Source organism: Desmodus rotundus, chromosome 6 (assembly GCF_022682495.2).
Source record: "Desmodus rotundus isolate HL8 chromosome 6, HLdesRot8A.1, whole genome shotgun sequence".
NCBI lineage: Eukaryota > Metazoa > Chordata > Mammalia > Chiroptera > Phyllostomidae > Desmodus > Desmodus rotundus.
Window position 1 is genome coordinate 156272790 of NC_071392.1, and position 143517 is coordinate 156416306.

General features: G+C 51.1%; 1 protein-coding gene across 6 annotated transcripts; it reads left to right on the forward strand.

The window, feature by feature from the left end:
- Positions 1-51658: 51658 nt before the first annotated feature.
- CPLX2 (complexin 2) lies at positions 51659-120781 on the forward strand. 6 transcript variants are annotated; one of them, XM_071221817.1, is made up of 6 exons: positions 62977-63045; positions 89494-89674; positions 99373-99544; positions 115378-115495; positions 115636-115811; positions 116557-120781. In XM_071221817.1, the coding sequence occupies exons 4-6, from the start codon at positions 115465-115467 to the stop codon at positions 116752-116754; spliced, it is 405 nt and encodes a 134-aa protein (XP_071077918.1). In that variant the 5' UTR covers positions 62977-63045; positions 89494-89674; positions 99373-99544; positions 115378-115464; the 3' UTR covers positions 116755-120781. The 6 variants fall into 6 exon arrangements, with proteins under 6 accessions (XP_071077919.1, XP_071077917.1, XP_024432822.1 ...); XM_071221818.1 differs by lacking the exons at positions 62977-63045; positions 89494-89674 and adding an exon at positions 51659-51967; XM_071221816.1 differs by lacking the exons at positions 62977-63045; positions 89494-89674; positions 99373-99544 and adding an exon at positions 51659-51967.
- The last annotated feature ends 22736 nt before the right edge of the window (positions 120782-143517 follow it).

A 143517-nucleotide genomic window follows, 5' to 3' on the forward strand; every position in this document is an offset into this window, starting at 1 on the left:
TTGTGCCTCTTCTACCATGCCTGTGGCTTAGTTCATCCCTTAGAGCAAGGGTGTCCAGCCTCTTAGTGTCTCTGGGCCACACCAGAAGAAGAGTTGTGTTGGGCCACACATTAAATACATTGTGGCATATAATCACAAAAAAATCTCGTCATATTTTAAGTAAATGAACGATTTTGTGTTGGGCCGCATTCATAACCCTCCTGGGCTGCATGCAGCCCATGGGCTGCGGGTTGGACGCCTCTGCCCTTGAGGTTAGAATATTCCTCCGAGAGCTGTCCCACCACCAGTGAGTGCAGGACAGGAGGCTGAGGCGGAAGGAATTCTCAGAACCTTCCTTGGGCTCACCCCAGGCCTTCCAGGAGCTGCATCAAGTCCTGCCCTCCCCCTGGGGGTCTCTGTGCAGGAAGCCAGCCCTGCCCGAGTCACACAGCTGGGGACAGGCTGTATCAACTAACAATGGCTACCACAGTGCTGCCTAACAAACATCCACAAACTCTCAGCATATGACAGCAAACCTTTATTTAGCCCACGAATCTGTCCCTGCTCTGCTCCCTAGAATAGCTATCACTTCCTCCCTGGCGCGTCCTTTATCACAGGACACATCTCGCACACCCCAGGCTCAGGCACCTTCAGCGGCCACGGAAGGCTCACTGGCATGAGACCACAGAACCAGGCCCATGGCAGTTTGTCCCTGCTGCTGGCCTCTGCCCCTGGTGTCACCCCACCAGGAGGGTCTGCAGCAAGTCCACGGCACTAGGGTGCTGCTTCATGGTGGCGTGGGGCCCAATCCCCCCCCTTTAGGAGAAGCCATAAACGTAGATTTCTATTGGATGAACTGATATTTGTGAAGCTCTCGGAAGGGTGCCAGGCACATAGCCGATGCTGTAGAAGTGTTAAAATATCTGGATGGACAGATGGACAGTTAGATAGGTAGGTCAGTAGGTAGATAGGTAGGTGGATAAATAAATGGATAGATAGATCAACCTTTGAAAACTTGGCAAAAAACTTTTAAACTGCTATACAGACAAAACCAAGCCTTTTCACAGGCCACATCTGACCAGAAGGCTACCAATCCCTGGCCTCAGGTACAGGAGTGCCCCGTTACCTGGGAGAGCCCTTGGAGGAGAGAGTGGGGATGTGGTATGTGGCCTCCCACCCGGAGCAGACTCCTCAAGTTACTTCCCCTCCTTGCACCAGGTCTCCTCCTCCATAAAATGGGATGATCGCAGTGCCTCACCAGGTTGTCGGAGGCTGCCGTGAGTTCGCACCTGCGAAGTGCTGAGAGCAATGTTCTGAAAGAGTTGGGGCACCAGCCACACTCGGTGAACATCAACCAGTTTCCACTAACATGCAAGTCTCAGCACTCCGCGGCTTCACCACCTGTGTGGCTCCCATCACCTGTGGACACAGGCCAGGCTCCTTGGCTTGACATTCCCAGCCCCACCCAATCTAAGCCATGCTATCCCTCCATGCTCCCAGGTGGACGCCGGTTCCAGCCATGAGAGGCACACACCCTGCTCCAAATGGCCATGCATTCCTGTTCAGTCAGTTCTGAGCCTCCCGAATGCCAAGCCCTGGCAGGCTACACCCTCCCCAAGGCCGGGGAAATCTCTCGCATCCTGAGCTCAGTCCAGGATGTGAGACCAACTCAGGGCTGCTCTGGACACCCAGTGTCCCATATCGCTGTAGGGACGGAGCTCATTCTGACTTCGCTCAGCGTGCACCTGCTCTCAGGGGCAGAGCCACACAGGACAACACGAGGGACAGATGCAGTCCTCTCCAACCCTCTTCTGCTCATCCATGAGCCAGTGGTGCTGCGCACGTTTGTCTCCATGCTATTTATAACCCAAATGGCCTTTCCCAGAAGAGGACCCTTTATTGTTAACAGGCCCCTTTGTTCTGCGGCACGCCTGGAGGTATGTGAAGATTCGCTCGTCCAAGTACTGGCAGGAGGACAGTTTGGAGCTCCAGAGGCTCAGTGGGGTGGCAGATGGTGAGGAGGAGGGATGGGAAAAGAGGAAAAAGACGAGAGCCACTGAGATGGGGACCATGCACACTCCCAAAATGGTACCCTGAGGAAAAGGGCATGTTTGGTGTTCATTGGATAACTGGGGGCACTGGTGTGATGTAATCCCTCTCCTCCTACAGAAGGAGCTCCAGGGGAGTCCACTGCACTCGTGAATATTTTGTACAAGTGGCTTTTGGGGGAGTCTGGGGAGGTGGTGGAGCGTCACGTCTGGATCCACACACATGGAACACAATGGAAGGGGCCCTAGAGGAGGCAGGTGCTCAGAGGCAAAGGAGACCATGGGAGCCAGAGAATCTGGGCCCTTTGGAAAGTCACCAGTGTCTTGGGGCTGGCCCCCGAGGGTGGGGAATCGGCAGGGTCAGCCAGATTTGTCCAGTTCTCCAGGGAGTGGGAGGCCTCAGATGTTCTTTTGGTTACACAGGGTTAATAACAGCTACCTGGTAGGTTGCAGTGAGAATGAAAAGAAATGATGAGTGAAAGCATCCGATAGATACATAAGGACACAATTACTGGAGGTGGATTTTCTTCATGGTTGCCTCCTCAAGAAAAGTTTCCACCGCAACACGTCCCTAACGTAGGCCCCGCCGAGGCTGAATTATGATTTGAGCCAACCAGCCAGGGGCTGAGCCCTGAAACATTAGAGAGATAAACCACAAATATGTCAACGCAGTTTTCCAGGACCATTCTGCTGGCAAAATGCACCCTGACCACTACAACAAAATTTTTTTAAATCTCTTGCTGTGCTGACCTTCTCTGTTTTTTAAATTGATACATAATTCATATACCTTAAAATCTACCCCTTTGAAGTATACAGTTCAATATTTTTTTGAGTATTGACAAAGCTCTGCAAGCATCACCGCTGTCTAATTACAGAACACTTCCATCGAGCCACAGAGAACCCCCACGCCCGTGGGCCGGCACTCCCCCTGCCCCAAAAGCCACTCGCTCCTTTCTGCCTCCACTGGTTCGCCTAATGCAGACATTCTGCCGCACACGGAAGCTCGGAGGCCACGGTGACAGTTGCTGAAATTCAGAAACCTAGTCCTTCCTGCTGCTCACCCATAAAATATGAATTACCTAAAATTAAAGCTTTTGACTATGCCTCCCACTGAGCCATTTGATTTGGAGATGCCCCGAAGGCAACCTCGGGAAGGAACAATAACCACCGTAAAATGGGAAATGTTCGGCTGAGTCTGTTGGACAGAGATTGAAAGGCATAGATCTGAAGGGATGCCAAACTGTTTATCTGCCTGGGCACCCATGCACCTAGGTCCGGCCCTGACCCCAGCAAGGCCTTGCTCAGAAAATCCCTTTCCTTTTGTTAAGAAAATAATCCGAAACTTTGGAATAAGGCTAAAGAGTGACAGCACATCATCGCGCATCGTATGGGGGTGTGGCCCAGCCAGTGCTGTCTGATTCTCTAGGGGAACATTCCCTTCTCCGATTTACTATTTACTATTAGGGATAAGACTCTGCAGACTTCCGTAGTAAGTTGTAGAAGATGGATCAGCTGCGAATGATTTTCTTGTGGCACAGTAGCAATGCAAATGATTTCTATTCAGTAGGAAAGGCAACACCAAAGGTTACAGTTTACTGGCCTGTAGGACACTGGCCAGTCTGTCCTGACTTAGCGATTTTATTTCAAGATTCCTCCTCTCTAGACATATAACTGACTCTCAGACACTCTACCACCCTGCTTTTCCCCTCATGAGTGGGTTAACTTAGTCTCTATCACGTTCTGGCCATACATGTGTATGACTCGTGTTTTTAATCTTTTGAAAATTACGTTTTGACTAAATCTTGAGTTTCACCACAGCCAGTGAGAGAGGATACCCCCTGCTGGGAGGGTCATTCTATTCGCTGACACCATAAGCACAAGGTTTCCAAGGCCTACAAAGATATTTGAGACCTGAAAAAATATTCAGAGCCTCCAAAATATAAAAAGAAAATGGAAATTTTAAAAAGTGAATAAATGCATAGTTAAATGCCTACAAAACACAATATTTTAAACGTCTATGAAGTATAACTTGTCGACCATAGCTCAGGCTCGTGATTATTTAAAAATTATTTTTAATACAGGATAGTCTCAGTAGTCACAACTGATACTGGGAATCCCTCAAGACGAAAGGAGAAGAAATATTCTGTGTGTCAGTTTCACTGAATGTAAGATGGAAATTGAAATGCTTACTGGGGACATTCTCTTGGAGGGGCACTGGGCCTCCCTGCCCCATTTCTGAGGGGAGATCAATTGTGGGTTACAGAAACCCAGGTCCACCTGCCAAGCCCCCTGGGCTCCCCAGGGTCTGGTGAGAGACGATGGACACAATTCATGCCCTCCTGTGACTTCCCACGTCACCAAGACACTCTTCCATCTCCCAGTGGTCCCTCGCCATGCTTCAGGGCCACTGGGGTGGGCCGGCATCTTGATGCAAGTTAGCTGCCCTTCTGAGCAACAAGAGACCACCTGCCCTTTTGGCCAACCCAGGAGACTCATGGGAAATGTACCAACCCGAGTCTCCTTACTACCTGATGACAACCATCACCCAATCGGCTTGGCCTCCTCAGGTCCTGACTGCAGGCTATGAAGACCCGGCACTAAGAATGTCTTGGTTTGGGGTCATCTTCCAGGTAATCATTCACTGGTTGGTATCCATGGTAACCCCTCAGGGCAAAGAAAGCCCTCACGGGGGAATTTCACATCGCCATGTTAACAAGGTCATAAATTATTTTCTAAAAGATCTGAATAATCCAGAAGCATCAAAGGTGGTCTGCCATAGACAGCAAGTATAAAAGCACTACCTATTTCACGCACAAGAAACTCTGAGCCAGCCCACAATCTCTCTTCCAGCCGTGGGGTGGGGATGAAGGCTCCTGCCCTCACTCCTCTGAGACTCCGCCTGGACCCACCACACCACTGTACAAAGCCGGGTTCTAGTCTGACCCTGGGTAACAGAAGAAAGCAGACACACGAGCTACGGGTCTCAAAGGTTTTTACTAACAGGACCCTCATTCCTCTCTCGGCCTCAAAATCCTGAGATTGAAATTCTGGCTCTAGTTCAAGTTCTAAGGGCACCTTGGGACCCGTTACTTACTCATTTGTACCTCGGTTTCCCCATCTGTAAAATGGGCCAGGCCATTAGTGTAAAAATCAAGTCAGGATGGAATGAGATAATATACACCAAGTGCCCAGCACCTATTCAGTACCTGGTAAATATTTGCTCTGAAAGTCCCACAATTTTATCTATTTTTTATTTTTAAAAGACTTTATTTGTTTACTTTAATGAGAGGAGAAGGGAGGGAGAAAGAGAGGGAGAAAAACATCGATCTGTTGCTTCTCAAACACACTCCTACCAGGAACCTTGCTTGCAACCCAGGCATGCGTCCTGACCGGGAATCAAACCTGCGACCTTTTGCTTTGTGGGATGATGCCCAACCAAACCACACCAGTCAGGGCAAGTCCCACAATTTTAAGTCAATAACTATCTTACATGTTATCAAAAAAAATGATAGGAAAGGTTTCCAGGCTCATAAAACAACTGGGACTTGATGTTTGATGAGGTCCTTTCTGTACAGATATGCTAGTCTGGGAGGACTCACTCCACATAGTATCAGCACATTAAAATGTTTCAGGCTCTGCCTTAAGTGTTGAACTCAATTGCAGCTCCCCAGCTGGCATAATATTACTGCTTGCAGGATATGTTTAAATATAAACAGTGATTGGTTTTGATTTTGAAGTCTTATTTTTATATTCTGGAATCAACTTAAAAAAAAAAAAATACAGGCAAAGCCCAGACAAGGGAAGGGTGACAAAGCAGTAGGAAGCGGAGGAAGCCCTGAGCTGGAAGTTATAAATTGCAACAACTTCTGTAGCAGGAGCATTCTGGGGTTGTTTAAATATTTACCCCAAATGTAAACAGAATGTGACTTGCAAAAAATTGGAAGGGACTGAAAATCCTTTCTTTGGCAAGATCAGACCCATCCTTCTTCCTCAAACCAGTGGTCTCTGAAAACACAAGTGACATGTCATTAGAAGATGTACTTGACTTTTGCACACTGCTGAGTGGACTGCTGGCTTTAGTCCGCTAACCTTGTTGTCCCCTGTGTTTTTCGCCATGGTGGGCAGCTATCAATCATGGCTGCCCAAATTTGGGAGCACGCTCTCTCTTTTTTACGGCTTCCTTTCTTGCGGATTCCCGGCCCCACATGAAATGCAAACATCTGAGTTCCTGGCCTCCTTGCCCCTCAGGTGCAGACATGTGACTTAATTGCCCTGTCAAAGGCAGCAAGCACCTTTGATTTTAAAATGAGCTCTGGGCAGAAAGCACTGGGCTGTCCAGGCAGCTGTGCATCAGCCTGGGGGTGATGCAGCCACAGATCCTGGCCACACGGTGCAGCCGCAAATCTGTAAGCTCTCTAATAACCCCTGAGCTAACACCTTCCTGCTTAATACCCAGCTCCTGGCATGTAATACGTACTCAGCTAATTCTAATTGAATTGAGGGCCCCTTGAAACAAAAATTCTGCTGGGTACAGGGTTTCGGGAACCCATCTTCTTGGAGAGAAGGACTGGGCCTATTGGAGGTATGTCTTTCCCTACTGACTGGGAAGGCAGGGGCTGTGTCCTCCAAATCCTTGGTTGCCAGGGCCTGGCAAGCACTTGGCCCAGCATGGGCCCCACTGAACCCTGAAATGGTAATATTTAATCCCCTGTAAGCCTTCTTGTCTCTCAAGGTTGCTTTTCTTCAGGCATGTCCCTAGAGGGCAGGGGCTGGACCACCTGAGAAGGCTGGAACAAGGGGCTTTCCCAGGACCACCCAGGCAAGGGGCTCCTGATGTGGGTCCCATGCCTTGGAAAGTCTTGCCCTGGCCCCACAGCTGCACCTCACAGTGTCAGCCATCCATAGGACCAAGAGGATGTGCCCACCTCTCCCTCCTAGACCCCACTTGGAACCCTGGATTTCCTTGGCCAAATGGTGTTAAAGCCCAATTCCCAGGCCTATGTGGACCTTTCCCCCAGATACAACCCCTCAAGGGCAGACGGTATTGATGGCATGTGCATGGCTGAGCCCAGGGGCAGCTATTTGCACAGGGCGGTGGGGGATATGTATGGAGGTTCAACCCTGGAGCATGTACAAGACCTGAGGCGTAGGGGATGGAGCCTGAGTAAGAAGAGAATGGTGCAGGGGGGTGGCCTCATGCAAGTTCCCGCTCTCCCCCCCTCCCACTACACTCTGGCACAGAACTCCAGAGTGCAAAGATTCTAGATTTGAACCTGATGTTCCAGGTAGTTTTTAAAATATACTTTGTCACGGTCAGAAGTAGAACATATGTAACTTAATAGTGTGTCTGTGTACTGGCTGCCTATTGGTATATAAGGAATTACCCCACATGTAGCCGTTTAAGAACTGCACATTGACTATCTGACTGTCTGGGGGCAGGAAGCCCGGACCTGCTCGGCCAAGTTTTCTGCTGCACAGTCTCAGGAGGCTAGGTGCCCACCCAGGGTTGGTGGTCTCATCTGAAGGCTTGGCTGGGGAAGGGCTGGCTGCCAGGCCCACAGTCGTCACAGGCAGCCTTCTGTTCCTCGTAGGCTGTTCCTTGGCACGTGGGCCTCCCCTGCCAAGCAGCTGACTCCATCAAAGTTTGCAAGCCAGAGGCAACAGAGAGAGTCCACTGGCAAACCAGAAGTCACCATCCTTTATAACCAATTGTGGAAGTGACAACCTTCACCTTTGTCATATTCTATTGGTTAGAAGCAAGTCACTAGGCCAGGCCATACTCAAGGGGACAGCGCAAAAGCACCCCCTTGCCGTTCCCCAAATGTCCCACTCTGGGGGTCCAGCAGAAACCAAAAGCTTCACTTTGAGCCAAGCCCAGAACTGTGCATGCATCTCTCAACCCAAGAGCTCAGCCTCCCCAGGGTACTACCCTGCACCCTGGACAGATGAGCGAAGCCCAATTCAGAGGGAACTCCCGTGAAGGACAGAAATTACCACCTCCAGTTCCAATTACCAGCTGAGCTAATTGCAAAAGTAATTGCAATTGAAGGGTCTAATTACCAGGCTGGGCCAGAGAAGCGCCTTCCCGCCTTTGGGGAGCCTCCTGCTCCCTCCTAGGGCTATAGACATGGTGGGAATCCCATTCTTTGGGGAACAGCTCTGGCCTGTGTCCCAGAGACTGGATTGCCAAAGACAGGCCCCCACCTCCCCAGCCAGATAATGCTCCCAGCCCTGAAATTGGCCTCTCCCCTTGCACTTCTGTCCCAAACCCAGACCCTTGACCCACTCCTGCGCTATACACCAAATGCCAAAAAATACAAGCAGTGGGCTCCTCAAGCTTGCATCTGGGCCTTGGTCCCTCCCTTCCCCTGCCCTCCCCCATGTGTCTCTCTACCAGGCAGGTCAGAACACCCCTCCTGCCTGTGTGCAGCCCTGGCCACTGGATGTCACGACCAGCCCGCAGGAACCGTTCCTGGCACCTCCTGGCAGCAGCACCTGGGCCTGCAGGGCACATCTGGCCCAGAAAGCCCAGCCCAGCCCAGCCCTGGGTGAGCCCAGCACACAGCACAATACAGGTGCTCAGAAATCATTGTGGAGAGGATGAAAGTTGAGGAGAGACCACAGAGGCAGCTGCCCTCCCCTACCTGTCAGCAGCCCCAGCTGCCCTGCTGCCTGCCATTAGGCATCTTCCAACTCCCCCCCATACCCCAAAATAGCTTTCCTTGGGCCAGGCCATGCACACACTCAGCACGGGCACCTTCTGGAGGTTGGAGCAGGGGCAAGACTTGCAAAGACCCTGGAATCAGGCCCCAATTCCCCAGGGTGTGATCTGAGAGGGCATTAGGGTGGCTCCAGGTGGGCACACCGTCCTGGGCCTATGGGTTCCTCGCGCGTTTGGAGCAACGTGGCTGGGGGGCCATGGCAGGGGCCCCCTGCCTGGACCTGGGAGTGGCCCTAGGACAGCTCCTTGTTCTGCAGACAATTCAGGAGTGGCCTGGCCACTCTCCTGCTCAAAACGGTTCATGGAACCTCACTGCCCAGAGTCCACATTTCTTAGCTGGGCCAACCCGCCACTCTGCCTCTGTCATTTTATCCTCCCCGCCACCATGGCTCCTCCTTTGTCAGGGCAGAGCCAGGTTTGGCAGACCCCCCTGAAGCTTACACAATTTGGGGGCGGTCCCCTGAAGGAAAGACTACAATGATGATGCAACAGGAAGCCCAGAGCCCTGAGAAACGAGAGCCCTGAGCTTTGAGCCATTTGCTTCACAGCAGACTCGCCTCTCCCTCTGTACCCAACTGGTGCCAGCTGCCCTCCCACCCCCACCTCACCTGTTATCCTCCTGGGCCAGCCCTTCCCTGGACCCTCCCACCACTCCCTTCCCCGTCCAGTTCAGGGGTCCCAGGATGCCCCGGTGTGGCCTCACAGTGCCCACATCCTCCTGCATCGTGGACATCTCCCTGTGGGGCTGGGGGCTCCCTGAGGGCAGGCACTGGGCCCAAGTATCATCATCATTCTGGCCTGGGGTGCACAAGGGTCTCTGGAGGCATGCTGAGTAAATTAACGAATGAACATTTTTCCCACAAGAAAGCAAATACGCGAACATCTATTATAGAAGGCTTAACCATTCAGCTGTACAAAAGCAGGGGCTAAGAAATAAAAGGAAAAAAAACAAAAGCAGGGTCTGCTCCCCACCCCGACAGTCTCCCCCAGCCCACTCACAGAGGCCAGCCTGCAGTTCCCAGCTCCACACTCGCACACCCCAAACCAGGCCCAGGGCGACCACCAGGGGGCAGTGCGGGAACGTGGTCGCTCCTCCTCCACCGCTAGGGACTGCCCAGCCCTAAGCCTCTCCCTGCAGAAGGCATCCCCTCCCAGCCCCACCATGCAGCTCCCAGACTTCCAGCTACTTGTCTGCACTGTGTCACAGAAGAAACCAGGGTGTTGCAGTCAGGCAGGTGCAGGATCAAGCCCCCGCTCTACCATTTCCATCCTGGCTCTGTGAATTTAGGCAAGTTCCTCCCTGTCTCTGAGCCAGTCTTCTAACCCACAGGGCTGCTGGGATGCCCGCAGGAGTCTCTGGAGATGGGAAACTGCCAAGCGTAGGGTGATTATTGGTTAATTCCTCATTAACCAATTGTCTTTGTCCACTGTCTGATTCCCACAAGAAGGCACATTAGCCCGACTTCAGCTTTGGGGGAAAATGATGAAAATGCCAACCCTATAACGAGGGTATAAAAAGCTCTGATTTGGTCTCTACTAAAGACATCATGAGCAGTTTATTGATTTTTTTTTTTAATGGAAATGAGAGGAAACAGGAGCAAACTGTTCTGGGCGCCAACTGAATTAGCAGTTGGAGTTTGTTCTGTGGGAGACCGCAGGCACAGCAGAGTGCTGACCCCGGTCTTTGTCCCTGTTCTGTCTCCTTCTCTGACCACAGGCTGCGAGCCCCTCCAGGCTGCGAGGAGACTGATGCCTGTCTGGACCCCAGTGCCCAGCACCGGGGTCAGCACACAGTCAGTGCTCCATAAATGTGCAGGGCACTGCCTGATTGAGTGCTTTGGGAAATGCTTTCTTTGCCCCCATCCACTAGGGGTGCTGTCCGCGGCATCAGGCGTCTGCGGCTGCAAGCCCTGACCCTGGCTTGCGGAAGGTGGATCTACTGGAAAGTTGTCAGGCAGCTCACAAAAATGAAGCGAAAGCAGGAGCAGCTCTGGGACCCAGAGGGAGAGTACCCTTCTACTCTCTGCCACGTTGCCACCGTGAAGAACAAACAGCAAGAGGTGAGGAGCGACCTCCACTGGTCTGGTCTCTGCCCGTGATGTAAAACCTCTGGAGTAAGGCTACTTCACTGGCCTGGCTTGGCCTGGAGAACACACGACACCTTGATGGACAGCTCCAGGACAACACGCCCACAGCACAAGTCCCCCAGTGAAGGGGGCAGGGGGGCTAAGTGAGCAAAGGTCCACGACACAATCCAATGTAGCAAGTCTGGGCTGGGACTCCAGCCCCCTAACTCCCCATTGGGTCCCTGGGCCCAGCCCTGCAGCATGGAACAGAGGAGGTGGAGAAGTGGAGGTAGCAAGCCAGATTGCCCCTTCAGGGTGTGCACTTCAGCCCCATGTAGGGCAGGACAACGTGAGTGACAGAGTACCTCCATGCAGAGAGAAGGCCTGCATTTCATGGGCCGGAGCTCAGAACACAGCCTGTGGCCACATCTAACTATGTGGGAGGCAAGAACCAGGGAGAAAGGAAATGGATTCGGGGGTGAACGGCCAGCAGTCAGGCTCAAACCCATCTTTAGGGGGTGTGGTCCCCTCTGACCCACCCCACCTGCCTAGTGGTGTGTATATTGTCATTCATTCATTCAACAGCTACTTGCCTGGCATCTGCCATGTACAGGCCCCATGAGGGGAACCAGCACCAGTGAATCCAAAGCCATTTGCACCCTCAGTGATCTCACCATCCAATGGAGAGACCAATGACACGTGCAGTTACACACCAATGTGATTCGAGCTGATGGGAGTGTGCGAGGAAAGGAAATGATGAAGTGCTGAGGGAGCACCTGGAAGACTTCTCAGGGGAGATGCCACTTAAGCTGAGACCTGTAAGATGTGTGGCAGTTATCCCAATGGAGGGGGACAGTTTCAGAGTAAGTCCCAGGCAGTGGCAGGTCCCTGAGCACGGCCCAGCCTACCAGCTGGGATGGGGCAGGTTGAGAGAAACAGACCTGAACTCTAACCTTACTTCAGTTGGGGGCCCTTGGGAGGTGGAGTAATTGGGGTGAATTCATCTCTCACGGTTGCTGTAATACATGACCACACACTTCATGACTTAAAACAGCCCAGAGTTATCATCTGACCTTCTGGAGGTCAGAAGTCTGAAACAGGCCTCAGGGAAGCTGCCAGAGAGAATCCGCTTCTCTGCCTTGCCAGCTCCTGGAGGCCACCCACGTGCCTCGGCTCGGGACCCCAGCCTGCAACCGCATCCCTCTAATTCCTGCCTCTCCTGCGTTTTCATCTACAAACAATCATGTGACGGCATGGAGCCCGCCCAGGGAATCCAGGATCGTCTCTTCATCTCGAGGTCCGTAAGGTAATCACATGTGCACAGTCGTTTTTGCTGTGTAAGGTCACATATTCACAGGTTCTGGGGGTTAGGATGTGGACATCTTATGGGGGAGGTGGGCATTAGATGGCCTACCACAGGCGGTCATTCATGCTGGCCGTCACCAAGCGGGTGCTCAGACAAGAAAAGCAGTATCTGCGCAGACAGCCGGAGCACACGGCCATGAAGCCAGGAGGACTCAGGAGTCAGAAGGAGAGGTGGCGGCAGCAGGAAGCCTGGCAGCAGGATCGGGCCCCAGCCACAGACATCTGTTCTCACCTTGCCTACATCCACTCTCCCTCCTCTGGTACCTGCAGCTCAATTTTCCTTATGGAAATAGTTCTGCACATTCTTAACCCAGGGCTGGAGCCATGGCCCAGCTGAGATCAACCAGAACCTTCCAGGCTGTTCAGGATGGGCATGGCCTGAGCCGGGGCAGTGACTGCTTACTTGGCACTGATCCAGGAGCTCCTGGGAAAGAAGTGCTGTGGGGGAGACAATACACGAGGAAAGCAGACTTAAATAAGGGAAAGAGAGGCTGACTGTGCTTGGGTGTCTTCATCCAGCTATCCCTGAACCCAACATGGACTTCCCAGTTACGTGAACAACAGCAAAAATCCCATTTGGCTTTAATTCCATTTCTAGCAATTGCAACCAAATGCAGGTGGACAAACCAGCTTTTGGTGGTCTCAGGTTGAGGGGCTGCCTACAATGTCTCCCCTCTCCCCAATCTTACCCATCCACCTTTCTGAGTAATCAACCCTGATTCTCCAAACTCCCAGCTCACCTGGTCCTGCCTGGAATGCTTCCCATAGGATCCCAACATCTCCAGGTGGCTGTCTCACCCAGGTACCTTCCCATTTACCCCTTGACCTTCCTCGTCCTTTCACCCTTAGGTAATGAGCCACCCATCTGCCCCCTGGCCACCTGCAGTTGCGAGCACATGACCCTCCATGAATCCATCAGAACCAGATGCTAAGCTGCAGGGGAGTTAACAGCTGCCATCCTTGAGAGCAGGGAAAGAGAAGCTTGACTGGCCCCTTGCCAAGGGTTGCTATGTCCCATGCTCTACAGGGCCCCAAAAGTCAACTCAGGGCTTCTCACCCTGGTGTCTTTTCTGCAAGGTCAAGGTCACTCCCAACAGAGGAGCAGCCAAGGTGCCTGTCATATCCCCTAGACATAGAGAATCAGGAAGGGTCCTAGAGACTCCTGGTGCCCTAGCATGTCTCTGCCTGATGGTCATGAGTACCTACTTAACCGCCTCCAGTGACGGGAAGCTGACCACTTCTCTGGCAAATCATACTCTTGCTAGATAGCGAGGTTCCAGAACCCCCAGAGTTCCCAACACCCCCCTGGCTAAATGCATGACCTCCGCCAAGCCTGGGAGGAAGACTGGCGAGGAGTTCCCAGCCGTAGACCCCCTCCTTCCCTTGAGTCCTGAGAGATCCTCATCCAGGGATCAAGGAGGCAGCGGAGGGTACACGTGGGACATGGGGTCAGGCCCGGCACCCACCCCTCTCACCTAGGACCTCCAGGTGCCAGGTCAGTGCACTCCCTGGTGAGAGACATATAGTAAGCCCAGACAACGACACTGAGCCTGGGAGAGGTGACCTCATATTGGAATTGGCATTGACCCAAGTATCCACCTCCAAATACCACAGCTTTTCCAGGCTTCCAAGGAAAGTCTGATCCCTATGCTATATCGGGCCCCTGACAGGTTCTCAGGAAATGTCTCAGGAAGGAGGGGGAGTGGGAGGAAGAGGGAGAAAGCATTTGGCACCTACTGGGTGCCAGGGCCTTTTACTGACACTTCATTGACAGTAAAAGGTGGGTGATTGCTCCCATCCTCACAGAGGGAACATGACATGGCCAAGGTCACAGACTGTTCAACCCCGAGCCACCCCACATTGCACCTCTCTCAGCCCTCCCTATCTCGCCAGGGGTACACATGATAAATGTTCCAGCAATATCGGAAGCTGCTCCAGCTCTTCCTGCAGAAGGAAGAGGTTACCACTAAGAGGAAGCTGCAATGAAAATTTGGGGGTGGTGGAGTGCGCACAGCGATCTCTCCAGATCACATCAGAATTTTCGAGCCCAGTCGCTTCTCAAAACTGGCTGGGCAAGGCCTCTATTCTGACCCAAATACCCTCCTTCCAGAAACCACCCCAGCCCTCCTCCTCAGCCAGTCACAGCCTGGTAACCTGCCTGGTGCACAGCCTAGCCAGGCTTGGTATTAACCAGGGCCAAGAAGCCCACGACGGCAGGGAGCCCATTTGGGCAGGAGCAGCCCAGTTATTTTATGAATATTTATTATTATTACACACACCACTTATCAAGCTCCCACCAGGCACATGGTAGGTTTAAGTGGTGCCAATCAGTTCTCGGTCTGTTTCTTATCTGGAAAATGCACACGATTCTAGTGCCTGCCTTAAAAGGGGGTTGGAAGAAGTAAAGGGAATGACCAAGCCCTGCAGTAATGTTAGCCACTGCTGTCACACTAGTTCTGCCTGGACAACAGCACAGCCAGAAGGTACTGTTATTGCCATTTCACAGACAAGCAAACTGAGCCTCAGGGAGGTGCAGGACCGTATTCAAGGTCCAACAGGGAGAGCTGGGGGTGACACCGGAGCTCTCTCTACCATTAGCAGGTCTGTGCTCCTCGAGCTCCAGCTTCACTCCCAGCAGCCCACTGGGGGCCATGGGCTCAAAGGCACACCAGGCTTGACCTGCAGTCCAGTGGAGGAAGACAGACACACAGACAGTTACAATTCCAGGAGCAGGTGCTGCGATGGAGGGCCTAGGGCACTGGGGAGAAACCGAGGAGGGTCCCAACACAGCCTGGGAGTCCTGGGGAGACCTCAGGGGAGGTGACCTCTTAGGCAGCCCTGAGGGATGAGGGGATCGGCCTCCAAATTTCTCAGGGAAGCAAACAGAACAGGGGGAAGGACAGGGGCTTGAAGCCTGGCTCTGCCCCCCAGCTGCATGACCAGCTACATCTCTGAGCCCCAGTTTCCTCACCTAAATAGTGGGGACTTGGTAACAGTGAGATCAGGTCAGGGAGAACACCTGGCTCCTGGTAGGGAACTGTAGCTTACGAAGGCCTCTCTCCTCTCCGTCTGCAAGCACTCACCCCGCGTTTCTCCTGCACGGCTGACCCGCATGCAGGACCATCTTCATCTCATGCAGACGAAGGTGCTCGGACTCAGGTTGCTGACGGGACTTGCCTAAAGTCACAAAGACTCAGAGCCAACTCTGCAATCACCGAGTGCTTACTAAGTGCTCCTCACCTCAGTGAACCCTCCAAATATCTCGAAGATGAAGTTACTTGCTTCCATTTCATAGATGAGGGAACAAAGACCCAGGACAGAGACCTGCATGAGTTCAAGGGTCCTCCTTGATGAGGCCGTGACAAGGGCCCATCTCACACTTCTTTGGGACTCCCTGCTGTCTCCAGCCCAGCACCTCCACCACCAGGTCCCATATATGGTCCTGGGCAAAAACTGACACAAGCCACAGGGTTCCCAAAGGGCTTTATACGTTGACTATGTGACACACGGGTCCGATTTTTTTGAAGGAAAGAAGTTTATCAGAGGGGGTTGCCTTAGCTGTGAACACAACAGTCATGGACAGAGGTTGCCTCTTCACCTGTAAACTAGAAAACACAAATCCTCACTGCAGGCTCCCCTGCCTCGGACAGCAGAGCCCAGCCTGGTTTCCCTCCAGGACACACCCGCACCTCTTACAGTCTGTGAGGTTTAGCCAGCATGTCACTGTGTCCCAGCTGCAGGGTTTGGGCCCAAGTCCCAACTCTTGTGGTGTCCCTAGGTGAAGAGAGAGCTCTTTGGATGGAGCTGTTGAGAAGAAAGGAGGGAAGCAGAAGGCTGCCTGCCCAAGAGTGGAGGCAACACGGGAGCAGAGCCAAGAAACAGCGCTGCACCTGGCCGTCACCTGACTGTCTGCACGCAGCTTTGTCCTGGCTGACTCGGCCCCCTAGAATATTTAATTATAAACACCAGTACATGTCCCTTTTCCTTAAGCCACTTTGAATCAGGTGTCTGATACTTGTGACAGCAGGAACTTGACAAATTCAGTAACCCAAACTGGAGCTAAGATATCACATTTGTCGTGAAAAGAGAGAGAGAGAGAGAGAGAGAGAGAGAGAGAAAGCATTGTCGTTTTAATGGTAGTAATTAAACAAACAGGAAAACAATCAAATTAAGAGAGTTTTATTTATCTAGAAGGCAGTACTTAGGGAGAAAATTATTTATGTAGGGAAGAATAAGCGAGGCTTTATGGAGACTTCTGCAGTTCTGAAGAGGGCAGCGGGCACTCAGCGGGAGAGGCCACCATGGACTGGGTGCTGACTATACACACCTGGCACTTCTCTGTCCGGGGTGGTGTCCCTCTCAGAATCCAGCACAGCCGCGGTTCTGCGCCCACTCTCACAAATGGAGAAACCGGTGCTCAGAGGAAAGAGGCCCTTAGCGAAGCACACTCAAAATGTGCATTGAGCTCCACTTCATTCCAAGTCCCAGACCAGATCCTCACAGAATAATTCATTCAACAGTCATATATTAAGCACCTATGGAATACCAGACCCTAGGACGGCTTTGTGATCAAGTCTGTTGGTCATCGTATGACCATTATAGAAGTGGACAGACCAGAACATTCCTTGTCTGTGGAAACAAGCAGAAATCCACAGGGAAAATCAGGGCCAGCACCAACGGGACAGGGCTGCAGAGTCTGCCTCCATCCCTAACTGCTTCTGGGTCTCCAGCACAAGGCGCAAGCTCAGGACTGTCTGGCTGCAGAGCCGGTGCCTGCCCTACAGGACCTGCACCCTCCTTGTCCCTGGGATCAGCACAGCTACTGTCCTTGGCCGTGACACGCCCTCTGCTCTTGAGAAAAGCTCTAACAGTCTTGTCTGGAAACTCCATGACTCTTCCTTGCGTAAACAAGAGGAAATCCTTTGCAGATAATTATACGACCTCTACTGGTTCAAATGAAACACAAAGCCTTTATAAATCTTTTCTAAAATTCCACCCAGAAACTCTGTACCTGATGGGAAACTCAAAGAACTCAGAACCACATAGGGTCCCACTGGACCCAGCTTAGTCAGGACAGAGCAGGGACCTACCATCAAGTGAGCACTTACTGGGTGCACCCAGTGTCGGGTTGGGAGCCCCATAGGTTACTGCTTCCCTGATCCCCACCCCTGCCCCAGTTCCCTGGCACAGAGGAGAAAACGGCAGCCCAGAGAGGAGGAAGCTGGAGCGGCCCAGGGCAGAGCAGGACTAGATCAGACACTCTGCTTCCGGAGGTTGTCCCACTCTGGCCTTGCCATCCTTCTTCCCAGTGTGTTGAGAAACTGTAACCAGTCAGAAGCAGAACACAGCACCCAAACAGTCAGTTCTTTATGGCTGCACAAAGAAGCTGAAGGCCCCCTCCAAGGTAGCTGCAGAGCAGGGCTGCAGGGCCTCAAAGGAATAAAGTCTCTCGCATTCTGCGCTGACATCCTTAGAATGTATCTCAGCGCTCTGGGAGCTCATCTCCTGAGCCCCATAAATAATGGAGAACCCGTGCGTCCTGTGGCATTTCTGCTGAAATCATCACTCACTCGCACTCTCTGTGCTTCTTGCAGAGCCAGAGAAATTCTTGAGGATTTTTTTCAAATGCAGCCTTTAGTTGGAACTAGTTTTTTGAATCGGCTTCCACTGAGCACCTACTCAGTGCTGTGCCATGTTAAGCACTGGAGATGGCCCTGCCCCCAAGGAGCTCCGATACTGGTTGGAGGAGAGACCGACAGACCATTAGAACTGCCGCCGTGTAAATTATTCACAGAATTGGGGGGGGGAGCAGGGAAGGGGGGAATGGCAGTAGGTACTTGCAGACTGGACTGGCAGGCCTTCACCTGGCAGGGGGCAGGAGTCAAGGCCCATGGGGGGGCACCCTGGGGAGAAGAGTGTTCTTGGAAGGGGGCAGGGGTAGGTGGGGAGCCAGACTAACAGATTCTGCTACGAGCCATGCCATTCCTCTGTCACCCTCAGGTCCTCAGACAAGCAGTCAAACTCATAACATCCCAAGTGTAACGGAGTTTTCCTTCATGGTGATGGAAAGCATACCAAGGGGTGCACACCAGCAGCCAGCCTGAGGTGGCACACAGATGCAGAGCTGAGGATCACATGAGAGGGAAGGCTGGGCGTACGCAAGTCAGGGAAGGAGAGAACTAGCAGAGGCTCTCTCTCACGGGGGAGTTTGGCCAAGTTCACCAACATCTCCCAGGAGCAGGAGGCCCACAAAGACACCTGGCAGCACAGTCTTAAAGGCATGATCTAAGCACCTCCGCATGGCTGAGCCTCCAACACCACTGGATATTCAGTTACATGAGCCAATGATGGTTCTTTTCTGCTTAAAAGTATTGGGGACGGGTCATCACATTGGGGGTCTCCAGTGCTGTGACAGTGTGGATGAAAGATGGCTGGTGTGTCCAAGAGGGTTGGGACGCTCACGGGGAGCAGGCTCCCAGGAGCAGATGTGGGTGTGGAGGCAGGCGGTGGCCGACTCACAGAGAGGCACGATGTGAAGCCAAGCGTGGGCTGTAGGAACCAGGAGAGGATTTTAAGCAGGGGAATGGTCTCATCAGATACATGTTTGAGGACTCCCTCTATTTATTCGAATGTTTTTAAAACCTAGAAAGAATTCCCCAAGTAGAACATGAGTCAGACATTTTTCTTCTCCAGTTTTGCAGCACAAAGGTGCTATCCAAGGTACTGAGATCCCCCAGGGAACTCTTGAGGAAAGGGAGCTGCCTGGATCTTGTGGGAGGAGACTGGCATGCTGGCTCATGCACTAGAAATGCCAGCTAGCTCTAGTCCCTTGCTTTTGCACAAATGGAATCAGTGCTGTCTCTCTGCTCCTATTGAGGGGGGAAAGGACTATTTGTGTAACGCTGCCCCCTGAAATCAACCTCAGGACACACACAAGTCCTCTGTCCTTGCCTCCATCTCAGTGATGGAACTAACAAGGCTTACAGACAAGAGGACAGGCAATGAGTTCTGATACTGGAGATGTGCAAACAGCCAGAATAATTAACCCAGTCATAGAGTTGGTGGCATTGTTGGCCCTAATTCCTCACCTCTCCTTGTATCCAATCCCTTTGTTAGGTGATATCAGAGTCCCTCTCATTAAAAAAAGGTTAGGTATATTTCCCTTTTCCTTAACTTTGGGCCTGGCCATATGACCTGCTTTGGGCAACAGAGGAGGAGGAGAAGTGACACGGAGCCCAGTCCAGGTGAGACCGAGGTGTTTCTGTGTAACTTCTTGTACTTCTGCCATAGCGTCCCCATGGCAGGGCCTGCACCAGCAAGACGGCTGCTGCTGGGCGATAATTCTCCATGTCCCTACGTGTCTTGTAGGCAGAGGCCAGGACTGGCTATGTGATCTGCAGATCCCCCCGCACAATGAAAACGCAGGGTCTCTAACTGATCAAGTTTCAACCTAGGTTAAGGTTTCTCAAAGAACCATAGGTGGGGTGGCTTCGGATGGATGTGGGGGAGCCTCATGTGGTGTTGAATTGCACCAGAAGAAAGCCCTGCTGTTTTCCATTCTCTTAAGCCCTTGATTCCTCACTGAGGAAGCCTCAACCGGGTGCCGGTAAGTCTCTGATGCTTTCTTCACTCCTGGCCACTCTTCGTAACAAAGAGAGAGCCGCCCTTGTGCTCAGGCCCTCCGTCAGGGAACAGGCCCTCCCTAGAACGGTGAGAGCGCTTGTTTTCATTGTGTTCCCTTTTATTTACCTTCTCTTTCTGGCAAGCAAAACTATTTTTCCACTTATGTCAGTGTTTTTGTTTCCTTTTTAAATACAATTGTTTGTGTAAAAACTGTGAGTTTATTTCAACAAAAATTACAAAGGTAATACTATGTAAATAAAAATACTGAGTAAATCATCATGCAGATCTAAGTACCGTATTTTGCCATGTATAATGCACACCCACGTTTTCGTGCACATTAGGCAAGGGATTATAACGTGATTATACCTGTGGTATGCTATCATTATACCCCTGTACAGTACACATCCTTACTTTTCCCTCACAAATTTGGGCAAAAAAGTACCCGTTACACACAGCAAAATACAGTAATGCAAGAAAAAGTGGACAAAGGGCTGATGTTTGCCAGCATTGATGAGACAACTTGGGAGCCCACCCCTCTTTGTCTGGCCACAGAGTGGGATGTATGTTAAGCCTGGGATGCCCCTCCCTTCTTCAGGCTCTATCTTTGTCACTTACTGGCTGGGTGACCTTGAACAAGTTACTTCACCTCTCTGAGCCTTGATCCCCTTGCTGCAAAATGGGATCCAGCACTTGCCTCCAGACTGTTGTAAACACTCTCGGCTGCCCACCAACAGGCTTCCTCTTTTGGCCCCTGATTTTGTTCAGGTATCATGTAGCCACGAGCTTCAGGGAAGCTGATCTCAGCACCAGAGGTGGCCTAATTGCCCTTGCCCTTTGCCAATGTCCTGTCCAGGAGTGCATTATGATCCAGTGCTGGCCACTGAGGCATGAGACTTCTGAGAACATTTTGTAGCTCCTAAGAGAGTCTCAGAAATAATGTTCTCCTGTCTTTGCCTGCATATTACTGGATCTGGAACTGGCATAGCCAATTGTCTCGGACGAAGCCAACATCAATACGAGAGGACAGAGAAGTGAACAGACCCCGGACTTGATGATGATGTTAAGCTGCTGAATCAACCAACCCTGAAGCTAACCCCACCTCTGGACATGAAATATGTGGGCTTATAAATTTCCCAGTGCTACAGATATTGGTATTTTATGTTCCAGGCTAACATAGCTACATCCACATGTCTGAAAAATGGTCTACCTGGTCTGTGACTATACAGATAGTCCTTTGCGCATAAACAACTATAACAGAGACTCCCATTTGCCAGCCAGTGTTCCTTCCCCTCTGCTTCTTTATAAACAAAACCCAGCTTTTATTCAGGTAGCAACATGCCCAGTTAAAAAAAACAACTGCATTTCCCATTGTCCCCTTGCAGCTAGGTATGAGCACGTGACTGAGTTGTGGCCAATGGTGTGCAAGTGGAAGTGAATTGTAGGCATTCCAGGAAGATTGCCTAAGGGGATCCACTCACTCCTGCCAGCCCTTCCTCTCTTCCTCTTCCTTCTGCCTCCAGTGGGGCTATGATGGTTGGAGGTCCAAGGGGTCTTCTTGGACCACATGGTGACCCTGAGGATGGAAGCTTTGGGCAGCAGAGAATAGAGATGGAAGGAGCCTGGGTCTCTGAGCAATTCCTAGAGCTTCCGTACCAGCCCTGCACTGCCAACTTCCTGGCGACTCTTCTGCAACACAGCAACACCTAATCCTAATGGGTACTTTATATAATTGGAAATTCCTGTTATTTATCGAGAGTGTTAGGTCTGCAAATATGCGTGTCCACAATAACTTTCAGATACACAGAGGACCTAAGATTTAATATTATCTTTATTGACACTTGGATTCTCCAAAGAAACAGAGTTGCACATGGAGTGGAAACGGGTCATTTATGTGATACGCTTAACTCAGAATCTAGTGTATACAAAGCTCCCATCAGCTAGTCCAACCCTTTTATCTGATGTGTGAAGAAACAGAGGTCCAGAGAGGGGAAGCCCCTTGTCTACAGTCACATAGCCACTGGGCAGTGCAGGCAGGACTAGAACTCACATTTCTTCTTGCTTCAGAGGCCTTGCCCCTCTCCTGAGCCCTTCTGTGAGGTAAAAAGCTCCACTGTGGAGGAAGTGTTCCAGGGACCCTGGATGGTCACATCCCCCGCAGGGACCCTCTGACAGTGGTGCCTCGTCGGTCCATTCTAGTTGCTGTGGGGGCTCACAAGCAACAGAAACTGATTTCTCGCCATTCTGGAGACCGGGAGTCTGAGATCACAGTGCCCACACAGCTGGGCTTGCTTCCAGGTCGCAGAGTTCTTGCTGTGTCCTCGCAGGGCAGAAGAGAAGGACAGGTCTTCCGGGGTCTCTTTCATTAGGGCCTTAATCCCAATTATGAGGGTGCCACCTCCCAAAGGCCCCACCTCCTGAAACTATCACCTTGGGGATTAGGATCTCAACATATGCACTTGGGGGTGGGGGGCACGAACACTCAGACCACAGCAGCCCTCTCCTTGGCAGCCAGCTCAGCTGAACAATCTCTCGGTTCCCTTCCGAGTTCAGGACTCCATAACTTGTTCCTGGAAGGGAGGGACTGGGAGACCTGTGTTCATGCACCTGTGTGTCCCCCCGTTTCTATGTCTGGGATTCCCATGAGTATAATAATGTGTGATGTAAATGAGGACAAAAGTGGGAAAAGGAACTATAGTCTACGCCCCCAAATTTTATCCAAACAAGTAAGGTGGGCTTACAGCCTGCCTCCTCCTTTCCTCAGGGTCTCTGCTGCCCTCCCTCCAACTGCCCCACCCCCTGGGGAACATGGGAGCCACATGACATCGGGCGGCTAATACAGCCATGTGAGAGGGTCTAGAGGGGTCTGGTCTTGCTCAAAGACAACAAGGGAAGACTGGAAGTCTCCAGAAACTGTTTGGATGCTGCCTGCCTGCCAGAGATGTATCTGTTATTAGCAGAACCTTATCAACATTTTCTTAGTGCTGTTATTAAGGAAGCCAGCTTGCCCTAAGCTGATAAATTTTAAAAGAAGCATAAAATAATTTTTTAAAAATCCTGGAAGCTGAGCAATGAATGTTTAAAAGCTTGGCTCATTTGAAGCTTCTCTCTGAAGCAAATTAACCCATTCGCTGATTACAGGTTCTAAAGAATGATTATTAGCAGATTCAAAAAGCGATGTTAGACATTAAAATATCTGACATTTAGTTCTTGGAAGAACCCTGGGGTGCAAACATGCCCCCAACCCGGCTGTAAGTCAGGGAGCTGGGTCCACACCTGGGCCTGTGACACTGTGCAGCCCACACGCTGGTCTCCACAAAAGGCCCAGCCGCGTTCTGGTCCTCCACCGCGGGTCTGCCCTGCGACTCAGCCAGGACAGATGGCCCGCTTAGCCTGCCCCAGGATAATCTCTCATGCTCACCTGCCAGCCCTCAAACCTTCCAGCCTGGCCAACAAGGTCAGAAGAGCTCTTCAGGGGGCAGGGGAGGGGATGCCATGGGGCAGCTGCTTGGGCTACCTCCTCCATTCTGGTTTTCATTGACTTGGAGGAGCAGGTTGCCGTGCCCCAGAGAGCAGAAGGGACATGTCCTGATGGCCCTCGAGGCAGAACTAGAGACCTCACGGAGGAAAACCACACAGAGGCAAGTTTGGACCCCACAGAAGATCGGCTTCTAGCAGAGCTGCCCCACTAGGCAGGAACAAGTTTCCTGTCACTAGAGGAATGCAAGCAGAGGCCAAATGCCACCTTCCAGGAATGCAGCACGAGGCATCATTCCAGTCTTGGGCGATCTTGGAACTCAACGGCACCGAAGCCACCCTCGTTCCAGGAGAACTGCTCACAACCAGCAGCATATCAGCACGTATGAGTACCTGCCTCTCCAGGCCTGCTCCTGGTGCCCATCTTGTCCCAACAGCTCTGAAGAGGGGATCATTGGCCATTTTCCAGATGTGCCGTGAAGGTAAGTGGCTTGTCCGAGGTCACACAGCTAGACCCACATCCATTTACCTCCCACACCTGTGTTTTTGCCACACTGCATCCTGCTTGCAGTCAATCCCATTAGTGGAACGCAATCTTTGCGTAATGAAGGGGGGTGTCTCATCTTCATAGGATCAAAAATCACTGTTGAAAGCTGCCACGTGCCAGGCACCCCTCCGTGCACTTTGCATACATGACCTAACTTAACGCACCCAAACATCTTCCCCCTTGATGTATGAAGGAACTGGCCTCCAAAGGTAAAGTCGCTTAGCCAAGGTCACAGCTAGTCCGTGGCAGAGCAGCCTGACTGCGATACTTATTGTTCAGGCAGGGGACAAAGCCAGCCAGCAGGCATGTGGAAAAAGAGGAGGACAAAGAGAAAGAGGAGGGCGTGGGGAGGGTCTGGGGCAGCCGTGTGAAAGAGCAGACCTCAAAGAGCTGATGGGAAGCTGAGGGGGACCCTGGTAGCACAAGTGTCTGGTTGCCCCCTGCTCAGATGGTTCGTATGGCTGGCTGGGTAGCCTTAGTCAAGTCACTGCCCCTCGTTGAGTTCGAGATAAGCCACAGTTTAAAGCAGAGCTCCAAGCCCAGCCAGGATGAGAGGACAACTGGGGAAACTGAGGCAAGCAGGCAGCATTAGGAAAAGCTGCAACTCCGTAAGTCCAGATGTTCCCAGGCCCACTCACCAGTTTCCCAGCTGAGAGTTCTAATTGCCCTCTCCACTGCAGGGTCCAAGGATGGAGGACACTTGGGAATGCAGATCCCACCAGGTGCAAAGCACCAGGTCCCAACTTTCAGAGAAGGAGTAGGGTGGCCCTTGGAAGCTGTGGTCTCAGCCTCCTGCACTCTCAGGCCATCTCCCAACCAGGATCTGCAAGGAGCCCAGTTTCTAAGCAGTGTCCAGGGAGATGACACTCTGGGTTCCTTTCAGCCACTTGTTTATTCACTCAACATATGCTTACTGGGCTTCAGCAATGCACTTACAGGCCCATACCCTTGCTACTTTGGGGTGGGGCTAATCATAACAACCCACCCTCCACCATGGACCAGGAGAGAGGAAGCACCAAAGCCAAGGCCACATGGCTAAGAAGGGGCAGGGTCTGTTCTCAAGCCAGTGTCTGAGATAAACCCACCACCCAGGGCCTGCTGCCTGAGCCATATACGTACGTGTCTGAAGATCCTGGATTTCCCACCATCCTGGCACCTGTCATAGTTTAGCAGGTTACCATGGTATCGCTCCCCAGCACCCCAGGCAGCGGGGACCACCATCTGTTTACACGGCTGTCAGAGGAATTGATGTCATGCAAAACTGTTAGCTCAGCGGGATGGGAGGAGGAAGAGTGGGCGGCCCTGAAAGCTTCCAAGCCATCAAAACTCATCTCGATCAAAGCCCTCAGCCAGTGGCTGCCCTTCAAGGGGAGGACAGGAAAGAGGGGAAGCTGAGGAAAAACACTTCCTGAGAGGAAGGTGCAGGTAGCCATAGTAAGAGTTAGTATCATTCTTTCCATTTCTACCATCGTTTACAGGTCACGAGCTCATTCCAGCCTCTCACAACGCTGGGAGGTGAGCAGCACCATTAGCTCCATTTTACAGATGTTCCAAAATATAAAACTGAGGCTCGGAAATGTAAAGAGCCTGCTCAGGGTCACAGGCAAACTGGGTGGTAGATCCAACAGGAAATAGCTCCCTGATCCTCAGACTAAGAGACTGGGAGAGGCTCAAGCCAAGAAGAGAGGCCCAGGTGGCCCCGTGCAGGGATGCCCAGAGCACTCTGCCAGCCACCCACAGCTGCGGAGAGCGGGAGGAAAGGGACCTGAAGGGCACTGGGCTGAGAGCCAGGAGTCCCGGGTTGGAATGATGTCTGTGTCTCATGCAATGCTGCAGAAGGGGCCAGAGCAGCTGGTGGCTGCCAGGGCACAACTAAGAGACACTGAAATATCCCTGGAAATATAATGGAAGAGTGGAAATCTGGTAGTTGCCTGCTCAGCATCCATTCCCTTTTCTTCAGTGACAGCCTGCCCATTCTCCTCCGGGCCCAGACTCCTCTCGTCTCATTCCACTGGGGTTTGGGAGGGGCTGACCCCCTCCCGATGAAATCCAACAAGAAGAGGACAAGCTGCCCCCAGAGCCCCCTCGTCTCTAGCTAGCCCAACAACTCGTAACCAGGGACAAATCCCGTTCCCTCTCTGGGCCTTGGTTTTCTCCTCCGTGAAGTGGGGACCCTTTTGCCTTGTGCTGATGAGGAAAGGGAAGCAGTGCAGGCACAGACTTGCCTGACCTGCCCTGGGGGAGAGCTGGGACCCTCTCGGCCCTCACTGGGAGTCATAGTCTTCCATTCTCAAGCAAGCAAAGGTTTTCAGCTGAGGAATTTTTCTTCCTTTAAAAATATATCTGTCCTTGCTTCTTAAAGACACAAATGGAAACAATTACTATGGATGAAATGACACAATGTCTGGGTTTGCTGCAGACCACATGGAAGAGACAGCAGGTAGAGGTATAGGTTAAACAACATTGGCCAGGAGCTTTTAAAACTGGGCTGATAGACACATGAGGGTTTATTGTACTATTTCTCTACTTCTGTATAGGTTTGAGACGTCCGTAATACAACATTAAGAAAAATAAGCATCCTGGCCTGCAACCAGTGTGAGCTTCTCTGACATGTCGCAACATGTCGCACCTCCCTCCAGCACAGGCCCAGCGGAGGGAGGTGAAAGGGAGGTGATCATTGGAGCTGCACACTTGCTGTGTTTTTCTCTTCCTGCATCTCAAACAAGTTGGTGGACTTCGTGCTCCCTGATGTGCAGGGAGGCTGAGGCAGGGCAGGACAGCAAAAATGCTAGTGCCTTCAGTGAGGAGCAGGAAGACCTTCATTGCTGTTGGTGAGATGAAAGTCAGAGAGGTTTCCCCATGCCTGGGCAGGGCCCCATCTTAGCAAAGCTCCTTGAGTCCCAACAGCTGTATGGAAACCACAGAACCACCAGCTCTGCTGGGGTAAAACCTGGGAGCGTCTCCGTGGTGGCCAACATGCACGGCCGAGGCCCAGTGACGGAGGGGACCTCTTAGAGGCTTTGGTGTGGCCTTTGCCTTAAATCAGGGGGAGACTGCTCCCCTAATGGCTGACACTGACTGCTGGTCTGTTGGGTGGGACAGGGTTTGGATTTTAGCCTATTTAAAGAAAATGAAGAAATATATTGTGGTGGGCACATGATAGGGAAGGCAAAATAAAGCAGGAGGCTCTGGAGTCCAAATAGCAGGATTCTGATCCTGGTTCTGCTGCTGCCAAGCTGTGGGACTCTGGACAAGTCATTTCAGCTGCGAGGTCCTTCTCCCAGTGCAAGATGAAGGTGACAGAACCCACAGTGAGGGGCTTGCTGGGAGGAGGGAGAAGACGGGCACACCCTGCACCCTGCAGGCTTCCAAATTCCTCTCTCTCCCCCAGCCCCCACCCTATCTCCATTTGGGAAGAAGCTGGCTAAATGGAACTGCAATTGATATGCAGTCAGCAGAGCCTAATTAAGAATTTATTTTTGCTCCTTGATTAAATGGCAGTTTAAAGTTTGGTTTCTCATTTTCTTGGTTGGCTACACATTGTCCCCAGGAGTCTTGCACACGGTGAGGAGGCCCTGCTAAATCTACATTCCACGAACAAGACTAGGTCATCTCTAGAGCTGACAGCCCCATTCAGGATCTCCTGGCCCTCAGGCCCCTGCCCCGCAGGAAAGGTGAGACTCACACTGACAACTCTCCTTTTCCTTCCAGCTCCTCTCTTGGTCTGCTCCATCTAAGGAAGCAGAGCCCATCCTCCACCCGCCTCCCGATTCATCCTTGATTGCTTCCACTCCTCACGTCTCTCCATCCCATCCATCCCCAGGGCTGGCTCCATCCTGCCCCCACCATCTGCCCACTGCTCTCCCCTGCTGCCCACGACACCTCCCAACTCACATGGCCATCCTCTGTTAACTAGAGCTTCCTCTGTGGTTGACTGCTTCCCTTTGCCCCCTCTTCCTCCCTCCACGTGAAAGCCTGAGTTTTTCTAAATATAAACCAGAGTGTTTAAAATATTAATCAAAAGCCTCCACTGGCTTTGTGCTGAGCTTAGAATAGAAAGCCACTCCTCTTCCTGGCACCCCAGCCTCACCCAGCCCCTCCCACCTCACCTGGAGGATCTGTCCCACCTTTCCTCACTCAGCTGCAGCCCCTCTGGCCTCTTCCAGGCTCTGGAACACACGTGCTACACTGTTTTCCCCTTCCAAGGCCTTTCTTTCCTCCCACAGCTGCCCCCTTCTCATTCCTTGTGTGTCAGCTCAGAAGTCCCCGCTTCAGACAGCCCCTCCCAGACCACCTCACCCACAGTCCCCACCCCACCCCCATGACCATGCCGGCCACCTTAGGTGAGTGAACCAAAGAAGGCTCCCCTGCATTCTGGCCCCAGGTTGTTTCATCACAGAAGCTGAGACCTGTTAGCACAAAGCCCGCCGGGTGCCAAACTCAAATTTTACACATCCACTTACTTTAAAAATAGCCTGAGCAAGCAGACGTCTCGTTGCTTAGGGCCTGCTGCTTTGCATACTCCACAAAACCCCACCCAAACTCTGAACCCAGGCTTCTGCCGCTCTTCAGCGGTCCCTAAGGAACCCAGAGGTTCCTGGCTGTGCTGCTGGACGTCTAAGCGTCATCTCTGGCCCCGCTGCCCCCCAGAAGTCTCCCACTGCCTGTGGCCACCTCACCATAAGCCTCAGGAAGGACTCCTGCTCTGAGGGATGTCTCTCACACAGCCCTGTCCCAGCACCACCCAACAAAACTCGCTGCGAGGTATGAATGCTTGCGGACATTTCTCTTCCCTTGGCGGACCCCGACCCTCTTATCCACACCCTGTTTTATTTTCTTCATAGTATTTACCGCTCTCTGAAATTGCCTGCTACTCTGTCTGCTTGCTCTTTGCCTCTCTCTGTCATTAGACTGTAAAATCCATGAAATCGGTCAATAGCCCCATGAAAAGAATGTTTGCCATCACTAGTAATTAAAGAAATTGCAGAGTAAAACAATGGGTGTGATTTTTTTCACACAAGTTAGTAAAATTTTTTTAATTAACAAAGGTATATATTGCAAGAGTTTAGGGGGAAGGGGGTGCACTCATGTCCTGCTAGTAAGATTGTCAACTGTCACAGCATCTTGGAGAGCAAGTCAAAACATAAAACACAAGTAGTCTGTGACCAATCAATTCTACTTCTCAGGATCTACCCTAAAAAACATCCTCATGTCTGTTCAAGGAGGAATGTTAAGAAATAAATCATTCAAAGAGGACTTGAACTTCCAGGAGGATGGAGTCGATGTACTTTTTCCTATTCCTCCTGCTAAGTGCAACTAAAACCTCTAGACATTATATATAAAACAAACATTAAAAGACTCTGAAAGGTAAAAAAAAGAAGGCAGACTGGAGAGGGAACTCAGGACCCAAGAAATAACAGTGGTGAGTTCCTGGGTTTTCTTTTTGCCTCATTCATCCTAGACTTGGAGCTGAAGAAGCCAGTAACCAAAGCCAACAAACACAGAAAAAGAAAAACAAAAAACAAAAAGCGAGAACCAAGATGGCGGCGTAGGTAGACACACTGCGCCTCCTCGCACAACCAGAACTGACAGAGAATCGAACAGCAAGGGGGACCAACACCAAGGAAACAGAAAATAATCATTCATCCAGACTGATAAACCGGGAGAACAGCGGGCAGAGAAGCAGACCGCTGCGCAACCCAGGGCTCCAGCTCGGGGAAATAAAGCCTCAAACCTCTGATTGAAAACGCCCCTGGGGGTTGGGGCGGCAGGAGAGACTCCCAGCCTCACAGGAGAGGTCATTGGAGAGACCCACAGGGGCCTAGAGTGCGCACGGGCCCACTTACTCGGGAACCAGCACCAGAGGGGCCCAGTTTGATTGTGGGTAGCGGAGTGAAAGACTGAAATCCAGAGGAGAGTGAAGCGGGTGCCATTGCTCCCTCTCCGCCTCGCCCCCACGTACAGCATCACAGCGCAGCAGCGACCAGCATTACCCCGCCCCGGTGAACACCTAAGGCTCCGCCCCTTAAAGTAACAGACGCGCCAAGACAAACAAACAAAAAAAATGGCCCAAATGACAGAACACTTCAAAGCTCCAGAAAAAATACAACTAAGCGACGAAGAGATAGCCAACCTATCGGATGCACAGTTCAAAGCACTGGTTATCAATATGCTCACAGACTTGGTTGAATCTATTCGAAAAACAGATGAAAAAATGAAGCCTATGCTAAGAGAAACAAAGGAAAATGTACAGGGAACCAATAGTGATGAGAAGGAAACTGGGACTCAAATCAATGGTATGGACCAGAAGGAAGAAACAAACATTCAACCAGAAAAGAATGAAGAAACAAGAACTCGGAAAAATGAGGAGAGGCTTAGGAACCTCCAGGACACCTTGAAACGTTCCAACATCTGAATTATAGGGGTGCCAGAAGGAGAAGAGGAAGAACAAAAAATTGAAAACTTATTTGAACAAATAATGGAGAACTTCCCCGATCTGGCAAAGGAAATAGACTTCCGGGAAGTCCAGGAAGCTCAGAGAGTCCCAAAGAAGCTGGACCCAAGGAGGAACACAACAAGACACATCATAATTACGTTACCCAAGATTAAACGCAAGGACCTACGTCCAAGATTACTGTATCCAGCAAAGCTATCATTTAGAATGGAAGGGAGGATAAAGCGCTTCTCAGATACGGTCAAGTTGAAGAGGCTCATCATCACCAAGCCCTTATTATATGAAAGGTTAAAGGGAGTTACCTAAGAAAAAGATCAAAAATAGGAACAGTAAAAATGACAGCAAACTCACAGTTATTAACGACCACACATAAAACAAAAACGAGAGCAAACTAGGCAAACAACTAGAACATGAGGGTTGTCAATAAGGGAGTGGGAGGGGGAGAGGGGGGTAAAGGTACAGAGAATAAGTAGCATAGATGATAGGTGGAAAATAGACAGGGGGAGGGTAAAAATAGTGTAGGAAATGTAGAAGCCAAAGAACTTATAAGTATGACCCATGGACATGAACTATGGGGGGGGGAATGTGGGAGGGAGGGGGGTGGGCAGGATGGAGTGGAGTGGGGGGGGAAATGGGACAACTGTAATAGCATAATCAATAAATATATTTAAAAAAAAAAACAAAAAAAACAAAAAAAAACAAAAAGCACCTCAGCAAAAGCCTGTTTTCTCTAGCCGAAGGACCAGGCAATGGGTAACCCAGAAAGACAGAAACCGTTCAGACAATAACTACCCACACTATCCAAGGCCAAGCGGAGAGCCTAGAACTCCATCCTCACCAGACTACAAGAAGGCACCCAAGCGCCTCCATCCCACCCCACAGTGGATGTTAAAGAAGACCAAGCAGGGAGCAGAAATGAACCCCACCTCTGCAGAGGCATCAGTGGGAGGGAGTTGGAACTCCCACACCCACCCAGCAGTAATGAGGAGTCCCCCCACCTCGGCATCAAAGGAGGCTGGATGGAAAGTCTGGACTTCACCCCCATCCGACAACAACAAAACAGCACACACTTCCCTTGCCAGAGAAGCTTCAGAAGAAGCCAGTTAAAATAGAAGGTTGAAATTAGATGAAGTCTCATGACATAATATCCAAAGTGTCCAGGTTTCAATAAAATTATTTGTCAAACCAAGAACCACAAAAATCTCATAAGAAAAAGCATCAACAGATGCCATTGAAAAATGTTCTTCTGAATGAAAGGGAAATCAACATTCTCAGAGAAAGGAAAACTAAGAGAAATTGCCACCAGCAAAAGTACCCTGAAAGAATGGCTAAAGATGATTCTCTAAACAGATAGGAAGTGGTAAAAGAAATCTTGCAACGTCAGAAAAGAACAAGGTAAACAAAAATATACATACGACATAGTTTTCTTCTCCTCGCAAGTTTTCTAAATCAAGCAGAAGTGGTGAGAGTAATATCAGATAAAGTGACTTCAAACAATGAAAATTACCAGAGACAGAGAAAACATTATGTCATGATAACAGAGTCCACCAAGAAGACAGCAATTCTAAGTGTGTACGCACACACCAAAAAACAAAACAAAACAAAACAAAAAAACCCCACACAACTGCAAAAGACATGAGGCAAAACCTGATAGAAGTGAAGGGAGAAAAGGGCAAATCCACAATTACATTAGGAGACCTTAACACACCTTCTCAGTAACTGATAAACCACTGGATGGAAAACCCGCAAGGATATTAAAGTGCACCACCACCAACAAACAAGATCTAATCGACATTTATAGGACACTCCACTCAGTGTGTCCAGCAGAATGCACACTCAAGTGCCCACAGAGTGTACACTAAGGCAGACCACACTGCAGGCCGTTAAAAAGAGTCAGTAGATTTTAAACAATTGAAAGCACACGGAGTGTGCTCTCTAAACACAGTGGGGTAAAACTAGATATCAATAATTAAGAAATAACAGAAAAATCTCCAAACACGTGGAAACTAAGCAGCATGCTTTCATATAATCCCTGGGTCAAAGACGCAGTCTCAGGGGATACCCAAAAATACACTGAGGCAAGTGAAAATGAAAATACAATATGTCAAAATTTGGGCCACAACGAATGCGGTGCTGAGAGAGAAATTTAGAGCAGTAAGTGCATACATTAGGAGAAGAGTCTCAGATTAATAATCGAAGCTCCCATCTCCGGAACTTGGAAAGTGGAGAGCAAAATAAACCCAAAGCAAGACAAGAAAATGATAAACATAAGGCAGAAATTAATGAAACTGAAAACAGTAACACAGATAAAAACTAATGAAACAAAACAGACCGGAAAGATCAGTAAAAATAATAAAATGATAAAATGATAAAATGATAAAAATGATAAACCTCTTTAAAACTAATAAAGGGAAAATGAGAGAAGACACGAATAACTAACATCCAGAGTGAAAGTAGACACCGCTACAGATCCTGCAGACATCGAGAGGATAATAAGAAAATACTGCAAAAACTCTGCACACATAAATTCGACAACTTAGATGAAATGAATCAAGCCCTTGAAAAACACAAACTACCCTCAACTCACTAAATTATGTGAAGTAGATCGTTTGAATAGCCCTAAAACTATTAAGGACATTTAGCTCTTAACTTTGAAACTTCCAAAGAAGAAATCTCCAGGCCCAGATGGCTTCCCCAGAGAATTCTACCAAAAGTTTAGAGAATTAACCTCAACTCTACACAATCTCTTCCAGAAAACAAGACTTCTCAATTCATTTTATGAAGCTAGTGTTACCCTGATACCAAAATCAGATACAGGCAACACCAAAAAAAAAAAAAGCAAAGCAAAACAAAACCCTACAGACCAACAAACTTCACAAATACTTGTACACAATAGACACAAAAATCATTAACAAAATATTAGCAAGTAGAATCTGCAATACATGAAAGTTATTATTATACTGTTCACTGTGACCAAATATTGGATCAGTATATGAAAAGCCAATCAATATAACCCACCATACTAACAACTAAAGAAGAAAAATCACATGATATATCAATTGATACAAAAAGGTATTTGACAAAACTCAATACCTATTCATGATCAGAACTGCCAGAAAAATAAGAATGGGAACTTCTTTGACCTCATAAAAGCATCGACACAAAATCTACAGCTAGCGATATCCTTCATGGTGCAAGACTATTGCATATTTCCTCCTCAAGATCAGGATCAGGACAAGGATGTCTACCCCCATCACTCTCTTATTCGACATAATGCTGGAAGTTCTAGCCAGTGCAATAAGGCAAGAAAAAGAAATAACAGCACATAGATCAGAAATAAATAAATAAAACTGACCATATTTACATATGACATGATTCTGTATGTAGAAAATTCCAAGGAATCTACTACAAAGAAATACAAACAAAACTAGACCTAATAAGTAAGTTCAACATGAGAGACTATGGTGATAGATAGAATGTTCTGTATCTCCACTGTATCAAGGTCAACATCCTGGTTTTGATATTGTACTATAATTTTGTAAAGTGTTATCATTAGGGAAACCAAATAAAGGGTACATGGGATCTCTCTGTATTGTTTCTTACAAGTGTATGTGAATCTATGATTGTGTAAAAATAGTTTAATTAAAAAATAATATAATTTTTTTGCAGCATTGCTTGTATTAGGGTTGGGGGGGAGGGGCGGTGCGGGAATTGTAACAGCCTAGATGTTAAGTAGGGAAATTGTTTATTATAATGTCAGCTCCATAAAATAGAATATCATGCAGAATCAAAGGAAAGCAGTATCTCTGACTTGAAAAGCTGCATTGCAGAACCCTTTGTACAGCATGGTGCCATGTTTATTAAAACACGCATACACAGTGTGGTCCCTGTGTAAATGCCCACCCGTGCCTCTCGATGGTGGTGATGTTGCCACAAACAGTCAACAATAGGTTCTTGGGGGCCAAAGAAGTCTTACTCTTTTTGCACTACATGAAGCACAGATACACACAGAGCACGTCAGCGGACAGACAACACATCTACAGTATTAAAGTACTTCATTTGGGAGGGGGTTGTTTAGGGGGAAAATGTCTAACAGGACTCTCTAGGAGAATGATAGTGAAAAAAAGCTGTTAAGAACTCCTAGCCTAGCCCTGGCCAGTGTGGCTCAGTTGGTTGGAGCGTCATCTGGTAACTGAAAGGTGGCAGGTCTGATCTCGTGTCTGAGGGTATACGGGAGGCACCCAATTGATGGTTCTCTCTTGCATCAATGGTTCTCTCTCTCCCTTCCTCTCTCTCGATAAGCAATGAAAAAAAATGTCCTCGGGTGAGGATAAAATAAATAAATAAAAGAACTCCTAGCCTAGACCGGAATTTCTCAACCTTGGCACTTCTGACCCTTTGTACTAGATAACGCTTCACTGTGGAGGGCTGTCCTGTGTCTTGTAGGATGTTTAGTGGCGTTCCCGGCCGTTACCCACTAGAAGCCAGTAGCACCGATCGATTGCCCAGTTGTGACAATCAAAAATGTCACCAGACGTTGCCAAATGTCCCTGGAAGGCACAATCACCTCAGTTGAGACTCACTAGACAAAGGATTGGAAGTCACACACCAAACCCCAGGCGTGGAGCAGGCTGTGCAGCAGGAATGATGGATCCAGAGTGCCTTCATTTTTGACAAGAAGGATATATTCAGGGCTTACTGGTGTCATTAAAAATTAACTTTTCAAAAATTGCTCTAGCTGGGAAATGTAGTCCTGGAGGTGGTGAGAGACCTGGTGGGCCCCTGAGACTTGGGTCTAATCCCAGCCCTTCCCCTGCTTGCTCTAGGACCAACAGCCAGCACCCCCACACACACTCAGTGACCTCCATTTTCCCCATCTTGCACACTCACACACTCACACTCGTGCTGACATTCTCCACCATCCCTCCATGCTCCATGCTTCACCCCACACCTCCATGCTCATGCAGCTCTCGGCCACACATGCTACCTGCCTCTCCTCTGCCAGGATAACTCTTACTCATCTCTGGGCCCTATGTCCTGTCCTCCAGGAAGCCCTCCTCACCTCCCAGCAGCATTTAAAGGACCCTCTGCTGTGATCCCACAGAAGCTGGGAGGTCCCTCCACACAACAGTACATGCCACACACCTGGCTATTTACAGAGCATGGTGGGTGCTCCACATAGGGCCCCTCCCCATTCACCCCTCTCCAGCTAGCTCTCAGCTGGGCCCCTTGGCCCTCTGAATCTGGTTGGCTCAGCCAATGTCAGGCACCAGCAAAGGATGGAGTGGGGAGGAGAACAAGGTCAGGGTTAAGTCCCCTGCTGGCTTCCTCCCCGTCGGGCGGGCCCCTTTGGCAGTACCTGACTTCTTCCTAAGGCCACAGCTTCTGTGTGTGGGTGGCCTCTTTCCACAACCACAGCTCTGGCAAGGCTCTCTAAGAGCTCCTCTTCTTGTCCTTTGTCCCCTGACTGGTAACAGCTTCCCTGGTGCTGCACCATCTCCTGTTAATGCCTTTACCTGGTCCCCACCTTGTAAATGCCCCTTCACTGAGCCCCCCAGTGGCCCTTCTCAAATAGTCCCTGGAGCGGCCCTGATCTGACACAATGTCAGTCCCCACAACTCACGTATGGGCTCCTTGAGTACAAGAGCAGTATGTTTTGATTTTGTTTGGCTTTGTTTTTAATCTCAGAACCGCAGTGGTTGGTACTGGGAAGAACCCTAGAACATGGGCAGGGGTCAGCAAAAGCTCACTGATGAAGGGATGAATGAATGAAGAATAGATGAACGGATGGGCAGATGGACAGACAGACAAATGTGTGGATGGGTTGATGGCTGAGCGGACATAGAGATGCTGCTTCTGCAAACATTAATAACAGGTGAAATTGCCCGAGTGCCCACACCTTTAAAGGCATGGCGCTGAGCCCTTTAGCTGTACTCGCCCAAACTCCATGAACAGTCTGAGGCAGGGGTGTCACCATGAAGAAAGAGAAGCTTGGAAGGGTTAGGTCACTTGCTTAAGGTCACAGTTAGGAAGTGACAAGGCCAGCACTCAATCCCAGGGCCTCCAGAGCCTGTGGTCACGATGACATGAGGGTGTGGCTGGATGAGCCCAGGACCCCAAGGTCTGACACTGCCAGTGGGGATGCTCTCCCATCCCACAGCCATCCCTCACTCCTAGACCCTGGGTGGCCCTTGCTCTTTTCACAGTGGGCCCAGCTCCAGCACACTTCCCTCCAAGGCCATCCCTCACCCCTATCCACCCAAGCAACTCTGAGAATGTCTGATCTGCATGTATGGGGCCCAGGGAGCCACCAGGCCCCTCCCAGTCCAAATCAACAAACCCTGTTTATCTCTTGGCAGGAGCCTCAGAGGTCTGCAGGTTTCTGCTCAAAGGAAAAACCGCTTTCCCAGGGGAATTGTTGGGCTTGTGAAGAACAGCCTCAGGCACCCACTCTCCATAGGTTTTCACCAGGTGGTAAGGAGCACAGCTCTGGGGACACCAGGTGTGGCCCACAACCCCAGCTCCAAGAGGTTGCACTGGACACTCCCCCGCAGAGCCTCTGTCTGATACCAGGACTCCTGGCACTTCTTTGCTGGACAATGGCAAGAAGCAGAGGGAATGGCAAGTAGCCAAGGCACAGGGTGGTGGGCAGTCATCACCCCGGCATGGCCTCGTTCAACATCTCACGTTTACCCAAACATTTCTGCAGAACTCTTTGATTTGGCTGACTCTGGGAGGACTGCCAGAAAGCTTTTCTTCCCATTTGGCCAATTAGGAAATTGAAGTACAGAAAGCTTACGAGGCCTGTCAGGGGTCATGCAGCAGGACAGAGGCAGAGCTGTGCCCAAACCCCGGGAAGTCTCGGCAAGCCCCCAGCACCCGGCCTCCCCCACCGCACAGCCCCGCTCAGCTTTGTTGTGAAAGCAGCAGGCATTATTTATTTCCCTCGTCGTTTATGCTCTGCACGTTTGGAACAGGGCCCTTGGTGATTAAAGCGCCTCGGGACAGAAAAACCCAGCTGAAACGTTCGTGAAAATGCAAAAAGGAAAACAAAACAACAGCATCGACAGGGACATCCCCAGGCGGAAGCGCAGGAGTGCCGCTGAGGACATGACCTCATCCCAGGCACTCAGGAGGTGACCTTGAGCCGACCTTCTGGATTTCAGTTGCCCCAGGACCAGGCCAACAGTCATCATCATTATCAACTGTAGCAGCAGCATCCCTTGTGTTTTGGAGCCAGGCACACCAGGTTTACACCCCAGCTCTGCCAGTTCTGGCTGTATGACCTTGGACAGCTGAACTAACCTCTCTGAGCCACAGTGCAGCGTGCTCGTACCTGGTTCCCAGGGTGGTTGGAGAGCACGTGGAATGATGATGAAGCCACCAATGGGGTCAGGCACAGCTGGCACTATATAGCCCTAATAAGCAATAGGGTCTATTCTTCCTTTACGTCTAAAATGTCCCTTTGTGTACATTTGAGAGCAGGGTGAGCATTCAGGCTCTGGAGCAGGCTATCTGAGATGCATCTCCACTCCAAACATGACCGACAGGGAAGAAAATTATGTAACATTTTAAGCCTTGTTTCCATGGCTTTTAGATGGGCTAACAGCAATCTCTACCCCTAGGCCTGTGGAGTTTAAATAGGTTAACACGTGCAGGGCTTATTACAGTAGTAGACACGGGGCAAGTGCTCCCTGACTGTTGTTAACATTTGCCATCTTCCCTAACGCCTACTCAGTGGTCAGGGAAGTAAGGCTAAGGGTGGTGAAGTGGCTTGACCAAGGCCACAGAGCTGAGAAAAGGCAGGGCTGGGACCTCTGTGTGGGGCTCCTCATTCTAGGTCAGCACCCTTTCCATTACAAGCATGCTGAGGACGTCCCTTCAACAGGACCCTGAGGTCTCGGTCAGCTCTGCCTGAATAGAATGAGCTGGAAGGCACCTTGTGAAAAAGCCCAGTCCCCAGCTTCAGGCTGATCTGGTTTCAAACCATCTTCCTAGCTGTGTGGTCTTGGTTGGGGCACTGAACCTCTCTGAGCCTCAGTTTGTCACCTATAACTTGGCAGTATAACTACTGCCTCTGTCCCCAGGGCTCGGGGTCAGAGTGAGCAGGAAATGAGAATGGGTGTAAAAGTTCCCAGCACTGTGCCAAAAACACAGAGAGTGCTCGGAAAATGCCATCGTTCCCTCCCCTGCCCTCTCAGTGCATCTGTCATTACCTCCCCTTGGGGCTCCTGGCACCAGCTTCATTCCCAGCCAGAGGGACCCGAGTGACTGACAGGACTTGACATGCTAGCTGACAGAGAAGCTTCGTCTCCATCAGCCTGCCCCAGCCTCCCAGGCCCTGGCCACAGCGACTTCCTTCCACCTGGACACCGAGAAGTAATGAGGCCACAAGGGGCTGGGACAGGTCCAGCCCCGATCCTCCAAGCCCTGCCTGCCTCTCTCTGCCCGCCCCACCCTTACCCAACTCTGACTCCTTCTGCCTTCCCGTCCTCCACCCTGACACTTTCAAGGAAGCAGTGCTGAGACTGCTGATGATGAGCCAAAAATTATTGACACCAAAGTATGAGATGAGTTAATTCTACAAACCCGCAGTGCATTCTCACCCAGATCTAGGGGCCCTGCCAATACAAAGTTGAATACAGGGTGGCCCTGCCCTCAGAGATGGCCAGAGAAAAATGACACAGCAACAGAAACGTACAGAACGATAGGATGCCTGGTAATAAATAAAAATCCTAATAGCTGCCATTTCTTTATTTGGAGCCTCACATGTGCGCCTGTTGAAGGTCGCCGCTCATGTTCAGAAAGGTCATGAGTCTCGCCCAAGCTCACACAGCCAGTAGGAACAGAACTAGATTCAAACCCACGTCTGTCTGATCTCAAAACCTGGGCTCCTTTCACTCCACGAAATTTATCCCTATGGGGAATGTCCCCAATGTAAAAGGAATAGTCACCAGGCAATGTGAAAAGTGACATAAAAGGGCACAGATGACGGAGTGAACGACTTGACCGGGGAAGGGGCAAGAAAAACTTCACGGACAATCTCCATGAGTTGGGTATGGCAGGGTGGTGACTGCGTGTGTGTACACCTATAGCTGTGCTTACTTCTCCCTCTCTATCCCTACAACACAGTTTCCTACCAACCAGCCCCCTGAGCAAAACTCACTCTGCTCTGCACTGCATGTGGTAGTTACAGTTGGATGTACACACTTGGGGCTGGGAGTTTACTAGTTAATCAAAAAAGTCAATTAAAGTAGGAGATAATTTGAATAATAAAACATATGTTGCCTGCCTTATTCTCTTCTGGCTGCTATACAAAATACCACAGACTGTGTGACTTACAAAATACAGAAATTTATTTCTCCCAGTTCTGGAGGCTGGGAAGTCCAAGGTCAGAAAGCCGGCATAGACATATTCTGGTGAGAGCTTTCTTCCTGGGTCATAGCTGGCACCTTCTTGCTATATCCTCACGTGGTGGAAGGGGTATGGGAACTCTATGGGGTACCTTTGATAAGGGTACTAATCCCATTCCTGGGGGCTCCAGCCTCATGGCCTAACCACCTACCAAAGGCCCACACTCTGCCACCATCACATTAGGCATCAGGGATTTCAGCATACAGATTTAAGGACACACAAATATTCAGACCACAGCACTACCTAAACATCTCATTCTAACGTAAAGTGCATACATGCACGTGTAGCCAAACAGCATTTAGATGGAGGCCTCTGAGGTCTGCTGATGGGATTCCTCAATCACCTCCTTCTAGAAAGCACAGCTATAGCATGTCTAACATTCATACTCCAGGTGTCCTCCATGTGGAATGAGTGCAGAATCCTTCCAGGTTTTTATGCTTGTTTCCCTAAATGTGATGTGAATTGATGAAATGTGAGCACAAAAAAGAGAAGGTGATTGCCCAATGAAAGCTAAGTTGAATGCTTTGGAAACACTGCATAAAAATGAGGTATTGTAAGGTAACCAGTAGAACTCATTCCTAAACTGTGACTTGCCTGGCAGGGCAAAAAAGACTTGTGTCAATTCGACTGGAGAGTAACCTACTGGCCTTGGTTTCAGCCTGCCACCAGCATCAGGGAACAGGGAAAAGACTCATTTATCAAAACAGACAATTAAGTGGTGGAGGCCAGAGAGAGACTACTTTTTATTTCTGAGCCCCCACAGCATCCACGTGGGTAGGGACCTGCCCGTGCCCTGGCCTGCTCCTCATCTCCCTTCTTGTTCTCCCAAGATGAAGGCACGAGCAAGATCCTCCAACACTGAACGGACTGTCTTCACTAGTGGTCAGGGTTGCTGTGCCAGGAAGGGGCAGCTCACTGTCACAGCTGTGTCTCTCTTCCCTCATTGTCATGGCTCTCGGCTCTCATCTCCTGTCTCATACTGGTGACAGGAAGCTGTAAGAGCACATGCTGCGAGGGGATGGCAAGAGAGGAGGACCTGGTAGAAGATGAGGCTGCGAGGTGGGCAGGCATTATTTTGCAAAGATCTCGGACACTGGGTGGAGGCATTTAAACTTTATCCACAGGCAGCGAGGAGTGACTGAGTAGAACCCGTGCTGAAGAAAGGTCACTCCGATAGTTGACATGGAGCATGAGTTGGCAGAGAATACCCTAGAGAGGCACTGAGGAGGCTGCTGCAGCCACCTGGGCAAGAGAGGATGCAGCTTCAAATAAGATGAGGAGTAAGGTGGAGATGGGGAGATAATCCCAGGCCCAACACTGGATTAGGCACAAGGAATGAAAAAGAAAGTCTCTGACGATGCCCACATTTCTATCTTGACCAGCTGGCCCCACCCACCCAGGGAGATGATGAAGACAGGAGCAAACCCAGCTTTGGGTTCAGGAAGATAAAGGCTTCTCTGTTGGCCGTTTAATAAGTGTAAGAGGCAGACAGAAGGAGAACTCCAGAGACATTCAGACTTAACTGAGGAGGTGGCGTCAGTGAAATGGAGCTGTTCTAGCTGCTTGAGTCAGGGGAAAAGCACCCCCAGCCTTAACAGTATCTGACTGCCCTGCTCCATTCAACACGGCGCAGCAGGAGCGAGAGTGGGAAGAGCCATGGCCTTGAGATCCCCCGGATCTGCGCAGAGGTCCTGGCTCTGCTGATGCGGCTCTGGATATGTGATTTCATGCCTCTGAGCCTCTGTTTCTTCACCTATGATGTGGAAATAAGTAAAAATACATTCTTCATGGACTGTATTGAGAATCAAATGAGATGATGGATACAAAGCACCAAGTTTACGCCTGGAACATAGTAGGTGCTCAATAAATAGTGCTAACTAGTAATCAGCAATGGGACTTTATTTGTAATCTATAAAATGCCATCTATTATTTTATTAAACCCACAGCAATCAAAAAGTTGCAATTCTGGAGGGGATGGTCTAGTGACTCCAAGGGATTTAAGAAACAGATATTTATTCATCTAGGTTTGACGAGACTTTCCTGGCTCCCCTGGGTGCCCAGGTCTGTGACAGGTGCTAGGAATTTAGGAGAACCTTCCAGAGTTTGCCATGCTTCTCACTGCACCACACACACACATCCCAGCAGTCACAATCACCAAGGGGGGTCCCCCCCAACTGCATAGGAGCTCTCAGCGCTGAGCTAAACAGACATTCCGTGCTGGGTTCCGGGCACATGGAGAAGACTTGTGCCAAACCTGCGCCCTGGGGTCTTAGAGCCCAGTGCTGAGCCTCATTGAGCCTTGAATGAGCTTTTTCCCCAGGGAACCAGTGTCCACCCCCGCCTCGGGCTCCCTGCCCATGCACGAGGCTGCCAGCCCATCTGTGTCCTTGAGAACACGCTGGGCTCCTGACCCAGGCAGCAGCTGGTCCACTACCTGCTGCCCCCAACCTGGCACCTGTCCAACTCTGAGGCAGTGAGCACAGAGAGATAGAACCCAATAGCTGCGAAGGAACATGGAACTTATCCAGGGTGAGGACTGTGCAACTCGCCAAACCTGGAGCCAGAGAAAGGCTTGATTTTTATCGAGCTTTGGCTGTCTCCCAGCTCTGAGGGCTGCGGCAGTCCCTTTCCACCCCAGGCTTCGGTGTCCTTACCCACTAAAAAGGGACAGTGAGCCCACCTCACGGTGTTGTTGTAAGGATTGTGCAGGAGATGCTCTGCTACGACTCTTTTGATTGGAAATGCCAGATATTCATCAAATGCCAACTTAAGCAAAAAAAATCATTGGTTCAGAGTGTAACTGAAAAGTGTAAGAGTGGAGACCCAACTTCAGAAAGTAGATGCTCAAATACAATCATCAGAAGCCCCCCTCTCTCTTCCTGCGTCCTCCAGAATTGCTTTATTTTAGATACATCTCCCCTTGAAGAAGCCCTAGACTTATATTCCACCAATGGAGAGAGAGAGCACTTTTATCACAATAGTCTTGAGACTAGTCCTAATTGGCTTTTGTGACCTATGTAGACGATTATGGTTTCTCCAGTCCACTAAGTTTTGGAGTGGTTTATTATACAGCAAAATAACTGGAACCATGCAAATAGAGGCAAGGGCACTTCCAAAGAGAATACCTTTGATATAAAAGTATTAAGAGACACCCTTGGGAAAATGTTTTTGATCCATGATATTTGTACAGAAATAGGCCTCTTGATAAGTGCATTGCAAAAGCCAAATGAAAAAATAAAGAATTCTGTAATGAGCTGTCAAACTTTACTGAAAAAAATATATACCTTCTAAAAATCCAATACTTAAATCGATTCTTTTTGTCCTTAAAATCAGCACATGCTTTCAATTATGACTGATGTGTTGTTAAACTTAAGATAGCATTAATTTTATTTCATCTTTTAACTCTTGACAAAAATCAAATCAAGTCTATCAAGCTGGATTATGTCATTGGCTGATCCTCAGAAATCTCTGTAACCAGGGAGATGAGAGACACTGGCAGGTTTAAACTAAACTGCACGTCTTTTTGCTTTTAGCAGGTTCTCTTCCACCCATTACTTTCTGGGGGCCTCACATTTTCTCTAGAAGAAAAATACTGGTAACCCCGACGTCCAGGTGAGCAAACCGAGACTCAAGCCAAGAGCACGTAACTGGTCAGTGGCAGAGATGGGACTTCACCTCCTGAAGCCCACATTTTTTATCACAACACCCCTGACTTCTGAGATGAGCTGCTAGAAACCCGAATTCAAAGCTGCCCCAAATGGCAAACACGGTCTGAGCATAAGGTCTTGGTGCCCCCGCTTTGCACACAAATACGCCTGACAGCCTGTTTTATGGCATCCCTGCTTCCGGACACTCTGAATCCCGCCATCTGTGAGTCTTGGGGAGTGACATGCCCATCCCCCTCGGCCCCTGCCATGTTATTCTTGGCATTTCCCATTGGGCAGATACCTGGTTGTCTCCAAACCAGCTCCATTGGACTCTATTCCTGTCTCTCTTCCTCTATTGTTTATCAAATATTTACTGAAACCCAGTGTCCTCACCAGAGCAATTAAGCCCCCCACCTCTATTTTTCTGACCCTCCTCCCACAACCACTTCTCCTCGCTCATGCCACACCAGCCAGCAGGCCTCTCCTGAGGTATTCTGGGCACCATCCCATCTAAGGACCTTTGAAGCTCCTGTTCTCTACCCTCATGGCTCACTCCCTGGCTTTCTTCAAGTTTCTTCTTAAACTTCTCCTCATCAGTGAGGTCTTCTTGACCCCTCAGGACAAATATCCACATCCCCAGAACTTCCCAGCCTCATCTCTGGTGTAATTTTTTCCATGACAATTATCACAAAAAGTGTCTGTACACCTTTGCATGTTTACTGTGTGTCTCTCTGCCCATGAGAAGGTGATGAATTCTAAGTACCTAAACAGTTCTTGGCACATAGTAGGTGTTCAATGAATATTTGTTGAATTAATGAATGCTATCAATACACCAACCTGCCATAGTCTCTGGCTTCTAGAGTTTTCTACACTTGGATGACAGCAGCCTAAGTGTCCCCCATGTCAGAAGACCCAAATGAGACCCTTCTCAGAGCCCCTTTCTCTCTTGGGGTGCTCCACCCCCTCCCTCATGACAGGAGTGGGGTCAGGTGGTACCCAGAATGCCACTGACTCCAAAGAAACCCTCTTCTCTCTTTAACTTCAACCTTTTCTGTCCTCAAGGCTGGCCAAACTTGCTTGAGAGTCAATGAGGGTATCCTTCCTGAGTGGACTGGCACCCCACTTTGCCTGAGGATTCTTGGCACCTACATTTTATTTCCCGCCTCTGAAGCCTCGCTGACCCTGAGATAGAAAGACTCCATTGTAACAGCCTGTTACACATCTATCATATCACTGAATGTTCACAAGGACCCTGCAACACAGATGACTGTGCCTAATTTTGCAGATAGGGAAACTGAGGCTCAGGAAGTCCTTCCTGGCTTGCTAGTCCCTGAGAATGGATAAACGCTGACAAACTACTTGTCTCTCAGTGGCCCCAGAGGGCTGTGGGTATTGCTGTCCTCAGTTTCTGGATGCCTCCCCTAGACTGTGAGTTGGGGTCTGGGTATCTGCTATTTTCTGTGTAAGTCTGTGGCCCCCACCCACCCATGAGAACATCCTCAACCCACAGCCAGGCAGTTTCTGGGGGAGCTGCTGGCCCTGCTCAGCTGGGCCTCTTGTCTATCACTGTGATAAGCAGCTTGTTGGGGAGATAAATGGATGCAATGATTAGCCTCAAATGAGGTTTAAGGATTATCTGTGGATTTTCTCTATTCTTGTGGCAGACACAATGGAGGGGCTGTGGCTATGATTTTAGATCCCAGGAGAGGGGATCTTCGTGGCTTAAACTATACCAAAGCTTGAAAGTCAAATGCATTTGGGTTTGGATCCAAGCTCTGTGACTTTGTACAAGTCACTTGACCTCTCTGAGCCTGTTACCTTTCTCTGTATTAAGGAAGTGGAGACATGCTAAAACACATTCTTCATCGTCAGAAGAGGAGCACTCTCCAGAATTCTGGTTTGAAGGATTTTGCATACAATCGTAAAGCGCTACGTCAACTGCCTCTAAGCATCTTCCCTCCTACTGCAACTCCTGGCAACACCTTGGAGGAGTAAACTGAACTAGTATGTAAAACCACAACAGGAATCATAGCAGCCAGCATTTACTGAGCTCTCTTTATACGCAAGCATTTCACAGGCATACTAACATTTACTCCTCTCAACAGTCCCCCCAAAACAGATTCTGTTTTATTCTCATTTTGCATATGAGAATATCTGGTTTCATGTGGTTTATCCAATGTCACAAAGTCAGTGAAGGGTAAGGACAGGCCTAGAACCTAAGTCCCATCCTCCAAAGCCAACACCCGAACCCTCTGCTAAATGCCTCCATTGTACGTGCCGTGATTTCTGTGAAATGTTCTGACGCGAGCGTGAACTGGCTTCATCAGAGTAGCCTTTAGGCGGTCTGATGGAACTTCTGCGAACACTCCCGAGACCTGCTTCTCAGAGTCCTGTTTCTTTGCCTGTAAACTGGGGGTGACCTTGGCCCTGCACATGGTTGTTTTGAGGACCAAATGAGACATAATAAATGTTTCAGAAATATCGCTTTTCCTTCTTTTCACTCAAAAACTAATATAAATTGGTTTGCTGAAATAATGACATCTGGGGTTTAGGAACACCAATAAAAAATAGGAAAGCAAGTGTGAAATTGATAATGTTGGCAATTGTCTAGCCACCTACTGAATGTGTCACACGACGCTACAGCTTTTGCGATGCTGCACACTGCACTGCCACTAGAGCTAGACGACACAGAGGACAGCAGAGAAGGTGTCACTCTCACTGATCCCGCAAATGCCCACTGAGCCACTTTCCCCAGCACTGTGGGTTCAGAGACGAACACAGCTGACAATGTCCTTGCTCTCGTGGAGATTACATTCCGGAGAGAGAAACGGAAAGGAGCAAACATAGACATTTTGAGGAGCGGGAGTGTTGTCAAAAATGAAGCAAAGTGACATAGAAAGGGAACTGGGGACGAGAAGGGGCTATCTTAGAGAAGGTGAGCAGGTAGGCATTCCCGGAGAAGACGCTTGTGCAAAGTCCTGACCGTGGCGGAACAGTCGGCCGTGGGAAGATCTGAGGCCCGAGCATGGAATGAGAGGCGCACACTCAAAGAGGGAAAGGAACGCTGTGGCTGGTATGGAGAGAGTCACAGGGTAGGCGGTGAAGTAATAACATTGGAAGGACGGGAGGCCAGACCATGTGAAACCTTCGAGGCCATGAGAGGAAGTTTGGGTTTTATTCTGAGTTCAACAGAAAAGATGCCATCAGAATTTTAGGAGGCTAATAACTTTCATACTCTTAGAAGCCACACTGGGCCCAAATAAATAGGGACACTTGATTCATGACAAAAATAACATGCACAACAGTGCAGGGAAAATGGTCTTCCTCTCAGTAAGTGGTGCTGCTGTGTCGACAGAGTAGCCACACGGTCAAATACAGAATTCTCAATCCCTGTTTCCTACTATATACAAAAATCAATTCTATGCGGGTTATAAATACAAATATAAAAGGTAAAACAATACAAATTCTAAAAGATAACAAGGAAAATGTATTCATGACATTGGGTAGAAAAAATTTCTTAAACAAAACACAAAAAGCAAAGAAAACTATAAAGAAAAATTGATAAATTGAACTACTATAAAATAGCAACTTTTGTTTATCAAAAGATACCATCAACCGAGTAAAGAAACAAGCCACAAACTAAGAGAATATTTTATATATGTATTCATTCTATATATACATACTTATGTCTATGCCTACAGCCTCAAAAGATTCTTATCCAGAATACATAAATAATTCCTACAAATCATTAAGAAAATGACAGATGTCACAAAAGAAAAACTGACATAAACATGAACAAGCAATTCACAAAAGAAGCTTTCCCAATGCTCATTAAACACATGGAAAAGTACTTCATTATTCATCAGGTAAATTCAAATTAAAACCACTACATACTCCCTACATACATAGAATGGCTGAAAGTAAAAAATAGTGACAATACCAGGTGTTGGTGAGGATGCGGAGCAATGAGAACTCCATACACAGCTTACAGAAGTGTAAATTGGTACCCATACTTTTTAGAAGTATCTACTAAAGCTGAATATATGCACATCTTACCCATTTATTTCACTCCTAGAAACATAACCAACCATATCCCTTACATATATGTATCAAAAGATCTACACAAAACTTGGAAACAACCCAAGAATCCATCCTCAAATTGAGAAATAGTCATACTGTAATACTACAGCAATGGAAAGTAAAACATTGCCAACTCAGGCAACAACATGAATGAACCTCACAGAAATGACACTGAGCGAAAGAAGCGAAACACAAAAGAACACACAGTGTGTGGTTTCACAGACAGGCAACCGTGTTCCACGGTGTCAGAAGCCACCAGAGATTTGTGGATGCCTCTGACGAGCGAGGGGTAATAATAACTGGGGTGCCATGATGGACACTCAGCATCTTCCTTTTCACTCTCCGGGTGCTGGCTGCACAGCTGTGCTCACTTTGTGACAATTAAACTGTTCACGTAATTTGTGCTCTTTTCTGTATGGGATATACATTTTAAAAATCACTTCGGGGAGCAAGAGAACCAGAGAGATCAGCCAAGATGCTACTGGCGTAGCGCGGCAGGAGGCTGTGATGGTGTGGACGAGAGGAGATGTGGCGAAGAGAGGCAGAAGTAGACTAATCTCAGGTGTATTTTGGTGCAAGACCTTAGTTGACTTGCTGATGGACTGGATGCTGAGGTGAGGGAAAGAAGGATTCAACCGTGGCCCGTGGGTTTGTGAGCCAAGCATCTGGGCAGATGTGGAACCACTGGTCCAGATGAGGAAGACCAAAAAAGGAACCTGCACTACTCAGATGCCTTCACATGTTACCTCATTTATTTCCCCCAACAACCTTCCTTGTTCACTCTTGTTCTATCCCCACTTTTCAGAGAGGGAGCTCAGACTCTCAGCGGTGAAACTGTTTGCCCAGGCTTTCCTGGGTCTGGGAGGGAGAAGAGTGGAAAGGGTTTCCCTGAGAGGCAGTCAGGCAGTGTTGGAGCCCGCAGACTGAATCCAACAGCCCGGGTTTGAAGCCTGCCTCCATAAAGAACAACCTTGGGCAAGTCTCTCAACTTCTTTTTTCTTCATCTGTAAAGCGGGGATAAGAGCCATCCCCACCGCCACAGAGTTAATGGATGTCACAGGGTTTAAAGGGGCCCGATACTTGGTACCAGTCGGCCGTCTGTAAGTTAGCCATTACTAGGGTCCATGAGGACTTTCCCACAGGGGCGGAGAAACAGAAGGTAGATTTTAGTTCTTGAGCCAAGACTGAGCTTCATTAGCATAGTGATTGCCCTTTCAAACACTGAAACCAACCATGGCATATGCTGCTGCCACATGATAGAGACCATCAGGACCAAAATCCAGGAGCCAAAAGACATAAAGTGCACACAACAGAAGAAATGCCGGTTTGGTGAGGTGTTGCTTTTCTGTATGCTGGAAAGGTAAATTGTGGTAATTATTCAGCAACCATTTTGGACAGCTAAATTCCAGTCTCCCCCGCAGAGGGCTCCGAGGTAGGAGACCACAGGTTTTTACTTTCTGGAGTCAGTGGTTCAAAGAACTCTGATTAAATGATGCTTCTCATCACTTCTCTCTTTCTTGAGTTATTGCAGCAGCCTCTAAACCACACTTCTCCAATTCCTTCCTCTTCAACAAATCCTGCGTGCCGGGTTCTCGGCTGGAACCAGCCCACAGGCGTGGTGACCTCATGGAGCTTCAGGTCTACATCACTCCAGAGTGATATTTCTGCTAGTGGTAAGTGCTTTGCAAATTGTAAAGGACTGACCCCATGTTGTAACTGTGGGCTGACCAAGTTTTTAATGCACAGCTGTCGTTGCCTTTCAGCGGCTTTCCACCGCCTGCAGGATAAAGGCGTACAGCCAGGCCTAAACTGAATTCCAGCCTCATTCCCCACCCCCTGTCCCTTACCTCAGCCTTACACTCCCTCCACACCAAACCACTAACAGCCCCTTCTTTTCCAGACCCCACAGTGCTTGAATATTCTATTTTGTTTCCTCTGTCTGAAATACTCTCCAACTGTCTGCCTGGGAACTCCCACTTCATCCTTCAAGATCTAATTTCAACCTCCTGTAGCATTCATCCCTCCTTCCTCTCCATTCACAGCTCTCTCAACAGGAGTGTTTCTCAACAGAGGTTAAAATACAGTAGAATAATCTAAGAGTCATCTTCAAATCCTAGTCCCCTCCCTGCTTACCAGATCCTCAGATTCAGTGGTTCTGGGTGCATAATGGTTAAGATCTCAGGCTTTGAGTCAAACAAAGTCAGGTGACGTCCCAGCTCAGCTATTTACCAGCCTCACAACCTTGACCAAGTTACTTAAGATCCCTAAGGTTCTGTTAACTCTGTAAAATGAGGATGGAGATAGGCAGGAATGATTAGCGGAGACACAATGTGTAAAAACTTAGTACAGTATCTGACATCTGGGAAACAATGAACAAATTATAATTATTATTGAAATGATTTTGGTTTAGTCTGACCTTGGCAGCCTATTCATTTCTTGCTCACCCCACCCACCTCCAGGTTGAGAATCCCTGCTGAGAATTCCTCAAATTGTATTATGATCCATTGTTTCTGTGCCTGCATATCTCACTAAGGTGAAATCCTGGCAGGCAGGAGCCAGGTCTTCATTCTAGATCCCCCAGTCGATAGCACAGCACCAGGAAGGGCGTCATCTCTCCAAGCTGCGTGGTCTTGGTCAGGTCAGTTGGCCTCTCTTCGCCTCAGCCGCTTTCAGTGTCGGAGAGAATAAGACCTACCAGACAAGGCTGCCGTGCTATCAAATGAGAAGGTGCTTTGTAGGGTGTGAAGTCCACTGTTGCCAGGGCTCTGCCATCCGGGGTGGGAAGGGGCTGTGAGTCAGGCCTGGCGTCGCACAGCCTCGGGTCTGTGGCCCTGCACTTGTTCTTCCCTATCCCAAGGAATACCAGTGTGACTGAGCCTTTCTCTGAACACTCTTGGTTGACTTATACCTGACAGAAGATTCTGCAGTGACCGGCACAGGGACTCAAGCATTCCAGAGAGAAAGGGTTATGGGTGCGCTGGTGTGAGGTAAGTCTATCTCAGAACGCTAACCACGGAGGACGCTGCGGTGAGCAAGACAGGCACGGTCCTCGCCCTGGGAGTTCCAGCCTAGCTGAGGGAAACCCACTGGTGCACAACTAAACGTGTAAATAAAACAATTTCAAAGAAGAAGAATAATGAAGAAAAATGACATAGGTGATGTTATGGGCTCATTGGGGGAGCAAATATGAGAGTGGCCAGAGAAGGCCTCTTTAGGAAGTGACATTTGAGCTGAAATTCAAAGGACAAGAAGGATTCAGCCAGTAAAGATCAAGGTTATAAGGGTCCCAAATTAAGAAAACAGCAAAAAAAAATTTTTTAATTTTTAAAAAGCAGTTTGGTACAAAATGGAGTCACTGTAGGTAAAATTACTGCGTCAGGAGAGGGCTGGTGGAGACGAGGCAGAGGGGTTAGGCAAGCATGCCGTTGTGCGAGGTTTTGCAGGCTGTGATTAAAATACTTACAGAAATAAAATGAACAATCGCATGAAAGAGAAGAGGTTACTCTGACTCCTGCTTCTCACAAGTGCATTCACTCAGCAGATGTAATTCAACATCTACTGTCTGTCAGTCACCACGCTAGGGGGTGGAGACACAGAGAAGAGTAAACACGGAACAGCTTTTGTGAGGCTGGTAACAGAGGGTATCTAGGCACAGCAAATTATAATACAGTGTGATTAGAAGTCCAGTAGAGGAACGCAAAGTAGAGGAAGCTTGGAGGAAGGGATGGCTGTGCCTTAGGCATCAGGGAAATTTCCATTCAAAAGAGGACACTTTAACTTAAAGACAAAGAGTAGGCAGTAAGGTTGGAAGCCCATTCCAGCCAGAAGGAGCAGCAGGTGCTAAGGCACTGGGGTGAACCTCTTCAGAATGAGCGGTCAGGTCATCTGTCCTGGTAAGAACACAGTTGGAGAGGAGGTCCTGGGTCTCCTGGTGAAGGACCAAGGACTGCGTCTCACTATGGAGGCACCATATATACAGTGAGTTAGAAAGCTCTCTCTAGGGCATGGTAGATGAGGGACAGCACTAAGGTACATGCGAAGCAGTCAGACAAGTGAGTCAAGTTTGCAACAGAGCAGGTACAAGACCTGCATTTGGTTATTGGCCACAGAAATGGAGAGGGAGGGAGATATTTCCAAGGCAAGATGTGCTTTGTCCCCTAGGTAACAGGACCCTAAGTCCCCAAACCTCAGGGCACAACTGTCACTATGAGGAAGTCCCCCATGTCTCCCTCCTGGTTTCACAGACACCTCTGCTTGGCGCCCTCTCTCCTCCCTGTCGCCAGCCCCCGCCTCCTTTCTCAGGAAGCCTGGGTCTCCCCAGAGCGGGTCTGCCCTTGGGGGAAGCCTCTCGGCTCTGTGCCCTGCAGCTTGGCTGACATTCCGGCGGAAGGAAGAGGGGTACGGTGCCCCCCGCATGCACATGTGCTAGCCCAGGCAGGAGGGAGCGCCTCCGCGGAGGAGTCCAGAAAGAGGGAGGGAGAAGCGCGCCAGAATCTCGGTCGGTCCCAGGCACCCAGGTCGGCCTCGGAGGAGCTGCAGCCTCCAACAGGTTCGTACACCGCGCGCTCGCTCTCTGCTGCTGAGCCGCCACCTCCGTCACTGGGGCAGGCTCGCCAGAGAGGCCCTGGCCACGGCCCGTGTTACCGAGCTCCCCGAGGGCGGCTTCCTCGGGCCCTCCTTCCTTCTCCCGGTAGCTCTCACCGGGGCTCTTCCGGGGCGAGGCGCAGAGGGCGCCCCGGGCTCCTTCTCGCTTCAGCACCACCTCGGAGGCAGCTCCTGGGCCCCGCAGGGTCAGCCCTGCACGGTGGACAGCGGCTGCCCTGCGGCTCCGCTCCTCATTCAGTCCGGGCTCAGCACCACGGCTGCCGAGGACAGTCCCTCGCCCCCGCGGGCTCCGCGCTGAGCGTCAGCTGCGGACAGCCCTGGCCAGCCGCCCGCTTCCTGCCCAGCCACAAACAAAGCCGAGGGGCTGGGGCCTCCCGCGTTCCTTGGGGGTGGGTGTTTGCATTGCTTGGGGATTTCGGCTTCCCCAAGAGCGGTGTCGGGGCGAGCTGGGGAGGGGGCCTGTCGCAACCGCCGCTTTGGTCTGCAGTTCGCCGAGGCCTGGCCATGCAAAGGCGGGTCCCAGCGGGAAGTCGGAGAGGTTGGGAAGCACCCAGGGTCCGGAGCTCCAGCTGGGCGAGCCGGACCTAAGCTAAAAGAAAGGGGTGCACGGCCGTCTTCCCTCCAGACCCTCCACCTCCACTCTAGCTCAGGACCTTCCGAGAGCCTAACACAGGTGCCCCGGGCTGGCAGCTGCAATCGCGGACTCTGGCTGTCCTCAGAACATCCCTAGAAAGTGTGAGGCTGAGTTTCCGTGGGGGAGGGTGCTGAGAAACCACGGGGAAGCCGCACAAGCGGGGCAGCTACAGGCTCCCCCTCCCTCCTGCCCAGGGTTCCTCCCCTACCTCCGGGAGTGAAGCCACAAGGAAGGAAGGGGGTGTGGGGAGCGGGCAGCAGGCTGTGAATAGGGTTGGTTCTGGGAGATTGCAATTAGCAAGAAAAGAGGTGGAAGAAGTATGAGAAGCTGAGAGGTTCCCAAAAGGAAAAGCCAGTTCAGCCGCAGAAAAGCAAATGTGGGAGTGGAGACCTTTTCCCTGGGAGCCAAAGCTGGGGGACCCTCGGATCACGTGATAATTAATCCCTTACTGCTGGTCTCACTGGGAGACCCAGCCTATGGGGTAGAAGTGATTTGCCCAAGGTCATGCAGCAATTTAGTAGCAGAACTGGGCCTAAAGCCCAGGCTCCCAAAATCTTGAGCCTGTATGTAACATTCACAGAGACACCTTTTAAAATCCCAGATGCACGGAAAAGAGCGAAGTGGTTTCCATTCTGAGTCCAAATCTCAGCTGTCACTGGCACATGACCTTGGGCAAGTGACCTTCTGAGAAGACAGGGTAATGGTATCCATTTTGTAAGGACTTAATTTAAAAACCTGTATAATGAGATTAGGGTGGTGCCTGGCACATAGTGAGTGTTCAAAAATTGGTAGCTACCATTCCTGCTGTGACCCCCTTTGTAAACGTGCGCTGAGGACCTGTTGTATGTCTGGCACTGGCAGTGCACTAGGGAGACAGAGAAGTGTCCCGAGGAGGACACGGAGCGGCGGAGGAAGCGGAAAAGAAAACAGGCGCGCTATCGTGCAGGAAGTGCTTCCATCCGGTCCACCAGGCCTGGGCTCTCCCACGCAGGAGAGGTGAGCTGTGAGGAGCGAGGAGGAAGAGCACCTCGGACAGATGGAACTGTGTGGAAAGGCCGAAAGGTGTGAAATCACAGCCGCTGAGGTGATGTCACTGTGCCAGAGGGGCCTTGGGATGGGGACTATGAAATGAGAGTGGAGAGACAGGCTGGGGCCGGTCTCCAAAGGGCCTTTTGTGATGAAATATCTCAAACATATGTTTAAAATAGAAAGAATAGTACAAAAAAACCCCACATATCCATCACCCAGCTTCAACAATTGGCTAATTTTATTTCATCTCTACCCACATCCATTCTCATCTACAAACACACATAGGCTTATTTTGAAGCAAACTCAAGACATCATCTCATTCAGTGCAGAAGGATTTTTAACATCAGTAACAATGTCTGCCATTCAAATGCTGCCCCACTAACTCAAATCACGACTTTCCCTCCTTGATCTGTTCTGAGCATTCCTATTCTTGACAGGAAGTTTTGAGATAGGCCACACTATGGTGATGAACCATGTTCACTAGAGAAACTATTTCAGAAAAAAACAAGGGTACATCAACCCTCAACAGGTTTGACCAAACCTGAATTGTTTCTCTCTCCTACCTACACTGTGGCCAGAGACCAATGACTATTTACCAGGCTGATAAAAAAACAAATCAAGCCCCATAAAGAAAAAGTGAGAGCTTTCCCTTCACAGTAAGCTGAGCGATAAGCTCATAAAAACAGAAGGCCTAAAGTCATGGAAATCATTGATTTGGAAATCACCAAACCCAATAGCCACATTGTACAGATGAGGAGATAAGGGTCAGAAATGACAAGAGATTTACCTGGAGTCCCACAGTGCTAAGACCAGAGCCCAGACCGTTGAACTCATAATCTAGAGTTCTTTTCAGTTTGCCACTTTCCCTGGAAGATTAGACCTTAGAGTTTCTCAGCCCATAAACTTGGGATGCCATATAGCCTTCCCTGGAAGGAAGAGGAGGAAGGAGGGCAAGAAATGTCCTTCCTGGTTCTCCAGAGGACAACACGTATGGCAGCTGGACTTGGAGACACCTTAACACACTTTCCTTCCATGTCCTTTTGAAGAGGCCAATGGTGGCGGTACCTGTATTCTGGCCACTGAACAAATCTGGCTGGCCCGTTGGTTCTCGGGAGCAAAGGCTCTGCAGCCACACGCCCAGGCCTCATTTCTGTGGGTTTTTGCCCACAGAAAGGCTGCTTGCCTTCACCAGATGCATGTGAAGCCTGCCTTTTCCCATGTGCCCTGAATTTGGCTGCATGTGTCTCTCAGCTACAGACCCCTCCTTGGAGGTGTTTTGTTTTGTTTTGTTTTTATTGTTTATTCTATTACAGTTGTCCCAATTTCTTTTTTCCCTTTTGTCCCCCTCTACCCAGCCCATGCCTCTTGCCCACACTCCATTGTCTATGTCTGTGAGTCATTCGTACATGTTCTTTGACGTGGCCTATGCCCTGGCAGGACTCAGAGCTCTTGTACCTTTCTGGAGCACGAAGTATCTCCTGTTGCCGATGAAACGTGATGGCCGTGATGGGTGTGCGTGCTCCCACTGGGCTGTAGACACTTCGCAAGTCAGCATTTTCACTTTTCCAGGATGGTTCTGCTTGCAAAATGGGAAGGCAGGAGCTCACGAGTTTCCTTAAGGTGGACAAATTCAAACACATGTAAAGAGTTCTAAGCATCCCTGGTGAAGGGAAGTCAGCAGAGAATGGTCAATAAAATTGACTTACTTCTGAGAATATGATTGTAGGCAAGAAATAAGAAGGTGATAAAGACAGTGGATTTCAGCTTGTGAAATTATCTCAGCTTTTAGCAGAAGATGAGACCAATTTATATCTATATTTATATTATATATTATATCATATTAATTATATTATATTATAATCTGCACCAAGCAGCATAGTAATAGGTCCGCTCCCAAAGGGACCTTGGTGAACATGTCTTCCCCCAGCACTAACTTACTGAGCGGCTACTGGGGGTCAGGCGCTGTTCCAGGTGCTGAACAAGATACCCCAGATCCCAGCTCCTGTGGGGCTGACAGACTTGCAGTAGACACAAGACATTAATAACCATTTTAAAAGTAAACATGAAAACATTTAGGCATCCAGGCAGATAAGGAAGGTCTGTCTGAAATGGAGGCTTGAATGACAAAAAGTCGGTCATGTGGGGAGGTGGGGCAGAACATTCCAGGCAGAGGAAATAGCGCTGGCAGAGGCCCCAGGTGAGCCTGGACTGTTTGGGGACAGGCATGAGGCCAATGTGGCTGGAGCAGAGTGAACAAGAGGGAGAGTGGCACAGATGAGGGTGGAGAGGAGGCAGGGACCAGACCCTGCAGCGCCTTCCAGGCCATGGCCAGGATTTTATTCTGAGTTCAATAGATTGCCACTGGATAGTTTTAAGCCAGGGAGTGACAAAAACTGGTTTTGGCTTTAAAAGATGCCTTTGGTTGCTTCGTGAAGAATGGACGACATAGGACGCTGGGCTGGGCACAGAGTGGCACAGAGGGGGAGACCTAGCCTGCCCCTTCCACCCCGGATGCTGAGCAACCAGTAGAGGAGTCAGTACACAAACAGGACAGCATTATGCCAGGGGGAGGGGTGTGTACAGCATTGTGGGAACACAGACAAGAGGAATTCCTTCAACCTGGGAGGCATCATGGAAGCCTTCATGGAATTGGGCATGGCTGTCGAATTGTACCTACAAAAAGGAGGAGCAGGCCCATGCCCAGAACAGACAGAGAGGCAACACAGCAGCAGTGGAGTGCATGGACCAGGAGCCAGGCTGCCTGCGTTCAAACCCCAGCCATGCCACTGAGCAGCTGTGGGGACGCAGGCGAGTTCTTCGCCTCTCTGGGTCTCACAGCTGTGTCAAAATGGAGCCTATGAGAATCACAACACTTATTCCAAGGGGTTCCTATGACAATGAAACAAGTTTAAGTTCTATGTATGGTACCAGGTGGGTACTTGACATATTGGGGGTACCACTTTGCAAAGTATGTGATTGTCTAACCACTATGTTATACACCTGAAACTAATACAAAATAATGTTGCATGTAAAAAAAAATAAACAAATTAAAATTTGGAGAGCACTTAGTGCCTAGCATTTATAAAGTGACATAGTAGTTAAACAAAAATGGAGCAAAATGGGGGTCAGGGGGCAGGGAGCATGTGCTGTAAAAGGTCGACTAGAGCTGGGCTCTGAGGGGCCTTGCAAACCAGGCCGACGATGCCCATCTTGCTCCACAAGCAACAAGAGGTCATCCAAGGCTTTCCAGCAGGGGGACTTGGGTAGAGAGGAAGCTAAAACCTGAAGGCCCAGAAAGGGAAAGGGACCTACCCACAGTCACATGGGCAGTTACGGTCAAGGCAGTGTCATCTGTCCCCCTCACTGATCCAATATTGCAGGGAGCAAGAGCAGTATGTATTCTGTTACCCACTGCATCCTCAGGGTTAGAAGAACACCTAGGATATTCTCATCAAATATTTGTGAAATGTGTTGCCAAATCGATGGCCAAAGAGGGCAGGAAAGGTGAGAAACCTTGAATCCTCAAGAAAGTCAGTGCATTTTGGACAGTGGTGAAACCTCTCTCAGGAAAACAAACCAAACTCCTAGAGATGTTGCCTTGGGGGGCTCAAGCCCTTATGAACCCCAGCTTCTGTGATAAATGACCCTGCCACCCACACTCTCCAATACTCCCACAAGTGGCAAAAACATTGCAGCATGGGGTTCAGAAGGTAATCTCGGTAAAGTGCCTGGAAGATGAAAAATGCGCCCCAGACACTCAGTGTGGTGATGGCCGACGTGGAGAAAATCTATCTCCACATTTGCAAGAGGCAGGCCTTTGTGTTGCACAAAAACCAGCCATTAGAATTCCTGTCTTTGACTCCTCAGGAAGCTGTGACAGCTAAGCGGGCAAGTAGGGTCTCGCAGTTCAACTAGCAGATGGCAAGAGACTCAGAGGAAGTCAGATCCAGCTTTTAGGTTGCTGAATGCCTACTCAGAGCAGGGCATGGGGCCAGGAGCTCCTCCACACTGGAGCAAACACCAGCCCCGGCGCTTCCTGGCTGGGTGACCTGGGGCAAGTCCCACCATTTCTCTGAAATTCAAGTTCATCATCTATATGCTGGGGGTAATACTGCCGGCCCCACTGGGTCATTTGCTTTTGATTCTGACAGTGGGGGGTTAGGGTTGTCATCCCATTTCACAAATGTGGAAACTGAAGCCCCAGGTTTGGCTCATTAACTCCTTAACACTCACGGAGCACCTCTGATGGGACAGTGACTATTTTAGGAGCTGGAGAGAAATGAAGAATAAGATGCAGTCTGTGCTCTCACCGAACTCATGTTCTAGTGGGGAGGCAGAAAACAATGAGTAAACAAATAATTTCACTGAGTTATGTAAGTGCTAGGGGAAAAATAAAGGAGGGGGTGTGCCACAGAGATTGGCAGCTGTTGGCATAAGGCAGGAAGGGGAGACCTGAAGAAAGAGGCATTGAAGCTCACATCCGGATGGGAAGAAGGAGCTAAATGGGACAAGTGTCCAAGAAAAAAGCACAAAGGTCCTGGGGTAGGAGGAAGCCTAACAGATTGCAGGGCAGAAACTAAGCGAGTAAAGAAGAGGGTGGTAGAGACGAGGGCAGAGAGGTTGATGGGGCCAGAACAGGAAGGGCCTTGAAGACTGGGTGAAGCAGAGGCTAGCATAATGTAACTTGTGACTGAGTCATTCCCCTGGTAACGCCACTGGTAAGGGGCCCGAGGGGCAAAGCCCAGCTCAACGTGATTCCCTGGACCCCCCCCCCCCATTCAGGCCCACAGGTCCTGCTGCCATCTCTAGAGCAGGTCAGCCAAAGGGCAAACAAAGTGGTGGGCTCCCCTGCTGGGGAGTAAAGCCGTTGGCTGGCTGGATGCCAGGTGGGCACCGCAGTGCAGGCAGCATCCTGGTGCCATGAGGCAGGAGGGGAAGGAGCAGACATAGGGCCGGCTGCAGCTGGGGTAAAGTAGGGAAGAGAGGCACCTGCCTCAGGTGCAAAACGTAAGGGGTGCTAAAAATTCATCAAGGCAATTAAAACAAAATTAATGCAAAAATTTCATGACGAATAAAATATCAAATTTTTCAAATAAAGCCAGGATTCCAAAAGAGCCAGGTTGAGGGTGAGGGAAATGGGACAAGTCACAGAGGCACAGGATCTAATTCTGACCCTGAGACGGCACTTCCTGAGGGCCAGCATTGAAGCTGGTCTGCTCAGACAAACTGAAAGTAGGAGAGGGTTTCTAGTTGGGACCTCAGAGACCACTGCCTGCCTCTGCCATGGAGGCAGAGGTGAAACCTGAGCAGGGACCATGCAGCCAGGACAATGCTTGGCCTGCAGCCCCAGGCACTGTTGATGACAAGCGGCCTAGGTTCCAGCCCATCCCTTGTATGCTGTGGTCCCTAAGTAAGGTGCATTGCCTCTCCAGCCTCAGTTTCCCCAATTATGACCCTGGGGCTAATAAGACAAAGTCTCCAGGATTCAATAAGATGCTATTTGAAGTCCTCTAGCACCTAGCTACTCAAAGTGTGGTCCATGGAACAGCAACATCATCATCTCCTGGGAGCTTATTAGAAATGCAGAGCCTCAGCTGCACCCCAGGCCCTTGAATCAGAATCCGCATTGTAACAAGACCCCCAGAGACTAGCATGCGTGCAAGTCTGAGAAGCGGACCAACTCTTGGCACATAGAGAATGCTCAATAAATGATTTTGCCTCTGCCTACCCAACTCTGATTAGAACCTGAGTTTAGGCAAGAGGAAAAACCCAAGATGGAAAGAGAGCCTGAGGTGGCCACCTCACTGAATTTAAAAGGTCAAGTTCTGAAGCTAGGGAGCCTGGCTGAGCTCTTTCAATACATAACCACATAGGTCCTCTACTTGTTCATCTGGAAGACAGGGATAATAAAAACAAGTACCTTATATGGTTGTTGTGAAGATAAAATGAGGCAACATGAGTAAAACCCACAGCGCAATGCTTGGCACATAGAGAGCATTCAATAAATACATGCTGTCGTTGCTGGTGGGGGTGAGGGTGGAAGGGCAGGTTCAATAAATCATTCCTGAGTCCAGCCCATGTGATGAAATAGGTAACATTTGTACAGCTCTTTGTCACTTATAAAGCACTTTCATTTATACTATTTCGATTGACTTCCATAATTCTTTGGGTGAGATAGCACGAGATATATTCATTTTCCAGAGGAAAAATTCTAGGCTCAGAGAGGTGAAGTGACTTGTCCGAATAAGCCAGGATTTAAATCCCTGAAGTCTGACACTGAAATTTGTGCCAGCAACAGAGCACTCAACCAATAACCATGGGAAAGATCAAAAAAGGGAAAAGACAGTATTTGACTCTAGAGATGGTGTTATCCAGCACCCTTATTTTACGGAAGGGAAAACTGATGCCCAGGGAGGGGAAGAGACTTGTCCAAGGTCACTCAGATTATCACCCTGGGGTCAGAATCTAGCTTGCAAGGCTCCCAGTCCAGAGTCCTGTCCAGTGTCCAGACCCACCTCCCTAATCTGATTGGCCAGCTTTCCCCTGATGAACCCAGGGGCACAGGCTGCCAGGGCTGGTTCCCTGGGCAGGTCTGGTGGACAGAAGGCATCCAGCTCCACCTTCCATTGCAGACCAATCAGAACATGAGTGTGCAGAAGCTGGCGTTGCCAAGGTGAGGGCTGCGAGGTTCCTAGGACACAGCTGGGGAGCAGTCAGGTGGCAGAAGAGGCCTTGGCTAGAGCTGGGACTGGGGCAGAGACCAGGCTTGTGATCTTGGAGCTGGGGGAGACCTCCAACTCCACAGGGCTGGTGCTTGCAGAGCCGGCCTCTCCACGCTCCACACACCATCTGAGCCTGGAAGCTGATTTCCCCCTCTGCCCCCTCTGCCACCTGCTCCTCCATCCCCTCTACCCCCACCCCCAGAAGGAGCTCTCCAGAGCTCAAAGCAAGAGTCCTGTTAAAAGCCTATGCCCTGTGAAAGCCCCTGGTCACTGACCCTAACAACCTCCCAGCCTCATCTTTCTCCCCAAGGCCAAATCAAATACCTCCAAGAGCCTGAGAAGGCTGGGCTTCCCCCATGTCTCTGTAGATGATGATGTTCCTTCAATCTAGAAAGCCCGTCCTGCTCCACTGTCCCCTGAGCCTCACCTGAGACACCTTCCCAGGAAAGCCCTCCCTGCTGCTTCCCGGCAGTGCCACCTCAGACAAACCTGCTTTCGCTGGAGGCCACCCTGTGTCTTAACTATCCGCTTTCCTGTTTGCGTCCCCATTAGGCTGTGAGCTCTCCACATCGCACTGCTAGAGTAAGTGCAGGTTCCAACTGTGCAAGATCAAGACTGCTCTGAGCTTCCATGCCCTCCTCTGTGAGACGGGGATGATGACCTTGGCCTTGCCAGGCTAATGGGAGTATTAGACACTGTGGCTGCAAGGGGATTGTCACTGACTGTATCCCTCATGAGTGAGAATAACAGCTGTTGTCTGAGAGGGGTCTGTAAACAGGAAAGTCCCAGTCAAGTGTAAGTCATTATAATTCTGATCATTAACACTTTTGATTCCCACAAGCCTCTAGACCTGAGTCATCCTGATATGCTTTCTGCCCACCCTTCATTCATTGGACAAAACGTATTTAATACCAACTCTGTGCCAGACAATACGCTAGCTATTTGGGACTTAGCAGGAGGTAGACATTAAACACTTAATGGCACCACCCACCTTTCTTCCCTTGCCTCCTTAAAGGTCAGCCGCAGGACCCAGTGCACAGGTAGACCTGCCCGAGGCTCTCCCATGCCCGCTCCCTGGGCAGCCAGCCGGCTCCGCCCACATACACTCTCCCCACTTCCCCACCTAGCCAGACAAACAAAACAAAACAAAAAAACCCAGTAATATCTGCCCTGTTTCCAATCCAGGTGCTAGTTTTAAATTCAAATGCTGTCAGCTCCCTGACAGCAGGGAGCATGCCTGCCCTTTTCACTGTGGAGTCACCAGCATTTAGAACACGGCCTGGCCCAGCCGTTCAGCCACTCATCACTTATTCAGTCACGCATTCTATGGATAATTATCAGGTCCTGCTAAGTGCCAGGCTCTGGGGAACTGCGGGGTCCTGCCTCACCACACTCCTATTCTCTCAGTGGGATGGGGCTCCAGGAGATTGTGTTAGGAAGTAATAGTACCAGAGCGGCTAGGACCCGGGGTGAGGTGCGGGATTACCCAGTGTGTTCAAGGAGGGCTGCCCGCAGGATAGTAAATGGCCTTGGGTTGGCTGGAACCGCCGCATCACTGGGCTACCTCTGTGATCTGGGCCAAACCCTCTGTCCCCACCTCTGTAAACCAGCCAAGAACCCCCACTTCCTGAGTCACAGTGAGCAGGACTGCAGTATGGAAGGAAGAGGGAGAAGTTGAGGAGGAGGCGACAGGCTGTACTCGGGCCCCCAAGCACACATCTCAGGCCCCTGCAGAGGCCGAGGCCTTGCCGTCCACCCGTGAAACACTGACTGCAGCAGGGCAGGAAGATCGAGGATGGTGGGTTCTGTTCCGGCTCCCCACTCACCACACCTGTGTCCCCATCTATAAGACAGGACTGGAGCAGGGACCTCACTGACCCTAACCACGGTGTGAAAGCACACTCTCTGGGCACTGCTCAGTCAGCAAATAACCTGGGCGCCCACGTTGTGCCGGACCTGCGCGAGGTGGTGCACACAGCCATGTAAGACCCAATCCTTGCCTTTTGGGGAGTGCTGGGCGCCTCCTAGAAGAAAGCAGGGGCAGGTAACCACGGTGGGAGGGGCTACAACATAGCAGACACCTTCACGGGCACTATCTGTGCGACACCACCAACAGTAGTAACGAGCACTTAGATGGCACCTAAGGTACGAGATCAGTGCCACCAGGACCCCCACTTTACGCACGAGGAAGCTGAGGCTCACAGAGATGTAAAGGATATCATCCAACCCAGACATGACTGACAGTAAATTCCGGCCATTGTCACCAGTCAGAAATCACACTTAAGCCAGAAATCAGTGTGGTCAGTGGTATAACGTTGCCTGAACCAGTGACCAGCTGCTGTCAGGAGAGCGGCTTAGGTGGGGTCAGGGGTGGGGCCTGATGCCCGGCAGGTCCCCATCCTGCCCAGCCCCTTGCTGGAACTCCCAGCATTAGTGGTGGCCTCAGAAGGGCAAGGGCATACCTAGGCAGGGTCTGGGGTTCGGTGCCCACTCAGGAAGCCAGCCCCCCCAGAAGCTCTCTCCCCGTCCCTCCAACACCCTGTCTCCCTCCCCCAGGAAGCTGTGCGTGTCCAGCATGCTGTCTGTTCTGCTCACTGACTGAAGTGCCCTGCATCCCAACTCGGTCAAAAAGCAAAGGTAAGGGAGCTTAGGAGTCACCTCGGGGTGGTGCCCAGGGCCCCCCACTCCTGGGGGAAGGGTCAGGATGACATTTCCCCTCCGCAGTCACCAAGAACACCCCTAAGGGGGAATGAGACAGATCAAGTGGACAGATCAGTGTGGTGGAATGGCGTTGGTGTGCATTTTCAGAGCCGTTTACAACAGAGAAGCACGTCTTTGTGTGTTACCTTATTCAGTGATGCTCCCCAAAAAACCTTTGGTGCCTTTAGTATTCCCAATTCACAGAGGGAAAAACTGAAGCTCAGAGAGGGGAAAGCACTTGCTCAAAGATACAGAGCCGGTAAGTGGCTATGCCTGAATTCAGACCTACTTTTTCTTGTCTGTGGAGCCAAGTGGCCTCTGCACCCTGTAGGTGCTTGGTACATGTTTGCTGAAGGAAAGAGTGAATTAATGAACCACCCCAGATCAAGGGCAGGGCACAGCAGTGCGGGAACCTAGCTCTCCTGTCACTCCCAGTTCCTGTGCTCCTTCTGCTGAACTGTGGCTCAACAATCCCATTCCCCACACCCCAACTCCAGGATCTCAAGCATCACGTGTGTGGCTTCCTCACCCCCTCCACCAGCAGACGGAGGATGAAGGTGGAGCAGGCAGGCTCAGCCCCTCCTCTAGGGGGCCCCCAAGCTCAGATCACACACAGCGTCCCTTCATCCACATTGCCTCTTCTCTGCCACCCACTACCAGTAATCCAACGTGCAGAGTTGTAAACTTGTTTCTTTAAATAAACAGTCTTGAGTTTCGTACCAGATAGTCTTTTAAGAGGAGGAACGTCTCCAGGCCACCTCATATTTAGCATACAGTGAGCCACATATTTGCACAGAGAGAGTGTGTGTGGATACAGAGATCGCTCGATCACTGTAGCTATCGTTGCTCACCCAGATGGGAGCTATTTATGACGCTGAGTCATCGTAGCTAATGCCACTGAGGGATTCCAGGCTGGGCTCCGAGCCCCAGCCTCACAGACCTCACGGCTCTCTGTCTCATCCTCACTGCTACAGATGGAGACAGTGAACCCCCATCACGGTGCAGGGACAGAAAGAAACATTTGGGCCACAGGCAATGGAGACTTTCTCATCACCAGGTCCTACTTCAAGTCAGTGTTCTCCATCCAAAGCATCACATCCTTTCAGATCATCCAGGCAAATCCCTTCTTTGTACAGGAGAGGAAATGAAGGCCCAGAGAGGGGAAGGACTTGCCCAGTGTCACACAGCAAGCCAGTGCCATTGCTGGTCCTAGAGCTCAGATCTTCTGATTGCTGCCTGGGGCTCTTTCCCTTCCCCCAGTCACCTTCTCCAGTTTTATCTCCAACGTCCTGCCATTTCAGCCCAGTGAGGCGCTTCCCGTGCTCTGAAAACTTGGAGGTGTCACTGAGCATTTCCTTCCTTGGGCTCCTCCAAGAGGGGAGATGAGGCTGGCTTGCTTGGGGTACCCCCGTGCTTAATGCAGGACCTGTTCAGTGTGTGCACACTGGGTTTTAAACAGAAGACCAAAGAGTACCGGTTCCTGGGGAACACTAGTTCTCCATCCGAACAAGTACCCATTTATCTCCACCCTCTCTTTCTTGTCTCTAAGCCAGTTCTCTATCCATGCAAAAATAGACTCCCTCCCACTCACCACCCACCTCTGTCCAATTCCACAAGGAATCGATTTTATTAATAGGCTTTGGGATAGAAACTTGACAAAGGCTTTTATAAAAGTCACCCTTTATCTCCCTATATAGTTCACTTCTCAAAGAATTCTAATAAACTGGTCAGGTGGGATATCACCGTATATAAAATACTCAATAATGCACTCTTTCCTCTATATAGAATGTGTTTGTTTAAGCATCCCATGATCTCCACCCTTTATTATAAAATCTATTGACTTGTAATAAGAGACAGTGGGATGAGGCAGAAAGAGCGCAGACTTTGGAACTAGGGCTGGGTTAAATTCTAGCTGGCCACGTACTGGTTCTGTATCCACATTGATTGCTGAGAATTAAATGAGATACTGCCTGTAAGGTATCTGGCAACACAGTAAGTGCTCAATGCAGGTTTGTGAATGAATGAATGAATGAGTGAGTGAGTGAGTGAGTGAGTGAGTGAATGAATGACTCAGGACCCATATGGGTGAGGGACCAGCTGACTCTGCAGTCTGAAGCCTTGAAGTCAGACAACCCCAGGAGGGTAGTTTGAGAAGTCTTGGGGAGTGGACCCCAGGAATTAGGCTCCTGGTTGGGCTGTCTCCAGGCCAGAAAAGGTAGTTCTTCCTCCAGCCCCTTGTACAAGGGGTTCCTCAGCTCAAGGAAAAGTTTGAGTCTGGAATCCATGTTCAAAACAGACAAGTTCTTGAGAGTAAAGGTTGTGTCTTGTTAACTGTAAGATTCTACCTTTCCCAAAACAGAGCCTGGCTCGGGGTAGTATGGATTAAGCAAAGAGATACACAGTAAGTAAGTATTAAGTTGAGTTGAGTTGACTTGACTTGGCTTGAACTGACTTAAGATCTTTTGAGTTTGCTAATGGACTCAGCTATAGGGCCTACCAAGAAGAAGCTTCCTGGAGCTCAAGCTTAGCTTAAACCTGGTGCCACAGCACATGGGAATCCCAAAGGGTGATGTTCTGGGGCCCTTTGGGGTCTTCCAAAGATGTAGGCATCTCAGAGCAGACTGAGGAAAACAGCCATCTTGGCCTAGACAGGGGTCACCACAAGACTGAATGCCCTTTAAGAATCTTTAAAACTTATTGAAACTCTGCCAGCTCTTTCCATAGTTTCAGAGTGAGAGATTCATCTCTTCTTGGAGAGAAGGGCCCTTTAAGAGTACCCATTTCAGTGGGACATGGTCTCTAGTTTGGGGGACCACAGACTCCACCATGAGGGGAGAAGCAGACTGAGGCCAAGAGCCAGGCAGGATTTCATATTACAGATGCTGGCACAGTTATAAGTTGGTCCTACTGTCAGAGTGAGAGTTTGGGGAGGGTCTCTGAGTAAGGCATGATTCTAACTCCAAACTTACATCAGGCATTAGTTGCTGAAATGAACACTGACCCAAGGACCATAGTGGGGAATTAGACAAGCCCTCCGTCATCTCAATGTGGAAGGCAGCCAGCACCATGGGGCTCCCTGGCTGGTCCCATCTCAGGCACTGCCCACCACAGGATGCAACTGGGCCCCTGAGAGAGGCAGGGATGGAGGAAACAGTGAGAATCAGTGAGCAGCAGCTGCTCAGACCCTCATTGTGTTTGGTGATGTCTGTGTGTGTCTCACGTGCTGGACCGAGAACCCATCAGAGGCATCCATCCATCCTTCTTGTGTCCTCTGAAAACCTGGGTACAGGTTAGACACCAGTGTTCAATGAAGAAATAATTAGGTCAGAGGAAGGCCAGCGGAAGATTTCAACATGGCAAAGGTCCAAAGTAGAGATGTCCAGATAGAAAAGGTAACATAGATCTAGAAGTTGCCCCTCGGGAGTCTGGCTCACAGGGAAAATCAGACTAAATAAAGTCAAGAGACAGGGTGGCACACCGTGGGTTGACAGGGACGTTCCTCAGAGTCCCAGGCTTCTGAGATGGGTTCTCCAGGGCCATTATAGATTTAGACAAGGGAAGTTCCCAAAAAAGCAGCTCTGGACCAAACAAACCCACTTAAATTTAAAAAGCTCCAATTTGGCCTGTTCTATATATTGAATTTCCACACACATTTTCATTTTTAAAGGGTTCTTTGGATTTAAAAAAAATACACTTGGAAAGCACTCGCAGTGAAAGAGCCCAGACACCAGGAGTAGGACTATCTGGATTCAAATCTCAGCCCCGAGCCTTTCAACTGGTGGGACTCAGGGCAGGGAACCCTCTGAGCCTCCCTATTCTCGTCTGTAAGCCATTTTTCCAGGGGTGTGTAAAAATTAACTAAGATGCTATAGTGTTTGCCAAAAGCTGGCATGTGATTGATGGTGTGCCCAATGGTTTTAGGTGGTGTGTGGATGAACAGTTATTATTTTACTAGAGCACAATTGATGCACGTTAGAAAAATATAAGCAGCACACCAAACTGTGATTTATGGAAATAATATAGCATTTTCTTTTAAAATAAAATGATGTGCTTTTAAAAAGGCAACCCAATCTCAGTAAAACTGCTGAGTAAACGGATAGTACTGATGTGGCGGGAATCAGGAATGCGGCACATGCTTGACTGAGGGGGGGTGAGATAGTCTATGTAAAATCCTATCACAGCACCTGTCACTTAGGAAGGGCTCAAACAGGTTAGTTCTTGCATCCTTCTCTGCATTATAACTCCCTGAGATGGCTGGACCTAGAAGCAAGCTCATCCACTGGGCAAAGTAGCTGTCCAGGCCTGGTCTGTCTGGGATAGTATGTGGTGGGCACAGAGTGGGCAGCAGTGGTCAAGTCCGGGCGGACAGCAATGATCACGTCAAGGCAGGCAGCTGGCCGCCCTATCTCAGAGCAGCAGAGGCTGCTGAGACAGCATCTTCCAAAGAGTGGGCACCAACCATCAGTGGTCCACAAGACCATTTTAAGAGTTATTCGGGCTCCAGTTAATTACCACTGGATGAGAGCTACGTCCTTCTCAGTTGTTACATCAGGGAGAGTCGCAGTTGGTAGTATCTCCTTCGTGCCTCTCTCGCACTTGTTGATCCTCTTTTTCAACAGAGGCCCAGCCTTCAGCTGGCAGTAGTATCTCGGTGCAACTGAATCATTCTATTGCATTTTCCATGTATTTGTTTTTACTCTTACCTTCTATTTGTAGCACATGATACAGGTTTCCTGTTTATGAGAATGATATCATGCTACCTTTACAAATATATGTATTAAGGGTTAAAAAGAGAGTCTGTTACTTTTGCGCAGTATAAAGTGAATTGTAGTACAAGCAGGATGTACAAATGGAGACAAGACAGAGGTGATCCCAGACCAGGGGAAAACGTGGCGGCTGAGGAATCAGTGGTTCCAGAGCCCATGCTGGGCCTGCAAGCAGCACATTCCCAGGCTCAGCCACAGGCTTCGGGGCAAGCCTTGCTCTGGGGAACACAGAGGAGATCCCATCCTAAGGAAACAGATCACTGGGCAGGCGACCCACAGCCTCCAAACTGAGCTGGGAGCCCAGGGACCCAGGGAGTGGCCCAGCAGCAGTCAGTATGTTCAGGGCTGCACCACAGGGTGGGTGTGGAAGAGATGCTAGGTCTCTGGTTTCTGGAGAGGCTGGGCCTACAGAGGATGACCCAGAGGCTCCAGTAGAGGTGAAGAAGAAGCTGAGGGTAAGAAATAGGCAAGGCCTGGCTGTGCAGCCTATGCCAGCTAGGTGTTCAGGGGAATCCAGTGTGAACCCAAACCGTTCACGCCAGCCTGTGTGAGGAGCTGTGGATGAGATGAGGTGTTTCGGTAGCAAGCAACAGAAATAAAATGTGTCCCACTCAAACAGAAGCGGAGGTTATTGAGAGGTTATCAGAAAGCACCAGAACCAAAGGGCGCACTGGCGATCAGGCCTGGGGAAGGACAGGAACTGGTGCCGACCAGGGCACTGGGAACAGAGACTGAGACCAGTTTTATTGAGGCTCCCCTCTGAGATTCATCAGCCACAACTGTTTTTCCCTTCTTGCACCACTCTGCTCATGATTCACAGCCCCAGGAAGGAGACCAGCTGTCCTGGCTTGGGTCCCGTGTCCTCCTCTTGGCTGGCAAAGGGCACAGAGGTTTGATTAGACTCCCTCCAAGGTTGAACACTGAGGAAAGTGGGCGGCAGGGTGGGGGGGCAGGTAGGGAGGGAGAGTTCTCAAAAAGAAAAGCAAGGGGCAGTTACTAAAAGGGAGAGGAGTGGATTCTGGGCAGCCAAAACCAGCAAATTTCTACTTTGAGGAGCCATGGGAGGATCAGGCAATGTGGTCCCCTGGGCCTCTCTAGGATTGTCCCCGGGGCTTCCTTTCTGCCACCCTGGCTGGACCAGGGCCGTCATCCATCTCAGTAGTCAACTGTAGGTGAGGCAGGCTTCCAGTGAGGGGCTCCTGGATCCTCTGATGGGCTGGGGGATGCTTGGTCCCTGGCCCCATGTTTGAAAAGGGTCTGCTGGGCTGAGGAAGTCTAATGAGAACGGACTCACTCAGAGGTTGCAGACCCACAGGTTCGCAGGGCTGGCAGGCAGCAAATGCATGAAGGGAGCTGCGGTGACCTGGGAAACGCAGCCTGTCTAAAGGCACAGCCACTGCCCTCTGCAGCCAGCTGCTGCTGTACAGGCACATGGAGCCAGCGCTGATCAACATCCAGATTTTATTTTAAGTGAAGTCCCAAATCCAGATTTTGGTGTGAGACTTCTGATTTTCAAGTATTGTCAACTACCAGAAAAAAAATTAAATATTGTGCTGACCAAATAACACACACTACCAGTTCATAGCCAGCGGACTAACTTCGATTCATCTACTACGCCCAACTGAGAAGTCTTTTCCTCCAGGGGTCCCTCTGTGACTTGTCCTCCCTCTCTCTTGCCACCCTTTCTTTGGCTCCCACAGACCCTGGGTTTCCTCCTATCACAATACTGATACTCTGCATTGTAAAAGCTCATTTGTTTTCATATGCTGCTCTTTGACTGCCTCCTCGTGGGTGCACCCCATGTCTTACTGTGTCCATGCTTAGTACCTGACACCAGGCACTGTGGCATGATGGAAGAGAGGCTGTAGGGGCAGCATTTGTCAAGATGACTAGGCTATACAATGGCAACAAATTGATTCTGGAATCTCTGTGGCTTAATACAATGAAGGCTTGTTTCTTCCTTGCATAAGTCTGCTGTGGGGCTGGGAACTCTCCTGGCAGCTTCCTTCCACAACGTGACTCAGGGGTCCAGGCTGGCTCCACTATTAGGAAGCAACAGAAGAAAGTGGTGGAAGAACTCACACCCACCCTTAAATACCACGGCACAGAAGTGGTATGTGTTGGCTGTCTGTACAGCCCATTGGCCAGAACTACTCCCATAACCTATCTCAGTACGAGGGTGAGGAAATATGAGTGGGGTGCATGAGGACAGGCCCTGGGCTGCCGCTGGCAGTGCTGGGAGCTCAGGGGTCCTACATGTGGACTCAGGATGCTGGTAGAACAGAGGCAGCCAAGGCCATCATTCAAGGATAATAATGGGACTCTTCGTGGACAGTGCATGGAAGCACCTCTTAATTGTCAGGTTTAACTCAGGACATGCAGAAAAGTGGGAAAGGAATGGGGGGGAAATTTCATTAGCTTGAGCTTTCCACTTTTCCTCATTTTCCAATCAGTAAAAACTAGGAAATGAATATCAAGTTGCTGGAAAATAGAGGTCAAATACCAATGAGAAAACCATTTCGAATGAAATCACCACCTGGCTGCTGGGCATCTCATTGACCGGGGAGTGACTGCAGCTGCTCAAAAGCCCTCTCTTAGGTGATCAAATGCCAATGCACTGAGGGATCCTGACCCTGGTTGTCAGCCTTGGCCATACACTTGGCTGACGGCGCATCAGTGGCCCCCCTGCAGGTGGCGTGGCTCGGAGGCACCTGCCATGCCTTTGTCAGGCTGGGCACAACACAACAGCAAATGCTTCCTTGGAAAGGAATCTTGGATCTTACACATGCTGTAGAAAGAGGGCAAGCTTGGGAACTAGAAAGACCTGGGTTCAAATTCCAGCTCTTTCCTAATATGTCAATTTTATAGCAAGACCCTTCACTTGTCTGAGCTCTAATTTCATCATCTCTAAAATAGGGTTGGCAGGGCTCCCTGCCCTGTCCTGGGCCCAGACCTTTGGCTGCCTTCTCCCTGAGTATCAGCAGAGGCAGCGTCCTTTTGTCCCATGCAGCTACAACAGGCGCCTAGCGGGGTTTCCTCACTGGCAAGAGCAGGTGTGGCGGGGGCAGGAGGAGAATCCCCCCACGCCCCCCGTAAGGCACTCCATCTCACTGCAGCTGCTGCGCTCAGGCTGACAGCCATACAATTAGGCCCAGAAAGGTCTCTCTCTTCTCAAGGGCTTTCATCTCAGAGCCCAGAGGCCCTTTATTTTGGGAGCCTTGCTTGGTAAAGTGCTTTGTCAATGCCACCTCCAAGCAGCGCCCCCACCTCCACCACACACAGCACACTGCCATCCTGCCTGTCCTTCCATTCATTAATCCACTCAGCATTTGGTGGGCATTCCAGGCACCCTGCTAGGCACTGGGACACCTGTCCTCGTGGCCTTTTCCCTGCCATCCATGTCTTACCCTGGGGGAGAGATGAATAAGAAACAAATAGATGGATACAATAAATAGGATCACTTTGGATGGAGCTCAAGGCCACAGGGATGGAGAAGGGCAAAGCGCTGATGGAGAGGGGCAGCTGGTCAACCGCCCATCCCCAGAGCAGAGTGGGAACACTCAGAGGCCTGCTGCAAGGAAATGTGTCCTTCTCTGGTTTGGGCTCCAAACTCAGGTCCTGGACAGAAGGGTCACACTGAAGCAACCAGTTGTGGGGGCAGGTCCCAGGATGTAGTACCAGGAGGTTCCAACTGCTGCTGACCCCCAATTATTTTGTCCCCTCCCCTGTCTTCATTGCCAGCCTACCAGCTCCCTCAGGTCCGTCAGCTCTCCCAATTATCTTGCCTCTCCTGCCCCAGCAGCAGGGAGAGAGGCCATGGGAACTCTTCCTTGTTCCACCAGCTTCTCCCCACCGGTGTCATAGATTGATTCCTCCAGCTCCACTGGATTCGAAGCAAACTGAGTCCTTTCCCAATGGTTCCCCACAAAACACTAATTCGGGTCAACCGAACCCAGGCCCCCCTGCCCCCCTGACCTCCACACCCAGGGCTCTCTCCTTTTCTCCTTCTCAGGCACCCCCCTTCCTCTGGCCTTTGCCCCCTTACTGACTCATTGTCTCTTTCTCTGCGTCTCATCTCAGTTTCTCGCCTCAGTCTCCCTGCCACTCTAATTCACATCCGAAATGTACTTTTTATCTGGACATTAACTTACTGCAAATACTTTTTTTAAAAAAAGGCATTGAGCTCCTACTGGGTGCCATGCATGGGGCAAGGAGCTTGGGTCTAATCAACGATGAGTCAAGCATGGACTTCCCTGGGTGGGAATGAGTCATGTACTTAAATAAGGGACGTGGGGAGGCTGAAAATGACCGATGTTACAAAGGACACACTGATGAGGACTGAAAAGCAAAAAAGGAAGAAGGGCTTCACGGAGGAGGTGACTTTTTAGCCAGACCTCGGAACATGGTCATGACAAGGGAGGAAAGTCCTCAACCTGCTCAGCGCCCTCCCCTCAAATCTAAATCCTACTCTCCAGCATCCTTCTTACTTAATCCCCAGAGTCTTCTGAATCAAGCACAGGCTTTGGTGTCTGGCAGACCTGGGGCGGAGTCCCACTGACTCAGCTCTGGGAGCTTTCACGCATTCAGTTCACCATCTGTAAACAGCCTCCTAGGGCGGTGGTGAAAATCAAGCATGACAAAGGATAGGGAAATGCTTTCCTACTGTTAGTGAGACTCTTTACTGTTAATGAGGGCAATTTGACTGCAATTTGACTGCAAGTGACAGAAACCCAACTTGAAATGGCTCACAAGAAAAAAGAAAAGTCTGACATCACTGGTGTCAGGCACACCTGAAATCAGGGGTTCACACGATGGCCCGGACTCTCCTGCATGCCTCGCTTCTGCTGTCCTCAGCTGGCATCACTGTCAGGCGGACTCTCCCCGAAGAGTGGCAGCACAGCAACCCCCTGCCCACCAGCTGTGCAACTCCCATGGACACCGCACAGCCCATGCCCAAGGTGTCCAGCGAGGTTCTGGGGTCGAGTCTCAGTGGACTGATCACTAACCATCCCTACAGCCAGGCCTGGGTCACACTCACCCCTGGGGCAGGTGATGATGTAATCTTCCTACCCAATCCATATGGACCCTGAGTGGGAAAGGAGTAGGTCTTCCTGAAGAGGTGTTGATACACTGCTACCAAAAGAAGAGCTAATGGGTGCTGGGTGTCAATCCCCTCCAATAACGGATAATGGAGACAAGAAGCACGGAAGAAAAGAAGGTTCACCCCTTATTTCTCAGGTCTCAGGCTAGCCGTCATCTCCTCCAAAAAAGTCTCCTCTGATTCCCTAAGGCTGTGTTCGGAACCCTCACACTTCCCTTATCATCACACTCAGATTTATTATGATTCCTATTGATCTGTCTGTCTCCTTCACAGCTCTCCGAGTATAGGGAGGGCGAACACAATGCCTGTCTTGTGTGGTGCTGTACCTCCGATGTTGACAGATGCTGAACACTTAGTAAACGGTTAGGTGGATAAATAATGGATAGCTAGATGGATGTTTAGATGGATGGGTGTTTGGATAGGTGAATGTGTGTTTGGATGGATAGATGGATGGACAGACAGACGGACAGGGAGAAAACTGATAAGATCAGTTTGGGATATGGTAAGCCTAAGCTGTCTGTGAACAGAGCTGTCCTCAAGCTGTTGACAGATGGACCTGGAGTTCAGGAGAGAAGCCTGGACTAAAAACAGGGGTTTGGGAGCTATTAGCATGGAGACAAAAATGGAGCCCATGGAGACGATAATCAAGATCACCAGGGAAAGGGCGAAGTGATGCTCCCAAGTCACACATCACTTAAGTGACACTTGAACCCAGGGCTGTGTACTGTCCGAGTCTGCGCTCATTCCCTCATTCCAAGGCAACCTGGCCACCACTTGAGGTGGCAGCACAGAGTTAACGCCTCTCCCTTCTCTCCTCCTTCCCCCTCCTCAAACCACTCAGCCAGAAGGGAGCATCTGCCTGGGAGGACAGAGAGACAGATTATGTAAACTGTGATTGCCACCCACAGGAGGAGGAGAAGAGTGAATAGGTATTGAAATGTGCTTTCAATAATGCATGTCCTCCTCCGCAGAGGCCTGGGGCTTGGTGAGGGGGAGAGGAGCTTTAAAGGGACCGAGCCTCCCATCCCTGGCAGCAGCACCCATAGGCCCCACCTGTCCACAACTGGAGGGCTTTCTGGACCCACACCCTAGGGGTCCCCAACCTTTCACCATCAGGGACACCTTTGATTCGCTCTTGGCCCCAGTAGATTTGAGTTTTTGTAGATCCTGTTTCCAAACACACTGCATTTAAGTCGTGATTAATTTACTTCCCCCATTTTTTATTAATCAAAGACACTTAACTGCCAGTCAAAACTTTGATCAGCAAGAGATAAACCACGAGGTGTTACCTCGCCAATCCAAAGGGAAGAACTGTGAAAGCTGGTTAGCCACACCCACCTTGCTGCCTCTCTCTATCCCGCCCATCCATGACAATCTTTAGAAAACCCCACAGGTGCAAGAACTCCAGGTTGGGGAACAGGGATTCTGCCCGGCACTCTTATTTCACAGCAGAGAAAACTGAGACTGAGAAGGATAAACAGACTTGCCTGAGGTTACAGGGTCAGTGGGATCCTCTCTAGTTTCAACTGGTCTTGAATTTGGCAGAGATAGGTCGTCCAAGAGATGCCAAGTCAAGAGCAAAACGGAAAATGGTCACGATAGCCAGCAGTTCCTTGTGCCCCCACTATGCGCCAGACCCAGTCCATGTATTCTCGTGCTCCGTTCTCATACCAGCCCGCAGAGGGGGACTTTCATCCCCATTGCGCACGTGAGAAACATGGGTGTCAAAGAGGCTCCGTGGCTTACATAATCCACTCGGCAGGAAAGGAAGGGATCCGGCAGGCAAGCGGGCTGGCGCCTGACGGTAAAACTCGAGCTCCTCCTACCTCACTGGTCTGGCTGGGATGAAGGTGAGGAGGCCATGAAGCCGTATTTGAAGTTCTGCTCCCACTTACCGGCTGTGTGAATCTGGCTAATGCTTTTACCCCTCTGAGTATCCCTTTTCTCACCCGGGGCTAGCCACTTGTTCCTTGAATGATCGTGGAGGGTAAGAAGAGATGACGAGGTTCAAGCCCCCAACACGGAGCTCAGGGCACAGTGCTGGAGACAGGTCCTCTCCCTCCCTTCTCCCCTTGCCTCGTTAAAACTCCTCCACCCCCACTGGCAGAAGCCAGGGCAAGAGACCTGACTACCTATGTCTTTGGGGACCTCCCGAGCTGCGGATTAGGAAAGCATCGGCCTGCTCGCCCTCGGCCGTCAATTACACGGACTGTCCTCCGGTCCAGTAATTCTAACACAAGAGCTCTCTTGCAGGAGGAGGCTCTCTCCCCCAGCATGAATGCTCTCCTGGTCATCGCCATCTGCTTCCACTTCTGGTTCTGTTGGCTCTGTGTCAGAGAAGGCTTGAAAATTCTCACCACCCTCTTGGAAACCCTGTTATTTCCCAAGGCAGCCTAATGACGGTGGAGTGGGGGTCTCAGCTCCCAGCAGCTGGACATGGTGGCCTCCTGGACCTGTCACACTTGCTCCCCTGCACACTGCATTTGACAAGGTGGAGGTTTGAGTAATTGACTGTCTGCACCCTTTCCCCTGGACATGGTTTTAAGTGAGTAAGTGTAAAAATCATGGTAAGTGGGCTGGAGCACTAAGCAGTTCCTTGGGCACAACACAACGTATCAGAGATCTGTGAGGCACCGCCCCGTGCCAGGCCAGGCTGGGTGTTGAGGACTCAGGGATGAGGCCTGGCCCTGCCCTCGAGGAGCTCCCAGTCTGTGGGGGAAACAGCCGTAAAGACAGTTTAGGGACTGTGACAGAGGGATGTGCAGGGTGCTGCGGAGCCCAGGGGAGGACAAGGCTCACTGAGCAGGGGGAGAAGCATGGGGAGGCCTCACAGAAGACAGACCTTCATGCTAAGCCTGGTGAGAACAAGCAATTCCAGATAGTGGCATAGATGGAAAGACAGGACTGTGTGAGAGCGTTTTAAGAAGGATTCTAGATTTGTCTGAATGGAAGGGGATGGACAAAAGGCTACATTGGGTCAGATGGTGAGACATCTCGAATGTCATTGCCAGTGGGAATGGACTCAGGCTTTGGTCATAGGAAGCTACGGCACAAGTGTCTGTGGTCAGACTAGGCCTCAAGAAAGAGCTCCTGTTGGTATAAAAAAGATTCACAAGACAAAACTAGAGGCAGGCATCCCAAAGCAGGAGTAACAATAGTCTGTGCAAAAATCAGAGGGGCCAGGAAGTAGGAGGGAGAGGTGAATGGACTGAGGTTGGTGGGTGACTGGGTGAGGATGAGAGACAGGAAGGCATCTCTCAGGACGGCACCCTGCTTTTAGGACCCTACCTGTTCTACTCTGCTTGGGGGGGAGGGGGGAGAGGACCCACTGATGTCCAGGCCAACCCAGGTCCCCAGGGAAGCTATCTCCCTCAAGACTGGAGAGTAAGTTTACCTCCAATACTCCCATAGTGGCCGACAAATTTCCAGTTGCAAGTGAAAGAAACTCAGCTCAAAGTGACTTCAGCAAAAGGGGGAATTTTTTGGCCTATGTGATGAGACACTCAAGGGGAGACTGGTTTCCACCACAGCTGGATCAGGGCCACTCAATTGATATTGTAAAAGCTGGCCTCAGTCTCTCTCCATGTTTTGGCTCTGCTTTTCTCTGTGTTAGTTTCATGTCCGGCAGGTTCTATTCTCATGAAGTTCCAGGCAGCTCCAGACTTAGAATGTACTAATTTAGCAACCCACCCCAACAGCAAGCTTCCCAACAGCTGTAGCCAAACCCAGACTGAGTCTCATTGGCCTCTCTTGAGTCACAAGCCCCTCCCTGAACCAATCACTATAGCTATAGGAATGGACTGCACTGATTGGTCAAACTCTGGTCATGTGCCCTCTACTGAAGCCCCAGACTGAGGGTTCAGCACCCCTAAACCACATGGAAGGAGATTGCAGGAACAGTAGTTCCCTCAAAAGAAATTAAGGTCCTGTTATTAAAAGAAAGGGAAATGGATGCTTGGAATGCAAAACCACCAACTATCCTCTTGCTCACCTTTGCATGGCAGCCTGGGGCTATCCAGAGTGACCACCGTACCTTCCAGCATTTGGCATCCTTATCATGGTCTTACACCCAGGCCTGCTCAACACACCTCCAAGGTCCAAGAGATGAGTAAGTGGGGAGATGCACTTGACCTTTTTCATATTCAAAATAACAACCAACTGAAATTATTAATTCACTTACTCACTGGCCTCCTGTATGTTCTGCCTAGCTCTGGCTGCCACAACTGATCGAAAGACCCCAAGAATTTCAGTCAGGAGGTATAATTATCTGATAACTTAGTAGAGTCAGATTTACCCTCCAAAAAAATACATTTCATTGCATTGTTTTCTGGCACTGGGACACTTTTATTGGCTTTCAGACTAACTGATTCACATGATAAAGCACGAATTGAAAGGTCTTTAAAATCCCCTTTACTTTTGAGTACATTTTGTCTTCACTAATAAAAATACTTAATTATTGTTGCATTTATTGTTCATCCTCATTGAGGCAGCGTCTGGAGTTTTCATGATTTAGTCTTTGGAAATCTGGACCTAAGCCCTGAGCAGGTGTGGTGGTCCCTTCATCAGCTAAGAGGGTGAGGACCTGAGGTCTCTCCTATTAAGACAAGGAACTGCAAAATCGGAGTGTGGACAATAGCAGATTCCAGGCATGTGATCTCTATGGCCAAGTGTCTACCTGTGGAAGCAATGCATGTTGATGCTGAGGGCAGAAGTTTAAATTACTGGAAATATAATTTTAGCTCAATGTGAAAGAGAAATACCCCAGGACCAGAGCGATCACAAAAAGAACACGCTGCCATATAAGGGAGTGAGTGAGCTCTTTGTCCCTGGCGGTGTATAAGCAGGAACTCTCAAATGGGAACTTGGACCAAATGATCTCAAACCCTTCTAACCAGGAGATTCCTGAACCAGGCTGCAGTTCCAGCTCAGTCTTGCTGTGTGTCCTTGAGTGAGGCCCCACCCCCTCTCTGAGCCTCTGTGACCTAGATAACCCTAAATGCTTCTCCTAAATGCCTCCCCTCATGAGTCCATGCCAGCCTCTGCACACTCGTGTTTTTTATCACGTGCACATTCTGAGGCTCCCACTGCCTGAGCCAAGCAGCCCAGAAAACCCACAGGTGTGAAGCACCTTCTGTTCCTAGAGCCCCTATGATGCATAGCCACAGGGATGCCTCCCCCACCTGACAGGTGGAGACAGTGAGGTCTGGGGGAGGAAACCAACTGCTGGAGCAATATGCACCCACGCTCACCTGACTGGCATCTCGCACCGAATCATCTCCCTGCCCCATGATTGGCCCACAACCGACAGATGATCTGGGAGCAGGGCTCACCTCATCAGGTCAAGGCACAGAGCACTGTGGAGGCAGCAAGTTCATTTCCCACAAGTCCCCACAGGGTGCTGCCTTCTCGGCTGCTCTGCTCTCGTCTGGGTTCCAGTCTCCTAATGAATGGGGGCAGGAGGAGAGGCAAGGATGGAGCCCAGTACTGGGATTCAGCCAGGATGGGTTACAAGCTGATTTTGTCCAAGTGTCCTACTTCCTACTACCCAACTCCACAGCCAGAAAGATAGAGACCTGCAGCAGAGAACAGGAGGGAAACAGCAGCGAGCATCCCATTGGCACCGCCCTTTACAGTTGACAGAACCATCATCTCAGCTGATCTCACAGACCGGGCAGGCAGAGCAGGTACCAGTGTCAACCCCATTTTACAGATGAGGAGCATGAAGTATGGACTGGAGGAGATCACACCAGTGGTAGAGCCACAGCTTGTGCTCAGACCTGCAAGATTTCATGTCCCAGGGTATTGTCAGTCCCCAGAAATCCTCTCCAGAAGAAACCAGGCCTGAGCTTGGGTGTCCTAAAGGACTGAGGGAGAATAAGTCAGGTTCACTGAGCACCTGTCACAGCCTGGGCACCAGAGGCCAGACTTGCTCAATTGGGTCTCATCCACTCCCCACTCCAACCCTGACCACAGATATCTCTGATCTGAGGCTTTGAGAGGAGCCAAGACCTGGTCAAGGTCACCTCGGTGGGAAGGGGAATTCAGACCCCAAGCTGTGCTTTCGCATGACCTTCACTCAGCTTTTACGAGAAAGACTTCCCCACAACCCTCCAGCATGTTACCCTGGGCTCCCACATCAGGCAGGGGCTAATTGGAAGCCCGGAGCCTGAACACTTCCCGCTTGGCGCTGGGCTGGCTGCCCTCCCCCTCTCCACCTGGAGCCAGGGCCATCTGTTCCCTTTTGTCAGGATGCAAGGGAAGATGAAACTAAATTTAAATACTAATAATACTTAACATTTGTCTGGAAAATGTTGTGCACACTAATTGCTGATTAATCCTCCCCAGGCCCCAGAGAGATCCTGTCTTTGTGTCCCTATTCTATAGACAGAGTGATGGGACCTGGACCAGCAGGCTGCAGGGTGGAAGCGGGACTTAATGGGCAAGAACCTGGTCACTCTCCATCTCCACTCAGCGGGGTGGGGCGGAGTGAGTAAATTCATCCAATTCATTGTTGCTCCACAGCTAGCAATAAAGCTGGAAGCTGGATCACAATTTTGCCTTGGCTGTCTACCAGCTGCCTGAGCATGGTAGCCCCTGAACCTCTCTGAGCCCTGGTTTCCTTATCTGTAAAATGGGTACAATGTTCCCTGTTGGTTTGATTGGTCAATGACCCATGTTTACTGAGCCCGCACCACATGCCAGCCCCTGGTCAGGGCCCAGGTGTCCACGCTGAACAGGGCAGACATGGCTCCTGCCCCTAATGACTAGCAGTCTGCACTGGAGAGACAGATAGTACTAAGAAAATAAACAAATAAGCAAGAGAATTACAGCTGGTGACAGAGAGGTGTTAGGAAACGATTTGTAAATGTATTTTTTAAACTACGATACACTTAAAAATGCTTCTAGCTGGTAAAGTCACTCCTATTTCTCTTGCAATGTTCATCGAGGAATCAGAGGTATGGTCCCAAAGTGGAAGAAATGCCCTCAGTGGATAGAATCGTGGGTCCAAGAATTTTTCAGGGGCACCCAAACGTATCCTGGCAAGTCCCAGGCACCAGCAGCTCCCACCCTTACACTCCCTGGTCAGAGTCCATTGTTTCGAGCACATTAGCCTCTCTCCTCTGCTGTCGGTCACTTCACACAGCTGTCCCCCACCCAGGCCACACGGCAGGGCCTTTCTCATGGAGTTGGAGGTTAGGGGTTTTCCAGCTCTGTTCTTTGAAGCCATCTGTCACACAACAGGGCTCCACAACAGGACTTTGGGGGCCACTCCGGGAAAGAGAGGGGGCCCACCCCATGGTATCCAGGCCCAGCACCACCTCCACCAGTGCTGCCTCATCCTAACCTTCTTACCCATTTGGCCTCCACATCAAATTCATCTGAAAATAGGATTCTATTTCTTTAGGAGAGGTTGAAAAATAGCTGTTTTTGTGGAGATGACTTGGAGTAGGAGACCAAGACTTAAACCTTGTCTCTATCACTTCATAGCAAGCAACCCTGAACAGGACGGGCACGTTGCCTGTAACATGGGGTTCCCTGTGACCAGAGGAAATGAGACCACGTGGCGGCAAACCCAGTGCAATTCTTGGCTGGGTGGAGGCACTCCCTAAGTAGTTTTTAATCTGAGTCTTTTCCCCCTGGGCATTTAACAAGGCAGTTTAGCTGGGCTGCAATGTCTAACGTCAGCAGCAGGTGGACCCCGCCTGAGCAGGTCATAAGATCTGCCAAACAAACTCACACCTTAGCTTATCCAGCCTGTAGCTTCAAAAATTCTATGTAACTCATCCATTTTAAAACAGAATATACCTTTCGCTTTGGTGTAAGAACTTAATGTCTAGCCTTTCCACAGAGGGCAAAAAATCAGCACAGCTCATCGCCCACACTAGCCACGTTACCCCAATGCCAAGGTGTGTGGTTATTCAGAGTCCCGCAACAGGTCTGGGAGGGTCTCACCTCTTCTGCATAAGCTGGTGCCAGAGAAAAGGACAAGCTTGGCCAGGAAGCAAGGAGGCTCTTGCAATAGTGTCAAGGAAATGCCCTCTATTCACACATGTGTAAAAGGGATCGCACATGGTTTGACACAACTCCTTTCTATAGCACATTCAGTTCAAAGAAGCCCCTCTGCACTGGGCACATGGGTGTCATCTCTGGTTGTCACAACCCATCTGACAGAGGAAACCGGGGCCCAGGAAAGTGGGTAATTCAGCAGCCTCCCGCACAGCAGATGGCAGAGCGGGGATTTGAACTGAAAACTCTCTAACTATAAAGGCTGTGCCTGATATGTTTTAAGGTGGAACCAAGAAAAGCACTGACTTTCACTACACGAATGATTCAAGAAGCAGCGACCTTGACAGGGAAGGGGAGGCTCGGACAGTGGCTGCTGAGGCCCCAAGCCCGTACGTGCCCTCTGACAGCCTCTCACCCCACAGCCAGCCCTCCACACAGCTGCACACGTTCTCCCAAACCCACAAACTCGTACATGGATGCAGATCCTCAGGCACGTGGTGAGCACTCACAGCTGCACAGGCACCCACTTTGTGCAAATGCCCAACAGGTGGCACGCAGGCTTACACACGTGCTTATAAAAATGCACACACAGTGATGCACAGAGGCCCACACGGGGCAGTCACACGCGTGGGGTGGTGCATACACAAGCAGACTCACACCAGGAACACACAACGTGAACCTACTAGTGGACACAGACTGAGCACAGAACTGCCACATGCCTGCTCAGCGCTTCAGGCAGCCCAAGCCCAGGTTCCTGCTGCTGGTGAGGATAATTTTTCTGACTGCAGATTCCAGGGCCCCCATGCCTCCTCCACCCTGCACGCCCCAGAGGACCAAGGTCCCAGGCCAGCAGGGATACCTGGGCACCTTTACTGCAGAAGTGTCCCCTGAAATGGCTTTCAGACACGTGGGAACACCGTGATGCCCTGGGCGTGGGGCCATGGCACGGGTCTCCCTTCTTTGCCCCAGACCAGAATGGCACAGTGACTAGAAGAACAGACTGGGTAGGAATCCAGCTCCTCCTGCCCAGCTGTGAGTGACTTTGGACTAGTCTCTTCTGTCAGCCTCAATGACATCATTAGCAGAATGGGGATATGATACCTATCTTGCAAGGTTTCAGTAAGAAATTAGGTCAAATGTGTAGCATATCTAGTAAAAACTGAGTAAATGTTGATTATCCTCCCCTGACCACACCCTCCCAGGGCTCACTGCTCAGTACAGCAGATGGGCTAACTTCCTTCAGTCAGCCACAAGCATTCCTCCCAGATCCCGCCCACCAGGACTGAAGAGACAGAGATACAAGCAGATAACAAGTATCCAACGGAAAGTGCTGCAGAGTAGGGGCACGTGGGGCACTGTGGGAGCCCAGAGGACCAAGGAGCAAGGCAGGCTGCCCACAGGGGCGATGTAGGAGCTACCTTGCAGGAGGGGGCCACAGGGCCACATGGCAGTCAAGAACAGCAGGTGTCCTAGAGTCCTAGATAATCATTTTTTGACCACTCCCAATGTTGATACTTATTGAACACCTACTACGTGCTAGGCACCTTTCATTCATGTTCCAGTTCAGTGAATCAATACTTCCAACAACACATCCAAGAAGCCATCATGATCTCATCTTGCAGAAAAGGAAACCAAGACAGGGGACATGACCTGTCCAAGGCCACAGAGGTCCACGTCAAGCAGAACTTCAAACTCTGTGCCCTTCCCCTATGTTCCCTTCTTGCTGCTGTGTCCTGGCCGCGCCTTCCTCCCAAGTCCACGGGAGGCCACGCTGTACCCCCCGGACCTGACATCCCTGCAGACACTCAGTGCCTGTGGGAGGATGGCCCTGGGGTTCATGCTCCTGGCTCCCTAACCCCCCCTCCTCCTCTGCCCCACCTGCCTTCCCACTGGCAACAGCTCAATGGCTCTGTGGTGGCCCCAGCACAGGCCTGTACCGCCGAGTGTTGGTGCATTTGCCTTCTAAGATGCTTTCACTACACCTCTGATCCGTGACACCATTTCACAGAGGAGGAGACTGAGTAAAGGAAGACCGGGAGGTAAGGGCCAGAGACCCTGGGGAGGCAATGAGTGTGAAGGTCTAAAGACCCTCTTGTTGTCACATCCAGGTAATCAGGAGTCAGGGCTGAGCCCAGACTGAGCTCTGACAGAGGCAGGTTTTCCAAAGAATGGGCTGGGAGGCAAGATGAGTCACCAGCCTCACAGGGTCAGCCATCCAGCGTCAGTCAGCCAGGCAGACAGCATCAGCCACCCCCTGTCAGACCGGCAGTCTGAGTCAGCTGGACAGGGTCAGTTGGTCAGATTACAACGAGCTGGCCCCAGCTCACACCCTCCTCCAAGTCTCCCTCTCCATCTCTGCCTTCCTGCAAGCCTTGGGGGGAAGCATGCCAAGCTCAGATGCATCACTGTGACTGTCTGACCTTCCTCAACTCCTGATGGGCCTCAAAGCATCAGCCAGAATGCCCGGAGCTGTACACAGTGGCTCCCAGGAGCACACACTGGGCGCTTCAGTGCTCTCTCTCATGCACACACACACATGCTTACTGTGTAATGTGCACATGTTTCCCATACAGAGTCATGCATGCACTCAGACACACACACATGCATGCACACACATAAATGTGTGTTGTGTAATATTGCACACATCCAGACACACACGCACATATCCCACCTCCCTCCTGCTCAGGTTTTTGTGATGAAAGCACTCAGGTTTTCCCCTGCAGAGGGGCTCCTAAGCAAGGGAACCCCAATATCTACCTAACTCCATCACCTAAAAGGCTAAGGAAGCCTTCAGGGGAAAGGAGGTCACTCCTTACCAGCAAGGGGTTAAAGAGGGAGCAGGGAGCAGGTGGCTGGCTCTGCAGGACCCAGGGTCAGCTCTGTGTGAGCTAAGAAGTGATCCTTCAAAATCATGCAGGTTGCTTCTCTTGCTCCAAGCCCTGGGGGCTAGGCAAACCGGGGATAAAGAGGGTTTGCCTGCTTGCAGAGCTCTGGGAGGCCCCGCCTCCCCTCCACCCGTGAGACCTCCCTCCCCTCTGTTTCCCCGAATCCTCCTCCGAGGTGTTGCCTGGTGTGGTGAAGATTTGAGGGCCGAAGATCTGTGTGTCCACTCCAGGAATGAGCCTCCCCACCCTCCTGACCTAGGGAACATGCTGCATCTCCCAACCTCAGTTTCCTCATCTGTAGGACAGGTTAATGAGCCCATCAAAAGGAGGTGTGGGTTATATGAAATGCTGTCCAGGGAGCATTTGACAGACGAAAAGCTCTGTCCAAATGGCAGATACTGACAGCCAGACTGGGGTCAAAGAGGCAAGGAGCACTAGCCAATGACTGTGTCACAGTTTCGAATATGGGGGTGGGGTACTGACGGAAATGGGGGTGCCCAGAAAGGCAAGAAGCTTGTTTCTTCATCAGAAAAACCAGTGTCTGTCTCTCAGAACTGGCCATTCATTGGTTCAACAAACCTTTACCGAGCTGCTGCTCTGCACTAGGCAGTGGAGTTAGAGGCCGGCTCTCACAGGGCTTCTGTCTAGCAGGAGAGTCAGCCAGCAAGGAGACAGATGGTGGCCCAATGACAAGAGTGCCATGGAAAAAGTAAAATAGGTAAATGATCGACTGCGACTGGGAGGGCAGCTTGTTGGGTGGGAAAAGTCAGACAGGCCTCTCTGAGGGGGAGCCTGACTTGGTCTTGCCCTCTGGAAGAGCAGCCCAGACAGAGAGAACAGCAAAAGCAAAGGCCCTGAGGCCGAAAGAACTCGAGTGAGTGACATTAAAAGGGGTGGGGGAAATAGAAAAGGGTAGTTGCAGGGGGTGGAAGGGGCCAGCTTGTGTGGGACCCTGAGGAGGACGAGATGGGGTATCTGTCAACTGCAGGGGCTGGGAGGTGAGTGTCTGGGGCGGCACTGAATTTAGGAAAGCACGTTCCAATGCAGGAGCCCCTAAGAGAGGTGAAGAGACCAGCAGAGCCACAGAGACAAGGCTCAGCAGGTTCCCCTCTGCCCCTCTGCCCCTCTGCCTAGAACATTCCCTGACAAGGATCAGCTCCTGAGGGTGGACACCCCAGGCAGGCCTGAAGGCAATCCGGGAGGCCTTCTCAGTGCCCAGGATGGGGCATGGCCACAGGTTCCACAGCCAACAGCTCATTGTCCTTGGGTTCTCCCATTTTAATTTTACAGCCACTCTGTGGGAGCCGACAACAGGCCCCTTTTCCAGACCACACAGCTTAAGCTCCAAGATGTTAGGAGACGAGACACTTTTCTATGTCCCCACTGTCTAGTCCACACCATCGTCATCTTTCACAGGGAACAGAAAGACCCTTCTAACCCCATCCCCCCACTTTTAGCCCCCTCCCCTAATCTGTCCTCTGCACAGCAGCCAGAGGAGTCTTCTTAAAAGGCAATCAAACCTGTCTACCTGTCCCTCTGCTGCTTACATCTCTAGAGGCTCCACTATTCCCAGACTAAATTTCACAGTCCCCTCTGGGACCCCCAAGGCCGTTTGACCTGGCCCCTGCTGGCCTCTCCTGGCTCATTTCCCCAACTCTCCTCCCATTCCCCCAGCTTCAGCCATATTAGCCTTCTGGCTATTGTTCTGAAGCACCAAGCTCATTCTTGCCCCAGGGCCTTTGCACCTGCCTCTCTCCTCCTTGGCAAATTACCCCTTCATGCAATGTCATAATCCCTCCCCATGTCTCATCCCCCTAACATCCCCCTGACACCTCACCCTGTGTTATTTTCTTCAGCACATTTCTCACCCATCTGAAATTATCCTTGTCTTCTGTTTGCTTAGGAATTATCTGTTGCCCCTAATAGACTATGAGCCTCCTAAGGGCAGGGATCTCATTGGTACTGGTCCCTAGAGCCTGAGGCAGAGTAAGAGCCCAGGGGATATATTTGGGGGAATAATGGATGGGGAGTGTGCCCAAGGTCACACGACTGGCAGATAACAGAGGTGAGAGTTGCACCCAGGCCTTTGCTTTATTGAGGCTGGAAATCTCAGGGCTCCAGGACTGGGAGGGAACCTTGCGTGCATGGTCCTGGTCCCAGGAGAGGGGAGTCATTTGTGACTTCATCCTTAGCAGTCTGGGTGACACAGGTGACTGGTCTCTTCACCCCCCATCCCCTCCTGAAATCACTGGGGTCCTTTAGTCAGGGGACAAGCAATCCTTCAGCCATGTGGCTCCCATGGCTCTCTCTGCCCTTCACTCTGGGGCCTGGCTGGCAGTCACCCACTGCTGACTGTGCACACATGCACACTGCAGCCAGGGGCCCTGCCAGGCTCCACGGGGTGGGCACGGGGCCCCACCCTGGTGACCCTGTGCCCCTAGAATCCCAGGCGTCGACTCGACAGGACAAGCACAACACATCAGTTCTCCATGCCTGGGGGCTCCTGGAGCTCCAGGACACAAGTGCTCCCTATGGTGGCGGAAGAGGCGTGAGGGCTGGGGGGGGGGGGGCGGGTGAGGGGGGGCGCAGGGAGCCAGGCTCCAGCCTTCTCCACCTCACTCTAGCCTCTAGCTGTGTGACTGTGGGCAAGTCACATCCCTCCTCTGAGGCTCAGTTCCCTCATCTGCAAAGGGAATCTTCCAGCTCCAAAGAGAAAGAAAGGGATCTTTTAGATTCTGAGGCCTCATTGAACACCTGCTGTATACCACTATTGTGTTTTATTCTCACAGCAAGCCTATGAATATGCTCCCAGAGGGACAGAGACCTGCCCTCGGAGCTGGTGGGTGGCAGAGCTGGGACTTAAACCAGGTCTGCCGCATTCCTCCTCACCAGCTGCTCAAAGAGTCTTTGCTGCCTTGGGCCTTTCTCTATGGCCCCATGCCTATAAAGTAGTGGGCCTTCCTCCTTCTGTTTGAAAAGGTTGTTTCACACCAATTCCCTCCAAGGCTGCTGAGTGATGGGCTGCCTGGCAGCTGGAGGGGCTCAGAGCAGCAGGGCTAGCTCCACCGCAGGCCTAGCTGAGTTCAGGCCCCGAAGGTCTCCAGGGACAACTAAACCACAGCTGAGCCACCTTGAGCAAGTCCGTTAACCTCTCTGAGCCTCCACTTCCTCATACAAAACATAGGGAGCATACTTCTTAGGGAGCATCGAGATGAATCAATGAGGCGATGGCACCAAGGACACACAAGGGAGACTCCAGATGGGACCAAGTCACAGAGAGACTGGGCTGTGGGGGGCTTCAGAGTCAGCAGAGGGGCTGGGCTCATCCCAGGCAATGTGAGGCCACTGTAGGAAATTTCTGAGCAGGGGAGCGATATGATATGAGGAGTATTTTGGGAAGATTCTTCTGGCAACACAGTCCAGGTTGGGTTGGAGGAGCTGTATGGAAGAGTGTGAGCAGTGTTTATGCCTGGAAGATGCTTGCAAATGAGGCCCCTGTCTCTCCCAGCCCTCCAGCATCTGAGGGGGCCTGAGAAGCAGTCACTGGGTCCTGAGCCTCTTGTTTCCTTACCCAGATGGGTCCCTGGCCCCAGAGCCATCAGCATACTCCAGGGACACTCAGACTGGTTCCTCTCCTGTACAGCGTCAGCCCCTTGGCAATCATGAAACACTTTCTGGCACATCCCCTTTGGCCACACCCATCCAGCTCAGAGCAGCAGCTAAAGCTGGGGAGCGGGGATTGGACCCAGGCCAGGACCCTCGGCATAGGATGCCGAGTCCAGAGCTCCTCCATGCAGAGTCACAGATACTCTAGGGGAAATGGCCCAGGCCCCAGAACTCTGTCCCTCAGATGGGCATCCTCTGCCCTCACTCAGTCCAGGTCAGGATTATGGAGAGTGGGAGCCCTTGCTAGGCAGAACCCCAGGAGGGGCAGACAGGCCCCATGATTCGGTACCAATGGCAAAAGTTAACCCCCACTTCCCCAGGCCTGCTGGTGAGCAGGGGGAAGAGAAGGCCACAGGCAACTACTGTGAAGGAGAGGTTGCTGCTGGCCCTGCCAGGGACCCCAGTCCCAGTCCTGAGCAGCACTTCCTCACTGGATTAATCACTGCTTATTCATTCAACAAAAGGTCCCCAATGTTTGCTTCGTGCCAGGCCCTGCAGCCCACAGGCTGGTGGAGAAGGTGGGAAGGTGCAGGGCAGGAAGTGCTGTGATGGAGGCAAACATGGAGAATGGGGAACTGAGGAAGGCTTCCCAAAGCCCACCATACCAGCTCAGAGACCTGGGGGGTGAGGAGCACAGGGTGGCCAGCTACAGGGGTGGGCAGGGAAAAGAGAGTGGTATCCCAGGATGGACACAGGCTGAGGTGCGATGAGGGGCCAAGAACAGGATGGGGCTGCTGCACCTGCTGCAGTCAGGCAGCCTGGACATGGTAATTGGGCTGAGTCTTGCTGGAGACAAGAGGGAGCAACTGTGCTCTGGACAAAGGCAAGGGGAGGCAGCTGGGCAGAGAGACAGGAACAGATGAAGTGTTTGGGGGAAGTGCAGGCAGTTTGGGGGCAGGGAGGCACGGGGGGAGTAAGGCCTTGGAGGGTCGCAGGGACCCTGTCCACCATGTGAGGAGATGGGATTTTATCTGAGCTCTTGCAATGAAGTCATGGGGTCACACTGGTCAGACCTGGGGGATGGGAGGCACAGGTACAACCAAAGTACAGCAGGATGTCCAGCTGTGGGGCTGGAATAATGGAGGGTCTGATCACATGCGGGTGGAATGCTGACAATTTGGATGGTGGGTGATGGCAGAGGTGACTCTAAGGGGGCCAGGACAGCAGGGTAATAACATGGGCTTCAAACTCCTCAGACCGACCAGCTTCTACCCCCTGCTGAACCCTTAGCTACTGGGGCCCATGACCCCACCCCAGGGCCACAGTGAGCACTTGTGTGCCCTTGGGCAGATTATTTAACCTCCGCCTGCCTCAGTTTCTTCATCTATAAAGTACGGATGTCATCTGCCAGTAAATGGCAGGGCTGAGATTTGAACCCCAGGCCATTGGCCCCAGAGCCTGCCTTCTAAATCACCTTGCTGTCTTTCCACTCAGGAAACAAGTCTCTTGATTGCCCTCTTTGTGCCACAGAGGGTGTTACAGGGTGGGGGTAGGGGGTACTGGTGGGGGAGGGGACACAGCAGTGAACAGGGAGAATGAGGTTCCTCCCCTCCTGGAGACTTTTTTCTAGTTGGAGAGATGAGCGAATGCCATGAAGACCATTACACAGAGTAACGAGGTAAGGAACTGACACACTCATTTAACTAGATAAAACAGGGACGGTTTCTTTGAGGAAGGGATGTCCCAGCCCCAAAGTGAATACCAAGAAGGAGCCAGCCAGGTTAGGACGCAGGGGAACGTGTTCCAGAGGAAACAGCAAGTGCAAGGGGGCAGGGAATGACTTTGGACTTCATTCTAAGTGGAGAGGTTCTATTCTAAGCTAACGGAGGGTTTTAAACAGAGGTGTGCCATGATCTAATTTGCATTTCTTCAGAATTCCTGCTGTGGGGATTCTGTGTTGGTGTGTGTTTTAATGCTAACCAGTGTCGCCGTGCATGCTGTAACACCATTCACATTTCAGCCGGTGTCAACAGAGAACGTCAGTCTGCTCGTTTGGGCAGTGCCAACCTGTCCGTTGTCACCAGCCACCTCCTGTTGGGGATTTGCAGCTCCAAGTGATGTCCTCAGCCATCTAGCAGGCCAGCCACCCTTAAGAGAGAAGAGAGGAACTGAGCTTACTGACTCCACAGGAATGCATGATGGTGGGTTCAAAGCCCTGGACCTCGGTCCATGTCTTTCTAAGACTGTTGCCACAAAGGCTCAGAATCTTCTTTGGGCCAAGATACATTTATCCCTCATATCATGCACACAACCTCACGCATGCAGCCAACCCCATGCTAGATGCTGGAGGTGCAAAGACAAGTAAGACTAGACCCTGAGGGCCTCCCAGCCTGGTTGGGGAGATAACACAAGCTGAGGTTCTGCCCAAGCATGGGAGTGCCTCGCTGGACAGGGCACAGCCCCTGCACAGGAAGCCCGTTGTGCGAGATGGGCAAGGCTGCCATAGAAGTCCTCTGATATGAGTCCTGATTGGACGGCAGAGCTTGGACCTCAGCTTTCCCCCTGTGAAATGGGTGCAGCAACCCCCATTGCAGCCCCCTCTGCAGGGTCTACAGAGAAATGGCTGTGGACCCTCCCTCACCCACTTGCCAGACCTTGTCAGGCCCTGTGTAGACACAGGGGCCACAGAGATAAATAACCCTCAAGACCAAGATGGGCTCCTTCATGCCATCGGCATAGGGTATCTACCTTTTTGTCCTCTGATGCGTGGGAGGTGGTTACTATTGGCAAAGCTGGGGCTGTACTCAGCTCCCAGGGGCTGGATTCCAGATGTGCGCGCCTGGCAGCTGAGCTTAGGTCCTGGTGCGAGTCTGAGGCTCCGTGGGCCGCTTAAGGAGAGGCAGATGTATTTTGACAAGGCTGCCACAGCTTCTGCAACATCCTGAGTCAAAATAAGCCCTCTCTTGGGCAGCCCCTGGGACAGGCTATTTCTGCACGGCATTTCTTTTTCCCACATGGGGGGCTGAGCGGCAACGACTCCAGCTAAAAACAGCAGCTGCCTCAGCTGGCGCCCACAGCAGTCCCCTCAACAACGTAGGCACCAGCAGGCAGCCTGTCATGAACTTAGAAAGTCTTCCGTGTGGGCTCAAACTCGGATGATTTCCCTCGAGAGTAGGCAGGCCGAGCTCGGGAAGGCTACCAATCATAAAAATCCATCTGTGTGCGTGTACAAAGATTTACCAGTGACAAACTTCTTTCTGGCTGATGCAGTAACTCGGTAAGGTAGCTGCTATTGTTCCCACGTTAAGGATGAGCAAACTGAGGTGAGCGGACCCTGCAGAGGATGAAAGAGAGATCTGGGTCCAAGTCAGACTCTCTAGGTGAAGAGAAAGAGCCTGCGAGAGGAAATGGAATCGGGGCAAAGGTGGCAGCGCAAGGAATTTCTAACCTTCATTGGGTCAGGATCAAAGGCAGAAAGACACGTGCCTGTGCCAGCCACCAAGCAAAGTCACTGCCACCTAGCATCTTAGGTTAACCTCCCAAACAGCCCTGGAAGCAGCAAATGTGGTCCCCATTTTCTAGATGGGGAAACTGAAAATCAGAAGAACAAAGTGCTTTCCCTCTTGGCTACCCCGTGAGCCATTTCAACCTGGGGTCTTGCACCCCTCAGCCCTGCTACCAGGACCCGGCTTCCCTGGCGCTGGAGGAGCTAACGCCAAGGGGAGCTCAGGCGGGAGGGGAAGTGCTACCGGTCCAGAGACAGCAGGGTGGGCGGTTCAGGAGTCTGCTAGCTTTTCCAGAGCACAAGCCTCAGAACTCAGTGACTGTAGGTGGTTCAGCAGGTACCACTTTAAATAGCAAGTCAAACGCTGAGGAGTTGATTCCTTGTTTTCAGCTCTCCTCCAATGCTTCAGTGGTGTCCGTGAGAAAGTCTCGAGCTGGTACCAGTGGGTCTTTAACCTGATCAGAGGGCTAGCCTGATTCAGGGCCAGAGCTGGACTGGACAGAGCTGAACATCAGCTAGCGTTTCCTTTTCATTGGGTTTATGTGCTTTGTTACCCTCTCTGATAGCAAGTGACACTGGTTTCCCGGTGTGAAGTGGCAAGATGAGGTTTCCTTTTGCGTGAATGCAATGAAGGTTTTATTTTGCAAGTGAACAAAATTAGAGGGCAATGTTAAGTATAGAAGCAGAGGTGGTATTAAATGTGGCAAAACCATGGAGCTGCTGTTCCAGGGAGTGAGGGTGGTGCATGCTGGCTCCTTACTTCTGGGCCAGGCCCGACGCCTGCCCCGTGAGGCAGCACCAGAAGTCACCGATGGGACCTGAGGAGCCCAGCTCCAGTGTCCCTCTGCCACCCCCTCCTGCTGAATGGCAGTCCCAGGGGTTTTGTTTGTCTCTGGGCCCAGGGCCAGCACAGGCCACACAGGTTTCCTGACCAGAATCTGTCTCCCGCCCCTGAGGAGTGCCGGGGGAAAAGGGGAATTGCCCCTCCAGGCTAAACCATGAAAACAGAACTTTGGAACCAAAAGAGACAATAGTACAAAGGAAGCCACCGTCCACACTGGCCCCTTCTCTCACTGATCGGGAAGTTCAAACATTTTGAGAATGCCAGATCTGTAAAGCGGAGGAACCACACAGCCAGGCTCAGATCCCAGGTGCCTTATACATGCGGAATGACCTTGAGCAAGTGGCTGCACTGATCTACCCAATCTCCTCCTCTGCAGAGCAGGGTCATCATGGGGCCCTGTTCCTAGGGTTGTTGGGTCATCTGAGTTCATGCAGGTGAAGAACTTACGGCAGCCCTGGTTCATGGCCTGTGCCCTATACATGGTGCCTGTTATGCTGTGTCAGGTACTGGCTAAGCAATTTTTAGGTGTTGCGTCAAGTCTAGCATTATCAGCCCTGCAAGCAGGCTCAGAGAAGCACAGTGCCTTACCCCAGGTCACACAGCCAGTAAGTGCTGAGGGTAGGGATCCAGGCTCTCGGTCTTCATCCATGGTGCCCTTTCTCCAGCACTCCTGAGGTCTCCTCCCCCAACCCCACTCCCTTGCTCTAAGCCTCCTCCTTTCTCCTCACTGTTCTTCCCTCCTTTGACTGTCAGACTGAAGACTCCTTTCCTTTCAACAGGTCACAACCAGGCCTCCATCTGCTGGGTCAACCTGTTAGTTCCCTATCAGCCATTCTGCCACTTTTACTGCCTTCCAACCCAGCCCAGCAGTCCCTCATTAAAGACACTGGGGACAACAGTCCTGCTCTGATTGCATGAGACAGAACCCCAGCTCACAATGGAGAGGCAAATGAGCCCACACAAGCTCTCTGAGCCTCAGTTTGTCCTTAAGTGTAATGGGGCCATAATAGTACTTGCACAGACCATTGATGGAAGGATCCGATGCAGCAATGCCCACCAGGCCTTAGAGTCGTGCCTGGCAGATGGTACATGTCATTATTAGTAATATTTCTTGTATTGTTGTTTTTCTACGACTCAAAGGATGATGGTGGGAGACGCTGCCCCGTCTTCAAAGACCTCACCGTCTAGTAGGGAAAACCACCCGCACATACGCAAAGATAAGTAAGCATCCAAGATCACAGGCACCCCACAAACAACAGAGCAGGAGCAACTTGGGCAGTGTCAGAATGCTACAGCACTGCAGTCAAACAGGTGTACAGTGATCCAGGGCCACTGTGGGAGTGAAAAAACTGCACAATTCATTTAGTCAGCAAACATTTACCAGGTGCCCACCGAGGGCCAGGCACTGTGCCAGACATCGGCACTGCAACAATGGCTAAACAGACATCATTTCTGCCCCCGTGGGACTCCCACCCTGCAGAAAAAATAAACCTGGAACAAATCATTGTTGAAGTTCAGTCGAGCTAAGAAGAAAAATTACATTGTGCCATAAAAATGTCTCCCAGGAAAGAGAGCTTAGTCTGAAGGTGTAGCCAGGGAAGGCTTCTTCCCCAAGGACGTGGGGATTAAAGGGAAGGAGAACAGAAGCGAGGAGGGCCACTGCGGAAGACCTGGAGAGTAAACGTTACAGGAGGTATTGGAGTGGGGGCTGCAAAATCGGTCTCTAACATAAAGCAGAGGCTAGTCCCAGCTGCCACATACTAGCTGTGACACCTTAGCCAGCATGACAAATCTCTCTGAGCCTCAGTTCCCTCATTTGCATAACGGGCACCATGTCAACTACCTCACTGGACTACACAGTGCCAGTCAATCCTATTTTTTTAAAATTTTTTTCTTGATTGATTTTAGAGAGAGAGGAAGGGAGAGAGAAAGAAAGAGAAACATCAGTTTGTTGTTCCACTTCTTTATGCATTCATTGGTTGATTCTTGTATGTGCCCTGACCAGGGATCAAACCCTCAACTTTGGCATATTGGGACGATGTTCTAACCAACTGAGCTACCCAACCAGGGCCAGTCAATCCTGTTTTAGACGCAAGTGATAGAATGATCAATGAAAATAGTTTAAATGTAAAAAATGGTTATATTTGTATAACAAAAAAATCAAGGGCAGATTCTGGATTTTAGGAACAGCTTGGTCTGGGAGTTATGCAGTATAATTAGGGCTTGGTCTCTGTGTCTATCGATTCTGTTTTCCTCTGGCCTGGCTTCCACCTTAGGCTGTTTCCATACTGCAACCCTGTAGCTCAAGACTGACACTTTCTCAGTTCAGTAACTCCCACAGAAGGAGAATGTTTCTAATACTTCCAGAATAAGCTCCAGGATTGATTCTCACTGGACCATCTTGAGCCACGTGTCGATCCTTAAATCCTGGGCCTGGGTTATGTGCCAATCCCTAGAGCCTGAGGGAAAGAGGATGGAGGGACTCTGTCCAAACCATATGGTCAGAGAATAAGGGAAGCGTGGATCCCCAAAGGAGTATTAAGGTGCTGCCTAGAAGAAGCTATGGGACAACCTGTGTCTACCACAGTGATGACACAGAGACACAGGTGACAGTGCTGCAGGAGCTGATGAGGCACTGGTGGTACTGCGTAATCACTGTGACTTTTCACCCTGCACCCAGGCATGGACTGAGCCCCATCTCTCATTCAGGCATCCTGGTCCCAGAGGAGCAGAGAGGTGACCCCGGGGCCAGACAGCCTGGATGCAAATCCTGAATGGCCCCTTCTAGCTGTGTGACCTTGACAATTTCCTGTCCTTTCTCTGCCTCTTCAGCCATCTGTGAAATAGGCATAAAACTAATACTCCTATCATAAGGTTATTGTGCAGCTTAAACAAGGCAGTATACATAAGGCACAGAGACCAGCGGCCAACACAGAGCGGCTCAGTAAGTTAGCTGCTATCATCATCATCATTCCACCAGCTCTGCATGTCAGAGATCTCGTTGACTCACCCTCCCCACTGGTAAGGCCCTTCCCACTTCTTCCACAACAACCAGCCAAAGCCTATGGAAGGCCCTTCCACTTGATGAAATCAAATGTAATTAAGAAACTTCTGGGCAGCAGGAACTCGGAGTGGATCCTGCAGCCTGAGGGTGTCAGCCTGAGTTGAAAAGAGCCTTTAGGAGCGAGCATCAGAGATCCCTGAATAATCCAGACCACATCCTCCATATGGCCAGCTTACCCCAGGTTATTGTCACAATGCTCAGGAAGCAGGCTACTTCCCATGCCATATCCAAGGAGCTGAGCAGTGTCCCTGTCTGTTACCTGCAGGCATCCAAGTGTATGGATCCTGCCCACCCCCCAGAACATCTAGGAGGCAGAACCAATTAGAGAAGGAGAAGAGAATGAGAGAAGGAAGAAGAGAGGAAACTATTTCATTAATCGCCCTGTGTGTAGCCCACACTCAGCTGGGCACTTAAGTACAAGTCCTCATTTAATCTCCATCACAGATGTTGGTTCCCACCTCCCACACTTCAGGTGAGAAAACTGAGTCTCGGAAAGGTAAAGTGACCTGCCTGAGGTCACCCAGCTAGTGAACAATGAAGCCAGGACCACCCCAGGCCTTCAGATGCCACGTGGCAGCTCCTGCCACACTCTACACTGAGCCAAGCCGAGAGCCTGACAACCCGCGGCAAGTCCAAAGAGAGAGCAGGTTTCCAAGGAGAAGGAGGAGAAGTGTTGGGAACATGCAGTTATTTACAGGATGTAGTGTGGGTTGTCGCATGACAGAGGGAGATGTCCCGAGGTGAAGAGGGAGTGGGAGATGCTAGGTCCTCAGTTTCCTCACCTACAGAATGGAGATGAATATGCCAGCCTCCCAGGGAGATGGAGCCTGTGAACGGAAAGAGCGCATGTGCAGGGCTGCCCCACATGTACAGTACAGCAGGTTCTGGGGTGGGAGGCAGGGTGTATATGGTCTCCCTCAGAAGGAGGGGACTGACCCCAGGAACTGTGGCCTCAGTTTCCCTAGAAGTGAGGGAGGAACATGCTTGAATCCTTAACGGAGGCCCTCAGTCTTCCAAAAATGGCAATTTGCTGAAGAAATTTGCAAATGAGGACTGGGAACAGGAGGATTCAACCAGGGAGTCTCTGCAGGCTTGACTTGCTACTTAAAACCTTGCTATGGGTGGCCCCCACCAATAACATCCAGGCTCTCACCATCTTGGCAAGGACCCACAGGCCCTGAACTGCCCACCTCTCTGACCTTGGAGGGTCAGCATTGGTGGGGAGCCTTTTCTACCTCTAAGCCTGAAGAGCAAGGAGGAAATGGTTGTCCAGTCTGCAGAGGACAGCTGTGTGGGAAGGACCAGTTGACAGGAGTGGTGGCCTCTGTCCAAGGGGCACTCTGATCCTGTTCTCTTCCTGCTTCCAGTCCCTGCTAGCACCTCCTATTGACGGAACACAACCAGAAGCCTGAAGACAAAGGGAGCTACTGAGTGGCCATCTGGGCACAAAGGAGGGCAGGGAGGGGGAGCGTGGATCTGTAGGAGCCCAGATCACCTCCCAGCTGGTGCCACAGGGACCTCTGTGGCACCTACCACAGTGAAGTTGTGTTGAAATGACTTCAAGACATGAGTTGACACAGAACCTCCTCCCTCTTCCAACCGCAGTCCAGTGTAATCAGACCATTACAGAGAGAGAGAAAACAAAACAAAACAACTAGAGAAATCCCTGAGAAGCTGTTGCAAGGAAAAAGGCATGTTTAGGAAAACCTTTTAAAACTGAGATGTAGAATCCAGAAGCCCATTTGAAGCAGTGAGGTCTAAAATGATGCAGTCCAAAGACACCCTGAAAGTCACCTTGAAAAGGACTGTAGGGCCAAAAATCAGAGGCCTTTCAAATGCACGCAATGGAAAGAGGTGAGATAAAGGACCAGTGAGATGCTTGATGATCACAGCTCTGGGAGACAGGTGAGATAAGAGAGCCACATTCAGAACATCTGAGGGAGCCTCTGCCTCTGCTTCAACTGAGGAAGACCTCGGGGAAATTCCTGCCTCCAAATTGTCCTTTGGAAGTAGAGGCACAAAGGCACTGCTCTGGCAGATGAATGTTCCAACTCCAGTTGACAAACGAGATACAGACAAATCGCCAGGCACGGATGGCACCAGCCCAAGAATGCTGATGCCACTCAAGGGTGAAATTGCAGAGCTGTTGGCCAAAAACATGTGCAGTTTTGAGGGGATGTGGATGTAGGAACTGGGATCTGTGGATATGAAGTTTGAGCTTTGGCAAAGCTTTGAGCAAGGACCCACTAGCGGGCTCCTTTTCTTAAGTCACATAACCATGGGGACCAGGAAGTAGAGGAGGCACTTAGAGAACTGAGAACAGGGTGATTGGCTCCTTCTTGGAATGTGAGATGATTAAACAGTGGGGCCTTCCAGGGCCAGGGCCTGCTTGATTAGAAGTGTTCTGAAGGAGGGGACTCACAGCTCCACCTGGGAGAGTCCAACAGGTCTCTCCCAGGTGGCACAGACAGAAACCTCATTGAAAATAACTTAAGTGGACAGGTGGCATTTATTGGTCACATACCAGAGAAGTACATGGGCAGATGAGCCTTAAAGGCACACTGAGATGTAGGCACTCAAACGCTGTCATCATGCATATCTCCTATCCTTCTCTAGGCTCTGTTCTTCTCTGTGTTGGCATCACCCTTGGGCAGGCTCTCCCCAGATGGTAGCAAAATGGTCCAGCTGCTCAGGCCCACATTCTGCCAGTCCTGTAAATCCCATTGAAATGGAAAGCCTCTTTCCCATTGATTCCAGCTAAAGTCCCAGGGCTGACACTCATTGGCTTAACTTGTGTCATTTTTTTCATTCCTGTGCCAATCAGAGAGGCCAGAACTAACAGTGCTCTAATTGGCTGGCTATGGGTCTAACGCCCACCATGGAAGTGGGCACATGGTATCAGCCCTAATCAGACCATAAAGCCTGGGAGTGGGGGAGGGGAGGGATTCCAGAGAGACCAAACATGCCAAAATCATCTGTCACCACAGCAAATGATGCCAAAAACATCCCAATGACAAAATGCCAGTGATGGAGCTAAAGCATGGAAGGAATTCATGGGGTTATGGGAATGGACCAAGAATGCAAATAAAGGGAAAAACAAGATTTAAACAAGGATGTCAGCACTGTTATTGTAGTCTGTGGTCCAGCAAGGGCCTAGGTCTGCAAGCCTCACCCTGAGATGGGCACCTTGAGGCACACGGGCCAGGACAAGCCATTTCAACCCCAAGTGGGTAGGGCAAGGCCATGCATGGATTTCACCTCTGGGAATATTTGCTGAGCATTCACAGTGGAGAAGGCCCTGGGATTAATGTTAGAGAATCAAGGACGAGCAAGACACAGTCCTTGCCCTCAAGCAGCTTACGATCCAGTGGGAGAAGACGACCAAGGAGGTGCACGTCAATAAAGGAATAAAATGATCCTCACAGGCGCTGAGTGCTCTGTAGCAGGGAGTGCTGTGTGGGACAGAAGTTGGTCGTGGTGTACAGGCTGGCACAGGAGGCGGAGTGGGATCCAGGGAGGCCCTTGTGGGTCTGGGCGTGATGCTACAGACAATGGTGAGTCATTGAAGGCTTTGAGCAGGGGTGTGACACAAGCAGGAAGAGCCTTCGTGGTCTTAATGGAGCCAGATGAAGCCCAGAGGAGAGTCACAGAGATGATCAAAGGGCTGACACAGGCCTGTGGAGGGAGACAGAGGAGTGAGGAGTGGAAAGATGATAGCCGAGGGAGCCTTGATCAAAGTCAGGCAGAGGAGCACATGGCTTCCTGGCGCTGGCCCGAGATGGGGATGGAGCTGCCCCGTGAAGACAAAGAGAATGACACTGTGTTCAGTTCCCATCGGAAAAGGTGAGTGTCGCACACACAAAAAAATGTTATTTATGTAACTATGACCCCCCGAAGAGGGGGTGTAGGCTGGTAGTGGGGGATAAGTTACTAACAAAGAGGCCCTGGCAGTGTCCAGAGTGAGTTGTAAAGGAAGGCTGAGGGCAGCAGGGTGTCCAGGGAGGTTCCCATTCATTCATTAAGCAGCCACTTCCTACGGGCCTGCTCGGAGCGGGGCCCTCCTCTGGGCTCTGAGCTCAGAGACCTGAAGCAGGTGTCCCCTTGTCTCACTATGTCACAGCCGCCTTCCGAAAGGACCCAGCCCCCTGTATGTTTATAAGGCAGCATCTGCTTCCCTACCAGATGGGAATCTGCCAATTTCTTCATGGTGGTATCCCCAGCGCCAAGAGGGGTCAGTTTGTGTTTGAGCAAAGCACTTCTCTCAGCCTTGGTGAGTCCCCTACCCTTGTGGAGCTCAAAGACTGGAGAGCGAGTCAGATGAGTGTCGAGTTTAGTTTCACTGGTGCTTTGAGGACGAGGTCCATGTGGGAACACTCCTGGCTAGCCTGTTTCCCAGAAGGGATTCCTTTATGCTTTAGCTAAACCCTGGTGGTCAGAGTAAAAGCTTGCCGAGTGATCACAGCAGACAAAGCCATTTCTCCCCTAGGAGCAAACAGCACAGGCAGAGGCTCAGAAATGCCAGTGGACACTGCCCAGGCGGCTAACTGATGGAACTGGAGAGAGTCGTCAGGGTCCAATCATGCAAGGCCCTAAAGGCCAATTTAAAGGCTTTGAACTTTCTCCTGACGGCAATGGGAAGACAGTTAAAGGATTTAAAGGCAAGTATTTTTGTGTCAGTTAAGATTCTTTTGGTTGCAAGTAAAAGAAAAAATCTAAAACGGCTTTAGCAAGAACAAAAGGGAAGAGGTGGTTATTGGCTCATAAGAAGGACGAGGCCTGGCAGAGCTGCGGGCACAGCTTGATCCAAGGTGTAAACAGTGTCATCAGGCTGGGGGTGCGCATTCTCCTTTTCTTGGCTTGGCGGGCTCTGAGCTGGTGGTTTCCATTCTGAGGCTCCATGTGGCGGCTCCTGGGAACCCCAGTTCACGTCATAGTGGAGCTAAAAGGAGAGTCCATTTCTCGTACCAGAAGCAAAAGTCCCTGAATCGAGTCTCTCTGGCCCTCACTGGTCTGATTTGGGTCCCGTGCCTCTCCCTGAACTAGTCCAGGGGCAGGGGACCACGTGCTAATTGGCTTAGCCCAGGTCACATGATCCACCCATGGGTTCAGATGAAATACACAAGTAGGTCCCTCCGAAGCTGATGCCATGCAAGGGAGCAGTGGATGCCAGGTGGCAAAATAAGCTGTGGCCACCACATGGGTTGAGGGGATGATGCAATCAGGCCATGTTTTGGAAAGCTATGATTCTCCTACAGCTCTGGGGGCCAACCTGAAGGCGAGAGCAGAAGCAGGAGTGATGGTGAGATGGTTGGTGTGAGGAACCAGGCTGAGCCAAACTGAGCAGAAGTGAGCAAAGGGCTGCCACAGAGGGGACTTCTTATTTAATTCCTTAGGACACAGTTCCAGGACGCTGACCTACTGCCCCCATCACTTTTAAGCATCTTCAGACCTAGACCACCCAACCCCCTTAAGGACCAGCCTGTGGCAAAGTCCCCATATAGGTTCCCCTAGCAGAGTCACCCAGACTCTGGGGAAAGGTACCCTGAAGCTGCAGACCCGGGCTCAGCTTCCAGAAACACACCAAACCCCCCTCTGGAAATGTGGCCACCTATGGAGACCAGAGTTCAAATACTGATGCCACTGTTTCTTGAGCAAGGTGCTTAACCTCTCTGAGTTGGAATATCCATCTGAATATAAAGTGGACATGATGACATTTAAGGTAACAGAGGCACTGGAGTAGGAATTCAATCAAATAAAGATTATGAATCACCTACAGCAGTGAGAATCTCAGTAAATGAAAATCCCTTCCTCTTCAGCCCTTCACACTTTTCGCTGGCTTCATCTTCCCAAGACCTCTCCAACCCCGTTTGTTTGCCAGATAAAAGGTGGTTTTGTTTTACTTTGTTTTTCTGCCAGAAAGAAACAACTGGAGGTTGAGTGGCAAAGAGCAGCTGTTTTTAGATCTGTGGGTGGAAAATTCCTCCTGTTCTTCAGCCTGAAGTCTAAGCCCCCTCTTGACTTCCCTCAATGATTTCCATTCGGGAACACAACATCCCAGTCCCTCGTGTGTCGGGGGGAGGAAGAGTGAAGGAGAAGAAAAACCATCTCCCCATCTTCCTCTGGGCTTCAAATTCTTTTCTTTCTAACTCCAACTTAAACTCAGGAAAATCATGAGGCAGATTCCTTTGACCAAGATCATAGAAGGACGCGTTGTCTAATGGTTACACTGCCCCCGACTCCAGAAGAAATCCTTGCCGGGCTCGGGTGTGGGAGGGGAAGAGAATGAACGCCTGCTGAGACTGTGCCGCTGTTTCCCAAACATTATGTTGTCTGAGCCTCACAATCGCCCTGGGAGGTCAGAGCCATCCCCCCAGTTTGCAGAGGAAACTGAGTCTCAGAGAAAAGCTGCACCATCTGGGAGGGGCAGAGGTCTGCGGAGCTGTCACCCATGTCTCTCTGTGGCCAGAGCCCAGGGCAATCTTCTCTAAGATGTCTCGGAGATGACCTAGGCAGCCCCAAGACGGCCACCCTGTTCCTTCCCTGCTTTGGGCTTCCAGGCCCATCTGGCTTGCAGGCTGTGTGTATTTGCTTCTCCTCCTCAGAGCTGCCTCTTCACGAGGACAGCACTGAGTGTGTTGTGTTATCGTCCACTGTCTGTGGGCATCTCTCCCCCGCTCTCTTCTGAGTACTTCCAATCAGCAGCTCCAAAGGGAAAGGATCTTCTTGGGCGTGTGAATTGGGCCACGTGTTATCTCTCTGTGGAGTATTTGCATCTCTCACAGTGGAACAAAGGGGTTAAATATGAACTCCAAAATTTCTTATACACCTGTCTGCCCAGGAGAGTTCCTGGCATGTCACAGCCCCTCCATACACATCTGATAAATGAATAATTAAATGAAAACCACCTACCACCCCAGGTTGTATTGCAGCTGGAAGGGCTGACACCTGTAACATCCCTAGAACAATGCTTAGCCCACTGGAGGTGTTTTAAGGGTGGAACTGTATGCTTGGGTTATAACTGGGATGGAATATTTTCTACGAGTTAAAAGTTTCATTAAGTCGCTGAGTGGTATTAAGAAAGCCTCATCCCCTTTTCCATGCTGTTTCTCTATCTGTAATCTGAGGGCACTGGGTGAGATGACTAGAAACATAGCTTTTCATTGCTGACTTTTATGCATGTTGCCTCTCCTCCCTTCACTCCGCTCCTCCCCCTACTAACACACCCACACACACCACGTGCCTGCCCATCGAGCTCCAAGATCCCGTTCTGCTGCCCCTCGGCATGCTCTCTCTCTCTTTCATTTCCTTGCACAAAGCTCCAGAGCTTATTAGCCTCTGCTGTCCATGTTCCTCAGATATGTCTGCCTGCTTTAATGAAACAGCAATAATGCCCCTCGTTCATTTTACCAAAGAGTGAGATCTGTTTTGTAGGCCAGGGTGTGCTGGCCCTAACTGGAAGGAAGAAGTCATTTCCAACTCATGAAGGCAGGGGTTCTGCCAGCTGCCTTTGCACCAATATGGAAAGGACATTTATGTTCACAAATGTAGATGACACCATGGAGGCAGCCCTGCAAGGGACAGAGGGAAAAAGGCTTCCAGTCCAAAAGAAGCAGCAAGGCTAAAAAAGAAATATTCCTCCAAGACCAGGAAGAAAATCACCCTCCAGGGTCACTTCCAACTCCACGATTCTAGACATTAAGATTCACAGGATTTTTTAAAATTCTAAAGTTGTGAGTGTGTGTAATTTAATCTAAACTTCTATTAATCCTAAAATATCCTATGATTCCATGATTTTTTTCTATAAGATTCAGACCCCAAATTGTGATTCCCAGATTCTATTGACCCAAGGCAAGGTTTTCAACTAGTAGGTGTATCAAAAATACCAGGGGGCCTGGTAACCAGTGCAAATTCCTGGGCTCCCAGCTCAGAGATTTTAGTTCAGTCCTGTGGGATGAGACCCAGGAATCTGCAATTTTTCCAACAAGTCCCCCACCCCAGTGGGCCACTCTTGGACATAGAGTGGTTAAAAACCTGGTCATTGTATATTCTGTGATTCTTAGTGTGATTATAAAAGGGCATTTTACTTATGATTCTAGTGCTCTGGAGTTCTGTTATTCTGTTTCCATGTACCTAAGGAGAGGATCCTAAGGGGTAGACTCTTCTGAGTGTGAGTTTCACAAGGCGAGAGGAAAAGGGACTAAGTGCCATCAGGGCAGAGGGACATTCTGGAAGGAGGACCTCCTGAGAGCACAGAGCAAACTCTGATGCTGCGCCCACTGTGCCTAAGTGTGCCCCGTGCTAGCACTCGAATGAGGAGGCATGGCAGGGTACACTGGCTGGCTCCAGGGTGACATGAGTATCTGGGGCCATTGAGAAGAACTACTGATGGCCAGGGAGGTCCAACCACACCCCAGAGAGCTGGAAGGGCTGAGGTTGAGAAGGGGATACAGAAGTCGCAGCAGAGAGCTTGAAAAGATCCAGAGGCAAGGGAGGAAGACTTCACCACAAAACACCCTTGCTGTGCCACGTGGTGGAGGGAACTGCAGACTGGCGGAGCAGACATGAAATGCAGTTTCAGGAGAGCTCAAGATACGGGGCAGCTGACATCCTGAGGTTCTGCACAGGGGCAGCAAGGACTGCTTTGACACACTAATGAGTGCCTGGGTCTGGGAGGTTGGGACAGGGTGGAGGGTGGCAGAGGACCCTGGGAGGGGCTCAGAGTGAGGGCAGGGCTCTGGGAGTGAGAGAGAGGGACTCCTCAAGGAGTTCCCCCCACCACACACACACACGAGTCCGGGTGTGGCCCTCTTTCTGAGAAACCGAAGTAGAGAATGGAGAGTCAAAGATTTCCACAGCCTGCCAGGTGGAGCAAGGGCTAGCAGGTTGGGTCTTCATAGGCCTGTCTGGTAGGGGCAGAATGGAGAAGGAGGGGTCAGTCACTCTCACTGACACACTTAGCCTGCACACCTACACACAGGTGATGACACATCCTGATGCACATAGACACCCCTTCCGCCTTACATGATGGCAGTGATACAGGCGCCACTCCCTTGTGACACACATCTGCACACTCACCCCCAATGACAGCACCAGTGCACACTAATGGTAACATCTGTCACCGACATCCTCTCTCGTTGCCAGCAAGTTAGGCTTAGGCCATCAGGTCAGAATGTCCCCAAAGCCTTCTGGTCTGGCAGAGTCTATGTAAACATGCCCCTCCATGGTTGCACACTGCACAACACGCACAGCCGTGCGTGGCACCCTTGCCTCACATCCGAACCGTCGCACAAAGCTAAGGACACATCCCACTGCAACAGCAACCCGCTCGGCTGCACGCTACCCACCACACACAGCTGATACACTCACACCGGTCACTTCACATCAGGAGGGACTCACCAGCACCACACACAGCGGCAGACCCACACTTGCCCTGCTTGCCCCCGGTGCCCTCCGCATGGGTGCTGCCCACTTCCTGCACCGCTCCACCCTGGTGGGCACACACACACAAACACACCACTGCACACTAGTGGGTTTGCCTCCATACATGTCATTCCATTTTGAAGGAACATGGCTGGAACCCTGACCTCACCCCCTGACCATTATGAGTGACAAGGGGAAGCCACTCATGAGATGAGCTAGATGTCCTAGAGCTCTTCCCTGTGTACTGCCCCCATAGCTCTGTTTCTGCCCCGGGCACGTGGCCACCCCTTCAAACCAAGTGCAACTCTGCCCCTCCAGGCTCAAGCCAGAATAGCAGGAAGTGGAGTTGGCATCTGGAGCCTTCAGATGTCGGTCAGGCCCAGACAGCAGGCTCCGTCCAGATCAGGGCTGGAGGCCAGTGCTTCCTATATGCCTCCTGCGCGGCACCCTGAGTGCCCTTTGGACAGAGGTGGTTGCAGGGGAGAGATCGGCTGACCTTTGGACAAGCACCATCCTCACTGATCACCGCACTTATGATCTGTGACAGTTGTCATTCTGCACACACTGTTCCTTGATCCCCACACAAAGTGCTGACATTAGCTCTCTTGATTGGCTTCCTGGTGAACATTCAAGACATGTACATACCATTTTAAAAATCTGTTCAAATCTGGCCCCCTGTCCTAGCCCACAGCACTTATAAATAAAAGTGGAAATTCAGCACCAGCCTGGCTAAGACACCTTAAGCAGAGCCATAACCGTGTTTTACCAGGTGCCTCTTAGCAGCTGTCCAGGGAGCAGACTCTGCAGGGACCGGAGGCTGGAGGCGGGGGAGGGGATGCACATCAGCAGGGTTGGAGACGCCAGAGACTGAAGGGAATGCTAACAACCCACATGACACGAGGACCCCGATCAGGGTGTGAATTCATTTTTTTTTTTTTTTTAGTGAGAAACTGGAGATAGGAAAGACTGTAAATGTCAATGTAAAAAAATATCTGCAGAGCAAAAGTTACATTTCCATAGGCTGTGGGATGTGTCGGAAGAGAAGCAGCCCAGTATGGTGGGACCCCAGAGCTTGGTGTCAGGTGGGCCTGGGCCGGCATTCTGGCTCTGCCCAAGACTCACTGTATGTCCCTGGGCCTTGTCTTCACCGTCTGGAAAATAGGGATTTGTGTGAACTAAAGGAGAGATGTAATTTATGCAAAGCACCAAAGTGAGGCAAGCTGGGATCCTGATGGTTGCTATGATTAGTAGTATTGTAATCACTAGGAAATGCTTATAATACTTAGCGACTTTCTGCAGTGATAACAGAGCACTGGGAACCAAGTCCGGACTGGTAGCGCTGAGCAAGGGGCAAGCACTCATCTCTCCATCATCCTTTCTTGACAGGAAGCGCCAATAGCTAACGTGTCATGACTTATCCCTAATCATTCAACAGGATGAAGCCACCAAAACTTGACTGAGCTGTCCTTTTATTCATCAGTAAGACCTTCTGCAGCTAGACATGATTCATGTCAGCTCCCTCAGTTTTAATAGACTCACAGAAGCTTCGGTTCAAAGGGGGCTGTACCTGTCCTACTGCCATCCTCCAGGGCTGGGGAAGTCACCACCTCACAGGCGCACTCTATTCTATGGCTGGACAGCTTCAACTGGTAGAAGGTTCTTCCTCTTAGAGCTTCTGTCTGCTCCCTTTACCTTTCCCCCATTGGCCTAATTCTGCCTTCAGCACCAGTAAAAATGATAGTACTCCTCTTTCTTTTTCAGTGATCATTTATTCATCCAACAAGCATATCCTTAGTGCCTACTTTGCTGTGTACCATGCTAAGTGCCGGAATTACACATTGAGCAAGACTTGCCAGACCTTTGAGGACTAATTCCCCTTTAGCATTCTCTCCTCCCAGTGAGACATCGCAGACCTTTCAACCTTCCCTCATCTGACCTGTCCAGATGCCCACCACCAAACCACCCCCCTTCTCTTCTAAACATATTCGAGTTTATCAAATTCCATCTTAAATTGTGGTGCCCAGAACTGAGCTCAGTGTTTTTCTGAAAGTTAAGTTGGGTTTTTAGCCAAGATTGGTTGACTTCCATGTCAAACGCAATGCCCGTTGTGGAAAAAACCCAGTTGTAACCACAGTGCTACCAGCCAGGTCCCATTTACTGAGCTTCTGTTCTAGAAGAACAGAGAGGGAGGAGGGAGGGGGACTATGACTCCTGAAATGGCAGGATTTCAGATCTCCCTGCCCAGAACTCCCCTCGGGCATTTGTGCCAAGTCTAAGTCATTCTAATCAAGCAGCCTCCCCTCTCCCCCACCTCCATTAGTGCCTGCCATGGAAAAGGGAATAAAAATCAAGAATGAGCAGGCCGAAGGCCCAACACAGTGCTAAACAGGGAACTCAGACATAAAAGAAAGACCTTCCCTAAACCAAGCCCCACAGCCTGTAAGGGGAGAACAGAGGTGAGCTTCAGAAAAGACCCTCCAGGAGAGGAGAAGGGGCCCACCAATGGCCTCTGACTTGGGGGGAGGGGGCTTCCTCACTTTGAAGCCTCTGCTGTGAACATGTGCAAAGGAAGAGTCCTCCCTCCCCCATAGGAACAAAATCATGCCTCCTTCCTCTCCCAGATCCAGTCCTCTGAAGCTCTTGCCACTCACTTCTTGGAAGGAGGCCATCCCCTTACAAGAGCAGAAGTCATTTCCACTCTGACATAACCCTGACTGATGTGTGAACTCCAGCAAATCCTTTAAAGTCCTGGCGCAAGGCCATGCCTCTCTGCAGCCATCTTCCTACACATCTGCCTGGGTTGCAGGAAGCGGTTGAGAGTCAAAAGACAGCAGGCTGAATGGAGAGGCTGACTGTGGGGCAGTAGCCAAGCGAAGCAAAGCAAAACGAGTGAGAGAGGAGGAGGAAAGGCTGTGGGCGGGGGCAGATGCTACCCTCTTCTTCCCCAGGCATCGGAGAGAAAGAAATGGCCTCCTGGGGTAAAGTTTTCCAAAGGACTCCTCATTCTTCACAGGACAGCAGGCCGAGAAGGGACTGGACTCGCCTAAGGTCCATGGCAATGCTGCAGCATTCAACCTCTGGGTCCACTTGGAGGGCCCCTTGCCCCCTGTGGGGGCTTTGCCCACAGCATTCATCAGCGTCTTGAGTGCTCACATAGCAGGATGCACTGCTGCGAGGCTGCAAATATGACCTGATGGTGGTCCTGACCGTTAGGAGTTCCCAGGCAAGAGGCATGCAAACGGAGGAACAGGGGCCCCTGAAACAGGTGTCTCTCTCGGCACGATGGGAACCCTCAGGGGAGTGAGCCCACCTCCACCTGGAGGAATCAAGGAGAGCTTTCCCAAGCAGGTGACCTCTGAGTTCTGCCTTAAAGAACCCTTCTTCCATCTCCTCACCCCCACTGTCCCCTCAGTGCATTGGGCAGCAAGCCTGTGGCCCTAATAGCTGTGGCCAGGACAGGTGGCAACAGGGGGGACTGGCAGGGAGAGGACAGACAAAGGTGGGGAATGAAGGGGAGTGGAGGAAGGGCAGAGAGGATGAAAACGGAGAATGGGAAAGGGAGAGGGAGGAGGAGAGGGGAGCGAGGGAGAGAGGGAGGGAGAGAGCGGGAGGGAGAGAGAAAGAAAGGGAGAAAGGAGAGGGGGAGAGGGAGAGAGATTTGAATTTCCCATCTGGAAGGGGAGCGGTAGCACGTCAGGGCCTGGCTGAGGGGCGTGATTGGAGGGCGCCTCCCGCGGCAGCGGCGGCCCCAGCTCGCCTGGCGGAGTTGCAGGAGGCGGCGGCAGGAGCTGGAAGAGCAGAAGGAACCGCCTCGCTGAGTCCAGCGGAGCCCTGCAGTGGCTCAGACGGCTGCAGGGACCGCCAGGTCGGTGCTGGCCGGGGGGCCGGGAGGGCGGGGCCGGGTTGTGGGCAACAGGGTCCTGGCTCTCCTCTTGAGGCCGCAGGGCAGCCCAGAAGGTTGGGGAGTACTACTTTCGGGGGTACAGCTCCCCAAGACGGACCGGGTGCGCGAAGGGGAGGCTGCGCGGAAACAGCGAGCACCCTCCCGGGCCTCGCCAGCCGAGGTACTGAAAGGACAGCTCCCTGCGAGGGGGTTAGCGAGCAGGCGGAAAGGCAGTGAAGCCGACCAAACTGGGAAGAGGTGGGGGACCCCGTCCGTACCCCTCCCGGCAGAAGCCTGAAACAGCCCGGCTGCTGGGGAGTCAGGACTGCCCCGAGGGTAATGGGAGACTCGAGTCTGAACCCAGAGAACAACTTCCATCTCGCTCTGGTGGGGGTGGGGATCTCGATCTAAGCTACTTAACCGGTAGCCCGCCAGGGCCCTCCTCGCCCCGGAGGAGGAAGCCGCCCCCATGGGCTACAGTTCAGGCTCCCGGAGTGAGTCAGAGGGCGGCGGAAAGGGAGCAGACAGACCAAAGGTGGAAGGGAAAAGAACCCAAACGTCTTTTGGGGTGGAGGACCAAGGGGACTATTTGTCCCCAGAGGAGGAGCCGAGGTGTGGGCAGCACAGCAAGCTGCCTGGGGTCATTCGCAAGGATCTCTTCTATGCCCTCACCCGCCCCACTCTGCCCCCTCCCCCAGCAAAGTTTGAGACCCCGCTGGGTCTTGGGGCTGGAGCTATGTGTTGGGGGGAGGGGCGCTCTCAGTGGCCAACCGATAGCTTGGGCAGAGCTGCCGGCTCCGTTAGTCTGCGTGGGACCGGGGACACAGAGAGGAGCGCCAGGATTCCCGTTCCCTCTTCTGCGGGGGACGCAAAGCCCCCACCACTTCTGCTCTTCTGCAGGTGCAGGTGCCCTACCCCCTTCCATTCTCCACTGCCCCTTCCCTTCCCCTGTGCTTCTCCCTTCCAGCGACATGGGGTGGGGTGGGGTGGGGGTGGACAGACAACCCTTGTCCCTGCCACTGCTGTTAGTAGAGGGTGGCAAAAAAGCAAATGAGTGTTGAATTGAGTTGCAGTGAACATAGCCTGGACTTGAGCCACTTATCACACGCGCGCGCGTGCACATACACACACACACACACAGAAAACAGCCACAAGGACAAACACTGCCGGTGCCTGAGTCTGTTTGTCAGAGGGCAGGGGCCCAGCTCCAAAACCGGCCTGAGCTCAGTCGGCAGAGCCTGAGGAGGTGCTACGCTACCTTGGGGCTGGGACAGGCTGGGACATGCTGGGAGGGAGTCAGGGAGAAGCTAAAGATGCAGTCCTGGGTCTCCGGCGTAATGAAGGCAAGGGAACCTGGTGCAGCCGCAGCCCTTCCCCACCCCCTTCCCCGCCTCCCCTCCCCCACCCCAGCACCACCACCACCACCACCCCCCACACCCCCCTTCCTGCGCTGGGATAAACCAAAGCTCCAGGCAGAACCGCTGAGGAGCGCCTCCTGGTGGTCCAGCCAAAATCCTCAACTGCAAGCAACCTGCTGGACCTCAGCTCTCCCACAGGCACCAGGCAAAAATCCCTGCACGCACACGCACACAGACACACGATGCCTAAGTTCAGAGTCAGAGCGCCCTTTGAATGCGTACATTCTCATATACTCACTGACACGGAACATTGCGTTCGATCCAGCAAACACATCCTGATGCCGGCTCCACCGTGAACCTGGGGGTGCTGTGGACTCTGGGATAGGAAAAATGCACGAGATACAGGGAGGAGCCCGGAGCGACTGGGAAGAGAAAGACACATAGCTGGACAGAGAGCATGAGCTGGAGGTAGTCAAGGTTGCCCCAGAAAGTGCCACAGGTCTCAGAAGAGGAAGACCCCGGGAAATTTCATGGAGGGAGTGATGTTTGAGAGGGACCTTTGAAAATTAATACTGCCGCTTATGATGACAATGACAACAACAATGATTATGACAACCGATGTGTACTGAGCACCTACAATGTGCCAAACACCAGGCTAAGCATTTTATCTGCATTCTCTCATTTAATGTTCACAGCATGCCTTGGGCACAGGTGTTATTTTCTCCACTTTACAGATGAGAAAAGATTAAGTCACTTGCTCAAGGTCACTTACAAGTAGTGGAGCCAGGATTTGAACTGGCAGAGATGGGACTGAGAGGTTTCCAGGCTGTGGGAACAACATGACAAGTACCCCAGGTTTGGAAAGAACACCCCGTGCTGGGGTGCAGCCGAGCAGAGCCACATGCCAGGCGTGGCGATGAATGGCAACGCAGGCAGGTGCTAGACTGTGCAGGCCTTGAAGGTCAGCACAAGGACTCCCTCCGTTTAACAAGGCTTTGTGGAGCTGTGGCAGGGTGTGTTTGCATGAGCAGATCTGCCCTTCAGGAAGATTAACCGGACTGCCACGTGGAGGATGGATGAGAGCTAGGACAGACACAGAGCTGAAGTTTATGCACAAATCCAGAACCTTGAGGCCCTGACCTAGGCATCAGCTGCCATGGGAGAGCAGAGGGTGTGAACACAGAAAGCACTGTGAAGCTACTACAGTCTCTGGACTTCTTCCTCGGCTCCCCATCGCAACTGTAACTCACCAGTTCCTCACGTGGTCTTTGCCTAGTGTCTGCCTCCCCAGCCTCCTGCATGGTCTCACAGTAAACGCTGGAACTTCCTCATGCCCTGCCACAGCATCAGCACACAGAACAATGCCTGGCAGAGCGCTGGTGCTCAAAAAATATTTGTAGTGTGAGCGTGTGAGTGAATAAATGAAGAATTCACTGAGTCTGGAGTTTTCAGTTGGGGCAAGTGGAACCAGGCATGCTTGAGGAAAAGAGAGAAGGAGTGGGGAGGCAAGGATGAGATTGCTCCTTGGACAAGATGAATTGAGATTATCCATGTCCCAATATACAGCAGAGAGTTCAGTGCGCAGGTTTGGGGAGAGAGTGGGTGAAGGGGAGAGGGTGAGAGAGAGGTGGTGGAGGGGAGAGAGATCAATCTGTGACATAAACAAATAAGGGTAGGTAAGATTCCCACTCAGGGAAGTGGGTGCGGAATGGGGCAGTAAGAAGAGAAGAGGAGAAGAGATTGCCTAATGAATAGCTGCATTTAAAAGCATTGATTTTCAACCTGTGTGCTGCACAGGCAGGCACACTGGTCTGCTGAGAGAATTTTTAAAACATGCAGCGTCTATTTAGTCAGGGGTATTGACCCCTTTTCCCTTAGATTGTCAAATTTTAAAAAATGGCAACAGCCAACACAACAAGAGCTCTCTGTGAATGAATCAAAATCATACTTAATTTTTTGTCAGATTGGCAAGAAATCTATTTTTTGGTGTGCCACAGAATTTTAGTCGTGAGTTTTTGTGTGCTGTGAGATGAAAAAGGTTGAAATCGCTGTTTTAAAGGAAAGGAGCCAGCAAAGGTGAGAGAAAGGACCTGCCTGATAAGACCACGAAAGTGCTGTGTCATGGAATTTAGAAGGCTCAAGAAGGTAAAAACAAAGTGGGGGATGGAGGGCAGGGGTCCGGTAGGGGCCCCCCCTCAGCATCTGATGCTACAGAGGGACAGAGGAGGCGGAGGGCTGTGAAGACACCCCCAGCTCTGACATTTAGGCAGCCTCTAGCAAGTCTGACTAGGGCATTCCGGGGGGCGGGGGGGTGGGGGGCGTGCAGAGGCAGCAAGTCCCTGGTCTCACAGAGCTACAGGGCTTGACTGCGAGGTGAAGAAGCAGAGACACCAAGTAAAGAGCCCTTCACCAGGAAGGTAGAGGACAGAGGGGAAGGGAAAGATAAGGTCTAGACAAGAGCTAGAGACAGAGCGGGGGAGATGAGACCTATGGAGGAGAGGTTACAGGTGTGAGAAAGAGGGAGTGATAAATGGACCAAGGAGGAGGTGTAAAGAGGGAAAATCTGGAGTGAAGGCAGCAGGGTGGGGGGTAGCTTCTGAGGGAAGGAGGGAGAAGGCAGGGGTCCTCTTCCTCTGGAGCTAGGAGGAGGGTAGGTCACAGGAGTTCACACAAGCTGGCATTAATCGTTTTGATAATGATAATAGCCACCACTGACTGAGCCCCCATCATGTACCAAACACATTCCATAGACTATTTCTAACATTTCAAAGTGGTATTATATTCTTCACTTTATAAAGAAGACCCAGACCCAGAGAGGTTAAGTCAGTTACTCATTATCACACAGCTAAAAAGTCGCAGGTTGAGGATCCAGGTCAGGTATGCCTGACCCCAGAGCTCCCTCCCCCTGCACCACAGGAAGGGGGAGGAAAGTCACCTGCTGAGCGGGATGGTGTCAGAGCATGCTGGGCCTTGAGGTGTTGGTTAGGGGAGTCTTGACAGGGTGCACAAGACATTGCTTAAGAGCCGAGAGGATCATGCAGGGATGAGGCAACAGAACTTTGGGGAAGACTCAGCTTGGCTAAGTAATCCCAGCAGGCCCGGAGTAGGAGGCACCTAGAGCAATGTGGACGTAGGCATGAAGAAGACTCAGCCCTGGAGTAAATACACTGCATACTGGGGGCGTGGGGTGGTAACAGCATTTGCTGAATAAAGAAATGAATAAAGAAATGGAAGCAGAGGAGTCCGGGGAGGGAGAAGGCCTGGAGATAGACGGCATGTTGAGTCCAAGCAGTGCCCATAGGTGGAGGCATGCAAGAGAAAGGCAAGTGTATTTCTTGACCTTTTCATTGCCTATTTCCCTCCACACACAAACACCCTCACACCACATACACACCCAGAATGTAATCTGCATGAGGACAGGACTTTGTCTCGTTCACTGTCACATCCCCACGCCTGACATACTGCGGGGCACCTACCAGGTGCTCAGTTAATACTTGTTGCATAAACAAATACAGGAGTCTGGAGCCCAGGTAAAATCTCTAGGTGTCATCAGTATCCACGGTCATTAAAGCCCCTAGAAAGGATGGGTTTTCCCCAGGGAAAGGTGAGGGGGAAGAGGCTGAGGTCAGGGTCCTGAGAACATCCTCACTGAAGATACAAGACAAAAAAAGAGAAGGCAGCAAAGGAGAGAGCTAAAGAAGAGAGGACAGAAGGAGTAGGGAGAGGGGAAGTGGAGGAGAGAGAGCAGTAGGACATGGTGGAAAGGACTGAGACACAGAACTGAGAGAGGAGATAGGGTTTAAGGACACAGTGGGGTGGCCAGCGGTTCAGATGCTTCAGAACCGCTCCAACAGAAGTGGGGGGGAAAGGGCTCGGAAGGATCATCCAGTCCAGGAGACACTTGCCAGAGAAACAGTTTAGGGATGAGCTGGAAATACAGCCCAGGTGCCCTGTCAACCAATTTGAAACATCTCAAATTAGAGACCTGCATCTTCTGTCACCACCTGGCAATTCCTTGAGCAACATGTAAACACAGGAGGAAGAACCCAATAGTTCCTGAAATCATTCAATGTTTAAATTGGGTTTTTTTTCCTGTTCTTAGAAATGCAGTCTTTTTACACTGTTTTGAGTCAAATAAAAACACACTGAATGACTGAGCTGAGCTGCCTTCAAACTTGGGACTTCTGGGTCAGCGTGGGTTCTCTGGCGAATGTTAATGAGCTCCTGCTACACACCAGGTACTTGACCAGTACCTTGTCTTCTCCTGCAGACATCAGTAGAAGGACAGGTAGCTGTAATATGTCCCCATTTTGTAGGGAAAGTGATGCTTTCCCCAGGATCCAGTGAGAACTGGAGCCAGATTTCAAATCAGGTATGTCTGGTGCCAAAGCCCAAGGGGACTTTTTTCTACTCCATCATGACTTTCTCTCCTCAAAACAACCTATCAGGTGGTCTGATCATGCAGAAATCCTCAAATAAACTCTCGGGCCCCATGTTAGGGAAAGATCTCAGTCTGACAATACGTTTTCTCATTTTGAAGGAAATGAGGAAAATCCATCATCGACTGACAGCCAGTGACCTTGAACTCAACCTGGTTGTAATATCTGGCCTGACTTCTCTGTCACCATTTCACAGGACCCCTTTTTCCTTCTAGCAAAATATAAATACCCCAAGACTGTGTTGGATGAAAGGCCTTGGGGAGCCATTCTGGCCGCAGCTCACCATCAAGCCACATCACACTTCGGACAGTTCACAGATGTCCCATCTGCACCCAAAGGGCATTTATGGTGGCTTTGCCTATGGCAGAACCAGTGAGACTTAGCAATTGAAATAAAAAGGACATGTCTAGGAATTCGAGCACTGGGGTCCAAATCCTTAGGGAGACAGGATAAGAAGCCAAGGGTGGCGGGGGCTCCAGGTCTCTACTCCTACCCCCCACCATTGAATAGTTCCACTTTTACATATTTTGCAAATTGAGATTCCCATTAAGCTTTTATTTGAAGAAAATCTTGTGAGGCAAAATAATAACAATAAAAATATAATAAAAACTGCAAGTCAGTGATTTAGGGAGAGGGGAAGGAGGACTGAAATAAGCTGAGTGCTTACAAGGCCCCGTGCTTGGTACTGTAAAGGCTCTGAGCCCCAGGAAGATTCTCGCGTCTCTAACCCCGATGTGCAATTTAAAATAAAAATCAATAGTAAGCTATAAACACAAAACTAACATGTATGCTGCAATAAAAATAATTTATTTCTCCATTTGTCTAATTTCAGAAGTGTGGATACGTTCATCCGAGCTAGGTGTTCTCATTTCTTCACCTGTGCTGATTCGTGGGGCCCTGAGCATACGCTCTTTCCATGTAGGGGTCGGATCCAGTGCCCTGGAGGGAATTCTCTCCAGTCTCCACGGTAGCTCTAGGAAAGGAAGCACTGCCATTTCTGTCTAACGGAGGAAGCAGCAGGCTGAAGAAGGCTCAGTAACTTGCCTGAAGCACACATGGCAAATAAGGAATGAGGGTGCCATTATAACCCTGTTCTGTCTGCATCCAAATGAGATGCTCTTTCCAAGACTCCTGACTTCAATCAAATTCAAGCAATATAGTCCAGATGGTTTTAAAACAGGGATCTGAGCCATTTGGCAACATATATGTGCCTGGCACATAGCAAGTGATCAAGAAATAACCCCTTTCCTTGCAGCACCAGGGCATGGCATCTTGGCCTCAGGCTGATGGAGTCCCATGCCTGAATCAGGACGAGGCCACTGGCGGTCTAACTCCAGCACCCAGCCTGTGCAGAGGTCTCTCCCTTCTAACCCCAACCTCCTCTTTTGCAGGTTGGCACATCTCCCCAGCCAGGCCCACCAGGAGCACTGCATGCAAATTTGGCCGCGGGCTAGGGCACGCTAACCAGAGTCGTAGACATGGACTTCGTCATGAAACAGGCCCTCGGAGGTGAGGCCCCAGCCCTGCACCCTCACCCTCAACCAGGGTCTGGACCTAGGTGGGAGAGGGCCTCAGCACAACAAGCTCCACTATCCCCAACCCTGGGCCCTCTGACCCCACCCTCTCTCTTCCCAACCCCTCCCCTGCAGGGGCCACCAAGGACATGGGGAAAATGCTGGGGGGAGAGGAGGAGAAGGACCCAGACGCACAGAAGAAGGAAGAGGAGCGGCAGGAGGCACTGCGGCAGCAGGAGGAGGAGCGCAAGGCCAAGCACGCGCGCATGGAGGCCGAGCGTGAGAAGGTCCGGCAGCAGATCCGAGACAAGGTCAGAACCACCCTCCTACCCATCTGGAGTGTAGGGACACAGGGCCAGTGGGTTCCCAAACCCCAGCTTCAGGCTCCCCTGAACCCCAGCTCTGACCTTAGACCTAGCTCTGAGTCTCCCTTTTCTGGGTGTCACAGGAACACCTCCCTCGAGGATCAGCAGGGATCACCAGAGACAAGCACATAGGAAGTGCTCCCTAAAGTTTGCTGCTATGGGCCTGCAGTCTCCCACCCAAAACCCTGGGGACCCAATAAGTTTAGAATGCAGAATTTGGGGACTTCAGAACAGCACCAGAGCGCCCTGAGCCCCTGTTGCTGTTAGGTGTCACCCTCAGCGGGTTGCGGCTGCCACCCTGTACCAGCAGACCAGCACATGTGAGGTCACGGCGCTGCAGCAAGTCAAGGCTACGAGGGGCCTTCCCTCAGCTGAAGTCAAGTTTTGTCACCAAAATTCAGGTCCAAACACATGCGAGAACTTTCAGATTTCAGATCTTGGGGGATTTCAAAAGAGCAGAGAACTTGTTATGAGCAGCTATCTATTTTAAAGGAAACCCCAGGCACTGTCACTGTGTTACTGGGGACAGTCGCAATTCTACAAGATGTCCTCCCCCCCACTTTATGGATGAGAGGACTGAGGCTGGGGGCGTCCTCATGAGCTGCCCCAGAGGAGTCTGCATGACCCTGAGACCAGCTCTCTCCTGGCCCCGTTCATGCTCATGTCCACCCCACTCCACTCCACCCCCTAGTACGGGCTGAAGAAGAAGGAAGAGAAGGAGGCTGAGGAGAAGGCAGCCCTGGAGCAGCCCTGTGAGGGGAGCCTGACACGGCCCAAGAAGGCCATCCCCGCGGGATGCGGGGAGGAGGAGGAGGAGGAAGAGGAGAGCATCCTGGACACGGTGCTCAAATACCTGCCCGGGCCACTGCAGGACATGTTCAAGAAGTAACCAGCCCTCCCACCCATCCCCACGCCACTTGTTACTTTCTTTTTTAGTTCTTTCTCTCTCTCTTTTTTATTCAGTTAAGTCTCAGTTTTGATGGGAAAACCTCGGTTGGCCTCTGCCCCCTGTCTCCAGCCAGGGGCTCACCCTCTCAGCACTCCCTCACACTCCTTTCATCCCAGAGTGTCCAGCCCCCTCCTCACACCCAAGTTGCTTGCAAAAAGAGAAGACAGCTTTTCCCCCACAGGGGGCATTGTATCCAGTGCAGGAGGCTCTTCCAGAAGCCTAAGGTCTGTGCTAGTGTGGTAATCCCCATACATTCCTTCATGCACCCCACTGCCAGGAGGACCACTGTCCCCAGCCAGCCAAAGTAATGACACATTCCAGCCCTGCCCAGCATGCTGACCTTTTGCCTCTGATCCCCAGTGGACCTCCAGGTCAGGGCAGGGGTGCTGGGTGGCCTGGCTCTGAGGAAGGGAGTCAGGGTAGGCCTGCCCTGTGAGGGCCCAGCCTGAGAGACCCCCTCTATTCTGGGAAGGAGGCTGAGGCCCTCCTCCTTCCCTCCCAATGACACACAGCCCAGGAGCACCCCTCAACCCCCACCCAAAAAGGGGTAGCCCCTGCCAAGCCAGTCCCTCCAAATGGATCCTCTTTGGACTTTAACTCATCTCTGGAGGGGCCCAAAGTAGGGCTGCTCCTTGTTCCCCCCACCTTCCACTTAGGTCCTGGGGCCCCACTGCCAGTCTGGGCCCAGCTTGCCCAGCCAAGGGGCTGTCCAGGCCCCCCAGAAAACACTTGGAGCCATTGGGCAGCAATGGCCCATGCCATGGGACCCCCCCATTGGTGCAGCCAAGCTGCCCCCATTCCTATCCACCCTTCTTCCTCACCTTGTCCTGTCCATGTGCTTCCAGGACCCCATGGTCCCCTGGAGGACCCTTCCTGGCTAAAGCCCCAAGCCTTTGGGGAGAAGCCAGTCCCCACTTGACAGAAGGAATCTGTCCATTCATCTCATTGGCCAAGAACAAACTCTCCTCTGGGATGTGTGAGACTGGAGTTTGTCTCTCCCACCCAAATCATCAAGGCCTCTTGCTCGGTTACTTGAGTAAGACCTGGATGGCCATGGAGCAATGAGAGAGGAAGTGTGTGTCCATGTAGGCGTGAGTGTGCATGGCAGAGACTGCATCAGCAGTTATGTGTCCAGAGACTGTACATATAGGTGTACATACTAGAGTATGTATGTGTGTGTCTTGAGATTGTATTTGTGTGTTAGTGATCATGTCCCTGTGTTAGAGACTGTATTTGCTAGGCAGCCTATGTATGTTTGTTTGAGGTGGTGTGTATGAGTTGAGATTGTGCCACATGTGTGTGCTAGCCATCTCATACATGTGGGAGAGCTTGCATGTGTTAGCTTGTATTTACATGTGTTTTCAAAACAGCATGAGTGTGTCAGGAGTGATGGGTATGTGTTAGATGTTGTAGAAAGGTGTGTTTGAGAATTGTTAGATGTGCCAAGACTGTTTTGTGCATTCACGTGGCTCTGAAAAGGCAGTAGTGTGCGCAACATGGTCTTGGGGAGCAGAAATATGGGTAAGATGCCCCTCTCGGCCCCAAAACCATTGGTCACAAGTAGCCACATCCAACAGGAGACTTTGTCCTTGGCCTAGAGTCCTCCCACCCTTGGAGGGTTCCTGTCTGAGGTCTTCAGAAGTCCACTGGGACGAACTCAGGCAGAGCCCCAAGAAGCCATGCTGGGCCCCAGCCAGGGCCTACCCCCAAAGCAGGGGCCAGGGAAGGGGCGACTTGCCTGCCCCTGATGTCCTGCCCCATTGGCCCCAGTTTGCATTCTGCAGGTTTCCCATTTTAGTGGACTTATGCTTTTATTTCAGAGAGAGACATGTGTCTTCTCTGTCTGTTTCCAATAGTTAAAGCCATATCAGTTAGACTGCAATACTTCAAAGACGAGACAAAACAATCCATATGTTTAGGGAACCAGAAAAATCCCCTGGTCTGTCCCTTCTCTGGGGAGCAGGGTCTCCACAGCTCCAGCTCCCTGGACTTGCCCTTCTCCCCCACCCCACCCCTTCCCCTGTGCCCCTGTGTCCTGCCCCCCATGGGGCCTATGTCTGTGTCTGTGCCTGCGTCTGTGATGGGGAGCCACCTTGCACCCCTGTTGTCTGCTTGTCTGTTCGTGTCTGTTATCCTGGGCAGGACGGTCATTCTCTAGAGCCTTGGGGTCCTGAAGCAGAGATAGACAGGGCCCAGTCCAGGAGCCCCAGGCCTACCCAGACCCTGTGTGCGAGCCCTACTGGACACGGTGGATCCCCAGTATTCAGGAAGGTCTCCCCCTTGACAGGGGCCCAGAGACTTTGAAGGTGGGCCCAAGGGCACAGAGCATGCTAGATGAACAGCAGAGCCTGAGGCCTAGGGAGCTTCAGATAAGCAGGGGAACCCAGCCATACAAGATATCCCAGGTGGGTCTGAGGGCCCCTGAACTCTCAAAGGGTGTCCCTGGTGCTCTCTGAAGCCCCTGTGTCCTCAGGGCTTTTCCCACATGAAAGTGCCCCCCAGCATGGCTGGCTTAGTCTGGTGAACTTCCCAGACTCTCCAGACTCCTACAGCCTGCTCCAAGCAGCAGGACTGGAGAGCTTCCTGGAGGCAGGAGCAGGGGGAGAATTTCAGCCTGGGGCATACCTGGCTCTAACCACTGCCAGGTGATCACTCTCAGGTCCAGGGGAACATGAGGACTGTCATTCCTGACACAGACCTGCCTCTGGAGAGCAGCCGATGTGCAGCACACTCATAGAGGGGACAAAATATGGGGGTGGGGCTCTAGCAGGGCAGAGATAATCAGATGATGTGCCAGGGGCAGGAGGTGTGTGTGGCCCGCTAGATGGGAGGGGGATGAGTTTGTCACACACAAATGGGACAGTGTGCATGTAACATCCTAGGGAAGCGGGACGGGGAGGGAGAGGCCCCAGAATCAGCACACATACAACATACATGGGAGACATCCCCTAGCTAGGGAAATAGGAAGAGCTGTCATTGTAAATGGTGAGAACAGGGTGAAATGCAAGGGAGTATGCACTGCCCAAGGTGTGTACACGTCTTGCCAAGGAAGGCCACTGCCATGCTGTGTGCCTGGAAGGTCACTGCCAGAGAGAAGGGACCAGGCCTCTCTGGATCTGCCACAATGGGCTCTTGAGATAGGTGAGGATGCCTACATGTGAACGTCCTCTACTCCAGGTCCAGAAGCTCCTGGAGGGTGTCCTTACCAGCAAAGCTATGTGTGGTCTCCTCCAAAAGCAAGCAGGAAGACAAGAGACCCTCCCAGGTTGTGTGTGTGTGGGTGTGTATGTGTGTAGATAGAAAGGAAAGAAGGAAGGAAGGAAGGGAGAGAGGGAGGGAGAGACGGAGGAAAGGGAGAGAGAAAGAGGAGGGAGAAGGGGAAACAGAGGCAGAGAACAGAAGTATTTCAGCCCAGGGTCATCATGTGGCAAAGAAGCCACCCTAAAGGCTGGTGGCTAGAGTGAAAGGAGACAGGCCACCAGCCCTAAGAGCCCCCGGCGCCCAGCTGGCAGGGTTGCTGGCCCCCACCAGCCAACTGCTCCATCCTTCTAGGATCCCGCAGGCCCTCGACTGCACAGGGGGTCTAGGGTCAACTGGCTCGGATGAGGGGACATCTTCCAGGCCTGAGGACAAACCTCCCGCCGTGTGTCCCCTGCTCCCCTCTCTATAACTCTTCATGGGGGAGAGACGGGAGGTGCTTGTGCTGGCCCTGGGGTGTGGGTGGGGGTCCTAGTGAGACCCAGCTGAGGATGACCATCCTGCTCACATGGGGGTATCCTTTTTCCACATCTGTGCTGTGTCCTTGTTGCTCTGCTTCCTTTAAATGTGTCAGTGCCTGGGGGAGGGGAGGGGCACCCCTCATGCCCCCCTGAACCTGACCAAAAGCCATGGCTGTTGCTCCCCCTTTGTATGACGCAGACGCCAACATGTACCAACCCAACCATGACAACAAAGACCTTGTACAGCAGCTCTCGCTCTGTCTGACTTCTTCTGTCCGTCGGAACCACCCGCCAGGGCCACACGGGACGCCAGCTGACATGAGGGGGGCCGCCCCACACAGAGCTCAAGAGGCCACACTAAACCATCAGTTAACCCTTGCTGCTGGCTGCGACACTGTAGAAATGATCCCAGAAATCAACCGAGACCACAGGCAGGGCTGGCCCCCGAGATTTGGGGCCACTCACCTCCCGCCCTTCAAAGCCACTGTACAACCTCAGGAGCTGGTGGCCCAGCCTAGTCACAACACCCCACACCCCATCTCTGGCCACCCCAAGCTCCTTGGATGCGACATCTGGCATAGACCCAAGTCACACAGGTGGACAAGGTCTCTCACTGGTCATCCCACCAACACTGATGGAGTTCCTACTCTGCCGGCAGCAGGAGGCCGGGGACACAGAAAGGACACCACTCAACATTGCTCCTGGACACAGACACTTCCCAGGCCTTGTTGTGGACGCAGGACCAGGCCAGACCCTCCCCACCCTCGGCCCTCCACCATCACCCTGCCTTCAGCCAGGCTTCACCTTCTCTCCGCCTGGCTGGGCGCCTGCCAATCCCCACAAACTGGTCTCCCAGCTTCTGCCCCTTCCCTCCCACTCACCCTCTCCCCACCACCCACCCTGACTAGAAAACCCACCAAAACAGCACAAACTTAACCACGTCGCTCTGCCGCCCAACACCTATTACGGCCTACAGGAGAACATCAAGACTGTCAGAATGGCCCCACGTGGTGTGACCCCAACCTGCTGGGTCATACCACACCCGACTCTGTGCTCCAAGCACGCGCACACACACCACGCCCACACACCATGCCCTTTCGTGTTTACAGATCCTGTGCCCTCTGCCTGCAGGGAACAGTACCCCTCCCCTCCCTGGTGCATTCCTCTAAAGTCTCAAGACCCAGCTCAGATGTCACCTGTCGTGTGAGGCCCAGCCTGACACTGCCCCCACCCCGCTGACCACAGCAGGGTTTGCTGGCCGCTCACACAATGCAGGGCATCACAGCCGGATGCCCCACAGTGCTGGGTTTGCTGGTGGGTGCTCTCACCTGGCAGAGTGGTCTTGAACAAGACACTTCATCCCCCCGAGTGTTTGCTTGCTAGTAAAAGGGGATAATAATAGTAATTGTTCTGACCTCTGCAGTCGTGCGGAGTAAATGGGGTCCTGCATCCATACTCTTAGCACCATGTGGCAAGCATTCAAGGAGTGGCACTTCGCAAGTTCTGTGTCACTGCACGTGTCTCTCTTGCTAACTTGGGAACTCTATCAGGAGGACTGGCTGGTGCCCCAATGCCTCCCAGCGCCCACCAGAGTGTAGACTACAGTGTCATCCACCCCGTCACCCTGGTTGGCTTCCCAGGATCCGAATGCTGATTTGGGGACTGAACAATCGATCTCTATGTCACTTATTTGGTGGCCAGTCACTTTGCCTGCAGCTCTCTGCACCTCCTGTACAGTGGGGTGTGGAGGTAGAACCTGATCCCTCCCTCTTCGGTGCCCTAACGTCACTGCTCCTGCCTGTTCTCCCAAACCTGCCCATGGCCCTGGGTGAGTACACAGAGCAGGTCTCCTGGACTCTGAGTCAACCTGAGGAGAAGGAAGGCACTCTGGAAAGAGAGGTGCTGGCATGAACAAAGGCCTGGAGGAGACAAGAGTGGCCTGACACGAGTGGAGAAGTGGGGGACAACTGCAGGGACTCGGTGAGTGCTTGGTGAAGAGCTGAGAGCCTGGGATGTCAACCAGGTGCCAGCAGATGGAGTGTACACTTTACTTGCAGGCACTGGGGAGTCAGTGAAGGACCCTGAGCAGATGTGGGACATGGTCAGAGGTGCAGATTCAGGAAGATGAATTGGACGTAAGCTGCGGAAGCTGGGAGCCCAGGGATACACTGGCGCAAGGTCAGTGTTGGAGATGGTGAGGCCTTACCTTAGGCAGTGGCAGTGGGACAGGGAGAAGTAGGCAGATGAGAGGGACATAAGAGGACAAATTGGCAGGACTTGAGGATTGGATGTGGGGGGCAGTAATGGGGGGTCAAGACCAAAGCCTGTGTGTCCATCTTGGTGGCCCCATTCTCCAAGATCTGGAACGACGGTGGGATACAGTTCTGGAGGAAAAGAACGAGCTAGGTGCAGGGCTGCTGGAGAGAGCACAGCGGGCAGTCTGCCCTCGCACTGGGGAAAGACAGGAGAAGCACAAACTGCACTCTGTCTGGCCAGCTGCCTCCTGCCCCCATTAAGCAGACAGGGATCAAAGCACAGGAAATCAAGAAACCTAGAATGGGAAGGGGATTCCAAATCAAATCCATCATCCCATTCAACCCAGGAATCCCCCCTGCGCCATCTTCGGTAGACACACTCCCTGCCTGCATTCCCACAGTGTGGGGGAGTTCTTTGGAGTCAGACAGGTCCTTGCTTTCTCCTACACCAAAAGCTAACAGGAGTCAGGGGGTTAATGAAGCCTCCTCCAGCATCCCTTTAATTGACTGCAAAACCCTACTTCCAGACCACTCACTTAGCACTTGTAATTAATTGGGGCTTTTTGCTTGATCTGAGAGATGACTTGATACCCCCCAAGGGCAACGTTTCCTCAGCTGGGATCCTCCAGCTGGAGCCATCTCTACGCTCTGGTCTCTCCGCGGGCGCTGTCCTGGGTATGAAGCAGCCTCCAGCCCTTCCTTCCTCTCCATGTAAGCTCTGGCAGGGCGCTTTCCACTCCAAGCACAGAGGTGGCACAGGTTCAGTGGGTGGGGCCAGAACTGGTGTCACCATCTGCTTGAACTCCAGGCCCAGGGCACCCACCCCATCCTGGGGCAGGCCCCGTGGTCTCCAGCTCTCAGCACATCAAGTCCCTAATGTTCTTATAGTGGGAGGCACTTGGCATGACCCTGTCTACACGAGGGTCAAAACAGCCTACCTGAAAGTTCAGGGAGGGTTGAGTAAGGGGGTAAGGAGGGAGGGCAAGGGAACCTCTGCTTAATAAGCCCCTGCTACATGCCATCCAGAGGGCTGGTTGCTTTAAAGGCACTGCCTCTGCTCATCTGTGAGGTCAGGATTATGCTCGTCTTGCGCATGAGAGCACCAAGGCTCAGAAGCAGAGGTACACCATGGGAATGGACATAGGCTTTGGTTTTCTAACAAACCAGGCTGTGAATCTGGATTCTGTCTGGTCTTAGGCAGATGGTACATCTGCTCAGAACCTTGATTTCCTTATCTTTCTAAAAAAAACAAAAAACAAAAAACAACGAGTGTAATAATGCCTAACCACCACTGCCACCAGCGACGGTGAGGAAAATAAATAAAATTAGGTCTGTAGAAACCCTAGCACAGTGCCTGACACATAGCAGGTACTTAAAAATGACAGCCACCACTATGAAATGCTACAGTTACTATGGCAAGACTGATAAAGACCAATAAGACCAGTAGAGGGAAGGCGGGGGAAGATGTGAAAAGGATAAGGAGAAGAGTTCATTTCAATAAAAACCCTCTCGAGTCACCCAAACAGTACGTTGGAAAGCTTGGATTTAAAACCAAATCCGTCTCATGTCTTTTCACTGTACTGGGAGAGGCAAGGGTCACAAGTGAGAAGGCGGACGGACAGAAGGCACTGTCTTCCAGGAAGCTCTCGACAGTTCAAAAGAGACTCAGGAATATGTATTAGTTATGTCAGTGCCTCACAAATTACCCCAAAACTCAGTGACTTAAACCAATAGCCCTTTATTTCTCTCACAGTTTCTGAGGGTCAGGAATTCCGGAGTGGCTGGGCTGGGGAGTTCTGGCATGGGGCCCCTTGTGAGGTTGCACTCAAGGTGTCAGCGGGGGCCTCCATCTCATCTGAAGGCCCGTCTGGGGCTGGAGGACCCACCTCCATGATGGAATGGTCACATCGCTGGCAAGCTGGTTCTGACTGGTGGCAGGACACTCCCCTCCCAGCATGGCTTCTCTGGAGGGCTTGAGTGCTCCCACAATATGGCAGCCAGCCTCCCCCAGATGAGTAACCCAAGAGAGCAAGGTGGAAGCTGCAACGTCCATTGTGATTTAGCCTCAGAAGTCACACACCATCGCTCCCGCAGTATTCTATTGGCCACACAGACCAGCTCTGACGCCGGGTGGGGGGACACTACAGCGGGTATGCGTGCCAGCAGGGAAGATTGCCTGGGGGTAGGGACCATCTAGGAGGCCACCTACCTCACGGTGATCCCTAGCTCAACCCACCTGCAGCTCTTTGTCCAGCCTCTAGTCAGCCAACGCTCCTCATTCATCCATCCACTCAGCAAACGTTTCCCCATCCCTTTCTGTCTTCGGCAAGCCCTTTCCCGGGGGCCTCCCCATGGTCAAACACTGGCTAAGCGCTGCCTTTCAGACCTGAGTCGGGCATGCTCACGGGAGCTCAGAGTCCAGACATGCACACCAACGTCCCACAGAGCATCATGAGCAAACATCTGGGTTTTTTCCAGACAGACCTGGTCGCAAGACAGACTTGTTACATTGAAGCCACTTGACCTTGAGCACATTATTTTACCACTTAGGACCTCCATACAGAGATAATAATATCTGTACTGCCCAGTTATTGCAACAAATGTATCAAAGTGCCCGGCATATAGCAAGTTCTTAAGAAATGATGAATAATAGTATTAATACTACTACTGTAAATAAACAGAGATTGCACTTGCACACCTGGACAGCAAACCCACCTAGGCCTCCCCTGCCCCTCAAGAGAAGGCTGGGCTCTTGGACCCCAAGGCTGCCACTTTCTCCCACAGGCCCAGCAGAGCCCTACTGTGGCTCTGACAGCCCTAGGCTCCCTGCCTGCCAGCCCTAATCAGCAGCTCCTGCCGAGACCTCAAATTGATTTGCCATCATTTAGCTGGGAAGCAAGAGCTCTTCTTGACTTGCGGCCAAAATCTATTCTGTAAGAGCAAAGTAATCGCCTCCTTGGCGGGTGTCTGGAGAGTGTGATAGAGACCTAGGACAAAAAGTCTCCATCCACCACCCAGATTCCAGCCTCGCTGTGGCCCGCCCCTCCTCTGGCTCCCTCCTCCTACGTGTGTGGGCTGCTGTGTGTGTCCTCACCGGGCAGCAGGTGCCCCTCGCTTCATGTGGTCTAATGGAGCAAGTGGCTCTCAGACTGCAGCAAATTAAATAACCTGGGGATCTTTTAAAGATACTGATGCCTGGCTCGGGCCCCCAGGCATTCTGATTCAATTGGTTAGGGTGCACCCTGGGCAACCAGGTCCTTATAAGCTCTCTGGGTGGCTCAAATGGTCAGCAAAGTTGGAGAACTGCCAGTCTTAGTCCCACCTGGTGCACGTACCTCCACGGTAGTCATTTAGTCACTTGATTGTTTACTGAACACCTACAATGTGCCAGTTCTAAGAGATGGAGAACCCACAGAGAACAAAATCATTGCCTTCAAGAAGTTGACACTCTAGTCAGAGGCAGACAGTAAACAAAAGAATAAGTAAAATATTTAATATGTTAGATGAGAATAAGCGCTTTAGAAGTCACATGTGGCCAGAATCACTTTTAGATCATGCCCGAGTCACACACACCAGCTGCTAGCATCTGCCCCGTCTACTGCTGACTAGCGTCCAATCCCCACCCTAGGCCCAGACTGTCTTCACCTCAGCCACACGGTGACAACAACTCACACCATGACCCCACCCTGGCCACACGCTAAGCACTGGCCCTGAGCACAGTCAGGTTTAACCCAATGGCACCCTAAGTCTTGGGCACCCTAAGTCTTGGTAGTCCCTGGCCACTTGCTCAGGCCCCAAATTCTCCCATGAACCCAGCACTCTGTATGGAAAATGAAGCCTCACTAGTCCCACGGCAGATCCCAAATTTGGCTGCACTCCCCACAACTTCCCCTGCAGAAAACCCACCATGGTTTTCACTACGAGTATCTAGAGGCACAAGAAAACAGATGGGTGAAACAGATGGGGAAGGCCTCCAAGTGGTAAGGTTGTTGATGCTGCAAAGTCCCTTAGAGAGCATCCCACCTTACCCCCTCAATTTACAGCCAGGCCCAGAGAAGTTAATAAGTCACTTTCTCAAGGTCATATGGCAAGTCAGCAGCCAAAACAAAGTCAGAATTTGGGTGTCCTTTCAATCCAGTGCACCTCAGCTACCCTGTCCTGCCTCCCCAAGACAGCTCAAGGGAACATCACCTGCCTGGTGGAACAGCCCCCAGAATTTCCTTCAGGAACCCACTTTTCCCTGTTCTCTCACCACAGTTTAGGTGCAATCCAATCCGCTCAGCACCGAGTGTTCCCTGGCCCTGTGATCAGCTGGAGGCTCGATTCAGGGCCGGTGAGGCAAGGCAGGGCAGTGAGATTTGCTGAGACTCAGTAGCCGCTCTGGTGCACTTAAACCTGGGGACCATGGGGCAGGCATGGCTGCTACCATGTTGCCAATTCATGGGTTGGGTGAAGCCAACCGGGATAGAGAGGAGATCTGAGAGACAAAAAAAAAAAAGGAGTGGGGGAGACATCCTCTGACCTTGACCAAGTTGCACCTGGAGAAACTCCTGCCTGTGGTGTTTTTTTGGTTTTGGTTTTGTTCTTTTTAGTTTCATGAGTCAATCAATTTCCCTTGAGATAAAAGTTTGGTTGGGTTTCTGGAGGGAATCCCCTTTTGGATCTCCCCAAAACTCTCTGACCTGTATCAAATCATCCTGCTCTCTGACGCAACCACCATCCCTTTGCCCTTGGTCTTCCCAACCCTCAGGGTTTCACAGAGCACAGTCCCTCTGGCCCCATGGTACTGAGTCACCACCTTCTTCCACACTGTGATGAGCCGGACAATGGTCCCCCCCAAAGGTGTCCATGTCCTAACCCCTGGAACCTTGTTACTTTACCTGACAAAGAGGAATGAAGGCTGCAAATAATATTAAGGTTGCTAATGATCTGACCTTAAAACAGGCAGATTATCCTAGATTACCCAGATGGGCACAATGTAATCACCAGGATCCTTAAAAATGGAAGAGGAAGGCAGAAGAGAGAAACAGAGAGATGGGAGCATAAAAGGACTCAGCCCCACATTGCTGGCTTCCAGATGGAAAAAGTGCCCAGCCCACAAGCCAAGGAAAGTGGAAAAGGCCCTAGCAGCTGGAAAAGGCTGGGAGGTGAACTTCCCATAGAGCCACCAGAAGAACCCAGCCCTGTCCACACTTTGATGCCAGCCCCGTGAGACTGAGCCCAGTCAGATTTCAGATGTCCAGAACTGTGGGAGAATAAATGTGTGTTTAGCCACTAAGCTTGTGGCCATTTGTTATAGCAGCAACAGGAAACTAATTCACACCTCAAAGACCCTGATGTTGGCATTTGAGAGATTGGCCGATGTTTCATTTCTTCCTGCAGCTCTGGTTGAGCCTTTACCGTATGCCTGACTTTAGGCTGGATGCTAAAAAGAGCAGAACCAACAAGACCCCCAACCTTGGCCCTCCAGGCTCCCACAGCCAGCTGGGGCAGGGGAAAAATCCGCCGTCAACTCTGATGGAGACTGCTAAGTGCCATGTTGTAGAAGGGTGTGGCATGCTACAAGAGCCCACAGGAGAGTCACCTAAGCCTGGGGAAGGTGGGGAGAGGGGACATGTTCAGAAGGCATATCCTGGAGGAATCAAAGCTAATCTTACTCTCAGGTTGGCTGGGATTTATAATACAACCAAAGGTGGGGCAAAGCATTCCAGGCAGAGTGACCAGCACAAGCAAAGTCTCGGAGTGTGAGCGAACATGGCACACTGTGGGAACTGGAGCATGCCAAGGGTTGTAGAAGATGTGGATGCAGAGACTGCAGTAGGGGCAGACCACACAGGGCCCTGAGCTCTGGACACAGAGGCCACACTTCATCCACAGGTGCTGAGGAGCTGCTGAGAATTCTAAGCAGTAGAGAGATATGAACAGGTGGCATGGATGGCCAACTGGAGGCTCAGAGACCAATGTGGGGACTTCAGGAGAGAATGAAAAGTGTGTATATGAGGGCACAGCAGTGGGGAAGGGAGAGGAAGGAGACACTAGAAAGTTAATGAAGAAGAATAGGCTGGGTGTGGCTGGCCCAGGGTGAATCAGGGAAGGAACGGAGTGGGAATGGCCTGAGCTAGTGGGAAGAGGGCGGAGTCCTTCCTTCTCTGACATGGGGCACCATGGAGGAAAGCTGGTTGAGGGGTGAGTGCACAGAGGGGCAATCTGTGGGGCCTGGGAACATCCCCAGGAGAGTCCAGGAGGAAGCTGCTCAGCAGAGTCTAGAGGTAGGATGATAACCACCACTGATGAGATTCGAGGCCCTATGAGCCAACAGCCCAAATCACCGGTGGTAGGGGATAAGAGGCCTGAGGAACTTGGTCACCTCACAGACTTCTGTCTGCGCCAGAAAAGGGAAGATGACACGGCCTACAACACAAGCGCAGGGAGACACCTCAAGGCTACAAATAGAACTGTCAGGGCTCTCACCAACAGGACAGGGAGCGAGAGTCCTGTGGGCACTACCCCCCCAGCCTAGTCACCACAAACCCAAGGAGCCCCAGCGTGGGTGTACCTCCCAGGGACCTGGGCACCCGGTCTGTGGTTGATCCACCTTCCTGCCTGCATCCAAGTGTGCCCAGGATACCACCCCTGCTGCGGAGGAGAGGCTTGCACCATGGTGACAGGTTTAGGACTGAAACTCTCCCCCTCTGTCTCAGCACCCGCCTCACATAATGAGGAGAAGGGGTTCCCTGGTCCAGACAGAGGCAGAGCCAACCCAACCCCACCCCCCACAACTCCCACAGTTATTTTCTTCCCTCGCCCCACCAGGCTCACCATTACTGGGAGCATTTAATGACTGGCTGCCAAGTCCCCTGGGGACAAACTAATGAAGCTGCTTCCTCTGGGCCTTGGGCTCCAGTTACCCTGGAAACACAGCTTTGTCTGTACAAAGGGTCAGCAGATGCCATGGGGACAGGAATCCCCTCTCTGGCTTCCACGAGGCTGGTTCTGTTCCTCCTGGGTGGGCACTAATTGACAAAACCCTTTTCCTCCTCTTGCTTAACCCACTGCACATCCCTGGAGGCCTTACTGGGGGGTTCGATGGTTGGGCCCATAACTCACAGAAGCTCAAATTCCTCTGTCACACCTGCTTACTCCATATTGCAATCAGGAAACTGTGGGGAGGAGTTAGCAGGCTGCCCACCCCATCCACAGGGCTGACCATGACCGTGACAGTACAGCTCCTCCACTGTTAGGGGCTGGGTGCCCTTCCCTAAAGGGCTCCATGAGGTCTTTCAGGACCACTCAGCTTTGTCAGGGTCAGAGACCAATGGACAGGTCTGTCTTCACAGACCAAGCTGTGGCCTCCTCTGGGGTCCTAAGGAATACCTGCTGAGTTTGCCTGCCAGCTCTCTCCTCCGCTTCTGGAGGACCACCCCTCCTTCACTCTCAGCCCCTGGTTCTGGATCCAGGCTCTGGTGTTGCCATGTGACCTAGGTCTGACCTATGAGAGGACCACATCTTCTTAACCACTTGATAGGCTCAGAAATGGTCATGTGACCCAAGTGTGACTAGTGAGGGAAGCATATTCCCTTAGCCACCTTCACTGGCTCAGTGATGACCTTGTGACCCAAGTCTGACTAATGAGAACCCTACCTGGGACTTTAGCTGGAACCACTGGGGGAAAGGCTCCCTCTCTCCTCTGCAGTGCTGGGCTGGCCCAGTGAGGGCCTTGAGCTGCCAACAGCCATCTTGCCACTTGACAGAAAAATCCACCTGGGAAGGGAGCTCACATAGAGGAGGGCAGAGCTGAGCAATGGGGAGAGATGCTGGCTGGAGCTCTCGAGCACCAGGTGATCTCTGCTTCTGCAGAGGCAAGACCGCCCCACATTCTACAGCAGCCACACTCATGTACCCTGAGTTGCATCATTAATGAGTCTTGGGAGCCACAGCACTCACATTCTGATGTGAGCATGGACCACTGAACTCTGGGTCAGATAGCACAGGCTGTGGCCACAGCTCTGCATTTCTGCATGCTTGACCTTGGGCAGGTCACATCTTATGTTTGAGATTTTGTTACATCCTCTTTGAAATGGGGTTAATACCTGAAGGCTAGCCAGGAGACCCATACTATTTCCTGTGTTAGAATGTACTATTCCCACCTCTCCATCCTATGAACTCCTAGTTAGCCTTCAAAACCCTACTCAGTGTCACCTCCAAGCTGTCTTATTCCTTCCACAATGCCCCCACAAAGATAATATACAAGGTGGGGCAAAAGTGGGTTTATAGTTGTGAGTACATGAAACACAGAGTTTACTCTTGCATTACTATCTATTAATTATTGTATTATTTTCCATACAAACAAATGCAAACCTACCTTTGCCCCACCCTATATATGAGTGCTTACTATATGCTGGGCATTATGCTGTTGTATTTAACCTGCACAATAACCCTAAAAGGTGGAGACTAAAATACCCCTGTTTTGCAAATGAGACATCAAAAACTCAGAATCTGGTTAATTTATCCAAGATCACACCTTCCACTCTGGTCTTAAAATTGTCCATTTTGCTCATTTTTCTCTCCCCATACACAGACCAGACTCTAACTCCTGAACCTGGCTCATCCCTGCTACCCTATCCACTCATGAGGGAGCCTTCATGCCAGACCAAAGCATCCATGCACATGCTGTGGCCACCAAGAGAAACTGGCACACACATCCTCCTACTCGTCTTGTTCCCCATTGGCGCCAACCTGCTTGTCCCCACCCTCAGGCCCCGGCATTCACTGGGTGTTCCCAGGATGTACCAGCAAGACTGAACTCTAATGCCACCAAGGGCCCACTGGACATGCAAAGAAGGAAGCTGGTAGAAAGGAGACTTCAGTTAGTGGAGCACCTGGCCCCTCCAGAGGGCCAGCATCTCTCTATAGATGTGGAAATATCTGCTAAACACATCATTAAGCCATCAAAGCAAAGTCAGGGCCTATTACAAATGAAAGAGAGTTGAAAGAATATCTAGTCATATCTATTTGCATCTGCATAAAAAACTGGAAGCATATACAATAATCTAATACAAGAGTTTATTTGTGGTGAGGGGTTGAGCACAGAGCGGATGGCAACAGTGTGGGAGATAGATTTCTCCTTCTATGCTGTTTTATATTGTTTTGATTTTTGAACCCTAAGGATGTATTAGCTATTTAAAACAAACAAACAAAAAATGTTAAATAACGGACTGTTGCCATGCAAAGATGTGGGCCCTGGGTCGCTGAAGCTTGCGGTTACTCAGAAGAAACCAGAATACAAGTTTATGTGAAATAACCCCTCTCTGAAATGGCGCTAATTACTGTATTGCATCACTACTCGGCAGCGTGCATTTTCACACTCCGACATCACTGAAGTTGTGGTCCATCTTACACAGATGGGCAGCCGTGCAGGGTACCACTCCATGTGCACAATCTAAAAATGAAGCTTGGGTGGTCAGGAGGCTGAAAATAGCCACCCCAGTAACAGGAAACAATCTGTCCCTAGTTCTACATCCAAACAGATTTTGGACCTGGAACCCAATGGTCGAAGGAAAGCCCATGTCCCCAAGAGGAAGGACTCTCCAATAATACACAGCAGTGACTCCCCCAGACCTCCGCAAAGTTACTCAGGTAACTGAATACCGGCAGGGGGCGGGGGGCGAGGGGGAGCACCCGAGCATTTCTAGGACAGCTGGACACTGAAGTTCACATTGACAAACTCGAAGCATGACCATGACCCCTGCTAAGGGGCCAGGTGACAAGTGGAGTTCTAGCCCAGGCCCAGCTTGCAGTGGGTCCACGGGGCCCCACCCAGTGGTCTTCAGATGTACAACTGGACTAGACATACTTACCAGTCGGCACAACCCTCCTTTATCTTGTGGGGTGAGAGCTATCATGGTGGGGAGGCCAGGTGGGGGCCTTGAAACCGCCTCTTCTGGCAAAAATCACAGATCTGAAACAGTGTCTTATCCCTGGGGGAAGGAGGGCAAAGATGAGAGCTGGTCTTAAAGACGGGAAGGATGCGGGGGGTAATGCTTGTCATGGTGCCACTTACTTCACCAGCCATCCCCTGTGGGAACCAGGTGGATCCTGAAGAAGGACCATAGACTCCAGAAACACAACAAGCAGCTGCTCCAACTGCAGCTGCCTTGCCAGGTGTGGCGCTGTGGCGAGAGCAGATTAATATGAACTCAGTACGAGTTATGAAGCCCTTAGCATAATAAATGGATTCTCTTCTATCCCAAGCAAGAGGGACAATCAGAAACAGGGCAGGTTCACAGAACAGATGACAATATACTGCACATCCGGCATTTTCAGGGTAGTGCAAGGGGATCAGGGCCACGTGAACATCCTGCAGAAAGTCACACTGATCCATCACCCTGACGATGTCATACCAGTCAGGCAGATGAACGAGAGGTACCCAGCACCCTGGAGGCCAGAGGGTGAGAGAGAAAACCAGCGTAGGTCCAGGGACCCACCACTTCAGTAGCATTTCTAGGAATCCAGTGGCCTAGTGAATATTGGGACATACCTCCAAACTATTTCCTCTTTCACAGCCCTCCCAGAAAAGAAAGAAAGAAGGACAGTGACTCTGGAGGCGGCACATCCATCCCCAGGAGCATGGCTCCAAGCCCGCAGGCCAGAGGACATGAAGGGCTGCCAAGGCCTGAGCAAGGAAGGACCCTGAATGCAGTTCCGGCTGCTGGCACAGTCAGCCCCACTGTGTGGGCCCCATGACTCAGCAGCCCCTGTAGTATTAGGAGCAGGAGCAACAGGAAAGGATGCCGTGGGAGGTATGGCCAGCTCCAGTGGGAAAATGACAGTGGAGGCCCCGAGAGGATTTTGAAGCCAGTGCGTAACATAATCTTCAGCAAAGACGCACACTTTCTGAAAAACAGGCTGTAGTGCACTGCTAGCCCTGAGGGCATTACAGAGGGTTCGGTCATGAGACACCGAATGGTCACGCACCCGGAACTGCCCGTCACGAGCGGGGTCTGGCAGACCCACATGGTCATAAAGCGGGTACACCCTGGGTTGAACATGAGCAGGGCTGAGGACACCACAAGCTGCACTGGCAGGTAAAAAGCCCCCACATCACCGCCACTGTGGCACCAGCATCCTCAGCTCACAGACACGGCCCCATGGAGGATAGAACCTGAGGATGGCTTGAGTCAATATGTGGCCAATGAGTGCATTGGACCCTCTACCCCGGGAAGACAGGAGTAGAGACATGTTTCAGATGCGGACTTGCCTTTCCTACCAATGGCTCTCCCCCAGGGCTTACGAAGTGTCTGATCTACTGGCACGTGATCCCACAAGGCATCACCTCAGACCAAATAACCACGGGACCCTCTGGTAACATCACAAACCCCACTACCCAAAAGCTGCTGGCTGAATAGAGCAGTGTAATGACCTGCTGAAAGATATACCTGAAGGCCCTGGCCAGGAGCTCAGTGGGTTAGAGCACTGTCCCAATAAGCCAAGGTTGCAGGTTTGATCCCCTGTCAGGGCACATGTAAGATTCAGCGAATGAATGCATAAATGGAACAACAAATCGATGTCTGTCTCTCTCTCAAAACTAATAAATTTAAATAAACAAACAAACAAACAAATAAGAAGATACAGCCAAAAAGCCAGCTCAGAGACAAGACTGCATGAGGTTTTAGCACCATCATCCAAGATGCAGTATCCCCTTCAATCAAATACCCTGTGTGGCACTGTGTCCCCGTGGGTGGAATGGAAGGGGGTGGAGGCTGATGTGGCCCTGCTCACTGTCACTCTCAGTGACCCATCTACAGAATTTGTGCTTTCCCTCCCTCAACTCTGGGGTTGTGGTCGTGGGGTTGTTCCCAAAGGGGTGAAAGAGCAAGGGTCCCTTAAATTATAAGCTACAGCTGGCTCCCTGGCATGTAAAGCTCCTTGTGACAGGGAAACAGTGGGCAATAAGAAGAGTCACCGCCCTGGTGATCAGGAGGAGGTCACACTTGGGGACAGAAAAGAATATGGTGACACCTAGGTGGACCCCTCAGGTGTCTCCTGGTACTCTCTTGTCCAATTTTGATCATGAACTGACAAGTGCAACCACCATGGCCTGAAAAGGACATGGTGACCAGGGCTCAGCCCTCCCAGGTAATGAGGAGACCAGCAGAGGTGTCACCTGAGAGAGCGGTGGATCTATGGGGAGCAGTGGGGGAGAGAGCCCAGGAGTGTCAGTCGCAGCCCTGAGTCCTTTTCAAGTTCCTTCTAAGAGGAGCCTCCCCCAGCGGGGGCCCAAGGGGTGGACTGTGGTGGGCACTCCTACAGGAATAAAGGACTTACTACCTCAGCTGCTGATCGTCAGCTGCTCACACCCCACTACCAGGACACCCTACAGTCAATGGATGAGAACATGGGGTGCAAACATCCAGCCCCGAAGGGCCAGCTGAGCTTCCATGGAGTCAGCATTATAGCCTGGCTTCCCCTTTGCCCAACCCTGTGTCTGTCCCCTCCCTGTTAGAGATACGATCTCAGGAGCACAGCCCAATAACTCCCTGCATGCTGCATCGCAGAGCCTGGCCATCCACTGAGCTTGCATGCAGAGGCAAGCCACAAACCCACTGCTGTTCCGCTCCAAAGCCTGTGCCTTCCTCTAAATCATAGAGCCTCCTTTTCCTGGATACACAAGAAGTCAGCACGTGTGGGACCTGGGAGGGGAAGCAGAGAGCAGGGGTCCTGATGGAATTTACAGCAGCCAGATTTGGGCTCCGTATGAGAAATGTCCATCCAATTTCCTAGTCTGCTCCATGGTGACTGGTGGTGACATGGCTGAGTCCCCCCTCACAGCATGGGGGCAGAGGCTGATGTTCAGCCTCAGTTCCCCCAGCTCCATCATGGGAGCAGTAAAGATGCACCTGCGAACCTCATGCAGCTCCCAGGCTTGCACGTTTGCAGGCTCCTGGCGTGCAGACTCTGCCCCACAAGTGCAGCCATTATTCAGGAGCCCTGCGTTCAGTTAGCCTGGCTGCTGATGCCACAACGATTCACAGCGGCAACTGGCCTGTGAGGGGAGGAGGAGGCTGGAACATCTCGTTTTGACAAATGGCTTTTGTTTACCCACGACTGGCAAACAAACGCTCCACCGACGTGCGGCTAATCACCTAAAAATAACAGCACATATGTTCCCTCTGAGGACCATTCCTTGCTAACAAGCATAGCGGCCGTGGGGTGCTGGGGGTGGCTGGGGAGGTTTTGTGCTCCTCTCCCTGTCCTTCACAGCCCTGTGAGAGCCACCCAAAGGCTCTGGACACCCATCCTCCTACTCCCAGCCTACCACCCATTCCTATCAGTCCCACATACAAGCCCACCCTCTCTTCTGTGGCCCCCACAATCAACTCCAGCTGCTATGCTGGGTCAGAACTCCCCACTTCTTGCCAAGGCTTGCACCCCAGTCTCCTCACTACCCTCCAGACTCCAATATCTCCCTCTGCCTTGCCCCCAGGGGGCCCCTCTAACACACAGATCAGACCTTGGCTCTTCTGTTTAGAACTCTCCATGGCTTCCAGTCCTCCAGGCCATGCAACCTCATTTGCACACCGCCTTGGCCTTGCCATGAGCGCTCAGCCCCTCTTGGTGCCCTGAACATGCCCCAAACTCTCAAGCCTCCAGGCCTTTGAAGATGCCTTTCCATCTACACACAGCCTGGGTGGTCTCAGCCAGGCACATGGCTTTCAATGACATCTCTGCTGGTGACAAACAAGTGGAGTCTTCCCCCAGAACTCAGGCCCATATCCCACCGTGTACTCAACTTTAACATCAGCAGTTTTCTCCACACTGTGGTGCCTCCTCCTGTCACCTGCTTTGTCTTTCTCCGTAGCAATTACCATCCCCACCAGAAAGTCATCTCCTTGAAGGCAAAGATTTTGGTCTGTCTTATTCACAGCCACCTCCTCACAATGAGAACAGTGCCTGGCACACAGTAGTACTCAATAAATATTTTTGTAATAAATTATGTACCCACTGTCCTGCCCCCTGCTGCCTGGGGCTAGGGTACCCACTGCCACTGCATAATCCAGACTGTCCTGGGGGCCACCACTCCACAGCACCAAAGGACTGCAGGTATGTTGGCCCCAACTGTCTGAGTTAAAAAATAAAAATGACAGAGATAAGCAATGTGTCAATGAGGACAGTGAGATAGTGGATTTGAAATTCAAGTATCTGGGGGGGAAATCCAGGCTGCAGAGTCCCTGGAACCAATGGCCCTCCTTGTCCTGCAGGGTAGCAAGTGCCTCCCGTCCCTGGTCTCCCCACTGGACTAGGAGCCCCTAGGACTAGGACTGGACTAGGAGCCCCTCCACGGTGGGAATCATGTCCCTTTCACCTGTGTATCCCCAGTGCCCAGTCAGTGCGGCATGTGGGAGGTGTTCAGTGATGTGTGAGTGAAGGAATGAGCGAGTGAAGACTGAGCAGCACAGGAAACCAGCAGGAGTATTTCCAAGGCTCCCTGTAAGGACTAGTTGGGGTCCCATTGTCCATACAGGTAGTAGTCCTGTCTAGCACTCCTGGGAAAAGAACAGTGATGAGATGGGAAAGGACAGGGCACTGGGCCATCACCCCCCTCTGGGTCACATTCCACATAGTGAGTCACATCAGCAATCTTAGCACCCTCCCCCACAATGGCAGCGGTTACTACCCCCTAGTCAGGACAAAGAGATGAAGACCCAGAGATGGAGCAGTTAACTGAAGGCTACTCCATCAGCAATGACTGAAGGTGGAGCTGGGACTCGGCTACCCCCTAGCACTGCCTCCCCAACTGGCCCAAGGTCACAATGACCCATGGCTGGAAGGGTGTTCTCATCCCTGGGTTCTTCTTTCACAGTCCACAAAGGCCTCCTAAGCAGGGAGGAAGAAGAGGCAGGTAGCACAAGACGACAGACCCTGCCCCAGTCAGAGCTGCTTTGCTCCTCTCTTCCCACCATGGGGCACCCTGGGGACAAGGCCTGGCTCTCCTTCCATGCCTGCTCTGTTCCCTCTCTGCCTCTTATCACAGTTCTTCTGTCCACAGCAGCCCCAGAGCCAGCCCTAGATCGGTTCCTGCCCTGAATCGGTTCCTGCCCTGAATCATTGCATTTGTCTCCACAGTGTTGGGATATTAATGGCATTCTGCACTAATGAGTTGGGCCCACTTGGTCCCAGCTGGAGCCTTGATGTCTGCTGATTAATTGGCACAGAGCTCTTGGAGGGGGGCAAAAGGAGGGGAGGGGGAGCAGGAAGAGGAAGGGAGAGAAGAGTGGTTCCCAAGTAGACATAGGAGTCCTCTGCTTACCAGTGATTTCTGCCTGTCTTTAAGCCTTCAGCTGGTTACAGGGCAGAAACTAGCAGCTGCTTACTGTCCCCGATCGGGAGGAATGAGACATGTGGACACTGCCCAGGGTGCACAGGGGAGGGCTAGAGAGAGCACAGGACAGGAATTGGAAAACCTGGCTTTGCCTCATCTCAGCCCTGCCCGGGTACCTGGGGCAAGTCATGGGCCTCCCTCGAAATGGAGCCTCATTTTCATCATCTCCAAAATGGGAACAAAAATCCCACTAGGGCACAGGAAGTTTAAAGCTCTCAGATCTGACAACCTGAGTTCCAGTTCTGACCCTTCCATTTATGGGCTGTGTGGCCTTGGGCAAGCCGCTTAACCTCATCTGCAAATGAGACGGGAGCAGGCCCTGCCTGGGTTGCAGTGGGGACTGGATGAGCAGTGCAGTGCTCGGCCTGGCACCCTGCACGATCCAGCACTCCGTGACTGGTAGCTCCTGTCACCATGTCCAGCTGTCGTGTCCACCGCATCAACAGGTTAAGCAAAGCCTGCGGCTCTAGTCAGTGGAATACGAAACAGCTACCAAAAAGCGCGCACAGGAGATGAGGTGGCACAGGAAATGCCCGCGGTAAAATGCCTCTGCACTGCACCTGTTCCAGGGAATCATATCTCCATTTTACAGAAGGAGAAGCCACACCTCAGAGAAGGGGTTCAGTGTGTCCCATATCACAGAGTAGAAGAGCCGAGCTGGGAATTGGATGCAAGAAAGACCTGCCTCCGAAGGCAGACTCTGTCCTCTTTGCCACAATTCCCGCACATCCAATTTGAAAACCTGATTTATTGAAATCATGAGCCTTCAGGCATTTCATTCCCATGTCTGTCCATGTGAGCACAGTGGGTTTTGCGGGGGGGGGGGGGGGGTTGCCCTAGATAATCGTTTTTTAAGACAGATAATAATACCTGTCCCCACCTGGCTGATGCACATATCAAAGAAGCTAAGGGCTGTGTGAGGGCTTTGGAAACAAGAAAGGGCTGAGCCCATGGGAGCAACGGTCAGCATCACTGCAGGACCTGGGGGGCTTGGCTGAATGTTACTCATTCATTCAACAAGCATTCATAGAACCTAAAGGTTTATGTTCTAGGCTTAGAAGGTAAGGCAGTGAACAAAAGAGATGACGTCCCTGCCTTCTTGGGCCTGACATCCCTGTAGAGGAGACAGGCGATGGACAGACACAAATAAAGCAGGATAAGGGAACTGGGAAGTGAGGCTCTTTTGCCCATGGTGTCATGGAAGGTCTCTCTGGTAAGGTGACATGGGAGGCTGAGATTTAATAAAGTCAGGAGATACATCATGATATCCAAGAGGAAAGCATTCTGGACTGAGGACAGAGTAAGTGCAAAGGCCCTGGGGCTGAAGTGCACCTTTGGTACTCAAGAAAGTAAGGGAAGAGTGATAGGAAAGGGGGTGCAGTGGGGACAGCAGATGGTGTAGGGCCTTTTAGGCCATGGTAAGAACTTCCAAATTTATACTGTTTCACTAATTTTCTCATTTATGGTATTATTTGCATTTCCTTCACCTTCCAACAATTTCCAGTTTCTGGACAGAAAAAACCAAACTCGTTGGCACAGCATTCAAGGCTTTTCAGAGTCCCAACCCCCCCCCCCCAACATGCCTTTTGAGCCATTCCCTGCCCCATCCTCTCAATCCTTCATCCCACATGTGCCTTTGACTGTGCCATTCCCTCTGCCTGGCTTCATTCAAGCCAGCACTTGACAAATATTTGGCAAGCACCCATGAGATGCTAGGCCTTATGGGGGATGCTGGGGCACAAAACCGCCTCTGTCCCTGCCCTTCCAGCGTCTAGCAGAGAAGACAAACATTAACCAGGCAAGTGTGGGGCAATGAGGACGCGACTCCCATGAGCTATGAAGCCATGGCAGCAGCTAACAGGCACCGACCTGCTCGGTGATCAGGGAGACCCATGAATGAGCAGGAGGAGTCAGCACAGGACAGAGGTGGGGGGAAAAGGGCTCCCCCACCCCACCGCCCCCAGTCAACAATGCGGAGGAAGGTTGCAAGAGGAGACAAGAAGAGGCTGGCCTCACAGGGCCCTAGGGACAAGAGTCAGGACTCTATACTGAGACCCATGCATGACTTTGCTGCCAAGGAGGCACCCCCAGCTCTCCACCTGGCACATCCTTTGCTGCCTGAGCCAGGCCAGAAATGAAGCTCAGCAAACAGGCAGCGCCTGCCTGGCTCAGCTCTGGGTAAACAGGACTCTGCCCTGCACCTGTGGCCTCTGCTCAGCCTGCAGCTGCACAAGGATAAATATTTGCCTACAGACTCATCTTGCCTAATGAGTGTTTGGGGGTCTGCCATACAGGCCTAGTCCAAGGGGAGCTAGAAGGTAGGGGGTCAGCCCTAGGGGACCCCAGTGCATCATTCCCTGGGGCCCTGGGGAGCAGGACCCAGACTTGAAAGAACCAGGGCTGGGGCATCCCTGAAGATCTTCATCAACTTCAGTGGGGTCTCAGGAGGCCTGATGCACGGAGCCAAGGACACATAGAGCATGACCATAAGAAGGGCAGTCCCCCTACATCTGGCCAAAGTAGCAGCCAATGCCCGCCAGCCTTCTCACTCATTTCTTCTCCCGTCCTCCTGAGTACAAGAAATGCCGGCGAGGGGTACACTCATTCTCTGTCAGGTGGTTGGCAGCAGAAGGGAACTGGAAAGCGGCACAACTCCCCTCTGTGCCTGCATCGTCATTAGACATTCAAATGAGTAAACAAAACTAGGAGGTAATATGTGTTCATAATTTTTAAAACTCCAACTGCAAAGAATAGTTAATAAGTTGAAAATCAAAGTCCCCTGACCCTACCTAGCCCTGCTTTCCAACTGAACTTCATCTTACCATTGGTAAGATCTCATTTTCGTCTCCACACACATCGCATCATGTCACACATCCTGTTCTCCCCTGCCTACATGGTACATCCTGGACACCTTTCCACACCCACGCAGCCAGGGCCACCTCGTTCTTCTTAGCAGCTGAAATTTATTCCACAGTGTGGAGGTACAGTGACTCATCTAAACAGCCCCTTTTGGATGGGCACATGTTTCCAGTTTTTGCTATTTCAGATAATACTGTACTGAACAGTCTCTTGCTTGTGTCTTTGCATATTTATTGGGAGTTTATCAGCAGGATGAATTTCAAGCAGGGGGCCAAGCAGCTTGTGCATTTTCACATTTAACAGGCATTGCCAAATTATTCTGCAGAAAGGCCGTATCCTCTTACCATCCTACCACCAGCTCACGGAAGTGCCTATCTCCCCATCCCCCAGTGTCAGACAACTTTCAGCTCTGGGACAAACTCACAGGTGAAAAACTATATCTCATTTTTACTTGTATTTTTTTTAAATTTTTAATGAGGTTGGACAGCTTTCAGGTATGTGTTTCCCTTCTGTATTTCTTTTTCTGTGAACTGCCTGTTCATGTGCTCTGTACACTTTTTTTGTAGGAGTGTTCTTTCTTTGTTTCATTTCAACAGCATTTTAGCACCTACTCCGTGGTGGATACTGTGTTTGCCTTGCATAACAGGATGAAGTATGTCCATACCCTGGCAGGCACTGCTGGCAGCAAAGAGTCCCTACACGGGGCATTCCCAAGACCAGAGAGTCACCAAGCCTTGAGTCTTGTGAGACTTGAAGCACCTGATTATACATAGACTGGGTCCCCATCTCCCAATCAGTAAAATGGAAAATCACAGTAATGCCTGTCGGCTAAAAAAACAAAAACAAAACAGTTTAAGTCAGAGTCATTTCAGGTGCAAGTGACAGAAAATCAAACCTGGCATAAACAAAAAAAAAAATGTACTGGCTCATGTGACTGAATGCTCAGGCTTTGGGCTTGGCTCGATCCCGGCGCTAAAACGACATCATCAGCATCATCTCATCTGTCTCCATCCTTCAGCTTCAGTCTCCACCTAGATGAACTCAGATGACCCTCTGCAGCTCGGGACTTACATCCTATTGGTTCAGCAACCCATGAAAAGTGACTATTTTCCAGGAGCTCCAGAAAAAAAAAAAAAAAAAAACATGGATTAGTTTTCGTTGCTCAGGTTGGGTCATCTTTCCATCATGAAACTAATCACTGAGGTGAGGGACAGACTACATAGATTTGCGAGGCCCAGGGGAAAAAGATGAGAATGAGTCCTGCATCAGGACTATGGCCTCAGTATGAGGATGGAAAACTCCAATTACCATTATTTAAAAAAAGAGGGGTGGGCAGGCTACAATTACAGCTGCCCGTACACTGCATTCCAGCTTTGCCTCATCTGTGTGACCCCAGACAAGGCACAGCTCCTCTCTGGCCCTTTGGCTCCACACCTGTAACATCTGGACATTAAACTCGACTCCTGACTTTTATACCTTACAGCAGCACAACTTCCTACTTTCCAGTAAATAATACAGGGAATCCAGCACAGAAGAGATAAAAGCTATGTTTCACTAGAAATTTTGTTTAAGCCCGTGTTAGTAGGGCTAGATCAGGATCCGCTGTGCTGATAAAAAAGCCCAACATCTCGGTGGCTTCCCACACAAAAGTCTGTTTCTTGCTCGTGTCGCAGTTCCATGCAAGGCATGTAGCTCTTCTTGGTAGATCTCTAGCCACCCCCACCAGGGACTCGCCCTCCTACCACCAACTTACGCACCTACTTCTGCCCACATCCCACCAGCCCTCAGTATTCATCATGTGCCTCGATTCCAATGTAAGGGACTCCGGAAAATGTAATCTTCTTCCACCAGGAAAAGGAAAATGACGCGAGTTTTGGTCCCTCTGCCACAAATTCTGTAACATTTACTTATCACAAGGTCAATCTCTGAGAACTCACAATGAGGTTGTTTTAATGTATCAAAAAGAATAAGAAATTAGATATTGTGGATAATATATGCAGTCCTGTTCCAATCTCAACACTGACTTTTTACAACCCTATCCTTTCTAAAATTGTAAATATCAAGAAAGTCCCAGGCCGCAAGGAAGTAGAGATGGAAATGCTAACGGTGTTTAAAAGCTGGCTTTGCAGTTTCAGTCTTCTCTTCAATTATACAAACAGAGACAGGAGGAGAAAATTCAAGGTCAAGCCTACACACTGCTGAGGTCGCAAGCAGGTAAGAAGCGGTGCGCCGACCTCCAGAATGTTCATACGTAGTCCGCACACATATCCGAGGGTTCTTGTTGTGCTGATCGCAATGTCTGTGGAGGCCTCTGCTTTGGGCAGCCCAGTGCCAGGGGACCTTGGAGTGTTACAGTCCATGTCCCTAAGTGGAGTCCTGCTGGGTGTCCCAGGTAAGACGCTTCACTTCAATAGGCCTTGATTTTCTCAGCTATCATAGGGATGGCTTAGCAAACTCAAGAAACTCGACCAAAGAAATAAAAATTAAAAAT

Excerpts from the sequence above, each read along its gene's own strand:
- CPLX2 (XM_071221818.1), top strand. The coding sequence starts at position 115,465 with ATGGACTTCGTCATGAAACAGGCCCTCGGAG. Across the intron at positions 115,496-115,635 it reads CATGAAACAGGCCCTCGGAG|GGGCCACCAAGGACATGGGG; the intron begins GTGAGGCCCCAG and ends CCTCCCCTGCAG. Across the intron at positions 115,812-116,556 it reads GGCAGCAGATCCGAGACAAG|TACGGGCTGAAGAAGAAGGA; the intron begins GTCAGAACCACC and ends TCCACCCCCTAG.